Below are 116,398 nucleotides of genomic sequence, written 5' to 3'. Positions count from 1 at the left end.
ATGAAGGGGAAAGGAGTCCAGGAGAGCTGGCTGTATTTCAAGGAATCCCTGTTGAGGTTACAGGGACAAACCATCCTGATGAGTCGAAAGAATAGTAAATATGGCAGGCGACCAGCTTGGCTTAACGGTGAAATCCTAGCGGATCTTAAACATAAAAAAGAAGCTCACAAGAAGTGGAAGGTTGGACATATGACCAGGGAAGAGTATAAAAATATTGCTCGGGCATGTAGGAATGAAATCAGGAGGGCCAAATCGCACCTGGAGCTGCAGCTAGCAAGAGATGTCAAGAGTGACAAGAAGGGTTTCTTCAGGTATGTTGGCAACAAGAAGAAAGCCAAGGAAAGTGTGGACCCCTTACTGAATGAGGGAGGCAACCTAGTGACAGAGGATGTGGAAAAAGCTAATGTGCTCAATGCTTTTTTTGCCTCTGTCTTCACTAACAAGGACAGCTCCCAGACTGCTGCGCTGGGCATCACAACGTGGAGAGTAGATGGCCAGCCCTCTGTGGAGAAAGAGGTGGTTAGGGACTATTTAGAAAAGCTGGACGTGCACAAATCCATGGGGCTGGACGAGTTGCATCTGAGAGTGCTAAAGGAATTGGTGGCTGTGATTGCAGAGCCATTGGCCATTATCTTTGAAAACTCGTGGCGAACGGGGGAAGTCCCAGATGACTGGAAAAAGGCTAATGTAGTGCCAATCTTTAAAAAAGGGAAGAAGGAGGATCCTGGGAACTACAGGCCAGTCAGCCTCACCTCAGTCCCCGGAAAAATCATGCAGCAGGTCCTCAAGGAATCAATCCTGAAGCACTTACATGAGAGGAAACTGATCAGGAACAGTCAGCATGGATTCACCAAGGCAAGGTCATGCCTGACTAATCTAATCGCCTTCAATGATGAGATTACTGGTTCTGTGGATGAAGGGAAAGCAGTGGATGTATTGTTTCTTGACTTTAGCAAAGCTTTCGACACGGTCTCCCACAGCATTCTTGTCAGCAAGTTAAAGAAGTACGGGCTGGATGAATGCACTATAAGGTGGGTAGAAAGTTGGCTAGATTGTCGGGCTCAACGGGTAGTGATCAATGGCTCCATGTCTAGTTGGCAGCTAGTGTCAAGTGGAGTGCCCCAGGGGTCGGTCCTGGGGCCGGTTTTTTTCAATATCTTCATAAATGATCTGGAGGATGGTGTGGATTGCACTCTCAGCAAATTTGCGGATGATACTAAACTGGGAGGAGTGGTTGATACGCTGGAGGGCGGGATAGGATACAGAGGGACCTAGACAAATTGGAGGATTGGGCCAAAAGAAATCTGATGAGGTTCAATAAGGACAAGTGCAGGGTCCTGCACTTAGGACGAAAGAACCCAATGCACAGCTACAGACTAGGGACCGAATGGCTAGGCAGCAGTTCTGCGGAAAAGGACCTAGGGGTGACAGTGGATGAGAAGCTGGATATGAGTCAGCAGTGTGCCCTTGTTGCCAAGAAGGCCAATGGCATTTTGGGATGTATAAGTAGGGGCATAGCGAGCAGATCGAGGGACGTGATCATTCCCCTCTATTCGACATTGGTGAGGCCTCATCTGGAGTACTGTGTCCAGTTTTGGGCCCCGCACTACAAGAAGGATGTGGATAAATTGGAGAGAGTCCAGCGAAGGGCAACAAAAATGATTAGGGGTCTGGAACACATGACTTATGAGGAGAGGCTGAGGGAACTGGGATTGTTTAGTCTGCAGAAGAGAAGAATGAGAGGGGATTTGATAGCTGCTTTCAACTACCTGAGAGGTGGTTCCAGAGAGGATGGTTCTAGACTATTCTCAGTGGTAAAAGAGGATAGGACAAGGAGTAATGGTCTCAAGTTGCAGTGGGGGAGGTTTAGGTTGGATATTAGGAAAAACTTCTTCACTAGGAGGGTGGTGAAACACTGGAATGCATTACCTAGGGAGGTGGTAGAATCTCCTTCCTTAGAAGTTTTTAAGGTCAGGCTTGACAAAGCCCTGGCTGGGATGATTTAATTGGGGATTGGTCCTGCTTTGAGCAGGGGGTTGGACTAGATGACCTCCTGAGGTCTCTTCCAACCCTGATATTCTATGATATCCTCCTGGCATTATAGTGCCATAGCCCACGGAGACGCCCTCAGCACGGGGAATCTCTGGGCAAGGTAGGGGCCAGTGGGTCTGCAAACATATGGCCATGTAGTGGGTCTGTCAAATGGAAAGGACAGGCCATATCCTCTTTGGAGCTCAGCAGGCTACGAGGAACCTAGCTGCTGGTAGGGAAGGAGAGAAAGGCAGGGAAAGGGGAAATTAGACCTTTGAAAAGAACCATGAAAACTGACTTAGGGATAAAAGGCTCTGAAGACCAGATGGGAAACGATTCAGTGAAAAACTGCCAGGACATGAACATTTCTATTTTGTTTACAGTCAGTGAGGGGTGGTGAGTGCCTGCCTTCTTCTGAGAAGACAATGATTTAATCTCTCCTCTCACGTAGGCGAATGTCTCCAGAAACCTGCCCTGACTGAAGGTGGAGACAGTAATGGATGCAGGCAGACTCCAGCTGAAGGCCATTCCTCATGAAAGATGGGATCCTGCTTCTAGTGAACATCAGCAGTTTTACATTGACACTATAGGGAGCAGGGTAAGCTCCAGGAGGATGAAAGCAGGGAAATCTGGGGAAGTCATCATGCAAAATTGGCTGGGAACTTGGTGAGAGCAAGAAAGAAACCCTGGCCGATCCTCCAGTGCCTTGCACCTTGTGCAGTCATTGATGCCTGGGCAGAGTGGGGTAAAATGCCACCAGGTCAGATGGAAGAGTTTTACAGCCACCTCACACAGATGTCACACAAGGCAATGGAAAAACAGACCCCCAGTACAGAAATCTACATCCTGACGATGGCACATAATAGGATAGTGCAGTTTGCTTTGCTCTCCTCAAGAGCCCTTTTGCAATCACTGGTGAACCACAAGGGGACTCTAACTACCATGACAAATGGAGATCTGTCTGAAAGAAAAGAACAAACTTTCTCCCCAACAAGGAGGGTCTGAAATCCAAGGGAACTTGCAACCTCACATCTAAGTTCCATGCATTTTTGTGAGGCTCTTAGTTCATCCCCTAGGTATGAGTTTTCTTTTTAGAGACAGGCACCTTCTGTTTAAGGAGGGAATTCCCCCACCTTGTGCCAAATTAGCTTAGGGCCTGATTTTCAGTAGTTCTGAGCACACCACACTCCAGTTGAGTCAATAAGGGCTATTCTCAGCTACACTCGGACAATCCTAGGGACTTCAGTGGGTGTCGATAAAGAAAAATTTGACCCCTAACCTTTGGTCTCTCAACTGTAGCATCTTAGAGGCTTTAACAGCATCTGCTGTCGGATGTTTAAGTCAACCAAGTGAGGATTTTTATTAAGATAATGTTAAAGTAAAAAGAAAACGGTACAGAGTTTAAGCATAGAAGTTTCTGGTTATCAGGGAATAAGGTACAGATTATCAAAGGGTGCGAAATTCGGTTTAGGAACGGGTGGCGTAAGGAATGCATAATCTGCAATCTCCCCGATTGGGGTAAAAGTTTAATGGGTCAAAGTACAGACATTGAGATATGGGGGTATGTTGTCCATATAATGGCTATGTTCAGGTGTGGAGTATAATGAGTGGATACGATGATGAGGATGGATCTATCCTCATTTGGTGGGATTTAATGTTCAGTGAGTTTATGGTTCCAGTTCATATGGTCCAATGGAAAAAGTCTCTCAGTCCCTTTCCCATAGTTGATGCACGATGTCCTACAGGCTCACACCTCCTGGTACTGTCGGTGGCCGGTGATGTGTGCGATGTAGATGTCCCTGGACCATCGGATGGTGTCCGAGACCATGAGGCGCCGCATGAGCCGTGCATAGCGTCGACCGATCCCACAGGTCTGCAGCACACGCTCTTTGCAGGGGTCCCAAGCGCCCAGGGCTCCAACAATCAGGGCATCCATCTGCACCTCGTAGCCCTTCGCTCTCAGGGTGTCGGCCAGGGGGGCGTATTTTTCAAGCTTACGAGCTCGGGCTTTGCAGAAGGCTGGGGTCCTGTTCTCAAAGGTGATGTCGACAAGGATGATCTTTTTCTGGGCCTCGTCGGCGACTACCACGTCAGGTCGCAACTGGCTGTCGGTACCAGGGATGGCGCAGTTCACGGTGACCTTCCCCAGGCGCGGTGCAATGGCTTTCACCAGGCGGTTCTGGATGGCATTGTGGCGCAGCTGCCAGGCTCTGGAGTGAGGCTTGCAGCTACACAGGACGTGGGGCAGGGTCTCGTTGGAGTAGCCGCACTTCCTGCAACACTTGTCTTGGTTCCCGTGGCAGACGGCTCCGTTGAGCGGGACGCAGTTGAGCCAGGCGCAGTGGATGAACTGCCAGTCGGCAAAATGGGTGAAGCCGCCCTCAGCGAGGAAGTGGTTGCTGGCGTCCCACTTGCTGGTCAGTTCGAAGGCTTTACCCTGGTCCGGTTTATGCTTCAGGGTTTCCATGTACAGTGAGTGGATGGCTGCCTTCGGGGTCCTCTCCAGCAGGCCCCTGGCATTCAGGGTGACGATGGTGTTATCGTCGGACCTGATCTGCGGCACCAGGACTCCCAGCTCCTGGCGCTCCTCGCACCACTCCCAGTGGCAGCCAATGCGCTTCCCCAGGCGACGCGTGGCATTGCGAGCGTGGGACCACAGTGAAGCGATGTCGCGCCCGTCCCATCCGAATTCGCCATCCAGGGAACCGCTCAGGAAGCTGGCGGTGTCTTGGTTAGAGGGGGCTCTGCCGATCCGCTTCTTTGTTGTGTCATGGAGGGCATTTGCTGCGATGTTCCTTACCATGGCATCGGGACACATCAGCGGGTGGAAGGCGTGGGTGATCACCGCGATGTCACACAGGTCACCCATGCGGGGGACATTGGCTCCGCCATGCCTGTGGGCGATATAGACCAGCTCGTTGCTGGCTCTCTGGGAAAGGAACAGCCACTTCTTCACCAGCTGCCGGACGATCTTGTCTGCAAGATCTCCTGGATGGTGTCCTCGGGTGTCTGCCGGAAACCCGTCAGCGGGCCGAGGTGCTGGTACGCCTGCCCCTCTGCCAGAGGGATGACGGTCTCGCCCTGGATCTGGAACCCTGTCTTATACACACCCTCCCATACCCCTTCCTCCCACATCTTAGCTTTGCTTTGCATTGACTTCAATAAGAGATTAAGTAGCCTACGTCCCCAGGTGGGGATTAAAATTTCTAACTCACAGCCACGCCTGCGGACAACCAAAATTGGATTTTTGGAGAGGAAAATACCACATTCTTTACTGATAGTCAAACGCAATGAACAAGAGAGTGAAAAGATTATAAATATTTTGTTAAACCCAGCAGAAGGGTTGGCATTAATGGCAATGGAACGTAAAGGCACAAAAACCCTGGGGAGAGCAAGACCACGTCTTCCAGCGCCACTGAAAACACCCTCGTTTGCAGGGAAGTCAGCAGAGTGCGGGGTGGGCATCGGTGGTTTAAGAAGTATTTCCCATCCCTGTCCTCAGCTGAGAGATCCACTGTATGGGCACTTAAGTCAATCCAGCTGCTGCATGTCTGGCCTAGCTGTTGTAGCAGCAGATTTCGGAGAGGCTCTGCTCAGAAAGGCGTAGCTGCTGGAACTAGAGGTGCAGGGGGTGCTGCAGCACCTCCTGGATTGCAGTGATTTCCATTACATACAGGATTTGCAGTTTGGTTCAATGGCTCTTGGCACCCCCTCTATAAAAATTGTTCCAGCACCCCTGCTAAAAGGGGTAGAACCACAACGCAATCTCCAGCCCTGGAAAGGGGGTCTGTTGAAGGACGGTCTGCGGAACGTGAGAGGCAGCACATGAATTTTATTGATCGCACCCTTCCTCCCACGCCAACCCAGTGAGCTAGGCTAAGCAGACTTCTCAGACCCCGCGAAGACTTTAAAAGTGTCCAGTCTAGAGGCTAAGGCCCTTATGAAATATGGCTGAACTACGCTCGGTGCAGGACCTTCTTCCCCTGGGGGCCATCATGACCTCAGAGCGGCTCTGTCACAGCCAGATGCCACGATCCTCAAAGAGCTGTTACGTCTGCTAGGGAATCACTTGGCTGCAGTAGCACTCTGGCCATGCCTCCTAATGTGGGGTCTGTGGTGGGAGTGGCCTAGAGCCCTTCTCCCCATCCCGCAACCAGCTGTGTGAATCCTCAGCTGGCCATTTCAGTCAACATTGCTACAACTTTGCACTACCTGGGTAGAGGAGCATTTTAGCAACCAGCCAGGTGTGTAGGCCACTGCCAATTATTGGGATGAACTATAAATTATTCTGCACTTAGCATAATTAAGGCAAGCTGGTCACAGTGGGGAATTGCTGTCACATGAAGTCAGCTTGACTCTACACCCTCTCTGATATGCTGGGGTAAGTGTCTGTGGAAAACAGGAAGTCTGGATATATTTCAGGGCTGCTGTTATGGGGAAGTATGACTGCTAGATTAACTGCTTGCTTAACAATTTTTTTTGATGACATATTTTTGTAAACCCTGCTTCTTGCCTTGTGACTGATTTTGTTTGGTCAGCTATGTAACACTTTTCTTGATTGACATGTCTCTGTAACTTTTTGAGTATAAGAGGGGAACTGTGGATTTGGGTCAAGCGGATTGCTTCATGGACACATCAAGAAGATCTCCAGCCCTAGGCAGAAGATTGGCCACTGGATACCTGAATACTGCTCCAAACTCCTGAAGGGTAATTATCAATTTGGGGTGCTCTATAACCTATTGTGTTTGTAAAAAGAAAAGGAGTACTTGTGGCACCTTAGAGACTAACCAATTTATTTGAGCATGAGCTTTCGTGAGCTACAGCTCACTTCATCGGATGCATACCGTGGAAACTGCAGAAGACATTATATACACACAGAGATCATGAACCAATACCTCCTCCCACCCCACTGTCGTGCTGGTAATAGTGAGTTTGTGTGTGGCGGGGTGGAGGGTGAGAAAACCTGGATTTGTGCTGGAAATGGCCCAACTTGATGATCACTTTAGATAAGCTATTACCAGCAGGACAGTGGGGTGGGAGGAGGTATTGTTTCATGATCTCTGTGTGTATATAATGTCTTCTGCAGTTTCCACGGTATGCATCCGATGAAGTGAGCTGTAGCTCACAAAAGCTCATGCTCAAATAAATTGGTTAGTCTCTAAGGTGCCACAAGTACTCCTTTTCTTTTTGCGAATACAGACTAACACGGCTGTTACTCTGAAACCTGTTATTGTGTTTGTGTGTGCTTGAGACTAAACAAAGCAGTGACTTTGAGTTAAAGTATTCCAATGGTAATGCTGGAGACTAATAAAGTACTGGCTTTAAGTGAAAGCACGTGGTTTTGACTCATCCGTGCTAGCCAGATAGCGGATGGAAACGCTGCGTCTCCCTTGGTTTGTCCTGATACCACCTTGCATAGACTAAAGTTACCGAGAGCTTTGGGTTTGGGGGAACCCCGGGTAACACCTGAGCAGCACAAATGGGCCAGAACAGAGCTGAGGATATGCCTCTAACGGGGGAGATGCCTTTGCACATCTTTCATGTGCCAACTTGTAAGCCACAACAGCTATCCAGCAGCCCAGTCCCAGCTCTTGCTTTGTATTCCTAGAGCTCAGGCACCAGCCGTGGGCTAGCCCTGCATTTGAGATACATATCCGTGGCTTCTCTCTCTACTCTAGAATCCTTCCAGCCAGAATTTCAGCAAGTGGCACGGATAACCAAGCTGTGAAGATCCACGGGTCTTGAACCTAGGTCCATAGAGCCTCAGGCAGCCTTTGCATTCCTGGTGCCTGCTAGTAACTAGTGAGCTGAGTGGCTAATGGAACCTGTGCCTTACCAGAGGCATGACCCAAAGGTGTACTTAGATTTTGAGAAAGCCTTTGACAAGGTCCCTCATCAAAGGCTCTTAAGCAAAATAAGCTGACATGGGGTAAGATGGAAGATCCTCTTCTGGATCAATAACTGGTTAAAAGACAGGAAACTAAGGACAGGAATAAATAATCAGTTTTCAGAATGGAGAGCGGAAATAGCGATATCCCCAAGGGGTCTGTACTCGGACCATCCTATTCAACATATTCATAAATGATCTGGAAAAAGGGGTAAACAGTGAGGCGGCAAAATCTGCAGATGATATGAAACTACTCAAGATAGTTAAGTCCCAGGCAGACTGCAGAGAGTTACAAAGGGATCGTACAAAATTGGGTGACTGGGCAACAATATGGCAGATGAAATTCAATGTTGATAAATGCAAAGTAATGCACATTGGAAACATAATCCCAACTAGACATATAAAATGATGGAGTCTAAATTAGCTGTTACCACTCAAGAAAGTGATCTTGGAGTCATTGTGGATAGTTCTCTGAAAACATCCACTCAATATGCAGCAGCAGTCAAAAAAGTGAACAGAATGTTGGGAATCATTAAGAAAGGGATTGATAAGACAGAAAATATCATATTGCCTCTATATGAATCCATGGTACGTGCACATCTTGAATACTGTGTACAGATGTGGTTGCCCCATTGCAAAAAAGATATATTAAAACAGGAAAAGGTTCAGAAAAGGGCAACAAAAATTATTAGGGGGTATGGAGAAGCTTCGATATGAGGAGACTGGGAGACTGGGACTTTTCAGCTTGGAAAAGAGATGACTAAGGGCGATATGACAAAGGTCTATAAAATCTGACTGATGTGGAGAAAATAAATAATGAAGTGTTATTTACTCCTTCTCATAACACAAGAACGAGCGGTCACCATATGAAATTAACAGGCAGCAGGTTTAAAACAAACAAAAGGAAGTATTTCTTCATAGAACACAGTCAACCTGTGGAACTCTTTGCCAGAGGATGTTGTGAAGGCCAAGACTATAACAGGGCTCAAAAAAGAACTAGAGAAATCCATGGAGGATAGGTCCATCAATGGCTATTAGCCAGGATGGGCAGGGATGGTGTCTCTAGCCTCTGTTTGTCAAAAGCTGGGAATGGGCGACAGGGGATGGATCACTTGATTACGTATGCTGTTCATTCCCTCTGAAGCACGTGGTATTGGCCACTGTCAGAAGACAGGATACTGGGCTAGATGGACCTTTGGTCTAACCCAGTATGGTCGTTCTTATGTAAATCTCTTTTCCCAATGGCCAGATCTTGCACACAAGAGCAGGAAGATTGACTGCGACACCAACTTATAGACTGTTTTGTGAATGTCTGAACGAGGGACTGAACAGGACTGTCATTTTCCAGGTTACCTAGGCCAGCAAAACATTCCAAGTCACAGTCCTACCTGAAGCATTTGGGTCTGATGCTATCTGGAATTTTTCAGAATTACTTCACGTTGTTTCATAAGTTCAAATCACCACAGTTTAAATTGCCTAGTTTAATATTTTTTTGGATGGCAGCTGAGGGAAGCTCAGGAAAGAATATGGTTGTATTTAAAGTCAAGATCCTGAAGTTGGATCCTTGCAGTAGGACTTTTGTAGAACCCTACTGAACTGGGGAGAGTGGGGAACCCTAACCCTAATTCAAAGTGGCCTATACATAGGAGCTCCACCCATAGGAACCCTAACCCAATCTCTAAGTGGCCTATTCATAGGAACCCTATCCATGGACACAGGTATAATAGGCCAGGGGAGCTGCCAGGGCCGCTGGACCCCCAGTTGGGGGTTTGGCAGGCAAAGTTTTTGCTTTATTATGCCCCATGCAGGTTCCACGGCAACTGAGGAGGCAGTATGTGCTATTCAGCTTCCAGGGCTCATCCGTAATCTCCCTGGACTCCAGAGAGATTACTGAGGAACTGAGGAATCTGAGTAGTAAATACTGGCTCCTCAGCCACCATGGAACCTGCATGGGGCATATCAAAACTTTCTTCGAGAGAGATCTTTTCCCCAGGGTATCTTGGGGTCTGGGGAGAGGTGGCATGGCACAGCTGTGGCTGGCCCAGGGCTTCTCCGAGCAGGTGTGTATAGGGGGGAACTCAGGGTACCTCTGGGCAGGGGGGGGCTCCAGGCTGTGGCTGGCCCAGGGCTCCTCCGGGCAGGTGGGGCTCAGGGGAGGGAGGGGGCTCGAGCTCCAACCAAAGCTGGGCGGGGTGGGGAGCATGTTCGGGCCACCGGCCAGCCCAGGGCTCCTCTGGCCAAGGGTGGGGAGCAGGGCAGGAGTCCTCAGGGTTCTGGCTACAGAAGGGGGACGCACAAGAAAGGGGTATTGCTGGGGGTTAGCGTCCCCCTATCCCTAACTATAAGTGGCCCATGCTTTGGAACTCTAAGCTTGGGATGGGAAGCCCTACTCATAGGAACCCTAACTCCAAGTGGCCTGCCCATAGAAACCCAAACCCTAGGGCAGGGATCCCAACCCATAGGATCCCTAACCCTAGGGCAGGGAGCTCTACCCATAGAAACCCTAACCCAGATTCCAAGTGACCTACCAACAGGAACCCTAACCCTAGGTTGGGGATCCTTACACACAGGAATCCTAACCCTCAGGCAGGGAGCCCTACCTATAGGAACCCTAACCCTAACTTCAAGAGGCCTAACCATACAAACCCTAACCATAGGGACTGAAGCCCTACCCCTAGAACACCTAACCCTAACTCCAAGTGGACTACACATAGGAACCGTAACCCTAGGGTGGGGATCCCTACCCACAGGAACTCTAACCCTAACTCCCAGTGGCTGACTCATAGAAACGTGAATCCTTAGACCGGGAGCCCTACCCATATGAATCCTAACCCTAGGGCGGGGAGCCCTACCCATAGGCCCACTAAACCTAGGTTGGGAAGACCTACCGATAGGAACCCTAACCCCAAGGCAGGGAGCCCTACCCAGTAGGAACCCCAACCTAACTCCAAGTGGTCTACCCATAGGAACCCTACCCCTAGTGCAGGGACTGTACCCACCACAACCCTAACCGGCCTACCTCAGGACCCCTAACCCGAGGGCGGGGAGCCCTACCCATAGGCACCCATGGGCATGAGCCTATATGCTAGTGCCAGAGTCCTCCCACCTGAATCTGAGTGCAGGACTGGGCCTATGTGACTGATATTAACTTTAATTATTTCAGATTAACATTTCTAAAGCAATTTTGAAGAAGAGAAAGACTATGAACACTATTTTTCTGGGTTAGGTATTTGTGAAACTTAATTAAATCTGTATTCCTATTAACCTTCAGAGTTAGCATTTGGACTCAAATTAAAGTGAGAAGACAGTCAACTAAAACAAGGACAAACGTCTGTCTCAAGTTTTTTTTCTAAAACCTATTACTCTAACCTGTTAAACAGGATGTGAGAATGCAACACCTGAAAGCGATCAGAGAAGAATCTCACCCTCTCCCCTTCATACATTTGACAAAACTGTGTCTAGTCAGTTTCACTGTTGCTCTTGCACAGACTGCTAGGGTCTGAGCCTACATTTTCACTCAAGCATGGCACTACTTCTGTGAATACAAGTAAGCACACTTAAGTCTTGATAGGATCAAAGCCATGGTTGGTTTCCTCCTTTGTTTGTGTGGGTCCTTTACACAATCATAGGGGAGAGAAAAAACAAAAAGGACAGGGAAACATGATTGTGAAGCGACAGAAGTTAGCAGGGAGACTCAGACACAGGTGAAGGATCTGAAAGTACTTTTAACTCATGTTTTGAAACCGATTAGATTTCAAGCCAAATATGTGCCATTAATACAAACAAGCCTCAGTTCTTAGCAACACATGAAGTCACGTGCAGTTTCCACTCAAACAAGAGTAATCTTTCACCTGAAATTGTAATTCTTAAAGAGGGAACTAGATACATTTAGATATGGATAAAACACCAAGGATCACAGACCAAAGACTGGAAGGTCAGGGAACTTGCACTTTACTTAGCAATTCAATTATGCCTTCTTTAGTAAGGAACATGATCTCCCCAGTGTTTTGATTCCAAACTTCAAACTCAGGGGGATCATCAAAAACTTTCTTCCCAGCTATAACAACATATGGGTAACCAAGTCTGTTAGCATCTTTTAATCTTTTACCAATGGTCAAGTGAGTCCTGTCATCCAGCACAGCATCCCCTTTAATCTGAGGCACGGCTTCAATCATACTGTCATACAAATTATCCATTAGCGCTGCACCCATCTCTTCCCTGCTGCCTTTCTTAGGGGGAATGAGGCAGACCTGGTAAGGTGCAATGAGGGTTGGCCAATGGATGCTGTCTTCTGTTGAAAGCACCTCGAGAGAAGCAGCCAGAATCCGAGTTATGCCCAAGCCATAGCAACCCATTTCTGCTAGGACAGGTTTGTTCTGGGCAGTGTGGAAGGTGACATTAAAAACAGAAGAGTACTTGGTGCCAAGATAAAACGTATGCCCAACCTCGATCCCTTTGGTCTCAGCCAGTTTTCCTTTGCAAACTGGGCAGTCTGTCTGGTCAGGATTTATTGTTTCTACATTGGCTGAAAAACTACAGTTGGAGCAGATCACCAGCCTGTCCTCTCCAATACCTGCGGGGACCTGGAACTCGTGGGACATGCTCCCCCCAATGCTGCCCGTATCTGCCTGCACTTTGACAAAGCGGAACCCCAAGCTGTTAAACACGTTGCAGTAGGCCTCACACACCAGGCTGTAGGTCTGGCGAGCAGCTTCCTCACAGGTGTCAAACGTGTACATGTCCTTCATGTAGAATTCCCTGCTGCGCAGCAAGCCAAAACGGGGCTTGGGCTCATCTCGAAACTTCCGTGTTATCTGATATAGCAGGAGTGGCAGCTGCTTGTAGGACAAGTTCCCTTGGGAGGCAATCAGGTCTGCAATGGTCTCTTCGTGAGTTGGCCCCAGACAGTACTCTTTGCTGTGCCTGTCTGCAAGTCGGAAGAGCTCTTTGCCCATTAAATCCCACCGCCCACTCGTTCTCCAGAGCTCTGCAGAACTTAAACTGGGCATATTTAGCTTCTGCCCCCCGATAGCCTGCATTTCTTGGTCTATCACCTTGACAAGCTTCTCCATTGCTCGAACAGTGTAAGGCATGTAGTAGTAGCAGCCAGGGCTAGAGGGGTAGATTAACCCAGCTTGTATCATCAGCCTCTGGCTCTTGCATGTCAGATCATCAGATTTGCTCTCCAGCCCAACCACACTGTCCTCTCGAAGATTCAGAGGCTGAAAGAGCTGGGACAGCACCAGACGCTTTGCTCTGTGAGGGGGACCATGGTGACACCTATAACGATACTGCTGCTGGAGGCCACGGGCTGTCAGACCAGGAAGCAATTCCTTCCATCCTCTTAGCAGCCATTTCATCCCAAGAGCCATGGAGGAACCTCTGTCAGACCTGCAGTGGGACAGAGTGCCAGGCACACAAAGCATTAGCATACCGATAGGAACATAAATTATTTTAGCTCAGGAACATCCCAAGTGAGGGCCACCTTCCACTGACATAAGCGAGGGGCAAGCTGCAGCCAACTTCATGGCGCTGCGGAGGCCTGGCCCGCACCCTGCCAAGCCACGCTCCATCCTGACCCAAGGCGCCAAGGCTGCAGAGACCCCCCCCCCATCCCCGTTTGCCATAAAATGGAGCATCGCCTGCTGTGACCGGGCACCGCCCCAGCCGGGGCACCGCGGTCTCTGGGGACGCCGCTGGGCTCGGCGCTGCCAAAGGCGCCCGCGGGCGTCTCACCAGGGCAGGGCGCGGCAGGCGGGCCCGGGCTCCCCTCAGGCGCTGGGGCCCGGCGACTCTGCAGCGGGGGCTCCCGGCCGAGCTCCCGGGCTCGACCCCGGCGGCTGCGGGGCTGCAGAGGCCCGGGAAGGGTGACGGCTCCCGGGGTAACGGCCTCGGAGCTACCGGCGAGACCCCGCCGCAGCCTCCCGCAAACCCAGCCCGGGCCTACCCCGGCCCGCGAGCAGCCGCCTCATCCCGTCTCCCCGCCCAGGGCCTTGCGCTGTGCGCATGCGCCAAAAGGGGCTTCCCGGAGGCTAGGTCCAGCTCGCCAATCAGAAAGACAATTCCGTGGCACGTGATGCCCCCCGAGCCCGAATCAGCTCAGTGCAGGGGATATGCCGGAAGAAGCCTTTCTTCTTGATAACATAGAGAGGGTGGCTGGAGCAGGGACTTCCTTCCAGTGGAGACTCTCCTTCCGCTGGGCGGCTGTACTCTATGATCAGTGCTGTCACTGGCCGCTGGAACACCTTAAAGGGGGAGGGAATCGTTAAATATGGAAATTCAGTCGCTCTAGCTGGTGTGCCGCTCTCAGGGCTAGCGGGCCGCCTTGCCCACGGCGGCAACGTCAGCACATGTTTTTCAAAATTTGGCGTTTTCACGAGAGCACCGCCACCCGGAGTCATGTGATTACAAGAAGTGGAAGGTTGGACAAATGACCGGGGAAGAGTATAAAACTATTGCTCGGGCATGCAGGAGTGAAATCAGGAAGGCCAAATCGCACCTGGAGCTCCAGCTAGCGAGAGATGTTAAGAGTAACAAGAAGGGTTTCTTCAGGTATGTTGGCAACAAGAAGAAAGCCAAGGAAAGTGTGGGCCCCTTACTGAATGAGGGAGGCAACCTAGTGACAGAGGATGTGGAAAAAGCTAATGTGCTCAATGCTTTTTTTGCCTCTGTCTTCACGAACAAGGTCAGCTCCCAGACTGCTGCGCTGGGCAGCACAGCATGGGAAGGAGGTGACCAGCCCTCTGTGGAGAAAGAAGTGGTTCGGGACTATTTAGAAAAGCTGGACGAGCACAAGTCCATGGGGCCGGATGCGCTGCATCAGAGAGTGCTAAAGGAGTTGGCGGATGTGATTGCAAAGCCATTGGCCATGATCTTTGAAAACTCATGGTGATCCGGGGAAGTCCCGGATGACTGGAAAAAGGCTAATGTAGTGCCCATCTTTAAAAAAGGGAAGAAGGAGGATCCTGGGAACTACAGGCGAGTCAGCCTCACCTCAGTCCCTAGAAAAATCATGGAGCAGGTCCTCAAGGAATCAATTCTGAAGCACTTACAGGAGAGGACAGTGATCAGGAACAGTCAGCATGGATTCACCAAGGGCAAGTCATGCCTGACTAATCTAATTGCCTTTTATGATGAGATAACTGGCTCTGTGAATGAGGGGAAAGCAGTGGACATGTTGTTCCTTGACTTTAGCAAAGCTTTTGACACTGTCTCCCACAGTATTCTTGCCAGCAAGTTAAAGAAGTATGGGCTGGATAAATGGACTATAAGGTGGATAGAAAGTTGGCTAGATTGTTGGGCTCAACGGGTAGTGATCAATGGCTCCATGTCTAGTTGGCAGCCGCTATCAAGTGGAGTGCCCCAAGGGTCGGTCTTCGGCCGATTTTGTTCAATATCTTCATAAATGATCTGGAGGATGGTGTGGATTGCACCCTCAGCAAGTTTGCAGATGACACTAAACTGGGAGGAGAGGTAGATAAGCTGGAGGGTAAGGATAGGATACAGAGGGACCTAGACAAATTGGCGGATTGGGCCAAAAGAAATCTGATGAGGTTCAACAAGGACAAGTGCAGAGTCCTGCACTTAGGATGGAAGAACCCCATGCACCGCTACAGACTAGGGACCGAATGGCTCGGCAGCAGTTCTGCAGAAAAGGACCTAGGGGTGACAGTGGACGAGAAGCTGGATATGAGTCAACAGTGTGCCCTTGTTGCCAAGAAGGCCAATGGCATTTTGGGATGTATAAGTAGGGGCATTGCCAGCAGGAGCCATTCCCCTCTATTCGACATTGGTGAGGCCTCATCTGGAGTACTGTGTCCATTTTGGGCCCCACACTACAAGAAGGATATGGAAAAATTGGAGAGAGTCCAGCGGAGGGCAACAAAAATGATTAGGGGACTGGAACACATGACTTATGAGGAGAGGCTGAGGGAACTGGGATTGTTTAGTCTACAGACGAGAAGAATGAGGGGGGATTTGATAGCTGCTTTCAACTACCTGAAAGGTGGTTCCAAAGAGGATGGATCTAGACTGTTCTCAGTGGCAGCAGATGACAGAACGAGGAGTAATGGTCTCAAGTTGCAGTGGGGGAGGTTTAGGTTGGATATTAGGAAAAACTTTTTCATTAGGAGGGTGGTGAAACACTGGAATGCGTTACCTAGGGAAGTGATCGAATCTCCTTCCTTACAAGTTTTTAAGGTCAGGCTTGACAAAGCCTTGGCTGGGATGATTTAATTGGGGATTGGTCCTGCTTTGAGCAGGGGGTTGGACTAGATGACCTCCTGAGGTCCCTTCCAACCCTGATATTCTATGATTCTATGATTATGTGAGAATCACAGCTTTCATTTTTTTTTAAAAAAGTAACCCACTAGCCCTTGTGGTTGTGGGGAAAAGTTTGCAAACGTGACCCATGTGTAAGTTAGAAGCTCAAAAACCATAAGGCAATAAATAAAAACCCCACCATTTATAAATGTTAAAAATGTCTTCCCGATTTTGGGGGCCTGACTTGTGATTTTTGAACACTTCTGGTTGGCTGTACGGGGCAGGATCAGAGCATATTTCAACATGGCAAACTGGCTTAAAGTTATTAACTCCAGACTGAGCACTAGTTTGACACAAAGTAGGGTAACCAAGATGTCCCGAAATTATAGGGACAGTCCCGATATTCAGGGCTTTTGTCTTATATTGGTGCCTTTTATCCCCCACCCCCGTCCCAATTTTTCACACTTGCTATTTGGTCACTCAAACACAAAGGGTGTTCTGTGAATGTTGCATGCATTCATGTGTATGTCTACCCAGCCTGCGGCAGTGAGCCTCCCAGCTCAGGTCATCAGACTCGGGCTCAGGCTACAGTACTAAAGTTAGCCGTGAAGATATTGTAACTCACATTCTGAAGCCTAGGGAGGAGGGTGGGCGTCAGGGCCTAAGCTCCAGCATGAGCCATGACTTAGAAGCACTTTCTACACAGCTGTTATTAGTACAAGTCTGACTCTGTTGACCTGGGCTCAGAGGCTTGCTGCTGCACTACCGTGACAGGCTCTTTCTCCTCTCCCCTTCCTCCCTCTCAGGGGTGGGGTAAAGGCTGTCAAGCAGTGAGTGCATTGAGCTTCCCTCAGCTGTCGGTCAAGAAAGAGTGGCCAGTAGGTACATTAATGCAGCAGAATTAATTTCTACAGACATTGCTTTGAAATGAGGCAACATATTCCGAAATAGCTGGTGTGCTGTGACGGCTGCTTCTGACAGCAATAGGACCTGCCTCACTGTTTCCTTTTGTCCCCCACCCTGTTTGCTGTATCCACCTGTTGTCTCTCGTCACATACTTAGATTGTAAGCCCTTTGCACCAGGGACTGTCTTTGTGTTACGTGTGTGTAAACAGCACCAGGCACATTGTGATCTCATTTGGGGCTTGTAGGCGTTACCACAATAGCAAACAATAAAGAATAATAATGATTGAAACAATTTCAATAGACAGTAGCAATATGGAAGAAATGGCAAGTTTGTCCCTTTTTACACTTTCACAGTGTAAATGTCTTTATTTAATGAAAAATCAATATGCAGCCATTTTTATTTATATGTTGCCCGCCCAGTAAATATTGATAGAGATGCTGTAAGACTACATGTAATTATGAAACACATCATCTGTCTTCTCTGTAATATGTAATTTGCTTTCCATCTGTCTGTTTTACTGATGAGTCATAAATTGCTAAACAAATGTTATTACCTTCATTTAATAAATTATGTTGACAGGAAATATAAATATTGTAACAATTCCATGGTCTTATAGGATCTTTGTGACTGTCACTATGCTGTATCTCCCCAGCCCTAAGGAGCTCCTCATTCCGTTTCAATGACCATTTGGAACTTTACAGCAACAGCTGGGGTTAGAACTCACAGCCACTACCACTTGAGCTAAAGGAAAATTACCACCTATAGGTGGCAACAAACAGCTAAGCAGTTCTGATTTCATCCAGCAGAGAGCAGTGGTTCACATACCTACTTGCTAGTTCATTGTACCGCTACTTGGAAGCTGGGATACTCTAAGAGCGATTCTCAGAAACTGAGGATAATTAATTTCAGGCATTACCAGGCAATAATAATTAACACTTATATTTTATTTCATCTTCAGAAATAATCTGGGAGCATCCTAAAAGGCAGAGAAACAGCAGTCCAGTTTCAACCACAATGTAGGCAGGGGCCCTTTCATTGTTCTGTTTAGCGTATAGGAATTGGGTAGTATCTGTTTAAATAGTTTATGAACCCTCTAGTAGTGCTCACTGTGTTCTGTGGTTTAGAAAGCTGCCAGAGTAGCAGTATATCTGTATAACTGATCTTGCATGTTGTGTGTATTGAGTAAACATGGGTATCTGGACCCCACTGTGCCCAGGTGGTTTCTACATACTATTATCGTTGTGCAGACGGAAAGAGGCCCAACTCTGTGTCTTGGTTCTTGTTTGTTATTGTAATTAAGTTCTTCTTCCAGGGCCTGATTCCCTTCCCACCAAAGAAAATGGGAAATTTGTGACTTATTTTATGTGGGAGCAAGATTAGGCCCCCAGAGTATTATCATGGGAAGCACCTTTCATATCTTTAAAACTCCATTAGAAATCCAATAGAAGTAGGTAGAGCACCTCACATGAAATAAAATATGGGTATGGTTGAGTGATGTGCTGCTAACAGTTACCCCCCCAAACATTTCCCCCTTAGACTGTGATAAACCTAGGTGCTGGAGGTATGCACATCCCTGGAAAAGGAGAGAGAATCTAGTTCTTTGAAGCAAAAAGCTTTCTCATAACTAATGTAAAACCAGTGAATGAGGCACAGAAACTTACATTAAACACAACTTTGCTGGAAAGGCATATAATTTGTGCCGCTAAAATATACAGAGAACATTGACGAGAGAGAGAGAGATGAAACCCTTGCCCTGAGTTAGGAAAATATCCTCTTCCCAGCATTCTGCACCATCTGATGCACCCCAGCTAGAAGAACTTTGCCCCTCAGAAGTATTTTTATGAGCACCAGGCCAGAGTCAGCAATATCATCAGAGGCAGAGAAACCACCTCAAACTTCCTACCAATTCAGAAGAATTTTAGGTGCTCCCAGGAGCCCCCAACAACCATCATTAGTTCAGCTATTAGTATGAGTGGTTTAGTGGTAAAATTCTCACTGTGTGTGTGTGTCTGTTTCATACAGGTTTTTATATTGCGCTTATCACCATAGTATGGGAGATCCGTATTTGATTCCTGACCAGTGCAGAGCTGAGTTGGGGGATCAGATACTATGGTGATGGGAGGCAATGTAAAAGCGTGAGGTAGAAAAAACTGAACATATGAGATTTTCTAGTATTCAACAGATCATGTTTCCTTCCTGCACTAAAATCTTTCTTACCTTATTAACAGATGTGTTATTCATTTGTTTAGAATGAAATCCAAGGATTGTGGCCTGATCATACATGGTGCTAAGCACCCTCAATTCCCAATGAGTCTGCAGGATCAGAGCTCTGCATTAGCTGCATTCACTTAATGAAAAAGAGGATAATTGGAGTGCAGACCAAAACCAGCACAGAGGCTATTCTACAGTGGATGAAATCACATCCCCAGAATGTAATGGAGGCAGAGTTGTCCCACGGTGGCAGATCTTCCAGCTTTGCCAGTAACTTGCTGTGTGGCCTTGAGCACATCACTTCAGACAAGGTCCATCCTGAGGAAGTGGGGGCCAGATTTTCAGAGGGGTTGAGCACTCACAGCTTCAAGTGAACTCAAAAATTGGAGGTTTCAGAGTAACAGCCGTGTTAGTCTGTATTCGCAAAAAGAAAAAGGAGTACTAGTGGCACCTTAGAGACTAACCAATTTATTTGAGCATAAGCTTTCGTGAGCTACAGCTCACTTCATCGGATGCATTCCAAAAATTGGAGGCACCCATAATCAGAGATCACTTTTCATTATTTGGTCTGTACCTCAGTATCTCCATTTGTGAAACAGATAGTAATACTTGGCCACTTCTGCACACTGCTCAGAGATCTGCAGATAAGAGTTAAATAGTTTATTGTCTACTGCCTGTTTGATGAGAACTAGAAGTTTTCAGACAGTATTAGCCATGAGGCAGTTGTGCTGCATGACATGATGCCGACGTCGGTTGTTCAGAAGGAGAGTGATCGCTCATTTAGTTTGGGCTTGGAAAAGTCAGTCTTTATTGTCTCAAACAGCATCTTCACCAGCTCGGTATTCCCTCTGGTGACCATGGCTTTGGAGAGCTCGATCACCTCTGTTGTGTGATTGCGACACACCAGTCTCAGCTCCTGGTGGACACGCTGCTTTGGGTATTTCTCCTCAGCCTTCTTTACCCACAATTCTACCTCCTGCATCAGCATCTCGGCATTCACCCTCTTCTGACTGAACAGCATAAGAAGTGTCTCCATCAGGCACCGGAAACTCTCTGTGTAGGTGGAGCCCACATCGTCCAGTTCTATGGCTCGCTTGAAGCACCCAATGGCATTGGACTCCTCATTTTTAAGCCGCAGGCATTTCCCTCTAAGCAGCTGTATTTCCGGTAGTGTATCTCCCAGGTCAAACTCCATGGCTTTCGCAAAGAACTCCAAAGCATTGTCCAGTGCCGTCTCATCCACTGGGAATAGTTCCCGCATGGCATCAACACCCATGTAATAGTAGACCTAGAAGGACATAATGACAGAATGACTGCAGATTCACAGCCATGGTTTACAAGGAAACTGCAGAGCCTTTTACTACTGCCTGAGATGACTGTACTACGCCGGGGTAACATTCGTTAGCAGAATCCACCAGTGGACCATGCAAAGTGGCCACAGCATAGTCGATGCTCTGGGCCAGTCTGCATACATTATACACAACCATCATTTGAGCACTCCAGTTCACCTCCCTCCAGCTCTTAGGGTACGTCTACACAGCAAAAGCTGGGCACAGGCTAGCTTGCCCAAGCTAGCGTGAATCCAGCTAGCACTGGTAACAACGGCAGTGAAGACAATGCGCTGTTGGCTTCAGCAAAGGTAGTATAAGTCCAGCAGGGACCCTGAGTACATACATGGCTCGCTAGCTCACCCAGGACCCCATGCTGTGCTATCTTCACTGCTAATTGGATTCAAGCTAGTTTGTGTAGGCTAGCCCTTGTCCAGCTTTTCCTGTACAGACATACCCCAAGAACCAGGACTGAGCCTTCAATGTTTCTACATTCTATTGTTCCTCTTGTTTCTTTAAGTAGTGAATGTAAATAAAAACATGAAGACATGAAAAAAGCAGCAACTGATCTCACTGGGAGAGCATCTGTGTATTTACTCACCTGGCCTATCTCCAGGTATGTCTTCAAGCACGGACAAACCTTTACAACACTTTCAAGGTCCTCTTTAGCACTGGTGAGATTTTTCCTGTCTGGCATGCCTCCCAAACCCATCTTTGCACGTTCCAGATCTCGCAGATAGAGCTTAATGTGGATCTAAACACAGGAGGAAACTCATTCTGGTATACATCCAGTTTCAATGTTATCCCTCCTGCCACAATATTTGGGGTTAGTTCATGCTTGTAGGGCCGTTTTAACATATATAGCACTAAGTATATTAATATTAGTAAAAAAAAAATGGAACACATTGGGCCAGATCCTCAGCTGGGGTTAATCAGTGTAGCTCCACTGCAAGCCAGGTTACATGAGCCCAGGAGCTATCTATCTTGACCATTCCCAAAGTGTCTGAGTGCCTAGGACAACATAGTTCCACACACCTCCTGGAGATGTGTTGACCAGTTACTGGAATTCGCTTTCACAGTGATGAGGATGTAAATACCAATTGATCTAATGATACTATTATACGAATAGGAATTGGGGAGCACTATATGCTTCTGTCGGTTGCACCACTGCACCCCATTGGCGACCCTAGGAGTTTTACCTGAGTAAGAACTGCAGAATCAAGCCCTTTGTTTTATATTGTTTTGTAGTCTTCTGAAGCTGAGTCTATTTAAGACACAGTCTGGCTTTTAGAAACCCCCTAATGCTGCATTTTTTGGCCTCATACCTGCATGCAGCTGAGCTTCAAGAGAAATTAGAAACCTCCTTTGAAGGATAGGTCTAGTCACATACTAAAGATACCCAGGACAGCCTGAACATTCACTTGTGAGGCAACTTATTTCTTAAGCAATTGAATATTTCTTGTCTTAAAAAATAAATAAAGTGAGAATTAATCTCAGGTTTATTTAAAAACCAACCAATCAACTCCCATTTCAATACTTTGCTGCTGTTATAATAGGAAATAACCAGTAACAATACCCCTGGCTATTTGAGGTAGGAATCATGAACACCATTGTACAAATAAGGACACCCAGGTACAGACAGGTAGAGGGTAACACTTTCAAAAGATCCTAAGTGATTTAGGAGCCTATGTCTCATTCAAAGTCCATAAGACTTTGGCTCCCAAATGCCTGAAAATTAGACTTAGGTAGCTAAGTCACTTATTAACATTTGAAAATGTTACCCTAGGTAACAAGGAGCCTGAGCAGAGCCAGAACTGAACTCAGATCTCCAGACTGGCTCCTTAACTATAAGACCATCCTTCCTCCCCAGCTTATTTTCCCTTTGGGTGACTGCTTTGACTATCACATAACATAGCCCAGGACAATGATAGCTTCTTTTCTAGTGTTTAGCTTCGGCTATCGGGAATCCCTAGTGGAATCCCTTGGCACAGACAGAGCCATTTCCAGGAGCCATCTCAGTGAAAGGCTCCTCTGATCATGAAGAGGAATTTGACTCCTGAGTACAAGGCCAGGCCTGGTGAGCCCCATATTCCAAGAGAAATCTCCCCTGGGGCCTGTATCCTGGGTGAATCAGCTGGCAAGCCACTCAGGGATGAAGATGCTTATTCAAATGATGCCTCCAATATTCACCAGTGGCACGGAAAGGCTGCAGATCTTGGCAAATGCCCTCTCCAGTTGGCTGACTGCACTCAGCTGGCAGGGCTTGAAAAGCAGATTAATGGTCTTACACAGGGATTCTGCATTTTGGAAGTTCATAGATCTTCTGTCAAATAAAGCCCTTAATGGAAACACACAGAGTCAGGCTGGCTCCTGGAAGGAGGGAGGCAGCAGAAGGTTTTTATTCTGGGTGGAGAGTGGCAGCAAACCAGCATTACCTTCTGCTGGAACTCAAGCACCTTCCTGAGATTTGGGGCCCCATCCGAAGGCCACTGAAGTTAATGGGAAGATTCTCATTGACTTCAATGGGCTTTGGATCAGACCCAAGAGTCCACCAACCTGCTCTTGTGTAATGACACCGTAAGAGAAATGTTGATACCTTGATGGACCAGATCAGTTTCCATAATTATTAATATTTACAGCAACAATGTACATCTCCTATGATGCCTTTTACCTAGAAGCAACAAACTAAACAGAGGGATCATTTCACCCACCACTGACATACAGCCACCTCTGGGGTGGAACATGGCCGCTGTTTCACGCCACAGAGCAACACTGTACAACAGGTTAGAAGAGGAAATGAAGGGTACTATATGCACATGCTTACTTAGTTTCTTAAATTAGGCCCCAATTCAGCGGAACTTTAGGCACCTGCTTCACTTTCAGCAGAGCACATAAGCACATCTTTCACTTTCAGCAGGTGAATAGTTCCATTTCAGTCAGCGGCACTGCGCACGTGCTTAAAGTGATGAATGTGCCTATGCACTTTGCTGCAGCGGAGCCTTACTTTTTTAAGGCGAGGATGCAGTCCCTTTCAGAAGAAAATTGTATGTTCCAGTGGGCTTCCCAGGATGAGCTGAAGCCTGTGCAAGGTGCCACTCCAGAAATCAAAACAACATAGACAGAAATGTGAGTTATTGCGTTTGTTTGGTAAGTTTAGCATAGGCTAAAATCTTGTGCAAATGACGAGGTTGCTAGAAATATTGCCACAAGGCCAGTCCCTGGCAAAGGTAGGGGCTGCTCTGGCTCTGGTTCAGAATGTAGCATGGGCCCTTGAAGATTTGGTGTCAAAGACAAGCTACGTACCTTGGCCCGCGTGCAGTAGGCCTGCCAGTTGAGCTCTGGATCTTGTAGGACATCTAGCGCCATATTGCAGATTCCCATAGCCATTTCTTGCTTGCCCAGGAAGTGGAAAATTTTTGCCAGTCGGTTTAGTGTGGGAGGATTGTCACTAGCTATTTCTATTGCCTTTTGAAACCAAGAAAGCAAAACATATTTCCATCAGTGAACTGCCCCTTACTGTACTGATCAAACATCCCTGAATTCAGTTGGACCGTCTGTGTTATTCACAGACTGGCTTTTGTGACTGACTGACTGACTGTAATTTGTTGAGACTCAGATGATGAGTCAAAAGCTGCATGGGTACTGACTCACAATGGCATGGTATTTTTAATTATGCAGATTCCTGCACTCTGCTTTACTGCTGTGTCAAGATTCCTTCCCCACCCTGAACTCTAGGGTACAGATGTGGGGACCTGCATGAAAACCCCCTAAGCTTATTTTTACCAGCTTAGGTTAAAACTTCCCCAAGGTACAAACTATTTTACCTTTTGCCCTTGGACTTTATTGCTGCCAGCACCAAGCGTCTAACAGATATATAACCAGGAAAGAGCTCGCTTGGAAACATCTTTCCCCCCAAATTCCGCCCCAAACCCTACACCCCCTTTCCTGGGGAAGGCTTGATAAAAATCCTCACCAATTTGCATAAGTGAATACGGACCCAAACCCTTGGATCTTAAGAACAATGAAAAAGCAATCAGGTTCTTAAAAGAAGAATTTTAATTGAAGAAAAAAGTAAAAGAATCACCTCTGTAAAATCAGGATGGTAAATACCTTACAGGGTAATCAGATTCAAAACATAGAGAATCCCTCTAGGCAAAACCTTAAGTTACAAAAAGACACAAAAACAGGAATCTACATTCCATTCAGCACAACTTATTTTATCAGCCATTTACACAAAACAGAATCTAACGCATCTCTAGCTAGATTACTTACTAAGTTCTAAGACTCCATTCCTTTCCTGTTCCTGGCAAAAGCATCACACAGACAGAGAGAGCCTTTGTTTCTCCCCCCCTCCAGCTTTGCAAGTATCTTGTCTCCTCATTAAGAAAAGGAGAACTTGTGGCACCTTAGAGACTAACCAATGTATTTGAGCATGAGCTTTCGTGAGCTACAGCTCACTTCATCGGTCATTGGTCCTTTTGGTCATTTTGGTCAGGTGCCAGCGAGGTTATCCTAGCTTCTTAACCCTTTAAAGGTGAAATGGTTTTTCCTCTGGCCAGGAGGGATTTAAAGGTGTTTACCCTTCCCTTTATATTTATGACAGCTGCCCTCAGGGCTTGGCATCCACATGCCCTCAACAAACATGGTTGCCTCAACTTCTCATTTCACCTAGCCAATAAGAGGAAGAAGAAAAAGCTGGTCATTTCTCCTAAATATTTAGGGGCAGATTCTGATACCCTGTCTTATTGAGTAGCACCTCTCTCCATGCATGATCCAGCCTCATTAAAGTCAATGGGATCATTGGCTGAGCATAAGCTACCCATTGTAAGGAGAGGCATTAGATTCTGACCCAGAATAGCCACCACCCAATGATTCCTTCTGCTAACTCAGTAGTAACCATACCCTGTGTCATAACCCCTGGCCTTCAACCCAGGCCCATAGGAGCAGCCACACTTCAACCCTCCATTTGGCAGCCTGCTGACAAGGTCTGACCCAGGAAACACAGCCCCAGTTTGAGGGCCCACCCCTGACATCCTATTGGTGGAGTCCCAGAGCAGCCGATTGGCCCGCTGGCCCTACTTAAGTCAGGAACAGGACAGCTGTCTGAACAACTGGGATTCACCTTTTACTGGATTGGGTGCTTCCTGCTCCCCTGGCTTGGCTCCTGACCTCTGGCTTGTGATTCTGATCTCCCGGTTTCCTGACCCAGCCTGACTCAACTCCTGACTTTGGACTCCAGCTCTGACCACTAGGTCTGGCTGCTTACAACTTGGCCTTGACACCCTGGACTAATAAACACCTCAGTGTCTACATTATTTAAGACAGGACGCAGCTACTACCTCAGAAACAGGAAGCACCTTAAAGTTTCCATATCATGTGCTCTTTTTTTAAAACTCCAAAGTAATTGGCTTAGGTTAATGCACCAGGCCCATTACCACAGCATCTTGGCAGCTGATTAAGGGCTGTACAGATACAGGTCTGGAGCCACACTATCCCAGCAGGGAACTCTGGGAGGCAATGCAGGGAGAGCATGGTTGTGTATGAGGTGAGCTTTGCTGGCCATTGTGGAATGGGGACTGGGTTATAGCCCTGCCTCCTTGCCAGCCCTCCATAGAGTGGCACGTGCAGGTGCTGGAATTGTGCCTGCACTCTGTATAGGGCATTGAAAGGGGGAGGAGACTCCTTCTTCCTCCCTCTTCATGCACTCCCATAAGGCTAGACCAGACTAATAACGGCAATAGCCTTCGCCGCTGTTCTTGGTGGAGGTGGATGTCAGCCCAAACCATGGCTCAAGCCACCCCTGAGTTCTGGGAGAGTTTAGCTCTGGATCCTGACTGGGTGGGTGGCTTGGGCCTGTACATGCCAGCGCTGCCTTGTGTGATTATAATCTTAACTGAGAGCTGGCAGGACTACTGAGTTGCACATGTAACCCAGGCAGGGCTGCCAGTGGGGCATGTGGTTCCTCAGCTTCTGTGCTGCATTGGGAGCAGGGGTGTAGTCAGAGGGAGGCTCAGGTGCTTATATAAGGTGTGGAGGCTGGGAGGAGTAAAACAAACACCCAGCCTAATCCTTCTACTTTCTCCCCATTCCTTGGGACTCTCCCATCCCTAGAACTTCTGCACCCTTAACAAAAATTAACTCCTGGATGCTTCCTCCAGCCTCATCTTACAGCTTGGGCCCCTGGGCTGCAGTAAGGGGTAGCTCTTGTTGTCAGTGGAACAAGGCTGATTCACATCACCTGAGAATCTGACCCAGTGTCCTTGATGGTGAGGTCTGCTTGTGTAAAACAGAGATCCTAAGCTCTGCTGGCTTTGCCTGATACGTACTGCTCATTCTGGAGTGCCTCAGAGTAGGGAAAAGGAGGCATGAGGATGGAGTGACGGGGAAGGAGCAGATAAGAAGGGAATGCAGAGGAGAGAGATGGCAATCTGCATGGCTTATAGGGGATGTAGGTATAAAGGAGTGAGCAATGGGGACTTCCACAAGTCTTCTCATTACACCCTAGCAATGAAGTAAAAAAGCACCTTGCCAAAGCAATCAAGGGGCCCAGTCCCAGAGTAACCACAGTCATGGATCCCCATTGGGGTGGTGGAAAACGTCTCTTTCCTTTCCAGCAGCATCCCGAGGTAGCACCAGGCCAGAGCTAGAGGGGGTGGAGAACAAAAGTCAGAGCAGGTTAGCAGTAAAGACACTAATATTAGAAGCTATCCATCCTGCACAATCAGGCTGAAGGGACATTTCACTTTGGCAACTGAGCCGCTTTGGCAAAAGATGCATTTCAAAGTTAGTTTAGTTTAGTGAATTTAGTGCTTCTGAGAAGTGCCCAGGAGCCTGGAGTACTTGGTTTATCTGCAGCATGAAGACTGACAGTGCAAACTGCCCACGCACTGCCCTGCCCATGTACTTCAACCCCACCCCAGATCTCTAAGGGGTCAGAGGTTAGGTAACTTTCCAGGATCTGCCTGCTCTCTGGCTTCTCTGCTGAGATTGCCAATAAGCTGCAATTGTGCTGCTGTTGAAAATGTTATTTCCCTGATCTCTGTTGACTAGGAACTGGACTGAGACCATCAGTTTATTTCACCCAGGCCACCCAACAACCATTGTATGATAACTTTTAGACCTTGATTCAGCAAGGTGCTTCAGTACGTGACTAACTTTAAGTATGCGACTAGTCCCATTTGCTTCAATGAGACTATTAATGTACTTTAAATTAGACACTTGCTTAAGCACCCTGCTGAATCGGGGCCTTAGTTGCTACCAGAAATGGGATCTGTAGGTCCTTAGCTCTTCTGCATATAAGGCCACGTTCATGTATGAGCCTAACCTTAGGCAGGCAGGTGTGAAAAGCTTGGTGAGTTGCGGTCTGAGCCCTGCTTCTCATGCAGAGGAATGGAGTGTGCCTGGAATGAGCTGGTTCTCATACCTCTGTAGTGAGAATTTGAGGACTTGGTCACTTGTCGAAGCAGAGCCAGCGTTCTGTTAAAGGAGGGCAGCCGCTTCTGCTCATCATTTCCCTTGTTCATCAGGATCCCATCTAATCTGTAAGAGCAGGAGCAGTTTGGTTACTGGATCCTAGCTACACAAACGAGCAAGTTGTCCAAGGTTACACAGCGAGTCAACAAAGAGTCAGGATTGGAACTCAGGGGCCTGATTCTCCACTGCATTGCAACTGTGGAACATAGGGAGTTGCCATACTGGATCGGACCCACAGTCCATCTAGTCCTGTATTCTGTTTCTGACAGTGGCCAGCACCAGACACTTCACAGGAAAGTGTACGAACTCTGCAGTAGGCAGATCTGGGGTAATCTGCCCCCCACAAACATCTAATCCTAATCCCTACTAGTTATAAATTGTTTTGAGCCCTGAAACATGAGGTTTTATCTCCCACCTGATGCTCTTTTTGCTAGTTGTAACTATAATTAAGGCTGTGAATCTGTCACGGAGATCATGGGTTCCATGACTTTCCGTGACTTCTGCAGCGGCTGGTGCTGGGTCAGCAGCAGCAATTTGGGTGTGTGGGAGGCGACTCAGGGCTAGGGGCAGAATTTCAAGGCCCTTTCTTATGGGCTTAGTTTTATTTCTCCAAATCAAACAGCACAACGCAAATCTACTCATGAAATCAGGCCCAGACCCAGAGTCTCCCCTGGGTCTCGCTCTCAGCGGGGCTGCTTGTTTGGCCTGTTATCTAAGGGCCAAGGCCCAGAATTTAGGAGCCTAAATACCTTTGTGGATCTGGGCGCAGTGACTTGCAGTTTATCACCTGATCCCTGGCCTCAGAGCCATCACTGGAGAGGCAGGTAACTAGGCAAAGGAGGGCTAGGCCCAACTCCTTTAAAGGGCCAGCCACCCTATGCCAGGTAGAATGAACTCTGCCCTCACTATTCACTAATTCAGTGCCCATGGCCATGGTATCTGAGTTTCTCTATGAAGCCCATTCTCCTACCAGGCAGAAAGAAAGAACGAGTCTGATATAGGGTGAACTCCAGGCCCCACTGAGATAATTGGGAGTTTTGCCACTGAGCTCAGTGGAACCAAGATTTCCCTCCCGGTCGTTTACACAAGTCCTCCTCTGTCTGTGGAATCCACTTCCCCCTGGCATTTGGCGCCATTGTACTGTGATGCTAAGTTGGTTTCAGTTCCCCTGATGCATTACCTGTTTTCCACCGCTTGCTAGCCCAGGCCTCACTAGAGGGGTGTGCTTTGGTTTGCTGTGCACTAAAAAGAGAGTGAAAAAAGCCACTCATCTCTACGTAGAAAATCCCTTTCTCTGCACCAGGGGCAAATCCTGATCTGACTGAAGAAATGTCTCCCATGCACCACAGCCAGGGACACACCACCTCCCCTCCATGGTCACCAGAGAACAGGAAATGTTGGCCTGTGAGGAGTTCCTACAGGGAATCAAAGGTAAAATGCCCCTGAGAAATCAGAACAAATTAAACATGCTAGTAAGGAAACAACTAAGGAAACTCCCTGGCTTGTGGCTCAAAGAGATCGTTCTAGGGGATCTGTCACAGGGATTTTGATAGTGTCCTGAATGGGGTCTGAACAGACTGGCTGTTTAATTCACCTGGAGAGAGGTTAACTAGCACCTATCACCTGGGGCAGTCACAATCCATTCCAGACTGGAGCTATCGGTCCCTGCTCTCAATGCTTTTGCCTTGGCTGAGCCAGGTGTAGGCATCTCATAGTCCTTGCTACAACTGCCCAAGAAACAAAGCAGATGGTCTGCCAGGGTGCAGGCAAACTCCCCCATTCCAGTGTAATCTGCCACTGTTTATTTCTCATGGCACCCTCGGAGAAGGTGTTTGGTGCTGTTCCGCTCTCTTATTCCAGCTCCGCGCCAGGCACTCCCTCTCTTACCTGATGTACAGAGTGGCCATAGTGAAGTACCAGCTTCTCTTCTCCTCCAGGGGGATCTGAAATAGGGAAAGGTTTGTAGGAAAGTCATCATTAACACCTGAAAAATCGCCCTCCCGAATCCAGTGGCCTATGAAACTAGACATCCAGAGGCAAGACGAACGTGCACTTTGCCAGGAAAACAACACTCAAAACTTTCTTACTTCGCTACTCAATAAAAGACGCCGGGCCAGATCCTCACCTGTGTAAATCAGTGTAGCGTCATTGGCGCACCATGAGTTTTTACCAAGCCAAAATCTGACACAAAGGCTCCCTCTGAAACAGAGGCGGTCCCTTTCAAAACCCATTCAGTATGTCATGCAAACCTCTGCCCTTTCACGCTATCCTTTAAGTTCCACAGTAGACGTTGCACTTTCATCCAGGGATCTCAAAGCACCTTGTAAACACGCAGGAGTGAATCCTCAACCCACTGGGGGAGTACCCCACAGAGAGTAACAGCTGCAGTCTAGTGCCTTGAGCCAGAGCGGGTAGTCAGGAGTCTGCTTATGACTCTGCCAAAGACTTGCGGTGAGACCTTGGGCTTATGTGCCTCAGTTTCTCCACCGGTAAGAAGGGACAGTAATGCTTATCCACCTTTGTAAAACCTTTTAAGGTCTATAGTGTCAATGGCAATTGGTTCACAAGCAAAGCACTAATAATTCCATTTTATAGAGGGGGGAAAGGATGGTCTGAGGAGTCTGTGGCAGAGCGAGGACTAGAACACAGGAATCCCGACTCCCAGGCCACAGGGCTACCCATTAGAAGGCACTTCCCTGAATGCAGGTGTCCTCACAGACACATGGATTTCCTCTCTTCCCCCTATTTCCGCAGCTGGGCTATACCATTCCACTCAGGGTGGTTTATTAGTGCTTACTCTGTTCTGTGCAGATTAGAAGAGGGTTTCCATGAAGCGTGTGTCTGTATAAGTCTGCATCCTATGAGGTTGTTGTATACATTACTGTGTTTAAAAATGGTACATAGCAGAGCCAGTCTGGGCCAGCAACATGGAGATAAGGCTTGTCAGGTTCTTTGCCTGCAGCACAGTCCCCTCACTCTGCTCAGAGAAGAGAGGGCTTTCTGTTTAAATGGGAATTGCACAGGACAGTGCAATGGGGTAAGTCTTGGTGGACAGTACATAACGCAATGGGCAGAGGGATTGCAATATTAGCCAGGCTAGCAGTTTCCAAGAGGTGGATGCAGGTACAATTAAAAGGAGCAAACATTCTCAGTATTACTTATATTATTCACACTGCGCTCAGCACTGCATAGGGCACACAAAGAAAGCAAGCCCCTGCCCCAGAGAGCACAAGTCTCCAAGGCTGACACACAGAAGACGGCACATGCTGGGGGTGGGGATGGTTTAGCGTGTTCTTGTGATGAAAGCCGAAGGTTGAGGCAAAGCAATGCCTTACAACAATCCTGGCTCCCGCTTATCGTATCCAGAACAGAGCGATTCCCTACTGTAGCTGCTCACTGCGTCATTGGCATGGACAGCAGCTTAGCAAGCACAGGCCCAGCCAGCCAGTTGCACCAGTGAGGTGGAGAAACCAAATGGACAGTTTTCCCAAACAAAGTATCACCTTCCTGCCCTGTACTGAGGATTCAGGGAGGAAGGAATTGGGGAAGTTAGCGAGGGTTACACACAGTATTTTTGCTGCCTCATGCAGGCGCACAGGGAGCAGGAGGTAAGGGCCGATTTGTCTCCACTCACTTTGCAGAAAGGATGGTCTCATGAGCACAACACAGTGCTGGTAATCAGGAGATTTTGGAGTTCTGTTCTCAGCTCTCCCAGAGGCCTTCTGTGTTGCCTGGCTCAGTTCAGAGTCTTCTTGGTAACTGCACTGTGCACGCAGTGTTGTTGGTACTGTATTAGTCCCAGGATAAAGTCTGTGCTTGTCTCTCTCCGCAACAGAAGTTGGTCCAATAAAAGGTATTACCTCACCCACCTTGTCTCTGCATTGTGCAGGCTTTCACTCTTGTGCAGAGTCACTATAAAAGTTGCCAATCTGCTCCGATTGTGTTTGCACCCACTTTTCACTGGTGTAAATAACACACAAGGTGCAAGGCCCTGGAGCATCAAATCTGCAGTGTTAAATCCTGGCCCCCCAATGAAGTCAAAACTCCTACATACTCTGTAGGACAAGGATTTAACTCATGTGCCTCAGGTTCCCTATCTGCTACAAGGGGATAATAATAATGCCGTCCTCAGAGAGGGGTTGATGCTAAATTTATTCATGTTTGCAAAGTGCTTTGAGATGCTCAAACAGCAGCAGCTGCAGAGGTGCAGAGGGCTAGCATCTTTCACTGGTGTGTAAGGGAAGGACAAATGGGGACGTACGACAGGAATAACAGACTCACAAATATAAAGCCTTCAAAATAGCCAGGAGATTCTGTGGTGAAGAGCTGTCGGCTTGTTGGATCTAATACCACGTAGGTGGCAGAAATATGTTCCAATGAAAGAGAATTCTCAGTGCACTATAAATATCTGAAAGCACTTGGCTGATATTTAGCCTGCTGCTGTAAGCAGAAACGCCAGCTCACTGCAGAAACGCCAGCTAACAGTGTTCCAGGTGCGTAGCTGCCCTAAGGGACAGTTTTGTGAGCCAAGCGACTGGTTCCAAATGTCTAAACTCCGAGAGCACAGCCCCCCACCGTGCCTGCAATGACCCTCTCATCCTGTTGCGGCCAAGGAACTGACTGCCCTTTGGGAGGATGTTTAGACATCAAGGCTGTGAGTGTCGTGCATGGGCAGCCTGGGGAAGATGGTGCCTGGCAGGTGTGCAGAGGCGGAGCCTTTTCCCCACAGCATCATTGCAGTTTTTGTGATCTCCCAAGTCCAGAGATGTCTCTGGGGCACTAGGCTCCTGATAGGAGATGGTGGTGGTGGGCAGGAGGTGAGGCCACTGCCCTGCCCACCCTCTGCAGCCAGCCCGCTCTGCTAAAACACAGGATAGCGGATGTGCTCACATTGTGTGCTGGGAAGCTCCAGGGAGCCTTATGTCTTCCTGCAGCACAATGCTTTCCCCCCGTGGGGCAGGAGGCTCCACAGCACCCCAAGGTGGGCTGGTGTCCAGGGGTATGTCTACATTGCATTGTACACCTGGGTCTGTGGGACCCGGGCTTGTGGACTTATTTCCAAGCCCATGCTGCATCCACACTGCATTGTAAACCTGAACCCAGCTCTCACAGCCGTGCTAACGCATCCATACTGCACCATGTAGACCTTCTGACTTGGGTCTGTGGCTTGACCTGCATCCACACTGCAAAATGACCGCTTGGACCCAAGTCACAGCGGGACTCAGGCTCTGACCCACTCCACTAGGAGGGTCCTAGGACCTGGGTCCTGAGTGCTTGCTGACCCGAGTGTGCATGTGGACAGAAAAGGGGCTTGGCTGAAACCTGAGTTGGAGCCCGAGCTTAGCATGCATTGTAGACATACCCTAATAGGGCCAACCCAACTTTAAACATCTCATGGCACATTCTAGTAACACCAGGAGTTTGCCCTGCGGACGGTTGTTGGCTAGCATTCCCCAGACCAGCTGTTGTGCACCATGGTGTGCTCCAGCCGCCTGCCTGGCTGCCACCACTCCCCCAGAGGTGGCTGCCTTTCATTCACGGGAGAAGTGTTTCTGCAGACCCTCGCTCATTCAGCCTCCACTGATACCAACGTTAGGAATGCTGAATCAGGTGCTCCGCACCAGCAACTCCCTTGATTTCAATGGGATTTGTGGGTACTCAGCACTTGTGAAGGTCTTACAGATTGTTTGGGAAGCATGTGGGGATCCTCTAAGGTTGGAGGGAGGAAACTTGCACTCCTAGTTCATTAGAAGAACTGAATACAATTGGAAAGGCTATTCCTCCTCCCTGGCTGAAGCTGAACCAAGCACTGTTCCTGGTACTTTGCCCATGATCTGTTGAAAGTGAACCAGCTTTGTGATCTATACTCCCATCTGGTGGCTCTGTTCGCATTTAATTGTAATGGGTTGTGGGCAAAGTGCTAATTGCTATTCCCTTTAGACCTGGCGGTGGAGCAGATTTTGCAAGTTAATGGGTTTGGAGAGCGCTGAGCTGGGCTGGATTGTTTAGAAGGTATTCCGTTTAAGTTTCTTTTTTGATTTCTTTGTGGGTTCATTTTATCTGTGCACATAAATAAAATAAACCCATACTTAAATGGCCTAGCAAGACTATGGATCATGATGCAGAAGGAAGCAGCCAGCACTAAATGAGAAAGGAATTCGACACATGATTTTGATGCCTAACTTTTTGGATGCCCAACTTGAGACATGCCTAAGGGGGCAGGGTTCTGTAGAAAGTGCTTAGCACCCAGCCCTCCAAAAAACAGGTCTCTTTAAAGTGGCTCAAGTTGGGTACCTCAAAATTAGAGCTGTGCGGAGAAAGGGAATTCTGTTCCAGGGAGGACTGAGATGTTTCAATTTGGAATGGAACCCAACAATTTTGAAAGTCTCCATGAAAGGGAATGGAAGCCCAGCTGAGAGACATTCTGCCCAGCGGGCTGTCCCTGAGCTGAGGACTCTGGAAGCTCTGGCTGCTGAGGAGCCATTAGCTGGCGCTCCGAACTTCCGGGCTCTTTGGCAGCCACCTGGTGGATTGGCAGGGAGCTGTAAGTCCGGGAGCCCCAGCTGAACAGAGAGCCTTGGAGCTTGGGAGTCGCAGTTCCCAGGGCTTCTTGGCTCCCCACCAGGCAGGCTGCCTGAGAGTTTATAGCCTGGAAACCCAGATTGCCCTGGTCAGCTGTGGAGGGCTGGGTGGGTGAGCTGGCAGGAAACCAGGCAGTTTTCTAAACCTGCCCGGCAGGGCGGGATCCATTGGAACTTGGTCAAAAGGGAGCCATCACCATGAAACTTTTCCAGTTTTACCACTCGGCATTCTAGGAGAAGCATTCCACTGGGGAATGTCTGAGCAGTTCTACTCAGAATCACTCATCACTCCTGACAAGCCGCCTGGCTATGTTCTCTGGAGCCAGGTTGTGCCTGACCTTCAGTGGAAGAGCGAGAAAGCAGGAGAGGGCACCAAGACGCTGCCCGCCCCTTGTGCTTTGCTAAGTGCAAGTCTGATAGCCACCATTTTGACCAACACCCCAGAAACTGAACCAGGGATCACCAGCGTTAAAAAGCATAAGCAGCTACAACCTGAACTAAAGACCCAGCCTCTGCAACTGGAGCTGTGACAGATGCACACCTGCCGTGGACCCAGCGCTGTGCAGAATGCACAGCCTGACAAGGCTCACACTCATGGCTCCAGAGGGAGCAGGCCTATGCCTCCACTCCCTTGTGCAGCAGAGCAGACAGTGCACCCTGGAACAGAGAGATGCCTGTGCTGACCCGGACCTCGGGGAGGCAGAGCACCTGCCTGAACAATGCCTCTTGGCGCTCCCACTGAACAGGGTGTCTCCACCACACAGTGCAGGGCTGGGGCTGGGGCTTAAAGTCTCACTTGAGCTTTTGCTAAGCTCTCCAGCTGGGAGAGCAGATTTGCCATTCAAATCCCTCATTTTTTAAACCGAAACCTGCTCCTTTCCCAACACTTCCAGAGGTGTTAGGTTGGGCTGCTCATCGGCAGGGACACCTACAGGCAGTTTAGACACAACCAGCACCCTGAGGTGCTGCAGAGTTCCTGCATGCACTTTCCCCGCAGCTGCAGGGCTTTAGTTTAGTTACAATTCCACTTGGCCCTATAGTAGATAAGATCTGCCTGAGATTATTCAAGTGAAGGGCATGAATGCTGCTGGACTAGATTTACTAGGAGCCCCTCAGAATCCTACAACCTGCCCACATGGCTCCAACATTTTTGCAGCTGTCAACATTGTAAACACCGCTCCCCTCCTAATGTCTTAAGGCTGGTGGCCAGCACGGGAATGGTTTGAGCAATCCACAGAATAGCTGATAGAAGAGTCAATTATTTTGTATATTCACAACCTTTTTCCTAGGCAGCGTCCTTGCACAGTGAATAGAGTGGCTGGCAGGGGCAGGTACATAAACTGGGTGGTTTGGATAAGAGGATCAGCAGTGCCAGGGCTGGATCTGCAAGTGATGTATGTTGGCATCACTCTCCTGAAATCAATGGAGGGACATTGATTTACACCAGCTGAGAATCTGGCCCTTAGTGTTTACAAGGGAATAATGTTAGTGGAATCATTGATTTATTGAGGGGAGAAAGCTCACACCTTTCTGATAATTGCTGCTTCAGTCTGTGTGGCTGCAGACTTGGGACTGGACACTGGTGAGGCTCCATCTACACCATGTATATTGCCGTGTTATAACAATAGTGCCCCATTCATTCTAGAGCATGGTTTGGCCTGGCCTGTGTGGATAGGACCAAACCATGTTAAGAGTCATGTTACTGCGCCACGTTAGAGTTCTGGGCTCTACCATCAACACAGGCAAGGCCAAGCTGTATTATCACCCAGTCAGCGCACCATCCTCAGCCAATACCCTGTGGAGTGGAGTCGAGCACAGTCGGGCTGCCTAGCCTGGAGGAGACCAAAGCACGTCTATGCAGCCTTTCAACCAAGGTTCAATCATGGGTTCAACTTAACTGTGGCCGAACCAAGTTCCGACAGGATGAAGCTGTTTCATGGTGGTGTTAAATCAAAGCTTGTGCTAGCCAGGTCTCTGTAATGTTCACTAAGCACTCAGGGGTCAGGTGCGTTGCAGAGAAGGCAGCGCACTTTGACTGCATCAGTGCCCACTGCAGCCTGCATCTGCTCAGGTGGCTGGAATCACCATTCGGGAAGGGGAGGAAGCTGAACACAGCCATAAGCATAACCAGCCCCACACTGGGAACTTGAGAGCCATTTCTACATCCCAGAGACGGTAGCTATGTCGGCAGGAGAAGCCCTGCTGTCAATATAGCACTGTCTACACCAGGAGTTTAGTCGGTATAACTGCATTGCTCAGGAGTGTGGATTTTCCACACCCTTGAGCAACGTAGTAATGAATATGACATAAATTGCTAGTGTAGACGAAGCCTCTGTTAAAATGTCCCCGAATGTAGGGACCATTCAGATTCCCATCCCAATACAAACCCACCAGCTGGGTCCCAGCTACTTTTAATATTTATATTACAGTAGCATCTAGAGGCCGCAACCGAGATCAGGGCCCATTGTGCTAGTCACTGGACAACCACATAATGATAGAGAGCCCTTCCTCCCAAACTTTTAACACTCCAAATAGACAAGACAGTCACAGGATGGAGGGAAGGATGGATTCTTATTCTTCTGATTCTGGAGAACTGAGGCACACGGAGATTTAGGTAACATAGGGAGAACTAGGAGCGGAATCCAGATTTTCACAGTCCCAGTACTGTGCCTTAAAACTCTCTTTTGCCACGATCACTACAAAAAACTTGACACCCGTCAGGCTGAGACCACATTTATCAGGATGACCAATATTGTCTCCTTGTTTCCTTGTGCTCCCCTGTCTGTCTGTGACCATCTGTTGTCTCTGGTCTTATCCTTAGATTGTAAGCACCTTAGGACAGGGACTGTTCTTTTGTTCTGGGTTTGTGCAGTGCCTAGCACAATGGGGCCCTGGTCCTGGGCTGGGGCTCCGGTAATACAAATAAAATAAATAATTATAATTCACCGCAGAACCTTCTTGCTCTTTATACCTTGCCCTTCTAGAGGTGACAAACTGAAAAGGAGATGTTCGGTTCTGAGGTTACTCTCATAGCAGTGGAAGGCTGCAGAAGAGGATTTCCAACTCTGCCTGTGTTGATAGGGCGATTTCCCCAGCTGCTGTTTGCATATTCTTGGGCCCCCCTCTCTGAAACACAGACCTGGCCAAGTCCAGCTGCTTTCTGGAGTTATCCTGCTTTCTGCCACTTCACACAGACCGGCGGGGGTTAACAGCAATATGAACAGAAAGCAAATTGTCTCCAGGCTCTAGAGATGTCTATAGCAAGGTGGCTGGGTATGAACTGACCGCTGCTTGACTGATCCTGGAGAACCATCCTAAGGGCTAAAATAACATCTCTGTGGGTGGCCTGGGGCTTTGGTGGTGTGCTGGAACCTTTCACGTCTGTATCACTGGCCCAAGCCAAGAGTGCCTGTTTTACAGCGTCTGCTGGGCCTGCTCGGTGGATAATCCAAGGATTGTTTATCTGGTGCCTTTCATAAGCATGGCTTTGTCACAAGAAACATCAGCCTGTCTACACTGTCAAGGGCCTCAGGAAAACAGGGCTAAGAGCTGTAATGCAGACAGGTCCACCCCACGTCCTGGGATCAGAAACCTGCCCAGCTATTCCAAGGTTTTCATGCGCACAGATCGCTTTGACTGTGTTACATGTGGCTGCTGACACCCTGGCAGCTCCTGTCTGCTCTGCAGTGTTTAGCTGTGATGTCCCTCCATGTGGGGACAACTGTGCTGTCCGTGAGTCCACTTATGACAATAGCCTCAGTGATGCGCTAAATGACATCGCTCAGTGTTAGACCATCGCCTTAGTCACACCGAGCGGCCCTGCATCACTAACCCCCTGCTTTGTGCAGAACGGGGACTGTGAAAAGTTTAATGCCAGACTACAGAATTTTAAATAGCCGCTGAATCCCCTGTAGCGGCACTGCCTACCCACTCTGGCTTCAGGCTAGCGTCTGCCTCAGTTTCCCCCCTCTTGGGCTCCCAGTAAGCTCAGTATAGGCTTTCATGTGTCCTGTAACACCCCTTCTTGGGGTCTGGATACACAAGAACTCCCCTAGCCTTCCTAGGTGGCTCCCAACCCTTGGTGCAGTGATCCCAGGCTGGGCCCTGCTGAGTCTTTCCTCTAGCAGACTTCCTCTCCACCCGCCAGCCATCCTCGCTGGCTGCTGCTCCCTGCTGGCTTGAACCCTCCTGCCTGGGCAGTTGGGAGAGTCTCTGAGCAGCTCATGCTGCTCTCCTGCTCCTTTGAGTCCCTCCCTGCTCTCCATCTAGGAACAGCAGCTCCCAGGGCTTCCTACCTGGAGTCTCCCCTTTGATTCTCTTCAGGCTTCTCTGTTATCTCCACCCCCAGAAGGCCTGATTCTAGCCACACAAAATGTGACACTGCTCATCTCCACCTGGGGAGACAAGTTAAGTGGGTCACAGGTGGGGCCCTGGACCTATCTCCCCTTAAAGGGCCAGTCACCCGGTGACATCCCCCGCACCTAATTAAAATGAAAAAAATGGTCTGATAGTTTTCTTCTTACTGAAACAACAGAACATCCTAGAACAGGGGGTCTAGAGAATGATGCAGCATTTATTCTCTTACTATGCATTTTCATCTGCTTCTCTATCTTAGAGTTCTCTATCCTGCCCTTCACTGAAATGTTGCGAACTCTTGGGATTGTTTTTTTAAAGCCCCAGCTCCAGGAGTGATGTGATTCCATGAGAATCTCAGCTTGCATTTAAAAGTAAAAGCAAGTTTCTAGCCCTCAGGGTTGCAAAGAAAAGGTTGAAAATGTACCCTGAGCGCAGCCTAAAGGCTCAGGAAACAGGAGGCAAAGAAAAAGAATCCCAGATTAATTAGCTGTACAAATCTCATGATTTGCTAAGTCTATCTCAGGATTTTCTGGGGCTTTACTCATGATTTTTGAATGTTGGGGGTTGGCAACACTATTTGCAGTGTGCCATGTTACTTCCATGATATTAGAGAGACAAGGTGGGTGAGCCAATATCTTTTATTGGACCAACTTCTATGGGTGAAAGAAACAAGCTTTTGAGCTTACCCGGACTTGAAGAAGAGCTCTCAGCTCAAAAGTTTGTCTCTCTCACCCACAGAAGCTGGTCCAATAAAAGTTATTTCCTCCCCCACCTTGTCTCTCTGTAATAGTTATGAACTTCCCAGGTAACATGTCTGGGGTCAAGAATTTAAGGAATGAACTAAGCTGTAGCACTAATGAGCATTTTGATAGCACCTTCTAGCTGAAGGCCTTGAAGCCTTTTCCAAACACAGCTGGGAGAAGTATTTGCACTTGACACAAATCCTTGAGTTGAATGGCTTAAGGAAGGACATTTTCTGCGGCTTTGCCAACGGAACACACTTAGTGTCTTGAAGCAAATTCAGTGTGTGTGATACCCTGATGCTCCATCCGTTCTGATGTCTCAGAGAGCGTACACCGTGCAATTCTTATTCTAACGATAAACAAAACCAGCTCTCCACCCAAGCGCTCCCCTTAAGTGAGCATACCAGCCACCTGCCTTTTATGAGCTCCCACAGGGCAGCCACACACTGCGTGTGCAGAAGGACGCGCCTTTGTTTGAACAGCTAGAGAAGATAAGGCTGGAAGTGCAGAACACTGTTTATTCTGATCACGTAAGACCAGAGTAACTTAAAACAGGTTTAAAACTTTCCACAATCCCATCCAGCTACAGAATCGTGTTGCCTTTATAGGGGCTGATCTGCAGGATCGGGCCCATAGAGATCAACAATTTTAAGTGACACAGCACGAAGGAGGGCGGAACACTAAGATAGGAGCGATTCCCAGAAGCTTTCTCCTGGCAGGACTTTACTCCCTCAGGCTTATACTTGTCTGCACTGTCATTCCCAAGCTCAGCTATTAGCTGGTAAATTAGTTCCTACTCTAGGTTCCTGCTATCATAATGAACCCATGATTGTATTGCTCTGCCCAAAGGGTAGAGGGCCTACAAAGACACATGGCAAGTACGTCCGGTGATACCAGACAGCAATCTACGCATTGGTAGGAGGTGTGACTGACCTGCTCCCCATAAGCAAGAGCCTTGTCATAGAGCATGAGGCCGGCAGTCAGTTTCTCCATTCGGTCTTCTTCATCCACAAGCCCAATGTCAAAGACGTAAGCGTAGCCCTGCTCTGCCAGGCAGCGGGCCGCTCGGAGCCTGGGATCCCCCTGAGATGCGTCTTCTGAGCCCAGGCCCATTAAGTGGGCTAGTTTCTTGGTGCAGTCAGCCTCTTCCTGCTCGCTGTCCAGCCTGTCATACACACAGGCCAGGTTGGCCCAGGCATTGAGGTTGTCAGGGTCCTCCTGGGAGATGCTCAGGAAGATCTCCTTGGCTTGCTCCATCTCCTCCAGGTGGAAGGAGAAGACCCCGAGCAGGTTCCTGATGGCAAATCGCTGGGAGCCAGACTCAAGCTCTAGCTCATACATCAGGCTGTCTCGTTTAAGCTTCATGTCCCTCCCTCTGAAAGTCACAGCAGAGCAGGGCTCGAAGTTCAGGTTCATCTCCAGGTGGAAGTGACCAGGAATATAGTCCATCTCCTCAATGAGCGTGTCAATATCCACCTCGGCTTCCTCCGGGTTCTCCATGGGGAATTGCTGGGTATATCCCCACGCAGGGCTGCTGCAGTATCTCCCAGTCCCAACCTTTCCCTCCTCCTCTCTGACAAACCTGCAATTCTGCTCTCTCAAACCTGCAATTCTGGTTTAGCTGATTCACATGCAGCCTGGGAGGAGTCCTGAATGGAAGAGGCACCTAGCCACGCCTGTCATTCTTCAAGTGCCTGCTTGGCTAGGACTGTCAGTGAATCTCAAGAGTCCAAAACAGAAAAGTCTGCTGGGTCCATTCTTGCCTGTTGTCCTGGCAGGGGCAGGGGCAGAGGTGGGCTGCTCCTTGCAGTGCATGCTGGAGCGATCAGTCACATATTCCCATTTCCCTTCTTTGGTTTGTATTCTGTAGCGTGTTAACGTTTGTTGTGTATTTTGCTCCAGGCCATAAAACGCCTTTGACAATAAAAAGTCTGGGCCAAATCCTGATTCCCTTACTCCAAATCCCCATCAGAACGGATCGGTAGCCAAGCCTGATCATGGACTGCACAGCAGAGCCGCTTCTGGACCAGATTCAGGAGTTTGAAGCCAGAAGCGCTCCGCTGCGGGAGTGGAGGGGCTGTGCTGCAGTCACAGTCCCTCCCCTGGGGCTCTGCACAGGCTGACTCAGCTGGCCAGAGCAGAGGGAGCAGCCAGCCCAGGCTTTCCCCACCGGCTTCACCCCCACGTGAGAGGGCACAGCAGGCTGGTTCAGCTGGGTGGTGTGAGAGAGTGGATCCGGCTCACCCTCGACCTTTCATCAGGGGGCGGGAGCAAGGTCGGGAGCATTGTGGCTGGTCCCCGTGCAGGAACAAAGGAGTGGAGGAGACTCTTGTACTCTTCTTCTCACCCCTTGGAGTATCCATTCTGTGCCAGCCACAGTGTATATTTAATGAGGATCAGCTGCACTCAACTAACACTGCTGCTGGGTGACCCTCGGATAGGCATCTCCGAGTTGGAGCCTGGAGCAATACCTGAACAGGCTACAAACCAGTGTTAAGAAATAGCAATTTGGTCCCAGTAATGACCACAGCCTCCGGCTGACAGCCAGAACCAGTCACAGGGGGGTGGACAAGAGCTCTGCTTTTCAGTCCTATGGGCTCTGTGGGGCTGTACAAGGATAATTAGGGGCTCTGCAACACAGATTTCCTATTAATACAGCTTTGGCTTTCCCCTTTCTAAAAAGGCCTTGTGCAAAGGGTCCATCTGCTCTCCGAGCCCCAGGCCCATCCGCCGAGGGATTCGTCTGCTCTCCGAGCCCCTGGCTCATCCGCCGAGGGATCCGTCTGCTCTCCGAGCCCAGGCACATCTGGGCCAGGGGCACGTCTGCTCGCCAAGCCCGTGCACATCTGGTAAAATGTAGTGTATCGAAACTAAACAAGGATCAAACAGTGAGCTCAAAACAGCTGCATTCCTCTCCTCTCAGGCGGGGCCCGAACCTGAGCTGTAATGGGTACAGGAGGCATTGAGCCAGAGGCCCCAGCCCCGTGCAATGGGTTGCCTGGAAGCACCGCCTTCATGGGAACAGAAAGGCAACAAGTGTATGGGGTTGTCATGGCTGCAGTATTCCGGAGCTGCTGGGAGCTGTGCCAGTCGAGTGGCGGGGGGGGGTCCCTCCATCCCCAGGGAGCAGAGAATGGCAGTAAAGGGCTTTACAGGTGCCCCTTTTGGCACTCAGACAGTCAGGTAAGAGTCACCCAGAGGAGGCTCCACAGGGGACGGGCCTAGCCTGCAGCTGACTTGGCTTTCCAGAGTCAGTAGAGAACTGTGCTCAGCCCCTGTCTAACTCTTAGCTTCTGAATCATCTGCACACATATTCTCCCCGTCCCCCAAACACCCCAGCACACAGCTATCACACACACACATTCCTGCAGACAAGAGGTCACACGCCCCTTGGCATACAGATCGCACACACCTGGCCATGCAGAGACACATACACACATGCATTCACAAGTTCACATGCTTATTACACACGGAGAGTGCACGTACCCACAAGCAGGGCTGTCAAGCTGTGAGACTCCGAATGGGGGAGTTTCCAAGGAAACAGAAATGAGATTTTACATGTCTCTGAAACACACAGCAGACTCCTTCTTCACACAAGGGAGATACTTAAAAAATATCTTCATGTTAATGCAACTCTCCAGTTGATTGAGCCGGTGGCAAGTCTGAACACATTCATGCAGCTGGTAGTCACACACACGCACACGTTCGTACCTATACATTACAAGCTCCTGCAGGATATTTTGCCTGTACAGTAGTGGGTTACTGTAATCTGACTGAATGGATCCAACGAGCCAGGACTCCATTCTCTGAGAAGTCCTTTTCTTCAGAAATAAGCCAGCAGGTCTGGGGGGCCCTGGATTTTTGGCTGACCCTGGCTTTCTTTATGACTTCCCCCATTCTAGGTAAAAGTGAATTTCATTTCAAAATACTGCACGTCACACCTGATGTTTTAAATGGTCTGTCATATGACTGACAATATTTTTTAAAGTACACACGCTGATCTCTGCTTCCCAGAGGCTAAGCTTGAGCCGTTAGGCACAGCCACATGTAAGGGGTGGTGCTGAGCTGAGCCATGCTGCCCCAAAGAGCCACATTTCCTTCCCGCTCCCCACTTGCTCCTGCGGGGGAAGCAATCTGCAACAGACCCTTGCCACGTGCAGATCACTTCCCCCACATGCTGGCTCAGCTGTGCTAGCTGGTACCCAGGAGAGTGGAGTCAAGGCATTGCCCACTTCCCATGCATGTCTGCCCACTTCCACCTGCATGGGTGGGATCCAGTGGTCTTACAAAAACTCTGCTCTCTTTCTCTGCATTGAGACTAGTGATCTAGAGAGGCTGCACTGGGGTGGGTTTGGGGGATCATACTCCCCCTTATAGCCCTGCATGACTGCATCAAACTGCGCCACAGTGTGGCCCTGTGTTCAATGATTTTGCTTTGACTACATTTTTTGAATCGGTACAATCATATGGTCTCCAGTATGTAGTGTATATTTAAGGATTTTGAATCCTGTTTTTAACAACACAATGCTACATGTACTGGCTGAGATTTTCAAAGTCAGGTGAGGGACTGAGACACACAACTCTTTGACAAGCTCTGCCATAATATATTTTAACTGGGTCAATACGCTTTTTAACCAGCTCATTAACCTAAAATACATTGATTGGGGTTTCTCCCTGCTTCTCCTCCTTATTTAAAATGACCTGTGTTATTTATTCAGAACAAACACCTATCCCTTAAATCACACTTAACCCTCTTGGAACTGTGTTGGCCTGCAGTGCCTTTACTAGTTCACAGTTGTTGAACAGCAGGAGAGAGAGATTTTGTTCATTTAGCTCACACAGCAGCAAGTTTTCAATCTGCTAATAAAATACAGAAACATTGCTAGCTCATGGTAGTCCCCTGTGGCCTTGAAACCTATGAATCTGTATGCCTAATTCCTGTTTGGGGATTTTCAAGGGTAATACCTGGCACGAAGACTCTGATCCTGCAAACATCTACACAGGTGAGTAACTTGATTCACATGAGCAATCCCTTTGAAGTCCTTTGACTTTTCACAGCTAGGCATTATCGCATTACAGTTTGCAGGCTCAAGGCCTCATACACTGCTTTTCACCTGCAAAGTGCTTTATGAACATTAATTTATTTTAATTAGTTTAATTTGTACAATATAGAACTATCTATTTAAATGCAGAGGAATTTGGCAAGTGAAGGGTTAGATTTCTCAGCTGTTGTAAAACAGAGCTACACCAGTTTACGTCAGCTAAGAATGTGGTCTGGATTTTTATTGATATAGTTTGTGTCAGAAATTCTACTGGGAATAGCTGTGTTACCAGGGTTTGAGTCCAAGTTCCCTTTGATTTCTTCAAGAGTGTTGGCTACAGGACGGGGCACTTGAAGGTGGCACCTTCCAGATGAAAGAGAAAGCCAAGGTTCTAATCATCTGTTGTCATTAAAGATCCCACAGAGAACAGTTGTTAAAAGACATTGACCCCAAACTTAGGTTAAATCCAGTGGAATTTTAAAGAAATATTAACATTTCCTTATATAGTGTTTGCAATCCAAACATCACACCATTGACTGCTCATTTTAGGGAAATTGACTAGATGCAAATAAAAATGTGGAAATGGCCAGTCTGTTTTCATTGTCTAAGTTGAGAGAAATGGAAAAACAAAAAGCATCCACGGTGGACAGTAAATTTGATTTTTAAAATTCTGTTTTAATAGCCTGAGGTTTTAATAACATTAGGGATGGATATTTGTTTGTTTGTTTTAAAACATGATTTTTAAACTGACAGTGGCCCTTAACTCTATTATCTTGGCCAAATTCCAATTTGGATCATTTGCTTCTGCCTACCTAAAAACTCTCTGTAGTTTCCACTGGAGAAACTTACTTCAATTCCTGTAGAATTACTCTGTGCTGTTAAACAGCTACCATGATTCACACTAGAGGCTGCATTTCAGCAGTAGATAAAGTAGTGTCTCTATGTAATTTGTACAGTACATTAGCTTAAGGGCCCTGATCATGCAAACATTTAGTCTTGGGCCCTGTGCTTACTCTAGTGAGTAGTCATCCCATTCACATCCAGGAGATTACTCACTGCAGAAAGCGTTTAGGCCCCAAACCTGCAAAGATTTATGCATGTGCTTCACTTTAGGCATGAGTAATCCCTCTGAATTTAATGGGACTACTCACAAAATGAAGCACTTGTCTTTGCAGTATTGAGCAGTCCAGTACTAAGGGCCTGATACAACATCTATTGATGTCCGTGAAACCCTTTGTACAGACTACAATAAACATTGGATCAAGTCCTAAATGTTCACAGGACCAGGACCTATGTTTGTAAAAAATTAATCCTGTTTTAACTCAAAATTTACTGTATATTTACATCATCCTTCGCTAGATTTGATGTGTCAGCAGTTTATCCAAAGTGTAAGAAACCTGGTACATACACACAGGCGCCCTACTGCAAAAAGGTCTCTTCAGAGTTGGTGAGTCTGTCTCTCTATTTTATGTACAAAACAAACACCTTTTCAGCTCCATATGCAGAACTAAACTCAAAATTATATGTTTGGATTCTTTTTCCAGAATTCAATTTCCATGAAAAATCTGAATGGATCCATTCTGCTGCTTTCAAATTAATTTGATAATATCACTGAATCTAATCGAATCAGTCCATTTAATGTAGGTCCAATGGCAATTAAATCAACGGCAAAACTCCTGTTGATGTTCATGATATAGGATGAGGCTCTCTCCAATGTAATTTATTTCTCAGTGTAACGTGTACTTACAGAACCTTTGAGTAGATTTCCTGTGTCAGCAATTTATCCAACGTGCTAGGAATCTGTGGGTGCGGATCCTCAGCTGGTGTATCTTGGTATAACTCCACTGACTTTATCTCTCTCTCTCTCTATGTGCCTGTAGCAAGGAGAATTTGCAAACAATATGATTGGAATTCTTAGGGCCTGATTCACCACTGTAGCACTCCATTTTTCAATGGTATTGCATCACTGTAAAACTAGCTTAACTCAATGGTAAATCAAGCCTTTAGTTTTAACCTTACACTTCATTTTAGGGCAGAAAGGTAGGCCCAGGCACCTACAATATTGACCATAGAAGCTTTAGCTCCTCTGTGCTGCATGAGAAGGCTTCAAATTCTGGCTGGGCCAAAGCAGAGGAAGCGGCACGTCTCACCCAGATGCCCCATTTTAATTTTAAGGAGACATTGAAGAAACGCAAGTATCTGGTGAGATCTGAATTTGACTTTTTTCCCTATGTGTGGACGAGAAATCTGACTGTTTCTTCTGGTTTAATCTTTCAGCTGTTAAATGACATGGGATAGATTGAACTAGAGGTGCTGTGATTTGCATGGGTAAATTAGAATCCTGGCTTTGTTATTAAACTTTTAAAATCTTTTTCTCAATAAGAAAGGAAAACTGGGCCCAGGAACTTACAACATCAAAGATTTTCTGCAAGAAACCCGACCTGCAAGCATCAGAGGTGTTTGTGACACTGGAGAAGAGAGGTTTAGAGACTTCATTAGGGTATGTATCGGATTCAAGCAATAGATACTGCAGTACCTTGACAAGAAACATGTAAGGCAGATAATCTGGTACCTCTTGTTGCAGAGCTAAATATTATTATTGGATCACCTAATAATATGATATACACTTTTGGGGGCCAAAACAAGTCCCTTTTACAGCTGTGCAAAATTTAAAAGTACAGTAGGTAGTGCAAGAAATAATAAGGGCCAATGCCTGGCTATGTTTCCTGATTGCTGTTCAATCTCCCAGTTGCTTGATTTGGATGATGTTACCACTAATAGGGTTAAAGAAAGCTGCTTTCTGCTCATTGGTGCCTGACATGGTCTGCTGATAGCCGAACCAAAATCATCCTAACTAACAAGGGAGTTATTCAAAGGGAGCAGATCTAGGGAAAAACTGAACCACAATATCAGTGTTTTCTATTTCACATTATTTAGGTGCCCTATTTATGTGGGACCTACACTGATTTCACTGGGGAGTTCTGTGTAAGGTATAGTTCTGGGATTGAGCCCATATGCTTGTGTGTATATACTGCAGGCTATCCAATCAGTGTCTATCGTAGATATTTCTCTAATGCGCACCATCTTACTACCTAAATATTGAATCGATATGCAGTATCAGTGTGTTAATGTACATGGGGTGTACACATTTACATATATGTCCTATCCTCTGTGAATCCAGAGTATACACAGGATAGTGATAGTTAATTTTTAAAATAGCTTTTCTATAGAATAATGCTCTGCAAATATTCTACTAGCCCCAGAACTCCCTAATAAAGACTTCTAGTTCCACCAGGATGTGGGGCAGAATGCTGGTAGGCACTGGCCGCTTTCTAACCCTTCAGGCTGGCCACTTTTGCCATCCCACCGCCTGCACTGCCTGGTAGAAGAAATTAAAAACTGCGTCATTTTAGTGGAACATGACTCCTCCTCTATAGGGCCTGAACAACAGTCAAATATCCTGTGTCGCCCTCACCACAGCCGTAGAATGTTGAGTTAACACTTGGATCCGTTGCATAGCCACATGACTGCTGATTTTACAGTCGTATGTGTGAATCAACAGTGACGCGCAGTGGGAGCTTGCATGAATCACAGCTTACTGTACTTGCAACAGATCTGCTGGTGCTGGCCAGGCATCGGGTGGCCAATGAAGTCACAGACTTCCTAATTTCATAGTTAGAGATTTCATATCTAATTCGCTTTAGTATCTTTTCAGGTTTTTTTAATCAAGAACCTTCCAAGAGGGCAGATTTCCCTTTATTTGCTTGGACAGATGCAAAGATTGTACTTGATTATCCTTCATATACAGAATGTAGCAATCTGTACCTGGCCAGAACTGCCAAACTGTAGAGAGGCAGCCTGAGCCAATGCATTGGGAGTGAAGAGGAGATGTGGGCGTGAAATCCTGCTCCATTAAAAAATCAATGGGACTTTTGCCATTGGCTTCAGTGGAGCCAAGATTTCACCCAGAGATTCTATTCTGGGCTCTGCCATACACTCACTTTTTGTCCTGGGACAAGTTGTGTCACTGCTCTGTGCCTCAGTTTCCTCACCTGTAAAAGAATAATCCTCTTTGCAAAGGGCTTTGAAATCTAGGGATGAAACGTTCTAAGTATTGGGTAATGGCTGAACTTAGAACCAATTCTCTTTTTAGAGTTTTACCCATAACTCTCATTGATTCCAATAGGAAAGGAGTAAAGGGCTGTATTCACCCCAGAAATACAAAGAGGGTGGCATTTGTACAGGCATCATAAAGATCCAGAACTTAATTCTGTGCTGTAGGCTTCACGGCCTGGAGGCAAGTGAGATTTGACTCTAATCTAGAATTGGGGAACAGCTGCCCTCCAGGTCCAAACGGAGCCAGTTTGCATGGAGGGGATGTGGTAGGGCAAGGGAATTGCTGTCTGATCTGCTCTAAAGGGGGAGCTTTGGTATTCCTTACTGGGATTCTCTTTAGGTCATCTAGAGCATAGTGTGCCCGGGGAACACCCCCATGGAACCTTCCTCTCCTTGTATTCCTTCACTCGGGGGCCATGGCAGGAGGATTGTCCAGGGTACTAGGACTTGGGAGACCCAGGTTCTACTTCCTGGTCCTCCACAGCCCTTGGGCAAGTCTCTAGGCTTTTTTGTGCCTCTGTTCCTCATCTGTACAATGCAGATGACAGCCCTGCCCTGCCTCACCGGGGTGTGCTGAGATCATTAAAGACTGAGAAGTGCTTTGCGCTCACCTGATGCAAAGTGCTGTCTAAAAGCTAGGTATTGTTAGTATCACCACCGACAATTGCAGTCCCTAGGCTCCTATGAGGCACAGTGCCTCCCTGGGGCAGCACGTCTCCACAGAGAAATGCCTAATGGAGAGGAAGGTCTGCAGGGCAGAGACTGAGGCTTTGGATGTTTGTGCACTACCTAGCTCCAGAGGGCCCAGATCTCAGGGTACGTCTACACTAGCCGCCGGATAGTGAAAGATCTATTGGGGATCGATTTATCGCATCTAGTGTAGCATCTAGTATCGCATCTGCCGTCGACTCCTGTACTCCACCCCAGGGGAGTGGCGGCAGTCGACCCCGCACCGTGAGGACGCGAGGTAAGTCGACCTAAGATACGTCGACTTCAGCTACGCTATTCTCACGAATCTTAGGTTGATCCCCCCCTCAGTGTAGATCAGGCCTCAGTTAAGACCTCTGGGCACTACTGAATTACAAAGAGTCACTGCTTTTAATATGCTTGAAATGGCAGAATCTGGCTCTTTATTGGCAGAAATCCATTTTTGTTCTTAATCCTCTCCCTCTTCTTTCTGCAGGATTGCCATCCTGGCCCTGGGACTTACGGCAAGAATGGAAACCCTTATGCCCTGATTGAGGAGAAGGATAGACGCTCGGCAAACTCTCAAGGGATAATGGACAGCAAAACCGAAAAATCTGTCTTACCTACTGCTGCGGCAAGTCTGCGCTATTTGTTTTTCATTTAGCTCCCTTATTGACTTGCACACCAGCCATTGCCCAGGGCTTGAGTGACCAGGAAGAATGAAAGTGAGGGATCTGTGGGAGCAGACCTCTCAGGGTATTTTGCTGCCTTGTTCATTACAGTGGACCATAGCAGCGTGGTTATGATCTCCATCTCTTGGCCAATCAGGAGCCCTCAGGTGTCTCTGAAGGCTCAGGGAGGCACCAGCATTTGCTGTTCTCTCTAGAGAGGATGCAGCCAGCTTGCAGGGGGGACGGGGGAAAGGAGGCTGGTCAAGCAGCTTCCGAAAGGGAAAGAAAAGTCGGTGAGGTTCATCTGAAGAGGTGGAGGCTTCCCAGCCTCACAGGATCTGTAGAGGAGAGAGCCCCCAGAGGCTGGAGCCGACCTGCATCAATGGCTGCTCCACGGCTCCCTCTGGTGGTACTGGCCCTTCAGGGGCTGTGCTGCCATTGGTGGAGCCTACCACAGCTGCTCAGTAGGGGAATCCACAGGAGATCTTGCAGCCGGCCTCAAGCTTCAGTGGAGCACGAACTCGTCTAGATTACTGCCCAGAGCCAGTGGGATGGTGCAGGGGATGGTGCCACAGAGAATGGCTGCTTCCCCTGCTGTTCACTTTCCCACTCTCAGAGGTGCACGTGCAGGATCCCATGGAGATGGCACTGTCCCCATTCTGGGTCTCTTAGGGGTGTTCCACCTCCATGCCATGCGCAGTGGAGACTAAGCAAAGGGGATGGTCCAAGCCACTTAGTTTAAAGGCTGCCATGCTGAGGGACCACCCCTTGCATTCTGATGGTGAAGCTTTTAGTTGAGGGTACAGAGAGCAATTTGTAATGGATGATTGAAACAAACAGGTGGCTACTCGTTTATTATTTGACCACTCAAGAGTGAGCAGCATGGGTGAGAGGGAAAAGTCATGGGCAGAGCACAGGACATGGCTCTTTGGGGCAGGGTCTGCCTCTCTCTAGGTATTTGTACAGCACCAAGCACAATGGGATCCTGATCTCAGTGAGGGCCACTGGGTGCTACTGTAATATATAACAGCAATGCTGTAACTGTCTAGCAACTAACCCGTAGTTAGTGTCCGGCTTCCAATTGAGCACGACCCAGGACTCTGCTCCCTAACAGGGCGCTCACTAATGGTTGCTTTTGCTCCCCGTTGACTTTAGGGAACTGGTTTGGGGCCAGCCACCTACAATCTTAAAAACAGTACAGATGAGATGTTGAAACGTGTGGTCAGTATTCGCGGCCCATATGACACCTTCACAGGAGACAGGTCAAAGCCTATTATCTGTGGACATTACGCTGTGGAAGTACGTACCCTTGTAAGAGTCGAGGTTTTAGTAAAACACCCTTGCCTTGATTAATAATGCAGGAACTCGTCCTGCGGGTGTGACATCTCTCAGAGTGCTGCCAGGAGAGGGGTGCTGTCAGGTTAGAGAGCATAGTTTTAAAACCCGTCCTTGCCGCTATTATTGACAACATAGATTATTAAAACTGAGGGCCAGTTCCACGGCAGGGGTAAAGCAGCACAACTCCTTTGAAATCAGTGAGGCTACAATTTATATGAAAATCTAGCCCTAAAAAACGAATTTCCTTTTTGCGACCTAGGCTGTGTCTACACTACGGAGCTCGCAGCGGCACAGCGGAATAGCTGCAGCTGCACCGCCGTAAGGTCTCCCGTGTAGCCGCTCTTTGCCAGTGGGAGACAGCTCTCCTGCTGGCCTAACTAAACCGCCCCCCACAAGCGGTGGTAGCTAGGTTGTCAGGAGAGCCTCTCCTACCGACATAGTGCTGGCCACACCAGCGCTTTTGTCGGTGAAACACATGTTGGTAAGGGGTGTGTATGTTTTTTTCACACCCCGACCGACAAAAGTGGTAGCATAGACAAAGCCTTAGTTTGCTTGCTGTTTGCCCTTCATTTGGTAGGGACAATGAAAAGGACTCACGGCTTCCTCTCCCTACTGGCCTGGGACTGGATTCAAACCAGAGACCTAAAATGAACAAGGTTGTCTATGAGCAGTCTTTTTGCCTTGTTCCGGATGGATTCTGAGGAGGTATTCCTTTAAGAACCTCTGTTTGGAAATTGCCTTCCTGCCTGGCAGCTTGGGGGATACCTCTCACCTGCTGGGGTGCGGAAGGCAGTGGAGAACATTTGTTACACTCTGGAAAGATATCTGCCCTAGAGAGCCCAGGGTGCGGCAGAGATTGTGCAGGGAGGAAGGAGGATGTGATCGATGTCAGTGACAAGGGAATCAAGTAGTCAGTGGACTCTGAATGAGGGTCTATGGACCTTATCCAGCTCCACTGAAGTCCATGGTCTCTCCCTGCCAGGCTTCACCTGGGGGCTGGATTGGACCCGTGAGCACAGAGATACAGGAGAGCCCCTGTGGCCGGCACCAGCAGGGCCTTGCTAGACAACTGCGTCGCATTTTCTCCAGCAGCAGCAGACGTCCCTTCCTCTCTTTCATCTCTTTAGAAGAAATGCATCGAGCTCGGCCCCAGCAACGTCAAGAGCTTTGTGGAAGAGCTGGACACCAAGGACAGAAAGAAAAATGGTGTTTTCAGCACCCTCGCTCGGAACCCCGGCTGCCCCACGGAGCGGATCTTCTGGACCACACTCAGCCAGTGTCCACGCGCCACGGTCAGTGACAGCATGTTCCTTTCCTCTCCTGTGTCTGCTGCACATGTTACTGTGCAGGACGCCATCTGCTGCAAATACACCACATGGCACTGAGAGAGACTGTGAGGCTAAAGGGGAAGGCGGGAAAACCACCTGGACCCTAGGACTGGGACAACCCCAGGTGAAATGTGCAGCTGAAGAGCAACCTGTCTGGATTGGGACAAGGGGTGATTGTGCTGGATTGGACTGCAGAGCTCTCACATAGAAGGATGGTCAGCCATTGCCAGGGCTTCCCTTTCCTGGTCACCTGCAGAGGATTCTCCGTGCAGTCAAAATTTGCCATGAGGAGGGATTGGGCAGAGCTGTCCAAAGCCATAGTCTGATTGGCCTTTCCTCTTGTGGGGTCACAGCCATGCACCATTGCCCAGCTGATAGCTCATCACCAAAAGCACCAGGGAAATCCCTGTACCCACGATGGGCTGGAGCGGGGGGAAATGAGTAGCCTCATGATCTTTCCCTTCTACTTCTCAATTATTATTAACAAAGGCAGCTGAAACCTTTATTCCTCCCCCTTCTCTCATGCCGACTCCTCTCAGCTCTTTGAGTTGGAAGCCAGTTTTAAGGCTCCCAACTGAGTACTTAAACTAACATGGCAATTTTAAAGGAGCCCAGGGGCTGAGGAGGCAGCTGTGGGGAAAACACCTGGAGGCATTCAAAGGCCTCCCTGTCTGCACACACGAGCCTGGCTGCCTTTCAACCTCAATCTGCAACCTCTGGAAACTTTACACTCGTTTAAAAAAATAAATGGGGTTGTAAAATAGCTCCCAGGTGAGTTATTACCCAGGGTGGGGTGAGCGTGATGTGGCCATTATCCCATGAAAGAGAGCACTAGGGCTAGTTGGGGTGGCAGGGAAAAGGAGGGGGCAAATAAAGGGGAAACCTGGAGGTGTGGGTACATTAGAAGACAATGAAAGAATAACAAAACAGCGAAAGGAGCCCTGGAAAGGTGAGTCAGCCCTTTACATTCCCTCCTCCTCCGACAACCAGCTATGGTTCATTGTGGAAGGACTCATTGCATAACCCCCCTAACATTTTTTTGAGTAAAATTTGGAATTAACAGGTAGTACAGTAACAATAACCACACTTGGAGAGCAATAAGCCTCTCCGGGTTGTGTGTTGCCTGGCTACAAGTAAACTCCTCGGGCAGCAGCAGGCATCTGGCAGAACATAGCACCCTTCTACGTGCACTGGTAGCCAACCCCGCTGGGGCTCTTGGAGCTAAATTAAAATGACGGCATCCATTTGCTCAGCCACGCATTTTGAAAGAAGTGCTTCTTAGCATCTATTATTTTTATCACAAGTTATTTGAAAATTTAGCTCTTGTCATTACAATTGGCATTTTTATGGTTCCGGCTGACAGCATCTTGCAATGTGCTCTCATGTTGCTCAGGTAACTACTTACGGCCCCGATTCAGCAGCTTTAAGATGAATTTTGAGTAATCTCAACCCAGTCAGCAAAGCACAATACAACATGCATAACTTTAAACATACGCTTTTCATGGGATTTAAGCATGTGCTTAAAGTTATGCACATGCTTAAGTGCTTGCAGCATAGGAATTAAAAGTAACATCATGGGGTTCAATGGTTAGAGGCGCCCAGTGATTCCAGATCAAATGTGCTCAGATTATAAGTGAAAAGATAGTTTATCTAACCACCCACATTGCAAACTCACTCTGGGACCTGAAGGTCGAACTGGGTTCTTTCTTCTTCATATATCATCAACAATAAAGATCTATCACTGGACTTTAGCTAACGGTTTTGTTCGTTCAAGAGAAGGATTAGAATTCAGATCACTGTCTCTCAGCTGTGTTGGGTCTTCAGGGCTAAAAGGATTAAAGAGTAGTTAACAATTTGACAGCCATAAACATCAGCAAATATAATTCTGAATTCAATTCACATGGGGAATAAATTGGATGAAGTAAGGAGAACATAAGAATATACATAAGAAAGGCCATACTGGGTCAGACCAAAGGTCCATCTAGCCCAGTATCCTGTTTTCTGACAGTCATCAATGCCAGGAGCTTCAGAGGGAATGAGCAGACCAAGTAATCATCAAGTGATCCATCCCGTCACCCATTCCCAGCTTTTGGCAAACAAAGGAGGTTTTTTGCATAGTCCTGTTTCAGATTCAGGCTGCATTGCAAAGCTCCCTCTGAATTCAATGGGAACAGAAGGGTCAGGCCCATACCATGCCTGTATGACAGGATGTTGCGTATCAGTAAAGGTGGATATCTACACCACAGTTGTTAACAAATGAGTGGTGGGTCACTCTATTGAATTCCAACTGCAAATAGCAGGTTGGAGGCTTAGCACAAGCGAGAGTCTCATTTCCAGCATGCTGCTCGTTTTGTCTTTCATGTTTCTGGTGTGCTTATTCCCACCACTGCAGAACAGCAATGACTGTTTCCTGCATTTAATACTTCTCATGAAGCAGCCTCTCAGTGCTGTGGCTACCAGAATACAACAGAATTAACTGAGGCCCCAATTCAGCAAGATACTTAAGCAGGTGCCTAACTTTAAGCACGAGTTAGGTACCTATGTAAGTACATCAATGATTTACCGGTTGTCACTTTGTTGTAGTATGCTGTAGGGCCAGGCTCACATGATCCAAAACCTGTGGAGCGATCAGAATACTTCAATCAACCTCCATTTTGGTCATCTGCAAAAAGGGTTGACAGGAAAGCATATCGCCTCTTTATTGGAAACACGGTGAGTGGAAAAATCTATGGTAGGAATAGATGTAGGTGCATGAAAATGTTCATGCTGTCTGCTTCTTCCATGTCACACTCACGCCCTTTACTGATCTTTCCACTGGAGGTCCAAATCCTTCTAACCCAAAGAATGCTGCTCTACAGCTTTGTCCATAAACAGGTTTCAGAGACACAGACAAGCTTTCAAGCTACACAAGCCTCTTCTTCAGAGCTGAAGAGCTCTGTGAAGCTAAAAAGCAGGTTCAATAAAAGCTATTACTTCACCCACCTTGTCTCTCTCATATTCTGGGACCAACACAGCTACAACAGCACTGGAAACAACATTGCTGGAATGGACAGTAGAGACTCTGCGGTACTTTTTATAAGAGAAAGCGGTTTAGCTCTGCCTCCTTAGCCAAAATTCCCGGGACACCCTTCTCCTCCCTCGTCAGTTATGCCGTGTATCAAGTGGTTACTGCTCTCCAGCCAAGTGATTGTATTTCAGGAATGTTCTAAGTTACGCTGCACATTTTAATCCTTTAGGGGGCAGGGCAACATATACACTCATAAAGTCACATTTCTATTATTGAAAAAACAGAATTTCTTTTAGCAGCAGAGTGCTGAAGGGATGGTGCTGGTAACTGCTCCTTCCCTTAATGCCCTTTCTTATGTCATCTGTAGTAATAATCTTCTCAAGTTTCCCTTAGTGAAGTAGAACAAAGCCTGAAGGGCTCAAAGAAGCCAGAAAAAGCTTTAATGTGAAGTAGTCCCTATGGTGAGGGATGAGGAGCAGACTCCCTTGCAGTTTCCTGCCTTTATGCAGAAGAGTAGGCAACAGGCAATTTGAAAAAGATCAAGAATGAAGACTGCTTTGTAATTGATACAGGAACTCCACAGATTAAATTACAGGGGTAACATTGCTATAACTTGACTAGAGCTAGTTCTAGGCTGTTGGGGAAATCACATTTCAAGGGAATGGTGCCCAACATCTTCAGGGAAATTGGAACTGTAGGATCTGATTATGATGGTTGTTGTATAGACTCTGAACCCAAATGGAAGGATCTGGCCCTAATTCCTCCATTCTCACATACAAGAGGGGGTGGTGGTGATTGTTATTAAATATTCCAGATTCTTGTTTTCAAACTGAGGCCCCGATCCTGTTGCCACTGTAGTCACGGGCAGAACGTCACTGGCACATGTATAATTGCACCTTTAACGATGCAGAACCATGTCTGACTTCCTTTTTTCAGAACCCAGTTGGTGTTGGTCGCTATGACATCACAAAACAAGAAAAGTGCAAGTGGAATACTAGATACCGGTCACTTTACCAGTGTGAAACACACCGTTATCTGAGTAATCTGGAACAGGATGCATACTTACTGTAAGTGAAATGTACTATGGGTAGCATGAAGTTAGTAATGTTACACTGGTATATGGTAGAACCTCACTAATTCTCACCAGTGAATGCGAGACCCAGTATAAATTACTGACTCTTGAAGATTGTTAAGTGAGGGCCCAAATCCTGCCTCCTGGGAAGGAAGAGATGAAGGCTGGAGCCTGGACTTCGGAGAACTGGGTTCAATTCCCTGTTCTGCCACAAATTTTGGCAAAGTCACTTAATTAATCATTGCTTCAGTTACGCATCTGGGTTCTAGTCCCACCCCTGTTGCTGGATTGCTGGGTGACCTCAAACAAGTCATTTCACCACCCCGTGCCTCAATTTCCTCCTTTTAAAACAGGGATAATAAAGCTTACCTCCTTTGTCAAGTGCTTTGAGAGCTGCGATTGAAAAGCATTAAGAGCTAGCCTGGTATGTTGTACAACTAGGGCACCCCCTGAGGGTGATGGTTGGTGCCTCTGTTGCCCCATATGTCCTTCCCTGGCTATGGATGTTGCTGCAGAGCTGGTTCGGAATTCGGGGCGTTGCCCTCCAGCTATCCGTTTTAGGAAGGATGCACCCTTCCAGGGGGCTTAATGCAGTCCAAATGAAAAAAGCAAACCAAATAGTCCTGCAGCTCACAAAACAGTCTGGGCTCACTCTGTAGCTCCAAAAGGTCAGTAGACTCTGTGGAGAGGACTAGGCTCTTAACTCCTTATATGGCCAAAGGACCTAGTCCGAGGGCCCTGAGCTCTTAAAAGAAAACCTAAGCAAATATGGCCCCTCTACTTCTTTAGAGGGGACCAGACAGAAGAGGCACTTCAACACCTTTCCTGATAAACAGTACCTGCATGGTAGGGGGGTTAAGGAGCTCCCTGATCAAGCTTTAGTCACTTCAGTGGCAACCACAGTCTGGGTTTGGATCCTCCTTTTTAAGATTCACCCCTTTGCAGGCTTGACAACCCTCACAGGTGTACCAGGTTGAGGCTGATTATGCCCAGAGGAGCTTTTTAACCCTTCCTGAGCAGGGTGAGGATCTGCCCCACCATAGGGAGGTATTATTAGTTATGAGACCTCACTGCAGTAGTTCTCTGCTTTGGAGTGAGGATTAGCAAGGTTCTGTTGTAGGACGGAATAAAGGTCTATCATAGTTCTGTTAAGGTTTGTTTACGTTTTCCTCTCTTGATCTCTAAGAGTTGTTTGACTATTGTCTGTGCTGGGGTTGCAAAGATGTAATTGAGGGCAGCATTTTGTGTTGCTGCAACTAGAGTTCGCTAACATATCTTGAGATGATGTAAGAGAATCCAGCTTTCACTCTCTTGTAGCTGTTCACTCTCTAGTTAACAGTCAAGCTTGTAATAACTTCATTTTTATCAACGCAAGCTTAGACTAAAGAAAGATTAATACAGTCAATAATATGAGTCTACTTGTTTTTTCCTCCCCTTTTACAGACAGCGGATCAACCCTGTTAATAGAGGGCATTGGAACAATTTGGTTTCTGCTGCAAATGATCCAGATACCTCTGCACAAGCTATTGCTACTTCAAACTAAGTGCATGCTGTAAAGCAGAAGGCAGGTGGAGACACTGTTAAATAAAGACTGATTATAAGAAGGACAATACTTACAACGTACAATACAGCTGCACACAAGTCAAGATAGTCTAAAACGACCTACAGTTTTGCTCTGCAATAACACACTTAAAACCCACCAGCAATCTTACTTTTTCTTTCTGTGATTGCAGTTATTTTCACTTTTGGTTGTGTATACATGACATAAATTTATGAAGAGGATATTTGGCAGAATTTTAGATAGGTACATTTTCTTCCCCAAAATAGGAGTGCTGGTGGGTAACTCTTTGAATGTTAAATATTTCCTTTTCCATCAAATTACTTCATTCAAGAAATTGCATACATATTTTTTGTAATATAAATGCAAAGTTCTGTACATTGCAACTGATGGCTTTTGTTCTCACACCAAGCAAAAGAATTGGCCAAAGTCAGTACAAATCAAGTGGCGCTGCATTCTCAAAGGATGGCGGTTACATTGATTGAAAAAGGAGAGCCCTTTTGTGGCCAGAACACCAGATCTAGATTTCAGTGACATTACCCAGAATCTGTGCAGTTTAAGTAGATGAAGCATACTTCAGAAGGCAAAGCTAAAATCATCTACTTTATCAGCAAAATACATTTTTTACATTGTAAACTTGCCAACACAAAGCAGTAGTTTTACACAGATTAGAAGTGAATATATAACAGTACTTCATTTCATTTTGTTCTTTTTCTGAAAATAAAGATACTTAACATTGCTTTAAAGCAAATAAAATATTAAATATATCCTTGTTTTACATATAAGGTAACAGATGGAGAAGCAACATGACTGACCCAAGTCACATGGCACATCAGTTTCAGAAGGGAGACTAGAAGCCAAAACTCATGCCTTCATACTCTAACTACCAGACTAGTCTGTATGCCAGCAATTGCAGCCCTGTTAGAAAAGGGCTGGCAGTCAAATCAATAGGGCTAACTGCTAATCCCTCCAATTCAAAACTCACAGATATGAATCATTGACAGGGAGAGGGGAGATCAATGGTTGTGTTTTTTAATATTTCTTGCCTGGTTTTTATAGGTAACCGCTTGGTAGAGGCTGTACTGCTCTTCCCAACTTGTCGAGACTTTTCACATGCAAAGAGTTGAATCTACTTGTCATCCAGGGATATTGGTAGAGATTGTTTGCAAAACACTTCAGCTGAAAGGTTTTACATAAGCATAAAATATTATTTTATTGTGTGACTGGCCTGTCCAGACAAGGTCTGCTGTGGAGCCAGTGGATTAGGGAGAGCACAGTGGCAGGAGGACTATGCTTAGAGGTATCATTGGATCCCATAAGAAGTTAACCCTAGAGGCCGTGAAGAAGGCCAAAAAGGTGGTTGTTGGTTGATAAGTAAGAATGAGTATGGGTAGTTACTGGAGAAAGTGAGCAATAATAAAAATATCTGGGCTGCTCAGGGTTAACCTTTGCAAAGTCTAATAATGATGTGTATACCCAACTAGAATAATTAAGTTTAATTGTAATTAGATGTCAATTGTGGCTGATTAAATATACTTATTAGTCTGCAATTACTCTGTGGTGTAAGGCATAACTGAACACAGGTAAAAATAGGGTGAATGAAAGAAATGCAGATTCTTGTAATAGAAAGAGTGAGTTAAGGAAAAGGTTGGTCCCTGGAGGGAGAATAGGATGGAGATATCTGTATTATTTGGTGGGCAAGTGCAGGCGAAAGAAGAACTGGTGGTGTAACATAGGAATCAAGGCCCAGATCCACAATGATACTTAGACGCCTAATCCCCATTTTTAGGCACCACTGTGATCCACAAAATCCTTGCTTGGCTATGTTCAACCCTGTAGGCACTTAAACTCATTTGGCACCTAGGTTTTTGCAGTAGAAGTTCCCTAGGTGTCTGTTTCTGCCTCTGGACATGCACACTTCTGCCTTGCTCTAGGTGTCCGGGCACCAACGGCAGCCTAAGCTCCAGAGTGATGCACAAGGATCGCAGAGGAAAGATAGGTGCTTTTTCGCCTAAGTTGTGTGTGGGGCCTGATCCAGTAGGCAAGCTCAGAAGCTGCCCAGCTCCACCCAAAATGGGGTGGGGAGTATCTCCCTTGTCACCTTTAGTGCAGTGGTTACAGCACTCACTCAGGATGTGGGAGACCACTTTCTAGTTCTCCCTTTGCCTGCGGAGAAGAGATTTGAACAGGGACCTCCCCACAACTCTCAGCTGAGTGGCTGAATCACTGCACTATGGAATATTCCAATGTAGGGCTCCCTAACTCTCCTACTCAATAATTGCGTAACTAAGTATTAATTGGGCCAGAGTAAGTGAGAATGACTCTGTAGCCCAGTGGCTGGGGCACACCCCTGAGAGGTGGCAGATCCCTGTTCAAATCCCTTCCTATCAAGCAAAGGGGCAATCTGAACCAGTGGTCTCCCACATCCTGAGAGAATGCTCTAACCCTTAGGCTAAAGCTTATAAGGGAGGTCCTCCCTCTGCCAGCTGTTTTGTATAGTTAGGTAGCCAGTGAGCATGGCTACCAGATCAGGACCCACACATGACTTAGGCAGAGGAGCACCTAGCTTCTTCCAGTTCATGGATCACAGACAGAGACAGACACCTATCTCTGTGAGAGGAGCAGGGTTTAGGACACACCCATCTCATCAATATCTTCCTTTGGCTAGCTTAGGTAGTTCTCTGCCCAGCATGCTGGCTTTGCGGATTGCATTCTAAGGTGCCTATCTCTCGTTATTCCTTCTATAGGAGCATAGGCACCTAACATGGCTTTTCTAGGTGATCTTCTAGGGGCCTAAGTCCCTTTTGTGGACCTGAGCCCAAACGTTATCAAAGATGCAAGTCCGATCCAAAATAATTTAGATTGTTCAGGTGACTGGGCCAGCAAATGGCAAATTCATCACAGTTCAGAAAAATTTAAGTTCGGTAGTCTCGCAGCCAAGACCCAGTGTAACAGCTACATGTCATTCTGATCAAGAAAAAGGTCTAAGTTAACAAAAGAAAGTCACTGAAGCCTTCAGTCCACTGCAATGTTTAATTAAGGAGTATATTAAGAAGACAGAATTAATCCACCACCGCAGCCCTTATTGGACCCCATTTGGAACACTGGTCACACTGACAAAGAAAGGAGATTGTCCTGAAGACGATGCAGAGAGGGAAACAAGAAAGATGACTGGCATTATTATATCTTGACTTTAGTAAAGCTTTTGATACTGTCTCCCATGAGCTTCTCATAAACAAACTAGGGAGATGCAATCTAGATGGAGCTACTATAAGGTGGGTGCAAAATGGTTGGAAAACCGTTCCCAAATAGTATCATCAGTGGTTCACAGTCATGCTGGAAGGGCATAAGAAGTGGGGTCCTGCAGGGATCAGTTCTGGGGTCCAGTTCTGTTCAATGTCTTCATTAATGATTTAGATAATGGCATAGAGAGTACACTTACAAAGTTTGTTGATGATACCAAGCTGGGAGCCGTTGCAAGTGCTTTGGAGGATAGAATTAAAATTCAAAATGATCTGAACAAACTGGAGAAATGGTCTGAAGTAAATAGGATGAAATTCAATAAGGACAAATGCAAAGTACTCCACTTAGGAGGGAACAATCAGTTGCACACACACAAAATGGGAAATGACTGTCTCGGAAGGAGTACTGTGGAAAGAGATCTGGGGGTCATAGTGGACCACAAGCTAAATATGAGTCAACAGTGTAACACTGTGCAAAAAAAGCAAACATGATTCTAGCATTAGTATTCTAGTATTAGCAGGACTGTTGTAAGCAAGACACGAGAAGTAATTCGTCCACTCTACTCCATGCTGATTAGGCCCCAACTGGAGTATTGTGTCCAGTTCTGGGCGCCCCATTTCAGGGAAGATGTGGACAAATTGGAGAAAGTCCAGAGAAGAGAAACAAAAATAATTAAAAGAAAAGGAGGACTTGAGGCACCTTAGAGACTAACCAATTTATTTGAGCATAAGCTTTCGTGAGCTACAGCTTACTTCATCAGATGCATACTGTGGAAAATACAGAAGATGTTTGCTTTTATACACACAAATCATGAAAAAATGGGTGTTTATCACTACAAAAGGTTTTCTCTCCCCCCACCCCACTCTCCTGCTGGTAATAGCTTATGTAAAGTGATCACTCTCCTTACAATGTGTATGATAATCAAGGTGGGCCATTTCCAGCACAAATCCAGGGTTTAACAAGAACATCTGGGGGGGAGGGGGAGGTTAGGAAAACAAGGGGAAATAGGTTACCTTGCATAATGACTTAGCCATTCCCAGTCTCTATTCAAGCCTAAGTTAATTGTATCCAATTTGCAAATGAATTCCAATTCAGCAGTCTCTCGCTGGAGTCTGGATTTGAAGTTTTTTTGTTGTAATATCGCAACTTTCATGTCTGTAATCGCGTGACCAGAGAGACTGAAGTGTTCTCCGACTGGTTTATGAATGTTATAATTCTTGACATCTGATTTGTGTCCATTTATTCTTTTACGTAGAGACTGTCCAGTTTGACCAATGTACATGGCAGGGGGCATTGCTGGCACATGATGGCATATATCACATTGGTAGATGTGCAGGTGAACGAGCCTCTGATAGTGTGGCTGATGTTATTAGGCCCTGTGATGGTGTCCCCTGAATAGATATGTGGGCACAGTTGGCAACGGGCTTTGTTGCAAGGATAAGTTCCTGGGTTAGTGGTTCTGTTGTGTGGTATGTGGTTGCTGGTGAGTATTCGCTTCAGGTTGGGGGGCTGTCTGTAGGCAAGGACTGGCTTGTCTCCCAAGATTTGTGAGAGTGTTGGGTCATCCTTCAGGATAGGTTGTAGATCCTTAATAATGCGTTGGAGGGGTTTTAGTTGGGGGCTGAAGGTGACGGCTAGTGGCGTTCTGTTATTTTCTTTGTTAGGCCTGTCCTGTAGTAGGTGACTTCTGGGAACTCTTCTGGCTCTATCAATCTGTTTCTTCACTTCCGCAGGTGGGTATTGTAGTTGTAAGAATGCTTGATAGAGATCTTGTAGGTGTTTGTCTCTGTCTGAGGGGTTGGAGCAAATGCGGTTGTATTGCAGAGCTTGGCTGTAGACAATGGATCGTGTGGTGTTGTCAGGGTGAAAGTTGGAGGCATGTAGGTAGGAATAGCGGTCAATAGGTTTCCGGTATAGGGTGGTGTTTATGTGACCATCGTTTATTAGCTCTGTAGTGTCCAGGAAGTGGATCTCTTGTGTGGACTGGACCAGGCTGAGGTTGATGGTGCGATGGAAATTGTTGAAATCATGGTTATCATACACATTGTAAGGAGAGTGATCACTTTAGATAAGTTACCAACAGGAGAGTGGGTTTGGGGTGGGGGGGAGAAAACCTGGATTTGTGCTGGAAATGGCCCACCTTGATTATCATACACATTGTAAGGAGAGTGATCACTTTACATAAGCTATTACCAGCAGGAGAGTGGGGTGGGGGGAGAGAAAACCTTTTGTAGTGATAAACACCCATTTTTTCATGATTTGTGTGTATAAAAGCAAACATCTTCTGCATTTTCCACAGTATGCATCCGATGAAGTGAGCTGTAGCTCACGAAAGCTTATGCTCAAATAAATTGGTTAGTCTCTAAGGTGCCACAAGTACTCCTTTTCTTTTTGCGAATACAGACTAACACGGCTGTTAGTCTGAAACCTGTTAAAAATGATTAAAAGCCTAGAAAACATGACCTATGAGGGAAGATTGAAAAAACTGGGTTTGTTTAGTCTGGAAAAGAGAAGACTGAGAGGGGGACATGGTAACAGTTTTCAAGTACATAAAAGATTGTTAAAAGGAGGAGGGAGAATTGTTCTTCTTAATCTCTGAGAATAGGACACGAAGCAATGTGCTTAAATTGCAGCAAAGGAGGTTTAGGTTGGACATTAGGAAAAACTTCCTAACTGTCAGCGTGGTTAAGCACTGGAATAAATTGCCCAGGGAGGTTGTGGAACCTCCATCATTGGAGATTTTTAACAGCAGGTTAGACAAACACCTGTCAGGAATGGTTTAGATAACACTTAGTCCTGCCATGAGTGCAGGGGACTGGACTAGATGACCTCTCGAGGTTCCTTCCAGTCCTATGTCTCTAGATTATTTAGACTCCTAAGAGAAGTTTAAAGATAGTTGGGTCAATATTTACCCAGAGAGCAATTAAAAATCTACGCCCCACTCCTGCATGCTGCTCTGCATGGGTGGGCCCCTGTGCCAAGGTGGAGCCCCACAGATTTCAAGAGGTCTTCACACTAAGCAGCTTGCAGGACTGGGACCCCAGTCTCTCAACAATCTCACTGCACTCTATCCTGTAATTTCCAAATAGCCATCCTTTTCACAGCAATCCCAGTAACAGTGCCAAAAGCACAGCAGAGAACAAATACATTTTTTAAAACATATTTTATTTAGTCATCCATAAAAAAACAACATTTTAACAGTACAACTGGTTATATTTTTAATTGTAATAGCTCATACAGCCAAGAATTTCAAACTCCATCAGCAACGATGTGCATATATGAGAGAGAGAGAGAGAAAAAGAGTGTGTGTTCATGATAACCATAGTTACACATTAAAATTATGTTGTACCAAAAATTTGCAAATGCAAATTATGAAGTCACAAATACAATGTATAACAAAAGACTATGAATACACAAGTTAGAGACATACTATTTTGATTTAATATCTTTGCATATCCTTTTTTTTTTTAACATTGCCTTTTAAAAGCTAAGTGAACCAATTCTCGCTCAGTGCAGAGTATCCTACAGATAATAGGTGAAATCATGGCTTTACCATGAGAAAGGGGTAGTCATTATTGTGCTGCCCCAGGAGCAGACTGGAAGGTAGATTGTGACGCAATCACAATTTGTTTTCCCAGTAACCCTTGCTCCAAGATCTATATCTGGCACAGCACACATCCTCTAGAGCACTGACATAGCTGTGCTAGTCTGCACATTGGAGTGGGAACTGAGCCTTGGCCCCACCCATTCCCCACCCTGTTGCACTCATGTATGTGGATGGAGCGGGATGTACCTGCTCTGCATTGGTTAGGTCTCCCCCTGGACTGACACACACAGTATGGGCAGCATACATAGGGCCTTAAGGGGATGACTTATATCCCTTTACTCCCCCGCATGGCAGCACCAGCAAGGTTGCAGTCTGGCCCAGTATGCATCACAGAGAGTGAATGACCAAGTTTATTTTTCATTACTGCCTTATCAGTGGTTTAATCTGCATCATAAATGTCCATCTATCAATAAACAATAATTGGTTTAGCATTGAACTAGAACAAAAAAGGAACCCCCCCCACTAGCAATTGTTTTATAACTGTTTTCACATTATGCAAAATGCAAGAACATACATTTCTCTACAAGCCCAACAAATGTTAAAATAATAACTAAGTAGTTTGGACCAGATGTGAACTCAATTTAAAAAATGTTGTACCAAATGCAATGTCAAAATTTTTCCACGCTCATGAAACACACAGTTAGAAAAGGGGCTTGAATAGTAAGCACTCTGCAGATTTTTCTAATGTTATTTCTTCTCCAGTTGGTTGAAGGATCTTTTTTTTAAACCTATCAAACTAATCCAGCTAAAATGGAAAGCAAAAAGTCAAAGCCATGTCTTGTGTATTTCAAACTTCCACAACACAACTGGGTTTTAGGTTGTCCCCTACACTTATCACCAATATTTATTCAAATGGATCTTATATAATTAAAGCATTAATGTTGACAATAGGTCCTTTAATTTCCCACCCCACACCCAAAGCATAGAACGGTCTGAAGTGGCCCATATCTTCTCCAACTGAATACTTATAAGGCACTAAAATTAACCATAATAAAAAGTAAAACAGACCCCATGACAAGTAACAAATTGTACTTAATACTAGTCTATATGAAATAGCAGCAGAGATTTTCAGTAGTCTAGGAAGCCAAAATGTTTCCTATTCCAAACATATTAATTATATTCTGATAACCAACCAACCAAAAAAAAAAACAAGAAGATCCCTAAAACTCATGACCACTTACACAATTATAAACAGAATCAGTACAAATGAGATAGGCACAAGCAAAATGGATTTTCTTCAAACTTTGATATTCGGGTCTGACCAGAAGATATTTGCCAATGACCATTTATTTACCTGCATTACTAATGTGAGTTTAGTCTGAAGATTTCAGTAACCATCTCTAAATTGTGTTAACCTTTAACTTCTCTTAAATTTAAATCCTGCACCAGTTACCGATTTGAAATAGACATTTTTAAAGTCGTAATTAATTTGAAAATAATTCTCTTAACTTTGGCACCTAACTTTGTGACCTTCTTACCTGTCTCAGATGTACACTGCAATAAATAACCGATTTACTTAAGTATCTTTGTCTTTCCAAATTTTTTCCCCTACAGGTTAGAAATATGTAAATTGACATCTACATCACTATGTCTGCAACTAAGCTACAAAGAGAGGTGGCAGGCTAGGACTTTGATTCCTTACATGAAATTACTATGAGTTGGGGAAATTGTTTTCAAAACATACTAACAATTATTGAATGTGAATTTATAAAATAGAAATCTGTATTTTTAAACATCAACATGAGCTTATTTGGACAGTGATAAAGCTTTTATAAGGATATACTGACTACTACAGGTAAATCCATCCTTCCCTGATTGCTTGCTTAGGTTAACCAGACTCAGTGTCGTGCTGCTTTGCAGATTTTATCATACACCTCTGGAAAAGCATCCTTGCAATTCATTTGCTCCCTCAGCTTGTGGTACAGTGAACCATCAAACATATCCCAGAATTCCTCACGGTTCATATAGCAATCTGCATACAACATCTGGAAACTGAAAGAAAAAGAGGGGATCAGGAATTAAATCTTAATACTGTTCCAAATTTTCAGGTAGAAAAAAAATGAAGCAATTGAGGATGAGCTATACATTGTAAGGATACACTGCAAAATATTTTGAAATACTTTTTTAAAACAAATGTTTACAGATTAATTACCATAAATTATATTGGATAATTATTCAGCCACTCTGATGGCTGAACATTGACATCTCTTTTGAAAAAGCGGTCATGATGTACAATGGAAAAGCCAACAGAACATTCCATTATTTTGGTGAGGTGGGGAGATAAGTTAAATATGAAAATATGCTTTTAAAATATATTAGTGTACTTCAAATTATTTCTTTCCCAGTTAGTTTCTTGATTTTTTTTTTAAATTAGTTTTGCTATGACACTAATACAGAGAGGTAAATAGCAGATACATGAAATTTGAATATGTTTGGGTAAATTATATTGTCAGTTTAAATATTGTGGAATAGGTTATTTTTCTGAAAGATAGGCTTCATGACTTTGCTACCAAACCATAGAGAACTGGATTTGGTATCAGCCTATGCAAAATTGTAGGCGAGGTCCCCAGCTCCGCTCTGGCTCCTTTACACCATGTAAGAGGACTAGTGCAGCACAAAGAGGCTCTAAAAATCCCATTTGTGGCCCAGCAAAAATTTCCTGGTGCATGACCTACAGAGGGTAGCCATAAAGCTTTTCCTTCCAAGGTGATTCCAATCAGTGCTGCAGTCTACAGGGCAACCAGCAGAGGCTGCTGTAATGCAGACACGCCACTAAATAGCAGACAGGCTGTTTAATTTGCATGTGAGGCCTTTCCAGCCCCTGGAGCAGCCCAATATCGGGAGGGTGCAAAAACAGTTTAAAGCCACCTTTAGCCACCACTCCCTCGGGGATGCAAATTCTATGCTACTTAGAGGCACTGCACAGAATCTCAACCAGCATGTGTTTTTGTATGCAAGCAATGATTAAAATTAAAAAAAGACAGTCATACTGAATATATAAAATCAGAATCAGTACTTAAATACTGTAATAACTGAAAGTTAAGTAAATCTGATTAAGCTGCAAGGCAATAAATTATATGGTGCTCTCCTGAAGACGAGGACTCTTACCCATGCACATTTCTTACAAACTTTTCCATTTGTCTCATAGATGCCCTGGCTTCAAACTGTTTTGTTTTAGGCTCTCCATAAGCTCCTATATCTACATAGAGCTCCATTTCATCTCCTTTCGGGTGGACCATGCCAGGGTTATTGGGTAATATGAAAGGACATAACCACAGTGGGTAAACCTGCAAAGATAATTTTGTATCACCAATTTTAACAGTACAAAGTATCAGTTATCTGTTAATAAAGCATGAAAAAACGGAGAGAGAAAATTGCACAACTCTTCTCCAATTTTCAGTACAGAACTTATACAGATGCCCCTTTTCAATTCTGCTGTTCCAACTAGTTTTACCTTATAGTAAAACTAACATAAGTTGAATAAGATACCAAAAAGCAAGGAAGAAAATCAGAAAATGCAACAAATTAGTGCACTATCTATATCAGTGTTTCTCAACCTTTTTGTGCTGGCGAACCCCTTTGGACTTAAAAAAAATAAATCATGATACTCCCCTCCACTCCCCGAAAAAATTGTGACCCCCCCACCCAACTTAAGCTTGTGGCACAGGGCTGAGACATATAAATTAGCTTTGTGGAGCCCTCTGTGGCATGGGGCCCCATACAATTGCCCTGATTCCTATCCCCTAACGGCAACCCTGCTTGCGACCCCCCTAAACTTCTCCCACAACCCCCCGAGGGGTCATGACCCCCAGGTTGAGAAACACTGATCTAGATAATAAACGGAATAGCTTTAAAACACTAATGAAAAACTGTCTCAGATCCCAAGTCATTAACTGAACTCACATTTAGATTTAAATTACAAGTAAAACTAAAGGAGTGAAAGGCATTTTACTGGTACCCGCTAAGACCAAAGTTCAAGTCCAGAAGTCTGTATTTCTTGAAACAACTGAAGTCAATGACTTGGAAAGCAAGTGTTAATTCCCAACACTCTTTTCGGGGCTCAAGTGATTTTGCAGAAATAGAAATCTGATTTCCAATTTTGCCAAGTAAAAAAGGATAAAGTGATAGAATTTTCTTTTAAAAATTGTGAGTTAAAGCTACAAAATCAAGTATTTCTGAATATCAAGTTTTTCTTGCTTCTTTTTGTTAGAGCATTTCATTTTACCTGCCGCCTAATAGTATTTAATTAGTTGGCAAAATTCTCTCAAATTTAGCATACTGATATATATTTTCTGCAACAGGCACTACTGTGTACTAATGCCAATAATCACCATTCATAGGGCAATCTTCCATTTACCAGGTTTTAGAGAAATGTGTTCTTACATTCAGGTCGCTGTGGAAGGTACGGATAGATTTTTCAAGGATTTTCATAGGGACCAGCATGTCTTGTACAACATGATGTTGCTCATACAGCTTTCGAATAGCTTCTCCTTGTGTCAGTTTTAATAGTGAGATTTTTGGAGGAACCATCCAGCCAAACAGGTAACGAAAAACAGGGTTATTGCCAAAGGGAATGATATCCTTTAAGAGAAAATGGGAAAAAAAAAAAAAAAAGAAACTGGTAGTAAAATCAAGTGAGCTGAAAATCAATATTTCAGAATTTGGATTTTGAAAGCAACATTAAATCATATTTTCTTTCAATAGTTTTAATTGCTGATAGTCACGTCAGGCTACATTAATACAGGTACGAACAACATGCAACCCTAAATTCAACAATGGGGACTTATGTAGTGTAAAATTCTACACTAACGCTTATCATGACAATAATTTAGATGATGAAATTCAAAGTGGTGGTTCCACAGCAACCCTGGGCACAGCTGGGCACATGTAGGCAGAGTAAATTCTCAGCCATAAGTGTGCATTCGTGTTTTTGCACTGAATTTCCTGGTTTTATCTTTTTAAAGTCCCAGTTCAGGAAAGTACTTAGAACATGCCTGATAAAAGCTAAAATAAGTTTTTTAAGTGCTTTCCTGAATGTGGGCCTAAAAGAGAAACTAAAAAGGGAAGGTGCTGGCAATATTATCTTTTACAGTCATACATTTATATAAAAAAAGTCAGAAAGGAATGCAAAAATAGACATTGTCACGAGAGAAATCCCTAAATCTGCCACCACTTCATTTGGATTTCTGTCTTAAGGAAAGGAGTTACTCACCTATGACGGACATAGGTGGCTCCCAAGGGAAAAGAACATTGGCTGTGCAGTGAGTATGTACAAAGTACCCCAAAACAAATATTAAAATCTTCTTTGTCTAAAGTCTTACTTGGAGTTCCCAGAAGATACTCCTGGTATGTCGGTGGTAGTAATGTCTTGAGGGAATGTACTCTATTCCAGTTTGATTAGCCTTCAGATACTTCTCCCCATGCTTAAAAAACCATGGTTTGTAGTAGTTACCAATTCTGTTTATCTGAAAATAAAGATATATTACATATCAGCAAACAAACACCAATATAAAGAATAAATATCCCTTACTTGAAAATTCAGTAATATAAATGTTCATGGTGCCCCCAGATTTTTTCACTTTGGAATTACACTAAGGAAAGAACAGTCTTAATGCTAAGAAAGCGTTTAGGACTTTTTAAACATGATTTTCATATTGTAGTGTGACCTTGTGGATAAAGCACTGGATGGGCACTCAGAAGACCTATATTCTACTTCTGGCTCTGCTGTTGGTCTGCTGAATGGCTGTGGGCAAGTACTTGTGCCTTGGCTCCCCCATCTGTAAAGTGGGAATTATGATGCTAATCGCCTCTGTAAATTACTTAGAAAGCTACTGAATAAATGTTCTATTTAAGAGCTAGGTATTATTAAGTATTATTTACTCCTGGGGAAATTCTGCGCCAAAAATTTAAAAATTCTGCACACAATATTTTAAAATTCTGCATATTTTATTTGTCAAAGTAACACAATATAATCACGCCAGTTTCAATTATTTTGGAAATTTATTTCAACATACCTCCAGCAAGTATGTTTGTAACAATACAAACAACAAAAAAGATTCCCCCAGGAGTAGAGAAACCCCTGCACTCACATGGATCCTCACTGCAAGATCAAGTTATAAGTTACCAGATGGAGAAGGTGGCAGAGAGCAGGTTAGTCAGTTGAGAGAATGCATTAGCTTAATGGGGTCTGTCCCCAATCTCTTCCCAGGAAGAGGTGAGGGTGCTCCCTGTTTCTCTGAGGGCAAACAGACCCCAAGACCCACTTAGCTGCTCTTAGCCTCCCACCCTTCTTCAGCTCCCCATCCCTCAGGATCCTTGCCCCAGGGACTGTTCCCCCTCAGCTGCTTCTCCCACACTCACTGCCTCCTCCCTCAGCAGCATGGTCCTCACCTCTCCTTCCCCTGGCGCTTTACTCCTCTTTCCCACCCCACTGCCCCCTCCCCCACCCCTACCCCACTGGGAGCTCTGTGGTCCCTCTGCTTCCCCCCCATTCCCCCCAGCACTGGGGCCCCTCTGCTCCACCCCGCATCATTGGGGCACATATGGTCCCACCTACCCACCCCCTCCACAGGGTACCCTATGCTCCCACCACCGCCACTGGGGACCCTGTGCTCCCCCTTCACACCCTGACTGATCCCTTCCTTGCCAGCCCCACCGCCAGAGGCCCTAGGACAGTGCAGAAAACTGACTGTGGGAGCCGCAGCCGGAGAACCCCAGCTCCTGGAGGAGTGAACCTGCCCGCACATTGCTGCAGGTAAGAGTTCTGCCTAGAGCTGGGGTGTGTGCCATGAGCAGAACTCTGGTGAGAAACTTGGGGGTGGGAGGGAGATGCCCCCTGCCTCCCTACATGGTGCTCCTGGCCAAGGCTCCCCACAGTTTCCCCACTGCTGCTTGTGTGAGCCCCATGCCTCTGCAGGATGGGGGCAGCGATGGGGACATGGGATGTGCACTGAGGCTGCCTCCCAGAGAGGACTACAGTCAACTGGCTGTATGGAGGTTTGTGGCGGAGGGCCGGAGGGAATCACCCTACAGCCCCCTAGTTTCCCCCGCCCCAGACATGGACTCAGCCGTGAGGCTGCACCCGACCCTGCCACAGCGCAGGGGCTGGGACTGCCACAGAAACACCACAGGGCCCTGTCCCTTTGCGCCAGGCGCACCGCGATAGTGAGCGAGAGGGAGTCTCGTGCGCTTGCCCAGGCCTGTCCCGCCAAGGCAGTGATTTACGTCTCTCTCAGCTGCTTGTGTTGCACTCGCTCGGGACTGCTGCCCATGAGGGGTGCATGACCCCTCTCGTGGCTTCTCTTTGCTTCCCCATCAGAATCTATTATTCTGCAGAGAAAACAAAAAAAAATTTGCAGGGGATATGAGTTGTGCACGTCTGCAGTGGCACAGAATCCCCCAGGAGTAATTATTATAGTGTGCCAATGTGTGTGTCCCATAAGCTTTCCTCATTAAGGATGAATTAAAATAAGGTTTGGCCTGCCCAAAGAAAGTTGAGTATGGGAACTGATGTCAGTACTCTAGGAATGTTACTCTGTTCTCAAGCCAGTAATGAACTAACAGCCTCAGTGTTTCTGTAGAGCGGTCAGCATTTCGGAAGAGCTGCCACAAAAGAGACCCACGGCATGTTAACGTTAACCCTGATTTTCTAGTCAGATGTTAGTCTGGGTAATTGCACTGTGACTACATCTCCCTCCAGATGTGTTTCCTATCTTAAAGCATTGTGTTGTTCCTATATACTGTTCAAGTTGGTTCTTTTCTTCTTGGAGTTGCAAGGCAGCGTCTATTATGTATGCTAGAGATGGGAAAAGACCTGTCACTTTAGGAAATATATGAGCTTACAGTCTGAATTGATAGTTACCTGCAAAATTCTAATGTTACGTATATTCGACCATTCAAGCAAATTCAATATCCATTAAAAATATACCTCTTGTACTGATCCTATTACTGTTTTCGTTTTACTGTCATACACTGGAATATTTTACATGCAAGAGAACTAAAAATCTTATTTAAGAATAGTATTCCTTTTAGTTACCTGGCTGTCTTCAGCTTCGTCAGTCAAGACTCCCGTCATAATGACTGCTTCTTCCAAGGAGTACACCAGTCCTTCCACAAAGTTATTATCTTTCTTTTTAGATTCCTCAGTAAACTTTTCACAGATCTTTTCCAAACCTCTCACAGGCTTGTAATGTAATTTTACATATTTCTTAGCAGGAATTATTTTTATTTCCGCAGCAACAAGGAATCCCAGAGTACCACAAGACCAAGGCACTGCATAAAATAGGTCTGAGTTTTCAGCCTGCAAAAAGTACGTCATACTAAATCATACGTCCATCCACACACAACAACTGATAACATTGTAAATCATAGCAAAATAACATTTTATCTTACTGGTGTACATCTCACAAGGCTTCCATCAGCAAGAACAAGTTCGTAGGCCAAACAGGTATGTTGAAATAGTCCATAGATATGGGATGAAGACTCAATGCCAGTTCCCATGATCAGACCACCTTAACAAGAGAATGTAATCAACTGAAACATATTTCCCTTTAAAATGAAAATAGTCTGAGAACAAAGACAAAAAAAAATGGAAAATCTTTCATGTTGTTCCTGGTAGCAGTTTTAAAGAGCAGATGCATGTCTAAAATATATCATATGCAGTGTTGTTGTAGCTGTGTTGGTCCCAGGATATTAGACAGACAAGGTGGGTGAGACACAATCTTTTATTGGACCAACTTCTGTTGGTGAGAGAGACAAGCTTATGAGAAGAGTTCCATGTAAGCTCAAAAGCTTGTTTCTCTCACCAACAGAGGCTGGGCCAATAAAAGTTATTACCTCACCCACCTTGTCTCTCTAGATAATGTGTGATAGCAGAATACAAAATTCAGCAAGAATTTAAAAAAATATATATATATTTCTGAGAAAACCGAGACTGAACAACATAGTAAACTGCATAAACAGCTATTTAAAATACAGCAAAAGTCATGCTTTTTTTACCATTATAAACAATCCTCACCTACTGTGAGATCATCAAGTTCTGGTACCACTGGAAGAGTCCAGCCCATAGGATTCAGGTGAGCTGTCAACTGCCCCATGGTGACCAACGGTTCCACACGGACAACCTAAGAGAGAAAGCATTCAAGTATTAATGCTGACACCACACAAATGTTAATCACACTTCTTATTATCAATTCTGCTCTTTAATTTAGACACTCAAGAGTGTAACGAAAAATAGTTAAGAGACTGTCCCCCCTCCCATCTACCACATCTTGAAAAGAAATGTGTGGTTCAATCTCCAAAACATAAGTCAAACTGATCTTTCAGAGCTCAGCTTGTTAAACAGATGTTACATGTTTAAAAAAAAAAAAGCACCACGCAATCCTTTCAAAATCTGATATTCATAATGCGTTTACTATTTGTAAAACTATTTTAAGGCTTAAATTTCATGGAAAAGTGTGCGCACACTTGGCAGGATCATGTTAGTTGCACAAATCCTGCAATATTCATGAAGCTGGGGTTATGCAAAGGTGTACCTATGGTTGTACAACTTCAGTTTGTAACTACCCACAGGATTTGCACAAATCAAGTACGTGCATTATTTAAATGGAACCATTTTGATGTGTTGACTTGACACTGGTGCCTTGAATCAAGGATTTACCATAACACTTCAGAACAGGCAGAAGTGTCACCATTAGTGAGGAGAGGAAAGTATTCCAAAAAGTTTCAGAATCTTTAACATCAGAAATTAGATGCAAAGGTGTCACAAAGGTGTACAACACCAACTGATGTGAATGGGCATTGAGTTTTCTGACACAACTAGACCTTGTTTATTAAAGGATAATAGTTTAATTTAAGATATTTTAAATATCTTCCTCATAATATATACCACACTTAACAAAAAGCCCAAATAAAGCATTAAATATATATTAGTTAATTTTACCATTATATTTGGAGTTTCCCCAAACCCTGTCTTCAGTACCTGGTGGAAAGTTCAGGAAGGATTGCTCTCTGATGATGTGAGGAGGACATGACACAGAATACCGAATAGTCACAGTCAGTGCTCCAGATCCTATGTTATGAGATTACATTCATCCGGTACAGATTCCTCCCTCTGCCTTTGTCTATACTAGAAAATTTTATCAGTTTAACTTGAAATCAATTTTAGTTAATCTAGCTAAACTCATGAAAATACTCCCTTCTAGTATCCAAATATTTCCTGACCACTCAGAATATGGGTCTATTAAGATTGTCTGTTTCCCATGCAGAGGCACAATGCAGATGTGTTTGGATTTCCAACACTGTAAGGGAATATTTAAGTCCAAAAGGACAAAAAAAGCAACAACCCTTTTCACATTAAAAAAGGCTGACATGAGAACATTCACTCTTGGATTTGTATAATTTTTTAAAAAGTGGGTTTCAATTACCTTCAGGGAATTTAGTGTCCTTTTAAGCAATAATCATAATAAGTGTTGTAAACTTTAGTACTAGATGTAAAAATTTTAGTATTACCTGTCTTTCAATGTCTACCTCTAGAATGTCCATTAAGTTGATCACTATATTCTTATGAGTCTTCTTGTACTTTCCAACACGAAGTGATACTGTTAGCCAGCCAGGTCGGCCAGTACACATGTATGTTTTCCCACCTTCATTTTTCCATTCCTGCACCTGTAAAAGGTTATTGTCATAGTTCAGGGCAATTCCTCCTTGTGGTCCAGCAAGGGCAAACACTCTTAAGCTCCCAGCCCCCCAGCTGTTGACTCCACTGAGTAGAGACATGTATCTCTCTCCCTCCTAACCAGGATGTTTCGAGGCTGCGCATCTCCCAGCCTACACTGTGAATTTCCCAGCAAAGTTAGACTGCCTCTGCAGGCTTGCTTTACTTTTCTCCTCAGAGATGGTAAATAGTGTAATTGCCACAATTAAGTTATCACATAGCTCTTTCTAAGCAAGCACATTTATTATTAAGGAAAAGCATTAACAACAGAAGAACCTACCATCATGGTAATAAGCTTACCAGAGATCACCCTGACTTCAACAAGGGCTCCAGCCAGCGAACAGTTGTTAGCTCACAGCAAGCCCACTCACGTATCTGAACGTCCCTTCTTTATATATATATTTTTTAAATCTGTCCTCATGCAACAGGTGATCAACAGATAAAAAGGTTCTCTTTCCCCTTTGCCCCGACATCAAGGCAAAGCTTCAAAAGGCTGAGTTCTTCTATAACCAGAGTAATTGTATCTGCATACCCTTTCTCCTAGAGATTTCCTGGGAAACCTACTTAACTTTAAAAGTTCATTATTGTCTTGGTCCCTTATTTCGAACAGTCCTTTAAACCTCATAAATAGGACTCCATGTCTGTCACAGAGGTTGTGAAAGTCACAGATTGCGTAATTTTCCGCGACCTCCGTGACTTCTGTAGCAGCCGATGCAGCTGACCCCAGGGCTGCCCAAGCAGCTGGCTTCGGGGACCACCTGAGCAACGGTCCCAGGGGGTGGCCGGAGCAGCCACTGCTCAGTGGCCCCAGCAGCTCCTGCCGCTGGCCCCACTCCACAGCAGTGGCCCCCACGGGACCCGCTCCCTAGCAGCACTCCCCCACAAGATTTAGTCAAGAGTATTTTTAGTAAAAGCCATGGACAGGTCATGGGCTGTGAATTTTTGTTTATTGCCTGTGACCTGTCCAGGACTTTTACTAAAAATACCCATGACTAAATTGTAGCCTTACTCGTAACACTTCCCAGGGTTTCAGATATTACATACAATACCACAATAATATATAAACATTTGCATTTTTAATAACATGAACTCCTAAGATACTTAAAGCTACTTCAATAAGGTATGTTGGGGATATTGCAGGAAACTGCCATCTCTGTCACAATTATGATTAAACTGACGCTGTGAAGTACAAAAATCTATAACAAAACTGTAAGTGAAAACCTCCCCCTCACCCCAATTTGATAGTGTTTAACTATATTATTCTACATATAATAGAATCATAAAAGTGTAGAACTGGAAGGGACATCAAGAGGTCATCTAGTCCAGTCCCCTGAACTCAAAGCAGGGCTACGTAATAACTAGACTATTCCAGACAGGTGTTAGTCTAAACTGTTTGTGAAAACCTCCAATGACGGAGATTCCGCAACCTCCCTAGGCAATTTATTCCAGTGCTTAACTACTCTGACAGTTGGGAAGTTTTTCCTAATGTCCAACCTAAACCTCCTTTGCTGCAATTTAAGCTCATTGCTTCTTGTCCTATCCTTAGAGGTTAATGAGAACAACCTTACTCCCTCCTCCTTGTAACAACTTTTTATGTCCTTGAAAACTCATCACGTCTGCCCTCAGTCTTCTCTTCTCCAGACTAAACAAACCAAAGTTTTCAATCTTTCCTCATAGGTCATGTTGTCTAGACCTTTAATCTTTTTTGTTGCTCTCCTCTGTACTTTGTCCAGTTTGTTCACATCTTTCCTGAAATGTGGCACCCAGAACTGGACAGAATACTTCAGTTGAGGCTTTATCAGTGCAGATTAGAATCAGGGCCGTCCTTACGCATACACAGAATACGCAGCTGCGTAGGGCACCTGAAAATTTGGGGCACCACTGGGTATTAGTGTTCACCCTCCCAGCTCTTCCTATCCCTGTTCTGACCCTTCCTGCAGGCTCCCACAGCTAGCTGCTGCAGCCTGGTGACTATTACTCTGGAGGGGATCTAGTACCTTAAAAGTGAAAAAGTCTTCCAGCCTGCCAGACCTATTAGCACAACATTGAAACTGTTAAAGAGCCATTCAAGTGGTAATGAAGCCATTTAACAGGCATTTGCCAACCCTCAGGTGTGTATATTTATATATATATATATATATATAGGGTCAGTTTCTGAATTTACTGACAAAAACAGTTGTGCATTACTGTAATATTTACTCAGAATATATTAGTTTACAGGACCTTCATTTAAAATTTGTTTTAAAAATATTTCATTAGTGAGTTGGTGAAGATTATAAAATCACATCTCTAAAATATCCTCACATAGATTTTTAGATGTACAATCATCTTTAGCCTTAAATGCTTGGATCTTCAGACATAGAGTTTTTTAAATAAATCCTTCAAAAGACCACCCTTACCTAAAATACACATTTTAATTTTAATTACTATAGTAAAAAAAACTTGCTTCCAAAGTCTTTCTGTTCTTTCTGTCCATCCCTTTCTTCCTTCACCCCCTCCCCATCCCCACACCCCCGTTGAAGAGAGCCCTAAAGGAACAACACCCCTTTCCTTCCAGATAGCCTGACAAAGAGTTTCCCTTTCTTTACTTCTGTCTGATGAACTAGTTTTAAGAGAACCCTCCAGCAAAATCAGTACCTAGTAAGATATAAAATCCTTTGTTGTGCCTAAAATATTTGGAAACGTATTTTTTAAAGTTGGTGAAATTTCATAAACATGTCTATTGTTATGGAGATCACATAAAGTAAATTAGTGTTCCCTTTTTCTAAAAGCAATGAACATTGTTATAAACACACTAAACCTCTGTGACTGATTAATTTAAAATAATGCCTTTGTTTCAGTGAGTTAAATATGTAGTAATCTGGAATGATTACTTTATGAAGGTTTAAGAGTACATTTAAAATATAAAATCAGCTGAGAAATACTGATTAAGCAAATGTAAAACAGAGAAGAGCTGCATCATGTATTCCATAATATGTAATGTTGTATTCAGCACGACAGCTGACTCGCCCTTACTGCAAAGTTTTTGCAAATAAATCTCTGACAAACTTCAGGGCATATCAAAAAACCTGTGACTGACATTTTTTATTCCCAAATTTAGTGCTTTTAATTTATGTCCAATCTTCATCATCTGGCATGCAGTGGAAAACATGCTCCGTTTTCTTTAGAAAGAAATTGCAGAAGAGGCTTTTTTTCAAATGTCATTTGCTTCATTTGGGTTCATGGATTTGGCTGGAAGGGGGTGAGCAGGGTGGGGGAGGGAAGAGAGGAGGGAGACAGTGGGGAGAGGGCAGGGCCTGGGCAGAGTGGGGCAGGGCCTGGGGCAAAGCAAGAGTGGAGTATGGGTGGGGCCACAGGCAGAAGAGATGAGCTAGGGAGCTAGCCTCCCCAGGCGGCAGCTTGACCCACTGCCCATGACAGCAGGTAGCGGGGTGGCTCCTGCATACCCAGCATGTGCTGCAGTGTCCTTAGGCAGGGGCCGTATTCACAGAGTTGAATGGGCTGGCGCCACGCATTCTGCGTGAGGGAGAGGGTACTGGGGTCTCTGCGGGGAACTGTGACTCTCCGCTGCCATGAGGTGGGCCGAGCATCTCGGTATCCTTTGCTGCCTCATCCCTCTCCCCCGCACCCAGACCTGGGCTGCAAGCCTGGGCTGCCGACGGGCATAGGGGCACCAGTTTAATAATACTGCGTTAGGCCCCATAAATCCCAAGGACGGCCCTGAGTAGAATGGACGAATTACTTCTTGTGTCTTGCTTAAAATACTCCTGCTAATACATCCCAGAATGTTGTTCATTTTTTTGCAAGTGTTACACTCTTGACTCATATTTAGCTTATCAGTCCACTATAATCCCCAGATCTCTTTCTGCAGTACTCCTTCCTAGGCAGTCATTTCCCATTTTGAATGTGTGAAATCAATTGTTCCTTCCTAAGTAGAGTACTTTGCATTTGTTCTTATTGAATTTCATCCTGTTTACTTCAAACCACTTCTCCAGTTTCTCCAGATCATTTTGAATTTTAATCCTATCCTCCAAAGCACTTGCAACCCCTCCCATCTTCGTATCATCTGCAAACTTTATAATGTACTTTCTATGCCATTATCTAAATAATGGATGAAGATATTGAACAGGGACCCCACTCAATATGCTCTTCCAGCCTGATTGTGAACCCCTGATAACTACTCCTTGGGCATTGTTTTCTAACCAGTTATGCCACCCACTTATAGTAGTTCCATACAGGCTGTGTTTGTTTATGTCTTTCTGTCACTAGTGTGGTTTGAATATTCCTATTTAAAATTTTAATAGCATTTAGCAGACATGTTCCAAACTGATATATACTAGCTTGTGAACTTTTTAGTAGAATACCTCTGGTGGTTCTAGTTATCTGAATGTAGCAGCAGTAATAAATCCATATGCCTGAGCGTTAGTCATGAGAGTCAGAAAATGACTAGCAAATAATATTTTAAAATCCACAGGCTAGATGGCAGGGGGGCAAACCATCACTGGCATAAGTAGGCACCACTCCATGAAAATCAGTGAGACTGCATCTGATCATGCACAAAAAATCTGGCTTATAGTCTGAAAGAGAACTGACATGGGGAGAGTGTAGAGGGGGAATCTACATACCACATGCATGTATCTAAGTGTACATTTACAGATCTAGTATGATTCGTATTTAGAGAAAAAGAATCACAGGCAATATATTAGATAATATAGCCCGCTCCTGAGGACTAAAGAGCTTGAAGGATACACCAAACAGACTAATATCCGGTGTACCTATCATATTTGAGATGAGTGTAACAAACAGGAAAAATGGAGCAGTCAAGAATGACAGAACTGCCATAAATATTATGCAACAGAAATAAAATTCCAAACTCCCTTCTAGAAATCATGGCAGAAGTTACAGCAGAAGAAAAACAAACCCTACTGTGATGTGGCTGACCAGGTGCCCGCTCATGCCAAGGGACCTAGGTCTCAACTGACACTGACAAATGCATAGCTGGAAACAAGTCTGGTTCAGCTGTATGTTAGTATTGTTAAAATAGGTATTAGGTTTATGAAAATATGCTAAGTGTTTACACTCTATGAAATGCTTTTAAGTGGCTGCATGCAGTAATCTCTCTGATATCTGTATCACATGCTATAATATAATAGTTAAGTGTTTGCTCTGTATCAGTAAAAGTTTACACTCCGAAACTGTAAACTGCCACAGTCAGGAGAGAAGCATTACCAAGTGTGAAATACTAGTTTACCACAGGAGTTGTTATCTCCTGCCCAACAAAAGAAGGCCCACAGATGCCAGACAAACCATTGTAGAACATCAGAGGACAAAAGACTTTGTTGATTGCTCTCCCCAACACCAATGAAAAGGAGATGCATGGGGGCTTGTCCCACCAGTGTGGACTCTAGGAGAAGGGAATAAAAATCCCTGATATGAAGGAAGTGCATCTCTATGCTGCTTGGACTTGGGGCAGGCAAGATTTTCAAGCATAAGCAAGGGATCCCCAGCTACTTAGCCTGGTTTAGCCCTAGATGACACATGGCGCTTGCATATTACAGCAGCTTCTATTTCCTTTTGGAACCTAAGACCAATGTTCCCTCTAATTTTTGACAGGCCGTGTGTGCAAAAAATTTCTTCTGTGCAAATTGTTGCTCTTCTGTGCAAATCTTGGTGTGTGTGATTTTTCACCGTGCGCGTGAGGTTTAGGGTACATGCGCACAGCTTAGGGGGGACAGTGCCTAAGACGCACTCATTTGTGCATGCATGTTTACTTGCATTAGCCTTCTAAATAACCCTTATTTCTTTTACTTAGTTAATAAATCTTCAGTTAATTTATTCTAGGATTCGCTGTAAGTGTTGTCTTTGGTGTAAGATCTAAAGTGCAATTAACTGGGGTAAGTGACTGGTCCTTTGGGATTGGGAGTAACCTGAATATTATTGTGATTTTTGGTGCTAAGAGACCATCTATCACAAAGGCAAGTTTGCCTAGGTGGCAAGATAGACTGGAGTATCCAAGGACATTGTGACTTCATGGTTAGGCTGTTATAGTGCCTGAAGAGTTTACACTTGATACTTGGTTGGTGAAATCTAAGTATAGAACTCACAACCAGTTTGTGCCCTGGTTTGTAATGGTCTGCCCTGAGGTTAGCTCTCACCCTACTTAGCCACTCCAGACATCTTGACTTATTTCCATTCTCAATTATCTATTTGAACTAATAATGAAATGTAGGATGTTCAGATGTGAAGAAAAACAATATTAATACACAATATTAAATAAACCATCCAGCAAGGGATAATATGCATAGTGATTTTTATAAGAACTGTATTAATGAGACAACCAGATTTTGAATGTTCAGTTATTCATACTACAGTTTATACAAGAGCTCCCATACAGAATCCCAAACCCAAAGCACAGAGAAAGAAAGAAAGAAATTTAATGGATTTTAGCTAAGAGTTGTGTAACCTATGGCCCCAGCTCTGCAACTGCATCAGCACAAAAGGATGCAATTCTGCAATCAAGTACTAATTTCATACAGGAAAAGAAAAGCAATTGGTGGGAGTGTCAAAATCATCTATACAAACATACCAAAGACAGACTTCAGCATGGAACAAAGAGACTGTACAGGGTTATTCATTTTACTGTATATGTATTTATTAGGACTAGTAATGTATCCACAGTGATTTAAAAATGTAAAGTACTATATGAATAATATATGTTATTGGCAAGGTAAGGATATGTAAATATATACTTATGTTATTTTAGTAACAACAACAATGTACATTTATTGTCAGTAATATAACTTTTTTGCACACCCATAACGAAGCCTACGATTTTGTCACGGAGGTTGCCAAGTCATGGAATCCATGACTTCCAGAGATCTCTGTGACTTCAGCCAGTGCAGGCTGGGAGCTGCAGAGTCTCCCCACCACTCATAGTTGCTCAGAGCTTGGGGGCCCCGCGCCTCGGGCAGTGGAGGTACCCCACAGCTCCCGGCATCCATGGGTGGCGGTGGCCCCGAGGAGCTCCCAACTGCCGTGGGCAGCAGGGGGCTCCAAGCCATGTCAGGAGGACCCCACAGCTCCTGGCTGCTGTGGGCTCCTGCAACTCCCAACTGTTGCAGGGAGTGTGGGCCCCCGGAGCTCCGAGCCACGAGTGGCAGGGAGACCCTGCAGCTCCAAGCCGGGGCCCATGCAGCTGCCCAGCTGTTGTAGGCAGTGTGGGGACCCCTCAGTTCCCCATTTTGTCACAGATATTTTTAGCAGAAGTCACAGACTGGTCACAGGCTTCCGTGAATTTTTTTTTTATTGCCCGTGACCTGTCTGTGATTTTTACAAAAAATATCTGTGACAAAAATCTTAGCCTTACCCATAACCTAAGGTCAGTTGCTTTAGTAGGAACTGGGGAAGTATTTAGACAAACAGTAATCTGTGCCCAATTTACATGTTACTCTTATATCTAATAGAGAAAGAGCAGGGAGACAGTCTTTTGTTCTCACAGTTATGGGTATGATGGCATATTGCATTGTTTTGTGCTGCAATGTAAACTGCAGAGTAAAATACAGATGCATTGATACAATTTCATTGTCTTCCTTTCCTTTTTTCTTAATATCCTCTTGCTGTAATTGGGCACCAAAGACTGGATTCAAATCTGGACTTGCAAATGAACATTACAGAAAGAGACAGATAAGCAGAGAAGTATTCACCAACTCCAATTCATAGATTCCAAGACCAGAAGGGACCATTGTGATCATCTACTCTGATTTCCTGTGTAACACAGGACATACAACCTCCCCAAAATAATTCCTGCAGCGTACCTTTTAGAAAAAGTTCAAATCTTGTTTCAAAAAATTGTCAGGGATGGAGAATCCACCCCAACTCTTGGTAAATTGTTCCAATAGTTAATTAACCTCCCTATTAAAAATGTATACCATATTTCCAGTCTGTATTTGTCTAGCTCAGTGATATTCAGAGTGAGGCTTCCAAACTCTTGCTCTTTAATGTGTCACATGAGGTTTTTGCAGCACATGATATTAAAACAGTGTGATTTAATTATTAACCAGTATGAGTTATTAACCAATCAGGATGCTTATGGTTATTAACCAATTCTAGCTGATAAAATAATAATACTTGGTCAATCATTTTGCTATGCAAATCTTTATATATAAACTAAATATTTCCCGTCACACTGTTTAAATATGAGTATAGAGTACTATAGTAAATGAAACAATGAATTCACACTGCTGTGGCTCTTTTGAGTAATGCTGATCGCTAATTTGGCTCCTGAACCACTGAGGTCTTTGTTAAACCCTTTGTTAAAGCTATTACATAAATGACACCATCCCCCCTCAACAGGAAACATACCAAGCTGAAAAAAAACAATAAAACCATTATTATTAGTGTTGTGCTATCTGGAGCAGCTCATGACTGAGAGTGCCGACCTCAGGGCAGGCTGTCAAAAAGCAGGGCATACATCCCAAACTGGCTGTATATTCTAGGATTAGATTTTCCCAACCCAATAACAAATGTGAACTCTGAAGCACTATAACGATCTTACCATGGGGTCCCAGACAGTCCCTTTGGGCACTCCAGTCCATCTTGACACCCACGCAAGCTAGACTTAGTGATAAATGGTCACTTATACCAAAGACCACAAAATATTCAAGTTGCTCCGAGTACCAAGAGAGACACTTACCCCACATCAATTTGTACCTCAGATCTCACACTAAAGACAACCCTATACACTCCTAGGGGAATTCTGCGCCAAAAAATGTAAAATTCTACAAAATTCTGCATATTTTATTTGTCAAAATAACACAGTATAATAATGCCAGTTTAAATTATTTTGGTAATTTATTTTGAAATACCTGTCAGCAAGTATATCTGTAATAATAGAGACAAAAAGATCCAGGAAATGTTTTTTTGACAAATAGATTCCTTACAAGGCAAATTAATACAGAACTTTGAGCAATTCATTTAAACTACAACATAAAAACATATTTCCTGCACCCCCCAGGAATAGTGCAAAGGCTTGGGGGAGTCACAGGTAATGGAGGAGCTGAGGGAGAGGGAAGGAGCCTGGGAGTGAACCGGGAGGGTTGTTGGGTGTGCATGGGAGAAGTATGGAACAGGTATTTGGGGGGGGAGGGATTGGTAAGGAATTGGAGAGCCTCCCCCATGCAGACCATGACTGAGCCTTAGCCTCTTCCATTCAGTCAGACATATCTGCCCTCCCCTGCCCCCGTGTGGCCCCTGGCTCAATGCTGTCATCCCACTAGCTTCTGAGCCCCCGGCCCTGTCTGTCCCCCCATCAAGTTTTCTGAACCCCAGTCTGTGACCCCTCTCAGCAGCTCCATGTGCCCCACTCTGTCTGTTACCCTCCCCCCTCCCGTATCCTGTGCCTCCCAACTTTGCTCCATCATGCTGTGATGAAGGTAGCGGGCTGCAGGCTGTTACTGCCAGTCAGCTGCTGCTGTCTGTTCTGGCGCCACAGTGGCTTTTGAACTGCAGCACTTCTCAGGCAGAATGTATTTTTTGAGCAGAAAAAAAAAAAATCTGTGCCAGACATGAATTCTGCACATGTGCAAAATTCCCCCAGGAGTATCCTATAGTAAAGTAACTCAGGATTTATTAACTAGGAAAAAGAAATGAGAGAGTTATTTACAGGTTAAAGCAGGCAACACATATATACAAATGAGTTACAATCTAGTTCCAAAATGTGACAGAGTTGTAGTATAAATGTCTTTTAAGGCTAACCAGGTTGACCTTGGGCATCTCTGCTTTTGTTTCCTAATTCCGGCCCAATGAGAGTCCAAACGGCAAAGAGATGAAGAATGTTCATGTTATTTTGTTCATCCAGAATTCAAGCTGATGGCACAAACTTCCTTGCACAAAGCACCTTTACCATTAGCCCAATCTTTGTATCGAGATGCTTCACACTGGCCCACTTAGGTTTGATAATCCTTCTTGATGGCAGGGGAACCACTCCTCCTGCCTCAGTTCACAACTTCAGAGCAGGCATTTTTACAGACGTAAGTTTCCTTTTACAAATTACCTTATAGCCTGGGATACAGACATTACAAGTAAGATTAATGAATGCAGCAACTTACAGGCATTGTAGAGTCTAAACACAACCTTGCAAGTCTAACGCTTATCTTGAACAATACTAACATATAGGTGACCTGGTCTGGTTTCCGGCTATGAATTTGCTCGTGCTCAACTGATAACTACAGCCTTGGCATTAGCTGGTACCTGATACACCAGAATCACAATTAGATTTATAAAAATGGTGCCTATCCAAATACTCGGGTGTTCTTTCTTAAAAATGCACCCAAAGTGCTACAGTACAATTTAAGATAGCCTGACTCTCTGATGCTAGGTTATTTCTGAAATGTCAGACTTCCCTGGGAAAGGCTTGTGTGGTCTAATGACCCTGTTGTGAGCTAGCCAGTGGGAGCTTTAACTCCTGGTAGGGCTACCCCACCTGGACAGATCCCGGGGTACGGACCAGATAAAAAGCAGTCCTCTGGTCTTCCAAATTGGGGTTTGAACAGTCGGTCAACAAACTATTCTTGTAAACAAGTTTAAGAATTAAGAATAAATTTAATTTAAGAATAAACAATTCCCTACCTTTGCAATGGCCCTGCTAAGTTTTCAACTGCCTGGGAAAAATGATAAGTTTTGAAAGATGCACTGAAGATCATCAAATTCAGGCTGTTTTGGACCAGCAACACAAGTAAATTCCAAAACTGAGGAACTCTCACAGAGAACACCCTATCAGCAGCTCCCTTGTTTATATCCATAAAGCTCCAGTTTGAGCACCGGTGCTGACCTCAACTATGGCAGTATGTCATGGAGAGAGACAGAGTCTCTGAGTGAGAAGGTAAATGGCTTAGGGCTTTAAAGGCTAAAACCAACAGCCCAAGTTTCACATGGAAAACCACAAGCAGTCAAAAAGAAAAGGAGTACTTGTGGCACCTTAGAGACTAACCAATTTATTTGAGCATAAGCTTTCGTGAGCTACAGCTCACTTCATTGGATGCATACTGTGGAAACTGCAGAAGGCATTATATACACAGAGACCATGAAACAATACCTCCTCCCATCCCACTCTCCTACTGGTAATAGCTTATCTAAAGTGATCATTCTCCTTACAATGTGTATGATAATCAAGGTGGGCCATTTCCAGCACAAATCCAGGTTTTCTCACTCCCCCCCCTCAAACTCACTCTCCTGCTGGTAATAGCTCATCCAAACTGACTACTCTCCTTACAATGTGTATGATAATCAAGGTGGGCCATTTCCAGCATAAATCCAAGTTTAACCAGAACGTCTGGGGGGAGGGAGGTAGGAAAAAACAAGGGAAAATAGGCTACCTTGCATAATGACTGCAGTTTCCACAGTATGCATCCGATGAAGTGAGCTGTAGCTCACGAACGCTCATGCTCAAATAAATTGGTTAGTCTCTAAGGTGCCACAAGTACTCCTTTTCTTTTTGCGAATACAGACTAACCCGGCTGTTACTCTGACACAAGCAGTCAGTGCAGATTGCAGAGCATTGCTCCCAGCAAGATCCTTTACTCACAAGGAGGCAGCTCCAGGCTGCACCAGCTTCTAACAGAAGCCAGGCCAGCATGTGCCTCTTAGGCCCTTTCTTAAACCACAACAGCTAGCTGAAGTTAACTAACATGTTCTAAAAAAAGGATCTTATAATAATCTCAGATTGAGTTTACCACCAAAGCCAGACAGGGTCTCCTCCCCCAGCGCCCCAGCTTTCTCCTCCTTCTTGCCATCCCTTGCTCCTCCTTCCCCATCAATGTTTCCCCTCACCCCAAACCCCACCCCAGGGTCCCCTTGATCTCACCTGTGCCTGGATGTGGCGGACACGCTGGCCGTGCTGCCGGGGGGCGCTGTGCAGCCTCCACACGGCCCAGGCCCGCAGTTGGTAGTAGATGTCAAAGAGGACAGAGAGGGGCAGCAGGAAGAGACAGACGAAGACCCAGCGGTGATGGACCAGCAGGTACTCCAGCCCCTTGTGCCGCACCCACAGCGCGAGCAGCAGGAGCCCAGCACCCAGCGACAGCAAGGGGTCCATCCCAAGCCCCTAGAAGTCCCTGCCTGCGCCCTGCCTGCAGCCCTGCCCCTCACCAAGCCCCTCCCTCACCGACCTCTGCCCCCACCCCTCACAGAGCCCCTCCCTCACCCCCCCAACTGACCTGTGCCCCCACCCCTCGCAGAGCCACTCCCTGGCCCCCCCAACTGACCTGTGCCCCCACCCCTCGCCGAGCCCCTCCCTCGCCCCCCCAACTGACCTGTGCCTCCACCCCTCACAGAGCCCCTCCCTGGCCCCCCCGACTGACCTGTGCCCCCACCCCTCGCAGAGCCCTTCCCTCGCCCCCAACTGACCTGTGCCCCCACCCCTCGCAGAGCTCCTCCCTCGCCCCCGACTGACCTGTGCCCCCACCCCTCGCAGAGCCCCTCCCTCGCCCCCGACTGACCTGTGCCCCCACCCCTCGCAGAGCCCCTCCCTCGCCCCCGACTGACCTGTGCCCCCACCCCTCGCAGAGCCCCTCCCTCGCCCCCGACTGACCTGTGCCCCCACCCCTCGCAGAGCCCCTCCCTCGCCCCCGACTGACCTGTGCCCCCACCCCTCGCAGAGCCCCTCCCTCGCCCCCGACTGACCTGTGCCCCCACCCCTCGCAGAGCCCTTCCCTCGCCCCCGACTGACCTGTGCCCCCACCCCTCGCAGAGCTCCTCCCTCGCCCCCGACTGACCTGTGCCCCCACCCCTCGCAGAGCCCCTCCCTCGCCCCCGACTGACCTGTGCCCCCACCCCTCGCAGAGCCCCTCCCTCGCCCCCGACTGACCTGTGCCCCCACCCCTCGCAGAGCCCCTCCTCACCTTTTTACCCCCCCACTGACCTCTGCCCCCACCCCTCGCACAGTCCCTCCCTCGCCCCCCCGACTGACCTGTGCCCTTGCCCCTCGCACAGCCCGTCCCTTTCCGGCTCACCGACCTCTGCCCCTAGCCCCTCACCCTCCGCCCCTGGCGGAGCCCCGCACTCAGCCCCGACTGCCCCTGTCCCCTCTTTGCTCCGACCCGCTCGCGCGCTGCTGCCCTCGCGCTGCCAGCCGGCTGCCGCCCGTTACTGGCTGGGACGCAGCACGGTCCACTCCGACGCCCCTACCACCACCCTCCGGTCCGGCCCCGCGCCAGCCCCTTTCGCCTGATTGGCTGGGCCGCCGCACTCAGTGGTGAGGCGAGGAGAAGGCATCGGCCAATGGGAAGATAGGGAAGGGATCGGACCAGGCGCTGCGCGGCGGGATTGGCTGGAGGCACAGCCCTCAGCCGCCTATCGGGGTGGGACGCGGGCACAGGGGTGGGAGGGGAGAGGAGTATTTGTGAGCGGCGGGCGGGCGCGGGTGGGATGGGGAGAGCCGAGGGGAGGACCAGGGAGGTTGGGGGATGGGGAGGGCCAGGGGACATGGGGATAGGGATAAGGGATGGAAGGGCCAGCAAGGTTTGGGGGATTGCAAGGGCCAAGGGCGGGTTGGGATGGGAGGATGGGGAGACAGGGATGGGAGGGTAGGGGGGCTTGGACAGGGTCAAGGGGGCTTTGGGGGACAGGGAGGGTTGAGGGGGGGGTTGAGTGATGGGGAGGGCCAGGGATATGAGGATGGCAACTGAGGAGGCTGGGCTGGCATCAGCTCAGGGTGAGGTGCGGTGATGAAGCTGTATGGGGGCAAACTTGCTTCATGTGCTCCTGACAAGCCAGACAGACACATCTCCCTGGGCCCCTCGTGCGATGGGCCCTTTGACACCAGCACAGGGAATCACTATGTGGCAGAACATCCCTCATGCTATAGCAGGCTACCCCAGAGAAAAAACTCCTGTCCTTGGCATGATGCTATGAAGTGGCAACAAAACATCCCCAGACTGTGCCTCAACCCCCCGCATCAAGGCCCAAATGTGGGGTGTAGCATGTGACAACCCAAAATGAGAAACACAGACACACACAAATGAATCATGCGAGAAACTTAAAATGCTGTGGAATTCATTCCTTTAGCATAGTGGTTCTCAAACTTTTGTATTAGTGACCCCTTTCACATAACAAGCCTCTTGAGTGCGACCCCCCTGTATAAATTAAGAACACTTTTAAACATATTTAACACCATTATAAACGCTGGAGGCAAAGCGGGGTTTAGGGTGGAGGCTGACAGCTTGCAATCCCCCTATGTAATAACCTCAAGACCCCCTGAGGAGTCCCAACCCCCAGTTTGAGAACCCCTGCTTTAGCATAACGCCCCCCAGCCCCCTGTTTAACCTCAGTGTAAATATTTGCTATTCCTAACATTAATAATTTAACAACTAAAGTGAAGAGATATAAAATTTGTGTGGAATGTAGGGAACTTTGAGCTGAAGGGAGTGGTAGCCCTTGAAATGAGAAACATTTGAGGTATCTGGCAGATGTGTCTCTAAAGCACAATGATACAGCTCCATCAGGCAGTGACAGAATGCCACTGCAGCATAGTGCTATCAGGTGGTGAGATGAAAGTTCATTATACCAGTATGCAATATAATGATGCTGCATCAAAGCACCACTGCAGCACGACATGGTGTCAAAACACTGCCACTTTCAGATACAGCATGCTAATGTGATGTCAAACTGTGTCAACACACTCTGCTGCAGCATAATAATGTGGTGTCAAAACATCACATTTGAACAGAAAGCAATGATGTGGTGTCAAAAAGTCACTATGGCATGACGCATCACAGTAATGTGTCAAAAGGGACCAATTTTGAGTTTGAAACAAATAGCACATTTTGAGCATTGCGACTTTTGGTGTGAATATTTCTCCTGCTTTTATTAACTGCTTTGAGGTCCAATAAAAGATCACTGATTTTATTAAAGTTGGACCAACTTTTAGTTAATTTTGTTGCCCAGGCATATATGGCAATACGAGTTGCCATATACACCCTTCCATTTCTATGGGAAAAGCATCAGAACAGCACTGGGAAAGAACAGGCAGAGCCCCCATACTAGTTTTTCACGAAGGCTCAGCAATTCCCACTGAGAACAGCTATTAGTCATGGTCTTTAACAATAAACATGTTTTTCTTCCCCTTCTCTCATACTGGGCCAAATTCAGCATAGGGATAAGTGGGCATAATTCTCACTTTCACAAGAGATGGATTGGCTCCCTTTGTCTGCTGGGTAGGACGCTAACAAAACAACCAACAAAAAATAGGTATAAACTCTTACATGTTCTTCTCCATGAAAATTTTAATAGAAGGCGAAAGATAACCAAAATTAAACAGAGAGAAGTGTCTCATCCACACTTGAAACAGGATACTCTGATAGTATTGAATGAACAGGAGGATAATCTTTGGACATAAGAACCAGCAAAAGAAATTTTAATTGAGTGACAACATAATTTATTTTTAAAGGGACACTGTTGACTTCAATTTAAATACTATCTCTTGAAATTATTTTATATAGAGATGCTTTAAAATTTGTTCATAATGGTTTTTTTGTTCTTCTGTTGTTGTTTTTAAGGCCCTATCCAGCAGAGGGGAATAGAAGGGTCCAAGAGTACAACACAAAACACTGCTTTGAGATCGGACGTGCAACTGACCATTAATATAACAGTGAAATGGACTACACATAGAGCAATGTCAAATGCACAAAGTAAAGGAACTGATGAAATGGAGACAATTTTTTTCATGCCAGCTTCTTTCAGTTTTAGTAATTGTAGGTGTTACTTGCAAGAATGGTAGAGAAAACAAAATTCAGACAGAAATCTAATTTTCAAATCCACAATCTTCCTTTGGTGTCTTCTACAAAAGTAAAATACTAAATCTGATTCATCAATCAATTTACTTTGTGGCCAACGTAACACTGATTGCCCTTGTAATTGTATACAGTACTCCCATGGCTTAGGGAATAGGATTTATTAGCATACAAAAAATCTTATGAAAAAAGAATGAAAAGATTGGGACCGTTTACTTTAGAATATAAACCCTCCAACTTCAGAGCATAATCCAACCTCAGACTAATTTTCCATAACTGCCTACCACAGTGCGCCTTGCAGTATCCTTTCAAGCAGCTGGCACTGGTCACTCAGAAACAGGATACTGGATTAGATGGACCACTTAGCTGATGCAGTATGGCAAGTTCTGTATAACAGGTTCCCCTTGCTGTCTGACTTCACCATAGAGCACTGAGCAGAATTGAGAGGGATTTTTTTAAATCTACTGTTTAGCCATGCTTGAGTCTCCACCCTAGTGAGAAAAGATTAAAACCATATAAAAATCAAGTATAAATCAGTCTCAATAATTGTATAGTTCAGTTAAGCTCACTGTTGTGCAAGAAGAATCTGTTTCTGGCAGGTGTGTGGGAATCAGAAGAAAGGTGCAAAGCTACGTATATTTCATTGGCTCAAAAGAGAAGTCTGTTGGAGCATGAAGGCTATAACGAGCCATTCTGTATGAGATTAAAGGGCTGATGCATGTCATTCTAGATTTGATCTAGAGGAAGACAGGCATCCTGAGCAGATTTTTAACACATGATTTGAGAGAGATATCAGGTTTCAAGTTAAAGACTTCAATGAAAAAATGTGGTGGAATATAATCAACCATTCTATAAGCCATTTACTATTATTCCTTACAACAAAATTCCAGAGTAATGGCAAACAATCCTGTACTAATATGATTGTAAAATGTAGTGATTTGGACTATTTCCATGGAATAGCATAGTCAGTCACTTTTACACTAAGTAAGAATTTATAGCTAACTTGTATGATGAAGCAGGGCTGAGCTAGGGAGGAGGAGCAAGTGCCATACCTAGGTGTTAGTTACCTGGCCACATTATTGAGTAAGGGATAATAGCACCAGAGGATTTAGGGTTGCTACGCCCTTTAAAAGGCACCAGAGCTATACAGTGTGCTTGGGGTAAGGCCAACATAAGACCTGGGAACGCTTGGGAGAGATAAGGAATGTCTCGTACACAGGTGCACAAGGGGTGTCCCAGCTCCTTTCCTCATCCTAATGCATGTGTGCAGGAGCCAGCATAATTAAGGAGATTTTCAAAGGCACAAATGTGTTAGGTGTCCAACACCCACTGACTTTCAGTGGCAACTGGGCACTTAATTGCCCTTTGTGCCTTTGAAAATCTCCCTCTTGGTCCTTAGATTTTATGTGAAAAGAATATTATCTGTTTGATGTTGCTCAGTCACCCTGGTATCTAGACACTAACTTTAGGAAGATATTTACAAATAAATTATCGCTGGATATTAAAATATCAGTCTCACATGGTTCCTATCACCTGACATGTTCTGCAAATATTTCAAGTTCTGGAATAGAAGCAACAAACTTTAGTGAGGAGCACTTGAGGGTCTAGTATGATAATCACATTTGTAGTTGTTGAGTGTCAGAAACTCCATTTTACTGGCAGACGACTGTACTGGACAATCACTTTCTAGCGTGTTAGCAGTCTCCAGATGGTATTCAGAGAGGATGAAATTCATCCCACTGTAGACAGTTCAGATAAGGTCCACCGCACCACTTGACCCCCACTTAACTCTCTCATTATGGGCTTGACTGGGACATAAATCGATAAGGAATGTCTGGTTTGAGCTCTTTGCACTGGGGAGAATTTCATCTGGAGAAAAGGATAGTTTAGTGGTTTGAACACAGAACAGAGAACCAAGCAATCCTGAGTTACAGTTTCATCTCTGACACTGAATCCTTTTGTGACCTTATGCAAATCATTTTACGCCAAAGCTCCAGTTTCTGAATCTGTAAAAGAGAGGATAATAATACTTCCCCTCTCACAAGGGTGTTGGTGTGAGGCCTTATTAATTAACAGGTGTGGCCAAAGTGTTATATCAATGAAACCATATATTTGAATTATTAACCAAGGATCAATTGTATAATAAGATGGCATGATCAGTGCTGACAGAGCATTTGGATACACCTCCTGCTGTAGGGGTCACATTCATCGTGTGGGAAGGAAGCAGATGTAGAATGCAAAATAAAATTTTGAAGTTTAGCAAACCATTGCATTTGGCAAATGCTTTGGTGGCTCAGCACCATAGGTCAGGAAGCAAGGTCAGCTAACGGTCAGAACATTCACAGAGCTACTGAAATAAACATGCTGCGGAACTTCCTAGAGCTTTTGTGGATTGTCTCTAAAGTTTATTAAATACAGCTTTACAATGGCCTGTGAAAAGACACACTGTCTGGGGTTTATAAAAAAATTAACTAGTCAAAACAAAAAGCTGGGCTGGGAAAGGGATTTTGAACCTCACTGCGTTGTCACTGTGGGACTGTGCCACTAGCAGCAAATGACTGTGACCAATCATCACTCTGCATTAAACAGTTGGGAACGGGGTCTGGAATCTGGTGCTACAGATGGACGCCTACTGCTTCTGGTATGTCATGCAGCACACAGAGGTGTACGCGGAGGGAGGTGGCAATGGTGGTTTCTCAGGGTGGCAATGACTCAAGAGTTGGTTTTGTGGCCCCATTGACCCTATGTATGCTGCTGATCAGGAGTGAGCAGTGGCACCAGTCATAGGGGAGGCTGTGCTTGTTCCAGCTTTTCGTGCATGGAGAGGTGCCCAGTGAGATCTAGGATTGCTATGGGGCTCAATAGCAGGAGAAGTTAGGTGTAATGAATAATAAAGCCTGGGTTTATTCATATAAAATATCATTAAAAGGGCTAAGAGAGGATCCATTTATCTGGCAATATTGGGTTACCATTTTCCCTCTGTTCAGAATGTTATCAAGCTGCAGTTCTCAGTCTGTGGGTTGCGATCCTTAAAGGGTTTATCACCTGTTGTTGGGGATGCACAGCAAAGGGCTCATTAGCAGCTTCTTCCTTTCCTTGCCTCTGGTCTTCTGATTGAAGCAGATTTGCTCAGTCACTAGTACTGTTCTTAGGGGCCCAATAAACCATTATGCTGATTACCACATGCAGCACGTCCATTGCAACACTGTGGGACACACACAGAGTATTCTGGTGTAATCTGAGGATTGAGGTTTGCAAACATCTTAACGCAAAGTAATGGGAGGGAAAAAATTCAAAGTTATTTTAATGCAAGGGATGATATGGACCAAATTCTTAGTCACATTTTCAACTCCCGCAGAAAATCCATCTACACTCTTGTCACTTAGCTGCATAAGCTACATGTACATTTATTGCTACCATTCTTCCAAACAAAGCGAAGCCATTATTGTCTTGGCGTTCACCATTCATTCCTTTTCATTTAATAATCTGCTCCCTGTCCTATTTGGTTTATTTAAAAATTTTAAAACTGTTATGGGCCAGATCCCCAGCTGATGTAAACTGGTGTAATTCCAAGCTATGCGCTAAAAAAAAACCCTAGTTTACTTTCAAGTCAGCTGTGGATCCAGCCCTTCATCTTCATTTACCTACACAAAAGAAAAAGTTAATAATGTAAAAGAAAAAAAATACAGACAGGAAACAACCAGTTAAAATTACTGGTTGTCTATTATGTAGTTAGCTATCACATCATTTACATTGCTTCCAAGCATTTAAAACAGGTAAATTAATAGTTAAGGACATCAGAAAACTTATACTGCCCAAATAATAAATAAACATTTTCTGATCATCAGTGCTCTTCTTTCATCAGACATCTCAAAATATAAACACAGTGGAAAAAACATTGGAAAGAGAAAGAAAAATTGTATATGTTCACATTAATGGCATGTCTTAATCAGCCTTAAATGCAACCTTATGTAACTTCCCACTACATTGTTAATGTTCTGCACTTTGCTATGTTATGGAACAGCCACTACTGCAGTCCAGAGTCTTTAGCAGCTTCCAAATACAATTGGTCTCATGTCTGTGAATGGATGGAGCCTGGAGGGTTTGGCTAGTTACTCCTAGGGGAATTCTGTGCCACTGTGCATGTGCAGAATGTATGTCCCCTGCAGATTTCTTTGCTTCTCCGCAGAAAAATGACTTTCTGACAGGGAAGCAAAGGGAAGCTACAAGAGTGGGCATGCGACCTTCCCCAACAGCATGTTTTGGGTGCCCAGGGCAGCTGGCTGAGAGGTAAATCACTGTGGGGCAGGGGGTGGGATTGGGGAAGACCTGGCTTCTGGCTCCTATCCTGTACTGGGTTCAGCTGCTAGTCCTGGCTGGGCTTGGAAGGACAGGACTTCCTCTTCTCCTGCACGGCATCCAGGGCTGTGTCAGACCCACCCCCAGATTTGTCCCCCGGCTGTAAGCTCTGCAAGCCCCCTCCCCGCTGCTTCCTGTACCCATCGTTCCTCTGTTGCAGAGGGAGGGATCACCTAACCCTCGTGCATCCAGACCCCCTTATACCTAGACCCTTCCGCTGAGCCTCGCTCCCCCCGCACCCAGAATCCCACCTTACAAGCCCCACTCCCCCTGCATCTGGACCACCCCAATGAGCCACTTGCACCTGGATCCCCACCCTACCGTGCCCCAACCAGTTGCACCTGGTTCCCCACCCAACTGAGCCCCACTCCCCCAGCATCTGGACCCCACTCTGAGCTCTTCTCGCCCAGGCCCCCCGCCAAGCTCTATCTCCCCCATACCCAGACCCTCCTGCTGAGCCCCAGACACCTTCACCAGACCCCCCTGCAGAGTCCCATTGCCCCTGCATCCAGAACCCCACAGCAACCCCCCACTGAGCCACCCACACTCAGACTGCCCCACACAGAACATTCTCAACCCACATCTGGATCCCCTGCACACTAAGCCCATCCACACTTGGATCCTGCCTTGCTGAGCCTGCCTGCCCACACCTGGTGCACCTGGCATGGAGGAGCAGGGCACTGGGGTGTTTCTGGGGCAGGCCTGGTCCTTGCACTATGTCAAGGTTGGTTGCAGCCTCACCACTGAGTCCATGTCCTCAGGGTGAGCTGCACAGTGATCTCCCGCCTCTGTTCAGCCGGTGGCCTGTACTTTCCAGTGTCATGCTGGAACCTCCACATTTATTTGACAAATAAAATTTGTAGAATTTTAAAATACTGTGCGCAGAATTTTTAATTTTTTGGTGCAGAATGCCCTTAGGAGTAGCTAGTGGATGGATCATGCACACACACTGGAGAATGATGGGATGTGGAGTCCCTTTGCATAGGTTCTTTATGGTCTGTCATACCCCATGGAGCTGAACTGAAGTGGTTCTAGTGCTTTTTGGGCTCTACACACCAGGGGAGGTCTCAAGATTACCTCCTCTTTCGTAAAATTCTGTTTGGAAACCTCTTATAGCAATATTCAGTGAAATAACAGTAATCCATATACCTCCTACTACAATCACACAGTAGGGGAACAATTTTTCTCTTTCACCAGCAGAGGTGGAATTGTTACTGCCACAAAGCTGTAATGACCTAGAGCACTGGCCTTTTCTATTGAAACATTGTATTCCTTCACGCATAGACCTGAAAATGCATCAACAATAATTAGGACGATGATTTTGTCATGGTGGTCACAGAAATTGTGAATTTGAATCATGTCCATGAAATCTTGGAAATGATGATAAAAACATATTAGGTCCCCAAACTGGGTGGCATTGTGACCTGGTGGATGGGGTCGCAGTGCCACTAAGGTTTGCCCCATCTGCCACTGTCTCCATCTGCGGAGGGGTTGACCGGCCAAACCTGAGTGGCGTGTGACACCGTGCGCCTGGTCGCAACGCCAAAGAACAGGGAGCCAGGCTCACTCCTGTCGAATAGAAGCAGATGATGGGGTGAGCGTGGGGTGGGCTCTCCAACCTCCCCTCCCCTGGGCCTCACCTTTCAACACCCCTCCACTCTACGCTTGTGTATGTTGATGTAGCACAAACTACATTATTTGGTAACCTTTCTGTAACTTAACTTTCCGCCCCCCATACCTGTGCAGTGAAATTTACTAAAAATTTCAATGTCACAATCATTGCCTTAACAATAATGTCTTCCCAGAAGGCCTGCAGTCCATCTCTCCAGCACATTTTAACATCTGCCATGCACTTCCTCAACAGAAGGGTTTTACTTGTATTGTTTCTTTTAGGAATAAACCATGCTAACATAATATTGAGATCGGGGCCCAAGAAAAGGCAGGAAGGATGGACACTGCCCATCTTGGGTGTCAAATTCACCACTGCTTTAAACAGGCACGACTCCAGTGGAGTTGGGCTCACTTATACCAGCAGTGAATTTGGCCCTCCGGCTTTTAATCCATGTTACAGAAAAGGTGCACACTTTGCATCCTAAACACAGTTTGCATCCCTGATAAGTGGTTTTCAAATATATTTCACAGTCATTTTAGAACCCTGTTAAGGAGGTAAAGCCCAAAGCCTCAACAGTAATTTAGGCATCTAACCCTCATTGAAATCAATGAGAGTTAGGAACCTAGCTACCTTTGAGGATCTGGGCCTAAGTGTCTAACCTTGTTCTGAGGATGGGTCTCTGTAAAGCTGGCTGCATCAGCATTGTGGTAGTCTGATTTTGCACACAATTCCACAACACACGGGTGCAACAATGCAAATGCTTGCAGAGTGCCTACTCCCAATCAGGAATGATTATACTGCTGTGTCAGTGAAAACAGTGCTGCAAAATCATATAGCCATGGTATGTCTATAGGCTAGGTACTATCATATCACAGTAACCTGCTCCTTTGTGCCTCTGTGCTGCCCAAAATGAAATGAAATGAAATAAAATAAAAGACTATCAACTACCCCCTGGATAGCCCTGTAGTCTCTGAGTGCAGTTGAGAGGGTAAGGCTGAAGCTTGAAAGATTGCTCAGAATAGCTTGATGTCAGTTTATTTAAACATTATTGGGCCAAATTTATCACTGGTGTAACCCAGTTGAATTCACTGGAGTTCCACCAGTAGTGAATTAGGTCCATTTCCCCTATTATTTAGCAAGTATTATTATAATTATTTGTATTACCAATTACCATCACGCCTAGGAGCCCTAGTCATGGACCAGGTGTCGGACCCCTGTCTTTATGATGTGACCATTTACAATCAAGGATGCACAAGATTCTTAACTTATTATAGTCAATCTACTTATTGAAACCTGACACCTGACACCCAAAGAAAACATGACATTCTGTTACACTTGGATATTTAGCTTAGGGATTGCAGCCATTTTGGCCAACAACAAGGATTGAACAAACAACAGCCCTAACGTGTAAATTTCTAAAGGTTGAGCTAAGCAACAGGCTCTATCACCCAGAGTTGTAACAGACCCACCTCCTCTATTGAATACTCTATTGAATAGAGGCTCTATGGCAGGAGTGGGCAAACTTTTTGGCCTGAGGGCCACATCTGGGTATGGAAATTGTATGATGAGCTATGAATGCTCACAAAATTGGGGGTTGAGGTGCGGGAGGGGGTGAGGGCTCTGGGGTGGGGCCGGAAATAAGGAATTCAGGGTGCGGGAGGGGGCTCTGGGCTGGGACAGGGGTGCGGATGCAGGGAGTGAGGGCTCTGGCTGGGGGTGCAGGAGGGTGAGAGGGGGATCAGGGCTGAGGCAGAGGGTTGGGGTGCTGGAGGAGGTCAGGGGTGCAGGCTCCGGGAGGCACTTACCTCAAGCAGCTCCCAGAAGCGGTGGCATGTCCCCCTCTGGCTCCTACATGGAGGCACGGCCAGGCCGCTCTGCACGCTGCCCCGTCCATAGGCACCGCCCCTGCAGCTCCCATTGTCTGCGGTTGCTGGCCAGTTGGAGCTGCGGGAGCGGTGCTTGAGGCGGCGGCAGTGTGCAGAGCCCCCTGGCTGCCCTTACGTGTAGGAGCCGGAGAGGGGACATGCTGCTGCTTCCGGGAGCCGTGGGAAGCCACGGCACACATGGAGTGGGGCAAGCCCTGGAGCCCACTCCCCAGCAGGAGCTCAAGGGCCAGATTAAAACGTCTGAAGGGCTCGATGCAGCTGCTGGGCCATAGTTTGCCCATCTCTGCTCTATGGAGTGGTCACAGAGGGTAACAAACAGTGACCAGAGGGGTATACATGGCCTAGCACAATTATTGTCCCTAACCTGCAGGAAAGAAGCCCAAACCCCAAAACATGACACCATACAATGGTTCTCAGAGTCAGGGGAAGTTTTGCCAGAGTAAGGATTGAGTAGGGACTTTAGGATTTGGCCCAATGGTTTTAACGAATTCCTGATTCCTAGAATCGGTAACAGCTTCTGCCATTGCACACCCTAGTGGAGGGACCCAGCACTGGAATGTCCTCCAGAATAGGGTTCAATGCACCAGCCCACAAAGCACTGAGAGCCAGCTATCACAGCCTCGATAATAAGCTTGGAGAGGAAGTGTAAACAAGGCAGCTGGAGAATAGTCCCCTCGTGCCCATTAAAGCTGCCCTCCCTGGGTGAAACCTTTGTGGGAAGACAGTAGTGCAAACATCATCTGCCCTGCCCTGGAGGAGAATGCTCCAGCAGGGGTGACTCACACCGAGCATCTTATTTCAGATTGGTACCTTTCATCCTTCCAGGTCCAGTGCTGCATTCTGTAAGTGTCACAAACCCCCACTTCTTATACTTGGCTTTCAATGCATCACACAGCTCCTTCCTGCACCTCTTCCCCAGTCTCCAGTTCCATTCCCACCCTGTATGCTGTGCTCCATCAACACCAGCCTGAATCCCCCTTTCATCTCCTTTCACCAATGTCTCAGGACTTTCATCCATGCAACCCCTCATTCTAGGAACGCTCTTCCAGAATCCATTAACCAAGTCTCCACTCTTGCCTCATTCCAACCCCGCTCACTTCTGTAGCACGGGCTACAAAAGAGTCTTTAAAGAATCAATACAAAATTCCATGCCGTTTTACTCAAAGTGTACACCTTTACCACCCTTCACCCCTTTTGGGGTCTATTAAATCCACCATTACCAGTGTAAATTCTTCAGAGAAGGAGCCTGCCTTTTTGTGCGATCCCTGTGAAGAGACAGTCTATTATTTAATAGCACACTTGTGACATTAGAAGAGAGTCAGTGGGAGCTGCGGTTGTATAAGGAATGTGGAATCGCTTAATAACAATACACTAAGCAGTTAACTGTCAGAAGTCCAAGTTTTCCTTCTGCTGCTGCTGTGAGGTCAGTTTGCAAAAGTGCACTAATTGTTAGCAGGAACAATATGGAGATATTATAACGTTTGTACACTGGGACATCATACATCCTGGAACATTTAAGCATGGCTCTGAGGTCAGCCGATCCCACCTTTACCCAGAAGCAACTCTGCCTATTGTCTAAATGTTTAAAAAACCTCAGACCTCATATTTGTGTTCAGAATGAGACCAATCCAACTCAGTCTCTACTCAGGCAAAACTCCCATGCGATCAAGCCCAGGGCTGGACCAGCCCCTTCATTGGAAATACATTTGGGAGGGGGCCTGATGGGGAAACTCCACAAAGATCTCAGAGTTTCTCCATCAGTCATTCTGGCTGGAGAGTGGTTTTGCCTGTGGTGGAATGAGTCTCAGTTCCAGCCCCCAGAACCCCATAGATCTCCTGTTTATCATAGGTTGTTGTGTAGCACCTGTAATTTCAGATTAGGTAACTGAACATCTAGCTAAAAGCTGTTTAGTTAGCCAGTAACTTTCTGAGCTCTCGTTTTCACAGCTGAAGCTATTTGCATTTTCTCCTATGTGTCCTGACATTTTTCTGCTTGATTCTCTGTTGAAACCATAATAATGGGGCTAATTCTTCAGTCTTAACTTCAATGGGAATTTAGCCTGAGTAAACTTGAAGGCTAGAACTCAGTGGGAATTTTGTCTAATTAAGGACTGGAGACCTGATCCTGGGAAGTGCAGAGCATCCTCAATTACCTTTGAATCAGTACCTTGCAGTTGACAGCCAGCACATGGCTGCTTGTCTGCAAAGCAACACTGGAAGGGAGCACATGAATGGCTCCCGCAGAACACTGGAGAGAATTTAAGGTCATAGTTAATCTAAAAAGACCTCCATGGCCCAAGACTACCACACCTGCCCCTATCTCTGCAACCAGGGACTTCTCCAACAGTAGCATGCCATCAGAGTGGTGCTGCTTTACCAGCTTTGGTGCTGGTGTATGGTTACTACACCTTTAAGAGCTGGAACACCGAGTGACAGAGTTCTAAAGACTTGCCAGCTGGAAGAAGCTGAAGCTGGAGTTGGTTGGAGATTGAACCCAAGAAAGTAGAAGAACTAGATGTAGTTTATAAACATGGACCTACTCATTGTGTTAACTGAGTTCGTTTTTCTTGTTACATTTTCATACTGTTATTCTGATCTAATTAATGTCACTGTAGTCAATTAATAAAGCTTATTTGGGAAAATGAATTTTGGGAGACATAACACTCAGGAACAATGGAGCTGTCCACAAAGACTGTACATCTCAGGACAGCTGGAGACCGCTGTAAAACTCCTTTCCTGGAGAGACCAGGATGACCATGAATCTCTGCTTTTCACAGCAACATGAAACCAATATAATTTACACCTCATTATCACTGGAGGAGGAAAGGGAACACTTCATTATATTTTTGCCCCTTTGCTGAGGAGTAACAGATATCCAGGGTTTGGCAGGTTAGCTTCCCAGTGGAGCACCATTGCTTCTACCTGGAATGTTGCATAAATAAAAATGACATCACAGCAGGTCTTCCCAGGACTGAACACTTGCTCACACACTAAGAAAAAGAACTTGGAAGGCTGTATATAACAGCTTCACCTTGTGACTCCTGCTGTAATAATGTTCTTTAAGAGCACCCAGATTCTATAATGCTGAGCATGATATAATAATGCTTTTGTAGCTAGTAAGGAGAATTAAATAGGCCCAGAACCTGTACGTTGCTCCTTGTGGATGGGCCCCTGGATGGACTTTGTGTGGGTGCAGAAGTCCACCCATATGGAGCAGCTTGCAGGACTTGGGGCCACAAAAGAGCCTTTTCAGAATTAGGCTGTAAGAAAGAACACCAGGATTAGGCCAAGTGTGTTGGTGGAAATTGGAGCCTCTGATGGTGTATTGCAAACAGTAACATTATTACTGTTTACTTACAGGATTCAGTTGGAGTGGTTGAGCAAGGAAGGGAAGAACCAATAAACCCAATGAGATTGCACAATTAAAAAGAAAAAGACAATAATATTACGGAAAAGGTGAATGGAGTGAGGTTTCTCAGTGTAAGCATTCTTACTGATAGTTCCTCTATAAGGTATGTCTACACTTTGAGCTGAGTGTGCCTAGAGTCTTGGATGTACACCTACTTGGGGTGACTAGCAGTTCAGGCATGCTCTCTTTCAAATAAAAAATCAGCGTCTAGGGTCAGATCGAATACATAAAACTTTTGCCAGTACAGTAATTTTGGTTAGGGATGTGATTTTTAAAAGACTCCATTTTATACTGGGAAAAATCCTAAGGTAGATGCAGTTATACCAGCAAAACTGCTTTTATCGGTATAGCTTTGTTTGGGGAGGAGCCCCAGAGCTAGGACATAGACACTAGGAAGGGAGGACAGCTTTCATGACAAGGCAGGCAGGTTGATACGTGCAGTAGTGATTTTGTCCACGCTCAGCACAGTAACATCTGGTATTGTAACTGCATGTACCTGTTGATTGAACTGGCTACTGCGACATACTTTAGCAAAATACCCAATCTTTTTGCAATGATTGCACTGAGCTACTTTTGCCAGACATCCTGTGTAGCTTGCAAGGTGTTGTGGCGATCTACAGCGGAAACATGCTTTTACTGTATTTTGAATTTGCTAATTTGGTAGTTTTTCATTAGTTTTCCTCTTGCAATTGTGTGTCTGCAGTGGTAGTGAACTTTTCTGCAAAGGAGTCACAGCCTGGACTGTGCCTCCTGTATCCATGCTCATTATTTTGGCTTCCGCTGTATCTGACTCAATCTGAGTAGCAATGGTTATTGCTTTTTCTAGTGTAAGTTGTGGTTCAAGAAGAAAGCGTTCTCTTACATGAAACATGGTTGGTTTCTCAATGAGCTGGTCCCTAATCATCTCATCTGCCATATTCCCAAAGTCACAAATTACAATCAGACTCCTCAGGGAAGCAATATACTGCATTACAGTCTCCCCTGGTTTCTGCTCATGCTGGCGAAATCTGTAGTGATTAGCTACTACATTCACTTTTGGCACAAAAAAATTCTTTAATGCAGTGAGTGCAGTCTCATATTTTACACTTTTCCCCTTGCAGATGATAAATATACGCTGACCTTCTGCTCTAAGGCAGTGGATTAGCAGAGCACGCTTTCTTGCTTCAGAAATCTCTGTAGCACTGATTGCTAGCAGATAAGTCTCAAACATATGGATTCAGGTAGTAAAAGCAATTGCAGGCTCACCGGGGCTTTGCAGAAAGGGTGCAGGTGGGTTCAGAGGCAGAAGATCCATCCTCGTCGCCAAAACGTTGTATCAACCAGGCAAGGTACTAACAAGCTTCAAGAGGACTTTATTTTCAAAGTGGAAATGTCTTCACCAAGCAACTGCTGCACCCTCTGTAGCTTTCTCCCAGCCTCTCAACTCCTCCCGCCTCCTTCCTGTTTCCTGTCCTTTAAGCCTTCCAACAGCCAGTGCTCCCAATTCTAATAATTACAAGCAACATCTAAACACCACACAGTTGTGGTTGCCTTCAGAAGTTCACGTATTTAGTGAAAAATGTAGTTCCAGTCAGCAACCTTTTTTTTAAACCTTATTTTTTCTTATTTCCTAAAAATTAGATACATATTTATGTGATTGTTCAGTATAAAAATATTCAAGCATTCAAAAAATGTAAAGATTAGAAATATAAAAATATAGCTCTTAACATGAAAGTGCCCTGTAAGGTAAACTAAACTGTTCATGAAACTTAAGTTGAGTCTTTTTGGATAAAGATGTCTGAATTCTTCCACAAAGACATCCAGGCTCAGTTCTGAAGCCAAATTACTTTCATATTGCATGAGAATAAGACTTCTTCTTCTTTTGTGGGTCATACTCATCCTTTGGTGTGATAAAATTTTTTTCAAACAAGAAAAGGAATTCTCACAAGTTGCAGATTAGACTCCAGACAACAAGAATGCTGATACACATTTCAAAAAAACACGGGAAAGCCTCCTTTAATTCTTTGGCTGTACCTAGAACTTCAATTTTTTCTTTTGCAATTTCTTTTATCGATCAGTGGTTTAAATACAGCCATTTCACCTTCTCAATATCTAATCCAGGCAAGTCAATCAAAGCTGTAATTCCAATTTCAGGAAATGTGGAGAGCTGGTAGAATAGATTGCAGGCAAGCTTTTATATAACTTGGAGTTCTTCTCAGGAAATCTCCTTTGGAATTCATCACTGGTTTCATTAATCAATTCATGATAAATCTGGGATCCCTGCGGCTCATTTACACTTTGGAATCCTGATAAGTGCTCAGTGACTGTGGGTATGTCTACACTACGGAATAAGGTCGAATTTATAGAAGTCGGTTTTTTAGAAATCGGTTTTATATATTCGAGTGTGTGTCCCCACAGAAAATGCTCTAAGTGCATTAAGTGCATTAACTCGGCGGAGTGCTTCCACAGTACCGAGGCAAGCGTCGACTTCCGGAGTGTTGCACTGTGGGTAGCTATCCCACAGTTCCCGCAGTCTCCGCTGCCCATTGGAATTCTGGGTTGAGATCCCAATGCCTGATGGGGCTAAAACATTGTCGCGGGTGCTTCTGGGTACATATCGTCAGGCCCCCGTTCCCTCCCTCCCTCCGTGAAAGCAAGGGCAGACAATCGTTTCGCGCCTTTTTTCCTGAGTTACCTGTGCAGACGCCATACCACGGCAAGCATGGAGCCCGCTCAGGTAACCATCACCCTATGTCTCCTGGGTGCTGGCAGACGTGGTACTGCATTGCTACACAGTAGCAGCAACCCATTGCCTTGTGGCAGCAGACGGTACAGTACGACTGGTAGCCGTCATTGTCATGTCCGAGGTGCTCCTGGCCACGTCGGCCAGGAGCGCCTGGGCAGACATGGGCGCAGGGACTAACTTTGGAGTGACTTGACCAGGTCATTCTCTTTAGTCCTGCAGTCAGTCCTATTGAACCGTCTTATGGTGAGCTGGCAGGCGATACGGATTGCTAGCAGCCGTACTGTACCATCTTCTGCCGGGCAGGCAAGAGATGAGGATGGCTAGCAGTCGTATTGTACCATCTTCTGCCGAGCAGCCATGAGATGTGGATGGCATGCAGTCCTTCTGCACCGTCTGCTGCCAGCCAAAGATGTAAAAGATAGATGGGGTGGATCAAAACAAGAAATAGACCAGATTTGTTTTGTACTCATTTGCTTCCCCCCCCCCCCCTGTCTAGGGGACTCATTCCTCTAGGTCACACTGCAGTCACTCACAGAGAAGGTGCAGCAAGGTAAATCTAGCCATGTATCAATCAGAGGCCAGACTAACCTCCTTGTTCCAATAAGAACAATAACTTAGGTGCACCATTTCTCATTGGAACCCTCCGTGAAGTCCTGTCTGAAATACTCCTTGATGTAAAGCCACCCCCTTTGTTGATTTTAGCTCCCTGAAGCCAACCCTGTAAGCCGTGTCGTCAGTCGCCCCTCCCTCCGTCAGAGCAACGGCAGACAATCGTGCATCTGAGTTGAGAGTGCTGTCCAGAGCAGTCACAATGGAGCACTCTGATGGGGCTAAAACATTGTCGCGGGTGGTTCTGGGTACATATCGTCAGGCCCCCGTTCCCTCCCTCCCTCCGTGAAAGCAAGGCAGACAATCGTTTTGCGCCTTTTTTCCTGAGTTACCTGGGCAGACGCCATACCACGGCAAGCATGGAGCCCGTTCAGGTAACCGTCACCCTATGTCTCCTGGGTGCTGGCAGACTTGGTACTGCATTGCTACACAGCAGCATCAACCCCTTGCCTTGTGGCAGCAGACGGTACAGTACGACTGGTAGCCGTCATCGTCATGTCCGAGGTGCTCCTGGCCACGTCGGCCAGGAGCGCCTGGGCAGACATGGGCGCAGGGACTAACTTTGGAGTGACTTGACCAGGTCATTCTCTTTAGTCCTGCAGTCAGTCCTATTGAACCGTCTTATGGTGAGCAGGCAGGCGATACGGATTGCTAGCAGTCCTATTGCATCATCTTCTGCCGGGCAGCCATGAGATGTGGATGGCATGCAGTCCTTCTGCACCGTCTGCTGCCAGCCAAAGATGTAAAAGATAGATGGGGTGGATCAAAACAAGAAATAGACCAGATTTGTTTTGTACTCATTTGCTTCCCCCCCCCTCCCCTGTCTAGGGGACTCATTCCTCTAGGTCACACTGCAGTCACTCACAGAGAAGGTGCAGCAAGGTAAATCTAGCCATGTATCAATCAGAGGCCAGACTAACCTCCTTGTTCCAATAAGAACAATAACTTAGGTGCACCATTTCTCATTGGAACCCTCCGTGAAGTCCTGTCTGAAATACTCCTTGATGTAAAGCCACCCCCTTTGTTGATTTTAGCTCCCTGAAGCCAACCCTGTAAGCCGTGTCGTCAGTCGCCCCTCCCTCCGTCAGAGCAACGGCAGACAATCGTTCCGTGCCTTTTTTCTGTGCGGACACTATACCAAGGCAAGCATGGAGGCCGCTCAGCTCACTTTGGCAATTAGGAGCACATTAAACACCACACGCATTATCCAGCAGTATATGCAGCACCAGAACCTGACAGAGTGATACTGGGTGAGGAGGCGACGTCAGCGAGGTCACGTGAGTGATCAGGACATGGACACAGATTTCTCTGAAAGCATGGGCCCTGCCAATGCATGCATCATGGTGCTAATGGGGCAGGTTCATGCTGTGGAACGCCGATTCTGGGCTCGGGAAACAAGCACAGACTGGTGGGACTGCATAGTGTTGCAGGTCTGGGACGATTCCCAGTGGCTGCGAAACTTTCGCATGCATAAGGGCACTTTCATGGAACTTTGTGACTTGCTTTCCCCTGCCCTGAAGTGCATGAATACCAAGATGAGAGCAGCCCTCACAGTTGAGAAGCGAGTGGCGATAGCGCTGTGGAAGCTTGCAACGCCAGACTGCTACCGGTCAGTTGGGAATCAATTTGGAGTGGACAAATCTACTGTTGGGGCTGCTGTGATGCAACTAGCCCACGCAATCAAAGATCTGCTGATATCAAGGGTAGTGACCCTGGGAAATGTGCAGGTCATAGTGGATGGCTTTGCTGCAATGGGATTCCCTAACTGTGGTGGGGCCATAGACGGAACCCATATCCCTATCTTGGCACCGGAGCACCAAGCCGGCGAGTACATAAACCGCAAGGGGTACTTTTCAATAATGCTGCAAGCCCTGGTGGATCACAAGGGACGTTTCACCAACATCAACGTGGGATGGCTGGGAAAGGTACATGACGCTTGCATCTTCAGGAACTCTGGTCTGTTTCAAAAGCTGCAGGAAGGGACTTTATTCCCAGACCAGAAAATAACTGTTGGGGACGTTGAAATGCCTATGTGTATCCTTGGAGACCCAGCCTACCCCTTAATGCCATGGCTCATGAAGCCATACACAGGCAGCCTGGACAGTAGTCAGGAGCTGTTCAATTACAGGCTGAGCAAGTGCAGAATGGTGGTAGAATGTGCATTTGGACGTTTAAAGGCGCGCTGGCGCAGTTTACTGACTCGCTTAGACCTCAGCGAAACAATATTCCCACTGTTATTACTGCTTGCTGTGTGCTCCACAATATCTGTGAGAATAAGGGGGAGACATTTATGGCGGGGTGGGAGGTTGAGGCAAATCGCCTGGCTGCTGGTTACGCGCAGCGAGACACCAGGGCGGTTAGAAGAGCACAGGAGGGCGCGGTACGCATCAGAGAAGCTTTGAAAACCAGTTTCATGACTGGCCATGCTACGGTGTGAAAGTTCTCTTTGTTTCTCCTTGACGAAACCCTCATCCCCTTGGTTCACTCTACTTACCTGCAAGCTAACCACGCTCCCCTCCTCCCTTTAATCATTGCTTGCAGAGGCAATAAAGTCATTGTTGCTTCACATTCATGCATTCTTTATTCATTCATCACACAAATAGGGGGGTGACTACCAAGGTAGCCCAGGAGGGGTGGTGGAGGAGGGAAGGAAAATGCCACACAGCACTTTAAAAGTTTACAACTTTAAAATTTATTGAATGCCAGCCTTTTTTTTTTGGGGCAATCCTCTGTGGCGGAGTGGCTGGTTGGCTGGTGGCCCCCCCACCGCCTTCTTGGGTGTCTGGGTGTGGAGGCTATGGAACTTGGGGAGGAGGGTGGTTGGTTACACAGGGGCTGTAGTGGCAGTCTGTGCTCCAGCTGCCTTTGCTGCAGCTCAACCATACACTGGAGCATACTGGTTTGATCCTCCAGCAGCCTCAGCATTGAATCCTGCCTCCTCTCACCATGCTGCCGCCACATTTGAGCTTCAGCCCTGTCTTCAGCCCACCACTTACTCTCTTCAGCCCGCCACTTACTCTCTTCAGCCCGCCACCTCTCCTCCCGGTCATTTTGTGCTTTCCTGCACCCTGACATTATTTGCCTCCACGCATTCGTCTGTGCTCTGTCAGTGTGGGAGGACAGCATGAGCTCGGAGAACATTTCATCTCGAGTGCGTTTTTTTTTCTTTCTAAGCTTCACTAGCCTCTGGGAAGGAGAAGATCCTGTGATTATTGAAACACATGCAGCTGGTGGAGAAAAAAAAAGGGACAGCAGTATTTAAAAAGACACATTTTATAAAACAGCGGCTACAGTCTTTCAGGGTAAACCTTGCTGTTAACATTACATACATAGCACATGTGCTTTCGTTACAAGGTCGCATTTTGCCTCCCCGCACCTTGTGGCTACCCCCTCAACCCTCTCCCCTCCCCGTGGCTAACAGCAGGGAACATTTCTGTTCAGCCGCAGGCAAACAGCTCAGCAGGAACGGGCTCCTCTGAATGTCCCCTGAAGAAAAGCACCCTATTTCAACCAGGAGACCATGAATGATATCTCACTCTCCTGAGGATAACACAGAGAGATAAAGAACGGATGTTGTTTGAATGCCAGCAAACATACACTTCAATGCTTTGTTGTACAATGATTCCCGAGTACGTGTTACTGGCCTGGAGTGGTAAAGTGTCCTACCATGAAGGACGCAATAAGGCTGCCCTCCCCAGAAACCTTTTGCAAAGGCTTTGGGAGTACATCCAGGAGAGCCGCAAATGCCAGGGCAAATTAATCCTTTCACATGCTTGCTTTTAAACCATGTATACTATTTTAAAAGGTACACTCACCGGAGGTCCCTTCTCCGCCTGCCGGGTCCAGGAGGCAGGCTTGGGTGGGTTCGGGGGGTACTGGCTTCAGGTCCAGGGTGAGAAACAGTTCCTGGCTGTCGGGAAAACTGGTTTCTCCGCTTGCTTGCTGTGAGCTATCTACAACCTCCTCATCATCATCTTCTTCGTCCCCAAAACCTGCTTCCGTGTTGCCTCCATCTCCATTGAAGGAGTCAAACAACACAGCTGGGGTAGTGGTGGGTGAACCCCCTAAAATGGCATGCAGCTCATCATAGAAGCGGCATGTTTGGGGCTTTGACCCGGAACGGCCGTTCGCCCCTCTGGTTTTCTGGTAGGCTTGCCTCAGCTCCTTAAGTTTCACGCGGCACTGCTTCGGATCCCTGTTATGGCCTCTGTCCTTCATGCCCTGGGAGATTTTGACAAAGGTTTTGGCATTTCGAAAACTGGAATGGAGTTCTGATAGCACGGATTCCTCTCTCCATACAGCGATCAGATCCCGTACCTGCCGTTCAGTCCATGCTGGAGCTCTTTTGCGATTCTGGGACTCCATCATGGTCACTTCTGCTGATGAGCTCTGCATGGTCACCTGCAGCTTGCCACGCTGGCCAAACAGGAAACGAGATTCAAAAGTTTGCAGTTCTTTTCCTGTCTACCTGGCCAGTGCATCTGAGTTGAGAGTGCTGTCCAGAGCGGTCACAATGGAGCACTCTGGGATAGCTCCTGGAAGCCAATACCGTCGAATTGTGTCCACAGTACCCCAAATTCGACCCGGCAAGGCCGATTTAAGCGCTAATCCACTTGCCAGGGGTGGAGTATGGAAATCGATTTTAAGACCCCTTTAAGTCGAACTAAAGGGCTTCATCGTGTGGACGGGTGCAGGTTTACATCGATTTAACGCTGCTAAATTCGACCTAAAGTCTTAGTGTAGACCAGGGCTTAGAAATCTTGAAATTTTGGGAGCAATACCTTGGCTCTTTTGGTGGCACATCTTAACGTTAACGTTTCATCACGTGCATCTTTCAAAACAGGGTACTTGGGTGACATCTCGGGAGGACTCTTCAAATGTCTCTCTCTTTTTTGAAGTTTGTCATGGGCAATAGTAATCAATTCGCCTCCTTCCAGAAGGCACATTAGTTCCTTTTGAAAGTAATTGTTCACAGGAGCAAACTCTTTCAAAATCAGAACTCTCCCTGCACCACCCTAGTATGCATGAAGGTGACATTGCATACATTGCTTACTGATGCACCGTGTTTTGAAATGACAACACTCAAACATAGACAATGCCTATAAATTCAGACCGCAGAATGAAGAAACACTCACGTCAACTGAAAAATCATGATTTCAAAGCCATTTGGAATGCTTGTAGTTTGTTTATAATTCTGATATTTAACACCTACATAGAACCCTTTACTGAGAGCCATAAACTGCTTTGCAAACATGAATGTACCAGGTTTAGGTGGAGGCAGCATAGACTAGTGGCTAGAAGTGAGATTCAATATTACTGGGTTCTATTCTACGCTCTGCTACTGTGTGAACGTGGGCAGGTCACTTACTCTCTCTGTGCCTCCATTTTTCCCTCTGGAAATTGGGGAGACTGACCACTTTTGTAATGATGTTTGTGGGTGAAAGGTGTTGTATACTTGTAAAGTGTTAATTCATTATTCATTATTACAGTGGTTAAGTTTTGCAGCACTCTTACAGGGAAGTAAGTGAGCTACAGAGGTGTTTAGCTGTTTCTGGGGAGAAACATGACAGCTCTTAAGCACCACACAGCAACACTATACAGTGGCACAGGACAATTTCTGGTCATGCATGTCAAATTTTACAGAATCTCACCTGTTAAAAAGCCTATAAATCCAGATATCAAACAGAACAATAAAGGTGGACAAGTCGCCAAACCTTAGACTGGAACACCCTCAAACTTCACACTTGTTTGGAATCCAGATCCACAGGCGATTCGAGCCACTGCCAATTAAAAGTATTCAGCCTGAAAACTTAGGCCAGAAACAGGGAACACTAGGTATCTATCTCCGGTGCTTATGTGGCCCCCAGTACCACAATCACAATCTTTAATGACGCAGCACCACTGCGAGGCAGGGAAATGCGCCCATCCCTCATCTACAGGGAACAGAGGCACACAGAGGCTAAGTGACTTGCTCAAGGTCACACAGTAAGGTTGTGGCAGAGCACAGACTGCACCCCAGCTCTCCCCATGCCTGGGAATGTGCCCTAACCACTAGATCATCCTTTCTTCGCTACCCTCAGCCTCTAAACTGCCCCACTGCTGTTTATTTGTTTCTGTGCTGGCTTGTGCTCAGAGCTAGTGCCTTTCCTGCAGCATGGCCCACTCCAAACATTCAAAAATGGTGAGTCTGCCCCACCCCACATCATGAGATTAGCTTAAAATCAGGAGATTAAGAAAACAACAACAATACAGTTCGGGTTCTTTTTATTTGCTTTCTCCTTTTTGAGCTCTTGTTTTCAAGCTTCTTTGTTGTAACCTAACGGGCTAGACTTGCTTGTTTTCAAATGAAAATTGAGCTTGTCGTGTAATGGCATCACTTTATCGCTCATGCTCCCAGTAGGATGGGAAAGGGAAGGTGAATCAACAGCGAAAACGGAGCAGCCGGCCAGCCTTACTGAATTCTTGGCAGCAGGCTGCCGCCCCACTTGACAAGGCGAGCCGAGCAGAAACAACCCTAGGCAGGAGCGGCAGCACAGACGGGTTGCCACGCGCAGGGCTTTTCCTGAGTGGAGGAAACAAGGACTTCGGTGAAACATCTGTAGCTTTGGGGGGGCGGGGGGGGGATTTGATGGGGTTCCCATGGCGTTCTGCCCACATAATGGGATTGTGGGCGAATGGGTTTGCCCTGATTCTTGTCAGGGCAAGATCAAGCGTGTATGGAGGACAAGCTTTCCGCGGGGGAGGGCGGGGTGCCTACTGCAGGCTGGGGTGTGGCTGGCTAGGCAGCAGGAGGAGCTCCGTAGCCACACTCCCTTGATGAGAACAGACTTCCCAAAGGAGTGTCAGTGGCATAAGCAGAGGGCGGGGTGGGAGGGGTTTGCTAGTTTGCATGAAGGATCTTGTGCAGCAGCATCACTTGTGACTCTGAGATTACAGCAGCTGCTCGTGCTTTGTTTTGTGATCTTTTTGTTTTTTGTTTTTGCACTGGCTCAGTGGGAGCCTCTGTCCTCTCCGCTGGGGGGCGCTGCTGTTGCCAAAGTTTTCTTTGTAGGCACTGGGGAGCTTGGACTGTCGGACTGGGACCTGTGTACGCAAGGCTAGCATTCCCCGGAGCAGATCCGTCTAGTGCTCTGGCCCCTGCTGCTAGAAGAGTTTCAATTGCTGCTCTCCAGGCCCTCTGTCAGCTGAGCGGATGGGGGGGTATCTGAGGCTGTGAGGTGGGTGAGTACCCCCCTACTTTGCCTCCCAGCCCTAGGTATGCAGTAAGGGAAGGGAGGAGCAGTGCTTGTTAGCGACTTTGCACCACGAAGATGTTAGAAACTCAGAGGGGAATAGGATGTAGTCTCTTGTTAGTGGGGTTGCTTAACATCCAGATTTGACTGACAACAGTCAATATAAAGTGCCCTCTTTTTAAAAAGAGTTGTGATCCCTATGGGCTGAGTTAGGTAGGCACTGTGCCCTGCTCTGTTAATCAGAACTTGCCATGTTGCATAATTCTATCCCCAGTCATTTATGTTACCAGTTTCCAAAAGACCATGGCCCACAAGTTCAGGTATGTCCCTTAATTTTTGAGTGGACTGGGCACCACTCTTCTCATCCTTCTTTAGTCCCCCAGAGCACACAACGTCAGCAATGCTTTTTGAAAACATGGTTGCATATCCCATTGCAGAAGTGCTTCCATCTTGCAAATCTGCCATCAGGGCATGTGATCTCATCTCGAGCCCACATGTAGGAGGTTAATATATTAGCAGAGTTACTTGAATGCTGTGTTAAAACTCAACCAGTATTTTGATTTTGTTTTGCACTGAAATATATATAAATCTCTCTCTCTCAAATCTCACCTAGATGGAACCTTCTTAAACACGCCAACTTCTCAGCCTACTTTGTTTTCTTAATTGTATTCCTGGTAATTGTATTTGTGAGCATTAAAAGCATCAAGAGTGCACAGTTGAGAGACTGGCAGTGGAGGTGGAGTCATACTTTCTCTTGATATGGGGGAAATTCAAGCCTCATTCTGTCTCTTGTGGCTCTGGATAAGATGGTTTTTCTAACTAACCGTAGATCTTATGAATCATCATCTGCATAACTGTATGGGGGATGCAATATCTAAATATCTTGTTGGAGACATCTATAGTAATAATAGTTGTATATGGAACATACAAATATGTTTTCCCCCATAAGGATTGTTTAGAATCAGGTCAAAGGGTTTTCTCTTTATGGATTAATATAGGAAATGGGGTGGGTGGATGGGGGAACAAGCTATCCAAGTGTCTCATTGGCTTGGTGACAGTATTTGAAATTAGTAATTAGCCATCCTTGGTGGGAGGAGGGGTGCTCTCAGTGCATCCTTCTCTTGGAATTTGTTTGATAATACCTGACATGACTCATTTTGGTGCATTCTGAAGAGCAGCTATGTCTTTTGCCTTTGGAACTATGTGAACCAGGGAGAACCGTAGTCTCTTGTAGATATGGTTTTAGCCATAGCCACAGAGAGGGATAAAGTCCTTTCCCTCTTTCCCCTGCTTCTCTGTCCTCTTTCCCCTTCAGCTCGCACACTGGGATAAACATTAAATGTTTGAGAAGCCTTTTAAAAATGCCTATGCTGCACGTTTTGTTGTTGTGGGTGTAGTAAAAAAAACTGTGTGGTGGTGGTGGTGGGAACAGAGGTGGGGTGTCAGAGCAGGAACCTGTCGTGTTGAAAAAAATCACCCTCTTGGATCCAGCCTGAGGCAGGCAGGGGGTGTGGGTGGGTGGGTGAGGAAAGCTTGCGCTGTCACTACCTGTGCTGTGCCTATTATGTCAAGAGAGAACTTTATTCTCTAGAGCTGTCAATCTATCACACTTCACAAGCACCAAGACTCCCTTCAGTTCTTAACCTCCCCCACGCAGTAATTCTGGAAGACAGAACTGAAGAGCGTTCTCGGGGTTATTTGCATACAAAATAATGAACAGGCATCTACTGGATTTAAGATAAAACCTCTCCTCTCCTCTTCAAGATATCTTTATACTGTTTAGGGCCCTGCATCTTCACTCCTACCCATGAGAGCAATGTGGGCAGTACGCGGGGCAGGAATCCACCCATCTGAAGCTGATTGCAGAATCCTGAGCCAGGCCCCCAACAAATCATGTGTTGGGGAAATAATGAATATGGAGGTGCTTTTCTTTGCTTTCTGGGCCTTCAGGGTGCACTTAGCTCATGTTTTCAAGCTTTTCTCCACAACTATTTAGAATCTTATTTTTTGTTAAATGGAAATTGAGATTTTCATGTCATCACTTGACTCCAGGAGCTGGGGCTTTAACAAAAAACACGAACTATCACAAGACTCATGATAAAATCATGACAGTTGGTGATGCTGCAATTGCGGGATCAAGGCCTTTAACTTTAAATACTTTGTTAGCTATGTTAATTGAAGCCCTGAATATACAAATCTTCCAAATGGTCTTAGTCTATGAAAGTCAATTGAAAAGCCTCCTAAGTGGGAGAAGAAAACAAACACTTCAGTGCTTTTGAGAGGAAGTGGTGTTTTGAAGGGGACTCTGGTATTGAAGCCTTTTGATTGAAGGTTAAATTGCTCATTGAGATACTGAGGAGGGTCTCACGTTCAAAGGCTCCCTGATCCTGCAATCTGAGATGTGTTGGTGGATTTCTGCATCCAGCTGAAATTCCATTGGTGGGATGGATTTGACTGTTGGATCAAAGGGCTGAATTTTGAATTGGCATCTGAACTTCACTAAATTTGGGATTACTTAGATCCAGGGACTTTGGTGTGAGGCTCTTTGCTAATATTTCCATAAAAAAATAATTTTTCTTCGTTATTATTTCATTCATTTGAAAAAAAAATCAGTAGAAT

General features: G+C 46.0%; 4 protein-coding genes across 5 annotated transcripts; 1 reads left to right on the top strand and 3 right to left on the bottom strand.

Annotated features, from left to right (window-relative positions):
• Positions 1 to 11,623: 11,623 nt before the first annotated feature.
• Positions 11,624 to 13,908, bottom strand: PARS2 (prolyl-tRNA synthetase 2, mitochondrial). 2 transcript variants are annotated; one of them, XM_077823504.1, is made up of 2 exons: positions 13,866 to 13,908; positions 11,624 to 13,309 (listed from the first exon to the last, which is right to left on the bottom strand). In XM_077823504.1, exon 2 carries the CDS (start codon positions 13,288 to 13,290, stop codon positions 11,854 to 11,856), a length of 1,437 nt encoding a protein of 478 aa, XP_077679630.1. In that variant the 5' UTR covers positions 13,291 to 13,309; positions 13,866 to 13,908; the 3' UTR covers positions 11,624 to 11,853. The 2 variants fall into 2 exon arrangements, with proteins under 2 accessions (XP_077679630.1, XP_077679631.1); XM_077823505.1 differs by lacking the exon at positions 13,866 to 13,908 and adding an exon at positions 13,655 to 13,844.
• A 6,147-nt stretch (positions 13,909 to 20,055) lies between these two features.
• TTC22 (tetratricopeptide repeat domain 22) lies at positions 20,056 to 41,279 on the bottom strand. Its single transcript, XM_077825151.1, has 7 exons — positions 40,713 to 41,279; positions 29,987 to 30,042; positions 28,050 to 28,165; positions 27,151 to 27,269; positions 23,930 to 24,091; positions 21,228 to 21,380; positions 20,056 to 20,586 (listed from the first exon to the last, which is right to left on the bottom strand). The coding sequence occupies exons 1-7, from the start codon at positions 41,277 to 41,279 to the stop codon at positions 20,056 to 20,058; spliced, it is 1,704 nt and encodes a 567-aa protein (XP_077681277.1).
• A 1,633-nt stretch (positions 41,280 to 42,912) lies between these two features.
• CIMAP2 (ciliary microtubule associated protein 2) lies at positions 42,913 to 57,039 on the top strand. Its single transcript, XM_077825373.1, has 9 exons — positions 42,913 to 42,962; positions 46,181 to 46,268; positions 46,853 to 47,023; positions 47,205 to 47,321; positions 50,121 to 50,255; positions 51,451 to 51,594; positions 52,761 to 52,925; positions 55,545 to 55,673; positions 56,905 to 57,039. The coding sequence occupies exons 1-9, from the start codon at positions 42,913 to 42,915 to the stop codon at positions 57,037 to 57,039; spliced, it is 1,134 nt and encodes a 377-aa protein (XP_077681499.1).
• A 7,979-nt stretch (positions 57,040 to 65,018) lies between these two features.
• On the bottom strand, positions 65,019 to 88,311 carry DHCR24 (24-dehydrocholesterol reductase). Its single transcript, XM_077824641.1, has 9 exons — positions 88,023 to 88,311; positions 75,958 to 76,113; positions 74,465 to 74,570; positions 73,840 to 73,958; positions 73,484 to 73,747; positions 70,770 to 70,913; positions 69,832 to 70,029; positions 68,557 to 68,735; positions 65,019 to 67,440 (listed from the first exon to the last, which is right to left on the bottom strand). The coding sequence occupies exons 1-9, from the start codon at positions 88,251 to 88,253 to the stop codon at positions 67,287 to 67,289; spliced, it is 1,551 nt and encodes a 516-aa protein (XP_077680767.1). The 5' UTR covers positions 88,254 to 88,311; the 3' UTR covers positions 65,019 to 67,286.
• Between the last annotated feature and the right edge of the window lie 28,087 nt (positions 88,312 to 116,398).

Source organism: Eretmochelys imbricata, chromosome 8, assembly GCF_965152235.1.
Source record: "Eretmochelys imbricata isolate rEreImb1 chromosome 8, rEreImb1.hap1, whole genome shotgun sequence".
Classification (NCBI taxonomy): Eukaryota; Metazoa; Chordata; order Testudines; family Cheloniidae; genus Eretmochelys; species Eretmochelys imbricata.
Note: the sequence above shows the minus strand (reverse complement) of the source record. Positions and strands in the feature narration are given on the sequence as shown.

Coding starts and splice junctions, on each gene's coding strand:
- PARS2 (XM_077823504.1), bottom strand. CDS start 13,290: ATGGCTCTTGGGATGAAATGGCTGCTAAGAGGATGGAAGGAATTGCTT.
- TTC22 (XM_077825151.1), bottom strand. CDS start 41,279: ATGGAGAACCCGGAGGAAGCCGAGGTGGATATTGACACGCTCATTGAG. Junction 30,043..40,712: donor CTCTTGCTTATGGGGAGCAG/GTCAGTCACACC, acceptor TCCCTATTTCAG/ATCCCCCTGGAGGAGAAGAG. Junction 21,381..23,929: donor CCTACTGCACGCGGGCCAAG/GTACGTAGCTTG, acceptor TCCTGTGTTTAG/ATCCACATTAAGCTCTATCT.
- CIMAP2 (XM_077825373.1), top strand. CDS start 42,913: ATGGCAGTAAAGGGCTTTACAGGTGCCCCTTTTGGCACTCAGACAGTC. Junction 46,269..46,852: donor AAAAGGTCTCTTCAGAGTTG/GTGAGTCTGTCT, acceptor ACTTCATTTTAG/GGCAGAAAGGTAGGCCCAGG. Junction 52,926..55,544: donor GCCAGTGTCCACGCGCCACG/GTCAGTGACAGC, acceptor ACTTTGTTGTAG/TATGCTGTAGGGCCAGGCTC.
- DHCR24 (XM_077824641.1), bottom strand. CDS start 88,253: ATGGACCCCTTGCTGTCGCTGGGTGCTGGGCTCCTGCTGCTCGCGCTG. Junction 76,114..88,022: donor TCCGCCACATCCAGGCACAG/GTGAGATCAAGG, acceptor AACCTTTTACAG/GTGCAGGAATGGAAAAATGA. Junction 68,736..69,831: donor CCTTCCACAGCGACCTGAAT/GTAAGAACACAT, acceptor TTATCTTTGCAG/GTTTACCCACTGTGGTTATG.